The 120,799-nt window shown below is 43.6% G+C and overlaps 10 protein-coding genes across 21 annotated transcripts; 5 read left to right on the forward strand and 5 right to left on the reverse strand.

Annotated features, from left to right (window-relative positions):
• The first annotated feature begins 11,151 nt into the window (after positions 1-11,151).
• On the forward strand, positions 11,152-25,463 carry ppl (periplakin). The gene is made up of 22 exons (XM_027014732.2): positions 11,152-11,341; positions 15,125-15,221; positions 15,630-15,784; positions 16,022-16,142; positions 16,276-16,401; positions 16,721-16,762; positions 17,195-17,356; positions 17,870-17,977; positions 18,128-18,223; positions 18,390-18,512; positions 18,690-18,836; positions 19,005-19,156; positions 19,272-19,375; positions 19,564-19,721; positions 20,009-20,187; positions 20,313-20,451; positions 20,851-21,044; positions 21,410-21,560; positions 21,669-21,752; positions 21,861-21,977; positions 22,111-22,203; positions 22,312-25,463. Exons 1-22 carry the CDS (start codon positions 11,292-11,294, stop codon positions 24,979-24,981), a joined length of 5,268 nt encoding a protein of 1,755 aa, XP_026870533.2. The 5' UTR covers positions 11,152-11,291; the 3' UTR covers positions 24,982-25,463.
• A 1,677-nt stretch (positions 25,464-27,140) lies between these two features.
• glyr1 (glyoxylate reductase 1 homolog (Arabidopsis)) lies at positions 27,141-34,864 on the forward strand. Of its 2 annotated transcripts, XM_027014734.2 has the most exons (16): positions 27,141-27,239; positions 27,792-27,828; positions 28,011-28,090; positions 28,192-28,330; positions 28,473-28,589; positions 28,946-29,029; positions 30,469-30,522; positions 31,481-31,531; positions 31,670-31,743; positions 32,249-32,348; positions 32,435-32,545; positions 32,677-32,778; positions 33,399-33,561; positions 34,070-34,249; positions 34,422-34,546; positions 34,706-34,864. In XM_027014734.2, the coding sequence occupies exons 1-16, from the start codon at positions 27,202-27,204 to the stop codon at positions 34,778-34,780; spliced, it is 1,530 nt and encodes a 509-aa protein (XP_026870535.1). In that variant the 5' UTR covers positions 27,141-27,201; the 3' UTR covers positions 34,781-34,864. The 2 variants fall into 2 exon arrangements, with proteins under 2 accessions (XP_026870535.1, XP_026870536.1); XM_027014735.2 differs by lacking the exon at positions 30,469-30,522.
• Positions 34,865-37,209: 2,345 nt separating this feature from the next.
• On the forward strand, positions 37,210-41,794 carry rogdi (rogdi atypical leucine zipper). The gene is made up of 11 exons (XM_027014675.2): positions 37,210-37,404; positions 37,572-37,643; positions 37,758-37,840; positions 38,037-38,091; positions 38,387-38,467; positions 38,700-38,795; positions 39,741-39,839; positions 39,945-40,058; positions 40,164-40,213; positions 40,390-40,516; positions 40,742-41,794. Exons 1-11 carry the CDS (start codon positions 37,327-37,329, stop codon positions 40,781-40,783), a joined length of 897 nt encoding a protein of 298 aa, XP_026870476.1. The 5' UTR covers positions 37,210-37,326; the 3' UTR covers positions 40,784-41,794.
• Positions 41,795-42,491: 697 nt separating this feature from the next.
• smim22 (small integral membrane protein 22) lies at positions 42,492-44,592 on the reverse strand. Of its 3 annotated transcripts, XM_035529390.1 has the most exons (5): positions 44,509-44,592; positions 44,093-44,242; positions 43,393-43,574; positions 42,873-42,940; positions 42,492-42,771 (listed from the first exon to the last, which is right to left on the reverse strand). In XM_035529390.1, the coding sequence occupies exons 3-5, from the start codon at positions 43,520-43,522 to the stop codon at positions 42,724-42,726; spliced, it is 246 nt and encodes an 81-aa protein (XP_035385283.1). In that variant the 5' UTR covers positions 43,523-43,574; positions 44,093-44,242; positions 44,509-44,592; the 3' UTR covers positions 42,492-42,723. The 3 variants fall into 3 exon arrangements, with proteins under 3 accessions (XP_035385283.1, XP_035385278.1, XP_026870477.1); XM_035529385.1 differs by lacking the exon at positions 44,509-44,592 and having other exon boundaries at positions 44,093-44,472; XM_027014676.2 differs by lacking the exon at positions 44,509-44,592 and having other exon boundaries at positions 43,393-43,653; positions 44,093-44,472.
• A 183-nt stretch (positions 44,593-44,775) lies between these two features.
• On the forward strand, positions 44,776-52,263 carry cog1 (component of oligomeric golgi complex 1). 2 transcript variants are annotated; one of them, XM_027014674.2, is made up of 15 exons: positions 44,776-45,184; positions 45,475-45,719; positions 46,047-46,228; positions 46,701-46,889; positions 47,219-47,375; positions 47,743-47,953; positions 48,164-48,919; positions 49,137-49,283; positions 49,425-49,586; positions 49,890-50,014; positions 50,347-50,455; positions 50,963-51,072; positions 51,301-51,382; positions 51,575-51,626; positions 51,968-52,060. In XM_027014674.2, exons 1-14 carry the CDS (start codon positions 44,876-44,878, stop codon positions 51,578-51,580), a joined length of 2,790 nt encoding a protein of 929 aa, XP_026870475.2. In that variant the 5' UTR covers positions 44,776-44,875; the 3' UTR covers positions 51,581-51,626; positions 51,968-52,060. The 2 variants fall into 2 exon arrangements, with proteins under 2 accessions (XP_026870475.2, XP_026870474.2); XM_027014673.2 differs by lacking the exon at positions 51,575-51,626 and having other exon boundaries at positions 51,968-52,263.
• A 579-nt stretch (positions 52,264-52,842) lies between these two features.
• rgs9a (regulator of G protein signaling 9a) lies at positions 52,843-69,818 on the reverse strand. 5 transcript variants are annotated; one of them, XM_035520117.1, is made up of 20 exons: positions 69,130-69,217; positions 68,689-68,793; positions 67,883-67,906; positions 67,703-67,791; positions 66,991-67,087; positions 66,348-66,398; positions 66,139-66,245; positions 65,993-66,044; positions 65,763-65,821; positions 65,604-65,680; positions 65,233-65,314; positions 64,681-64,743; positions 56,711-56,740; positions 56,553-56,614; positions 56,134-56,247; positions 55,434-55,549; positions 55,218-55,305; positions 54,503-54,641; positions 54,315-54,397; positions 52,843-53,530 (listed from the first exon to the last, which is right to left on the reverse strand). In XM_035520117.1, exons 4-20 carry the CDS (start codon positions 67,766-67,768, stop codon positions 53,383-53,385), a joined length of 1,434 nt encoding a protein of 477 aa, XP_035376010.1. In that variant the 5' UTR covers positions 67,769-67,791; positions 67,883-67,906; positions 68,689-68,793; positions 69,130-69,217; the 3' UTR covers positions 52,843-53,382. The 5 variants fall into 5 exon arrangements, with proteins under 5 accessions (XP_035376010.1, XP_035375969.1, XP_035376013.1 ...); XM_035520076.1 differs by lacking the exon at positions 68,689-68,793 and having other exon boundaries at positions 69,130-69,818; XM_035520120.1 differs by lacking the exon at positions 67,883-67,906.
• gna13b (guanine nucleotide binding protein (G protein), alpha 13b) lies at positions 68,694-89,119 on the forward strand. The gene is made up of 4 exons (XM_027014689.2): positions 68,694-68,995; positions 74,807-75,033; positions 80,550-80,600; positions 85,243-89,119. The coding sequence occupies exons 1-4, from the start codon at positions 68,713-68,715 to the stop codon at positions 85,813-85,815; spliced, it is 1,134 nt and encodes a 377-aa protein (XP_026870490.2). The 5' UTR covers positions 68,694-68,712; the 3' UTR covers positions 85,816-89,119.
• A 526-nt stretch (positions 89,120-89,645) lies between these two features.
• Positions 89,646-95,933, reverse strand: slc16a6b (solute carrier family 16 member 6b). Of its 2 annotated transcripts, XM_027014738.2 has the most exons (6): positions 95,523-95,933; positions 93,967-94,218; positions 93,208-93,351; positions 92,174-92,302; positions 91,011-91,895; positions 89,646-90,871 (listed from the first exon to the last, which is right to left on the reverse strand). In XM_027014738.2, the coding sequence occupies exons 2-6, from the start codon at positions 94,202-94,204 to the stop codon at positions 90,630-90,632; spliced, it is 1,638 nt and encodes a 545-aa protein (XP_026870539.2). In that variant the 5' UTR covers positions 94,205-94,218; positions 95,523-95,933; the 3' UTR covers positions 89,646-90,629. The 2 variants fall into 2 exon arrangements, with proteins under 2 accessions (XP_026870539.2, XP_026870540.2); XM_027014739.2 differs by lacking the exons at positions 93,967-94,218; positions 95,523-95,933 and having other exon boundaries at positions 92,174-92,432; positions 93,208-93,314.
• Positions 95,934-100,700: 4,767 nt separating this feature from the next.
• wipi1 (WD repeat domain, phosphoinositide interacting 1) lies at positions 100,701-110,514 on the reverse strand. 2 transcript variants are annotated; one of them, XM_027014707.2, is made up of 13 exons: positions 109,880-110,514; positions 108,914-108,996; positions 107,751-107,920; positions 107,341-107,437; positions 106,960-107,057; positions 106,591-106,683; positions 105,082-105,152; positions 104,800-104,907; positions 104,424-104,588; positions 103,856-103,963; positions 103,571-103,701; positions 103,089-103,189; positions 100,701-101,710 (listed from the first exon to the last, which is right to left on the reverse strand). In XM_027014707.2, the coding sequence occupies exons 1-13, from the start codon at positions 109,951-109,953 to the stop codon at positions 101,612-101,614; spliced, it is 1,398 nt and encodes a 465-aa protein (XP_026870508.2). In that variant the 5' UTR covers positions 109,954-110,514; the 3' UTR covers positions 100,701-101,611. The 2 variants fall into 2 exon arrangements, with proteins under 2 accessions (XP_026870508.2, XP_026870509.2); XM_027014708.2 differs by lacking the exon at positions 109,880-110,514 and having other exon boundaries at positions 107,751-107,945; positions 108,914-108,994.
• A 77-nt stretch (positions 110,515-110,591) lies between these two features.
• zgc:86896 (uncharacterized protein LOC415190 homolog) lies at positions 110,592-116,212 on the reverse strand. 2 transcript variants are annotated; one of them, XM_027014709.2, is made up of 10 exons: positions 116,080-116,212; positions 115,425-115,505; positions 114,933-115,037; positions 114,191-114,413; positions 112,481-112,588; positions 112,183-112,389; positions 111,885-111,960; positions 111,422-111,615; positions 111,207-111,297; positions 110,592-111,054 (listed from the first exon to the last, which is right to left on the reverse strand). In XM_027014709.2, exons 2-10 carry the CDS (start codon positions 115,486-115,488, stop codon positions 111,049-111,051), a joined length of 1,074 nt encoding a protein of 357 aa, XP_026870510.2. In that variant the 5' UTR covers positions 115,489-115,505; positions 116,080-116,212; the 3' UTR covers positions 110,592-111,048. The 2 variants fall into 2 exon arrangements, with proteins under 2 accessions (XP_026870510.2, XP_035383283.1); XM_035527390.1 differs by having other exon boundaries at positions 115,425-115,542.
• Positions 116,213-120,799: the final 4,587 nt, after the last annotated feature.

A 120,799-nucleotide genomic window follows, 5' to 3' on the forward strand; every position in this document is an offset into this window, starting at 1 on the left:
GGAGAGAGAGTCAGAGTCCCTACCCCGCCACCAGTGGAGAGAGAGTCAGAGTCCCTACCCCGCCACCAGTGGAGAGAGAGTCAGAGTCCCTACCCCGCCACCAGTGGCGAGAGAGTCAGAGTCCCTACCCCGCCACCAGTGGCGAGAGAGTCAGAGTCCCTACCCCGCCACCAGTGGCGAGAGAGTCAGAGTCCCTACCCCGCCACCAGTGGCGAGAGAGTCAGAGTCCCTACCCCGCCGCCAGTGGAGAGAGAGTCAGAGTCCCTACCCCACTGCCAGTGGCTTTGTGTGCACATATGCACATTTGGGCCTTCCCTTTAATGTAAAACACCTTTTTTAATCTCTCTAGCTGTGTGGTCCTCAGAACTTGCTATGATGATGGCGAGAGTGACCCTCAGTGCATTCCTCAGAGCTCTCCACCAAGCGCTCTCTGTAAACCTACCTCCTGATTTCCCTCAGAGATATAGCTAGAAGCCATGCTGTGTAGAGCTTTAAAAACCAACAGTAAAGCCTTCAGTTTCACTCTCTAGCTGACTGTTGGCCAGTGTAAGGATGCCAGTTCAGGGTTATTGCTCTCTCGTTTCTTGGTACCTCTCAGGAACTTTACTTCAGGAAACCTTTTTCAAATTTAAAAGAAGAATTGAAAATACAGAAAAATACAGATTACTTTTATAGCTGTGTGCATTAGATGATAATAGTGCAAGAATACTTATTATATCTCTGACAAAACCAGGAATCAGAATCTGAAATCAGGATTTTAAGTTTTTGCTTTTGTTTTTGGGCCAAAATTAGATGGTTGCAGAGTAGAGACTTTCTTACAGTGTCTCCTCACGTACAATGTTCAGGGTGGGCTGATAACATGGAGTTTGTGGCCTGAGTGGATGAGACAGTGAGTTGCTCATTTCAGTATTGGGAAAGCCCTGGAGCTGTCTTATGAAAAGTAGGGAGGTGTTTGGTTATGTCCTGTTTTGCTGTGAAACAATATATAAAATGACTTTTGAATTGTTTAATATTATTTTGCATCTGGAATGCAGGGACACCAAAGAACCATGAGCGTAAACTGCTGTGTCCGCTTCACTTCAGACAGGATGGGGAATGAGCATGACTGCCAGCGTCCAGCTGTAAGAACTCGGCCAGTCTCCAAGCACAACAAGCTGATCACAGAGAGAGTTGAGAGAGAGTGTAAACAAGGATCCTACCAAGTCAGGTTCCTCCCACAAATTCACAAGAGCATTGCATAGTCTCAGAATTCTATCTATTTCAGAAGTCATAGTAAGTAAAACAATTTGTGGCAGCATTTTTTAAGCTTTCATGTGTCTAATTGCTCTAAGAACTCAGGTTCTCTGACATCTTGAAACAACAGACCCCTCCTCAGAAGTGTCAACATCTGCCACAAAAGTCAGAGCAGGGTCTAGACACTTCAGGACAAGAGCTATGGTTAATTCTTTTTCTTATTCTCAAAAGCTTGCAGTGCAGATTCATAGTCTCTATCTCGCACCCATAGCAGAGTTTAACAAATGAATGTGGAAAAGATGCATAGGTTTTCGTCTGTCCGGGGACGTAAACAAATCATTTTCATACTGTTATTGACCACTAAGGACCACTAAATTTGACTTCAAAGGGAAAATTTACCACTGGCCAAATTATCCTTGGTACCCTTGGTAAAATAATGTGGTCACCCAGACTAAAAGAGCAAGGATAAATTGTTAAATTTTTCTCATGCGAGCACTGCTGTTTCTTTTTTGTCAAATGACTGAACCCATTAACATATTACAAGAAAGAGAGCAGACTGTAATCCAGTGATATTGCAATGCTGATGAAGGACCACCCATTGTGTGACCAAATATATTTTGGGATAAACCTAGTGATTGGTTGATCTACCTACCTGATAGGCAATGGTATCCATGGTAACCCTTCCTCCCAGTCCTAGCCCAATGCGACACAAATTCAAACATGTCCTAAGTCAAGTTGTTTCCCAAGATTACAGGTACAGCATACACTGGGAGAGCTGGTAAATTCTTCATCTGATCCAGGTCTGTAAAAAAATTAACAGATTAACAGAGACACAGAGAAAGTTTATCTCATGCTGTGGATCAAAGGCTGATCTGATTTTGAGGAAAACAGTTACACAGACCTTTACAGTCTGTTCTGTCATATTTTTACTGGTACCTTTGTCCCATAACAAAGCAAGAAAACATATCCCTCTGAGATGAATGGAGAAAAATCTACTCCTGTGATTAAGGTCAGAGAAGTGTTTTATCTTTCACTCACTCACTCACTCTCTCTCCTTGTAGGCATACTATCTTTTTTTTGTGGGCTTTTATGATGCAGAGGTCATTTGAACTCTAAATAATTGGGATTACCATGTGTGTTTAGTTATCATGGTTTGTAAAGTTGATTTTAACTAGATTTGTGTGAGGAGCAGGAATCTTCACTTGTTACCTTCCCTGTCTCCATGGGAACTTGCTAAAAGGTACTTCATAACACATTACATTGGTTTAGGCTATTACTAGTGAATTAGTGAATTAGTGAATTAGTTAGTGTCTACTGATGAGGATGTATGCTACAGAGCACATGTCTTGTCCCACAGACAATGCAAAGCAGCTGGAGGAACAAATAAAATACGTTTATCAATATTTATTTTTATTTGTACTATGATTAAAAAAAAAAAGTAATTTAAATACAGTTTACAATCAGTACAGATTTCCAGGGCTTTTCTTTGCAGGCACTGGTGTTTCCTAGCTAGGGTTTACACCCTAGTTCGGTACCAATTCTGCGGCGGTCAGATAATCTCTGCAACAGTGGCACCAGCCAATGAAACGAGAGCTTGTTGCCATGACATCCGCATACGCGCGCCAGATGTACAATGATTAGTTCAACCACTAACTAACCTCAAGTAAGCGCTTTACTCTGACACCTTCCAGAGTTACTCTCTTCTTCTTTTAAAATAGGACCAGTGTGAATATTTTCCACTATTTGCTAAGGAAACCACAGGAACAAGATTTGTTTTATTTTTATGGATATAGACATTTTAGTTTAACATTACAGTGGTGAGGAAAACTCTGGCCTATATATCTACATAGAACATGCATTTAATAAAGTGACCACTGCTAATAAAGTAGCCACTTACGCTAACACTGCTAATAAAGTAGCCACTTACGCTAACACTGATAATAAAGTAGCCACTTACGCTAACACTGATAATAAAGTAGCCACTTACGCTAACACTGATAATAAAGTAGCCACTTACGCTAACACTGATAATAAAGTAGCCGCTTACGCTAACACTGATAATAAAGTAGCCACTTACGCTAACACTGATAATAAAGTAGCCACTTACGCTAACACTGATAATAAAGTAGCCGCTTACGCTAACACTGATCATAAAGTAGCCGCTTACGCTAACACTGATCATAAAGTAGCCGCTTACGCTAACACTGATCATAAAGTAGCCGCTTACGCTAACACTGATAATAAAGTAGCCGCTTACGCTAACACTGATCATAAAGTAGCCGCTTACGCTAACACTGATAATAAAGTAGCCGCTTACGCTAACACTGATAATAAAGTAGCCACTTACGCTAACACTGATAATAAAGTAGCCTCTTACGCTAACACTGATAATAAAGTAGCCGCTTACGCTAACACTGATCATAAAGTAGCCGCTTACGCTAACACTGATCATAAAGTAGCCGCTTACGCTAACACTGATCATAAAGTAGCCGCTTACGCTAACACTGATCATAAAGTAGCCGCTTACGCTAACACTGATCATAAAGTAGCCGCTTACGCTAACACTGATAATAAAGTAGCCGCTTACGCTAACACTGATCATAAAGTAGCCGCTTACGCTAACACTGATAATAAAGTAGCCGCTTACGCTAACACTGATAATAAAGTAGCCGCTTACGCTAACACTGATAATAAAGTAGCCACTTACGCTAACACTGATAATAAAGTAGCCGCTTACGCTAACACTGATAATAAAGTAGCCACTTACGCTAACACTGATAATAAAGTAGCCACTTACGCTAACACTGATAATAAAGTAGCCGCTTACGCTAACACTGATAATAAAGTAGCCGCTTACGCTAACACTGATAATAAAGTAGCCGCTTACGCTAACACTGATAATAAAGTAGCCACTTACGCTAACACTATTAATAAAGTAGCCACTTACACTAACACTGATAACAAAGTAGCCACTTACACTAACACTGATAACAAAGTAGCCACTTACACTAACACTGATAACAAAGTAGCCACTTACACTAACACTGATAAAGTAGCCGCTTACACTGTTACTCAGTAACAGCACGATGTTCTCAGCACAGGGGAATACACACATCTGAACACTTCATAACTTAATGTCCACTGCTATGGTTAACCTACGCCAGTGAATAAAGACCCTGCAGATCCAAGCCAAACGAATCCTACAGGGGTGAATTAGCATTAGGCAGAGCTGCCGGTTGTTTTTCAAACATTCCGTTAACCATGGAAAATAAAAACATTTATGACACCCGTTTAGCTGTTTTGATTGGTCTATCAGTCAACTTAGTGCCTGGTGCGATTTACAGCATACAGGACATAACGTGACAGACAGCAGTGTGGTACACAAGTACTACTGGAATATATATGTAGTAATAATTCTAGAGTAGAGTAATGCGGCTGCCTTCGGTAATCCAGGAAAGTCTGGTTTAGAGGAGCAACCACCACATACACAGAGTAAACCCTTAAACCCTTACATTCTAAGAATGGGTTTTGGGCAAGTACCTCCAGCACACTAACCCAGCACCCTACCCCTCTCTAACACACACTCACACACACACTGCACACTAACCCAGCACCCTACCCCTCTCTAACACACACACACTGCACACTAACCCAGCACCCTACCCCTCTCTAACACACACTCACACACACACACACACACACACACACACACACACACACACACACACACACACACACACACTGCACACTAACCCAGCACCCTACCCCTCTCTAACACACACTCACACACACTGCACTCTAACCCAGCCCCCTATTTTTCTAATATCCACACACATTCAGTTTGGATAAGAGTGTCTGCCAAATGCTCAAAATGTAAACTTGATCAGCAAAGTGTACCAAGCACACATTCAACACTCCACACCCTACTACACCACTGCCCCCAGTTACAACTCCATGGAGTGCTAACTGTCTTCTGCTGTTGTAGCCCACACACCTGAAGGGTGCAATTACCTGTCAGCTTGGCCTGTATCCTTTATACAAGCCTGACCCCAACTGGCAAATATTTGAATTTTCTCCTGTCTCCTGCTGATGTAGAGCCCACCTGTGGTGAATGTATTCTGTGTTGTTACTCATGCACAAAAGAAGGGTGTGTGTGTGTGTGTGTGCGTGCGTGGTTGAGTGTGTGGGTGTGCATGTGGGTGTGTGTGTGTGTGTGTGTTTGTGTCTGTGTGTTTGGGTGTGTGTGTGGGTGTGCATGCATGCTGTGGGTGTGCACGTGTGTGTGTGTGTGTGTGGTTGGGTGTGCATGTGTTTGTGTGTGTGTGCGTGTGGGTGTGGGTGTGCATGCATGTGTGTGTGTGCGTGTGGGTGTGTCTGTGGTTGGGTGTGTGGGTGTGCATGCGTGTGTTGATGTGTGTGTGTGTTTGTGTCTATGTGTGTGTGTGTCTGTGGTTGGGTGTGTTTGTGTGGGTGTGCATTCTAAGGTCCTAATATGATTATTATTCACACTAAGCTCTAATCTAACCATCATGGTAGCACGACTGGTCTGTACCTACAACTGGAATCTGCCTTATTAAAGAAGGAGTGGCTTCAGTAAAAAATCATACAACTAAACCCAGAAGCAGACAGACCCGTAATGTTCAAAACCCAGTTTCAACAGTCTGAAAAGTACTGACAGTGAAGAACATCGGTATGTATATAGATACTTATCACTGAAAAAGGTTTTTGTAAAAAGTGTTTTAAAAAGTTTTAGATAACCTATATATAGTTTTGACATGGAAAGAACTGTAAGAGTAAGAGGCTGAAGAAAGAAAGTTAGTTCTCTTAAGTGATAGTAAAGTGCACAGGGCCAGTTTTAAAAAACACCTTTTTTTTCCTGAGGAAATAAACTCATGATCTAAGAAACTCAAAGAAGATTTTTAAAGAAACTTCAGAATCTGCACTGAAGTCAGTACTTCAGAATATTAATACTTCAGTAATACTTCTATCAGCGAGCAGTCCAGCTGAATGGCTCTGGTGCAGGCTTGAAGTGTCCTGCCCTGCCCTGATTCTGAGCGCATGACAGTACGGCCCTGTCTGTTTAGGTCAGTCCAGCCGAGCAGGTTCTGCCTGGGTGTCATTCCTGATCTGGGTGGTGCTGTCCTCAGAGCCATAAGTAGCTCTGGGACACCCTTCTGCAGCCCAGCAACAGATGCATGAAGCACAACGGCAGGTTCATGCTTCGCAGCACTGAATATAACACTGAATAGTGTTTGTGCTTAGCTAGATGAAGACTGGTATTATTGTTTTGTCGATTTTGTTTTTGTTTTATCTCTTAATGGGCACGTGAAACCGATCTGAGCTGGCACATTGTTGAAGGGCATGGTGGGATGAAGGGCACAGCTGGTTTGCCGCAATACTGCAGCTAGATGTGGCAAAGGTTCCTAGGAGGGTTTTCTGGCTCTTGTCACTGATCTGTGGGTGGATCCGGAGCCAACCGGCCATCCTGTGACCTCTCCCCTCACTTCTGTATGCCTGGAAATGCTGGAATGTTGTGGAGATCCACGGCTGTAAATAAACTCCTCTTTATTCAACTTGGCAAGCCAATCAATTTTTTCAATTGAAGACACAGCGAAGACCTCCTCAGTCCATTTACACGTATTTCAGCTGTATTTACATAGAACAAAAAGTCTTAGCTGCTTTGTGCAGCACATGGGTAGTATTAGTTTTGTATTTTCCCCTAGTAAGTGTGAAGTTTATCCCAATAATTGTTTCTTAGTGTTTTCATGTCATCAAATATATTCTGCCTGGGGCATTAGATGTACTAATGAGGTTTAAGTATGTATAATTGTTAAGTTGCTTTAATCATAATGTCCTTGTTACTATGAAACCTTTGTTGACCCAACTCAGTTCTGATACAGTTTCACTAGTTGTGATTCTGAGGTAAAGTAAAAATAATGTGATGAATGATGGCAATGTTTTCTCAAATTACTTTTTTTAAAGACTCTCTGACCCAAAAGGACCGTTGTGTTGCAACAGTACCTCGCCACAGCATGCCGAAAACACCTTTAGTCTCAGATCCACACGTCACTTGAAAATGTGTTAACATGATGTAGGTTTATGGATCGTTTGCATATTTGAGAGCTGAAAGTGGCATTTTTGACATACGTGAAATGAAAAACTTGTGGCACACCTTGGAAAAAAATGTCACTGTGTGTTTAATGCTGAGACTCCTGACACTCCTGCCGTTTCGCTGATAAATGGACACACCCTGCAAAAGACACTCCCCCTGCCATTTTCCAACAGTTGATTCAACAAGGCCATTTGTTTCCATAAGAAATACACAATTCCCAATGTTATATTGTTGGAATACCTTTGTGACTGCATACAACAGAGATAATTTGATGAGTCAGTCAGTGATTCCCTTAGAACTAGTTTATTTTTGCTGATACAATGCCACGATGCACCTTGCTCCTTACTCAGCCTTATACTGGGTATCGTGCACTCTAATGTCAGATCTATAGACGCTGACAGATCTACACACTCTAATGTCAGATCTACAGACACTAATGTCAGATCTATATACTGTAGTCTCAATTACATAGATTCTAAAGTCAGTTTCGCTGACTCTGTAGTCAGTTCCACAGATTCTAATGTCAGGTCCACAGACTCTAATGTCAGTCTCAGAGACTCTAGTGTGAATTTCATATAGTCTATAGTTTCACAGACTGTACTGTCAGTTCTATAGATTATATTGTCAGTTCCACAAGCTATAATATCAGTTCCACAGACACTAGTGCCTGGTCCACAGACTCTAGTTTCTGGTCCACAGACTCTAGTGTCAGTTCCACAGACTCCAGTGTCTGGTCCAGTTATGTGCTCTAGGTTGTCACTCTTCCAGTGTGTGAGTTCCTTTAGTGATAGCTGACAATTGTTTTACAAAAAAAAATCTGTGAAACCTTCACACACCTTAAACAAATCAGGACCCTCATGTAAAAAGAATGCAAAGAAAAACCCCGACACACACACACACACACACACACACACACACACACACACACACAATCCCAATGCCGTAGTTATTTTTGTGTACACTCATGGGTGGATGGAGACTTCTTACTTTATTGGCCTCCACTACAGTAAATGTTAATAACATTCCTGTCTTTCCTTCACTTTGTATATGTCTACCAGTTTGTCCAGACACACAAACTATTAGATATCATTTCCTTTTTAGGGTCGTTTCCTAAAAAAAGATTAATAGGTCATATTAATGATTAATATTAAACATATTATTTCTTCGTGTAATTATGCATCAGTTGTCAGCACAGGAGGTGAACACCAGCTCACTGGCATTCCGCTTGGGTGTCCTGAATTCTCCACGTCTACGAAGTGTTACAGAATGTGGCATTACCAGTTTACAGGAGATATCATCCCTCTCTTCTGAACCTCACTCCCCTGTTCCGCCTGAGCTGCTCCTATCAGTGACAATGCGTGAAGTCGGCAGAAAGTTCAAATCTGTTAATCACACATGATTTGGAGGTCACAAACGGATTAATTCACAGAGTTAATGTTTAACCGCAGAAGTGAACTGTGCACATTGGAATGTCCAAGTTTGTCTGAAAATATACAGATATTTGAGATCTTTGTGTCTTTCATATGAGACATAGAAAAGCATGAGTACCATAAAGAAGTTTATTATTGGCTCTGCAAATAAATGGTTTACACACACACACACATACACACACTTTATCTGTTGTGGCTGTGAAAAAGAACATGAATTGTGACATGAAGTGATGCAGTGATGCAGTAGGTTTTTATTACTGACTGGGTGCATCGAGGAGGGTGTTGGTTTGATGGGTTTTCATCTGAAGTGCATACATTTACAATCTGTAATAACTTCTTTTATGTTGAAAAAACATAAAACCCTCAACTGAAGGGGAAACAACATACTTTTACTTTTTCACTAGTTATTTTGTATGAGTGGTTTTTTTTTTAGCAGTAATATTTTACTGTACTGTACACACACACACACACTGTGTATTTATAACAGTGTGGAAAGGTGCGCAAGTATGACAGGTGTGTCTGCTGACACACACAAGTGCTGTCAGTAGCTTTATACACCCACGGACTGCATGCATCGTCACACACCAGAGGGCCACTGGGCATGTGCAGAGAAGGGGAAGGCCAGACAGGAGGCAATGCATGCATGAGGTGTTAACATAACCCCCCTCTATATGCATATATGATAACATTAACATAACCCCCCTCTATACGCATATATGATAACATTAACATAACCCCCCTCTATACGCATATATGATAACATTAACATAACCCCCCTCTATATGCATATATGATAACATTAACATAACGCCCCTCTATACGCATATATGATAACATTAACATAACCCCCCTCTATACGGATATATAACATTAACATAACCCCCCTCTATATGCATATATGATAACATTAACATAACCCCCCTCTATACGCATATATGACAACATTAACATAACCCCCCCTCTCTATATGCATATATGACAACATTAACAACCCCCCTCTATACGCATACATGATAACATTAACATAACGCCCCTCTATAAGCATATATGACAACATTAACATAACCCCCATCTATATGCATATATGATAACCTTAACATAAGCCCCCCTCTATACACATATATGATAACATTAACATAACCCCCCTCTATAAAGTAAAATGACTATTGTTGCTGTTCTTCATTGGAATTGTTATACATTAGACTGCCTGAAGTACAGATGTGCAGAAAAAGAACGTGGCCCTCCTAATCAATGCTTCGGATGCTAATGTTTATAGCAGTGCCGATCAGAGCTAAATCAGAACCTGACCCAGGAATTATGATTTCTAGTTTATTCTTGTGGTTGGATCTGTCTGGTGACACGCAGACCTCACTGATCCCATACAGTGCAGGGTTACAGGGCTGTGTAAGGCTGTGTAGCCACAAGGCTGTGTAGCATGATATTGCTTTCTCTCTGTCTCTCAGTCTACCCTAAACATAACTGTAAACATTCACACACACACACACACACACACACACACACGCACACACGCACACGCACACACACACACACACACACACACACACACATGCACACACACCTTCCTATGACTCATTCTGTTTAGGAATACAACAGTCCCAGCGTCCTTTGTCTATGTGGAGGTGCTGGCCAGTCTCAAAATCCATGTGTTACAGTTCACAAAGACCTCCACTACTTTGAATCCAGCTGTGCAGTTCCTTCTTTTTATGGTTTCAATGGTTTTTTATTGTAAATATACTTGCAACAGCAGTGTCTAACAGAAGAGTACTGGGCTTATCTACAAGAAGACGAGTTTACCTGTATTGTAACATTTTCAGTGAATCCCAAATATTAATCCACTTGCCCCATGATCTCAGAGTCGGACTTCCCAGTTAAATCAGGCCGGGCGGACTGGTGCACACATACTTCACAGAGGCTGGACAGGCGATGTCCCCCAGGGGAGCTGCCAGAGATAGGGAAGACAAGAATCTAAGCAGCACTTCAACACTCTGCCATCCATTGTTGAAAGCACTACTCCTGCGTCTGCAGATACCTTTATGTCAGGAGTCCTAACAAATTCCCAACCTAAAGAACACTGCAGTTTAAGAGAAAACGAATATTTATGCAGGTTAAACTATTTGCAAGTTATAGATTTCGTAGTTAAGGAATACATAACGCCCTTAGTTTCTAAGGAAGCTGAGATTTCTTGTTTATATCAGGAGCAATTTGCGTGCTTGACAGCAAATAAAAATGTCATTGACCGAGCATGTACGCACGTTGATAGGCTGTTAGTTTGCCACACCTACGAAGAAGGACACCCTCCGTAGTTAAAGTGGGCTTGTACGAGAGGCTCAGTGGCAGACAGTTGGAGGTGCTAAAGTGGGAGGGTGCGACCAGGGCTTCTAACGTAAACTCTCTACCTGTCTAAGCAGCGTTCAGAGTGACAGCAAGTGAAAGCACCGAAACTTCGCTTTGCCACGCGGATTCCGCCCAGACAGGCGTTTGCAAAATCAGTCAAAATGTTCAAGAAGAAGAGTTCGAAGACCAGCGTGAACATCACGCCTAAAAGGTCGGTCGTTTGTGTCTAAACCTGTTAAACGTTGTCACCCTTCTAAACTTTGTTGTTGTTGTTTTGCATTTTTTTTAAAACCCGACAAAGGTCCTGTGCGAAACCATATCTAAACGCTTTAGATTACCGCACAAGCGTTTTGGTGCGTTTACGGATGTATTTATTGACTTATTTCTCCTTATGTGCATCCTATATTCTGGAGGCGGTGGTCAGTAAGTAGGCCTGCGCATTATGTGTGTGCGTTGCGCATTTTGCGAGCACTGTTTCCGTGCTGTCGCGGGTGTGCGCAGCCTCTCCTGCGCGTAACTCGCTCAGCCCGATGGGTGTGGCGGCCGGGGAGCGAGTGTGGGCGCCGGGTTGTATAACGTCCTGCTCGTCCTTTTTCTTCATACCTCTCCTTGATTTTTGACTCATTCATTCTTAAGAGGTGAGGTGAGCCCTCTAGTGAAGGTATCCGTTGTTATAGGACGTTCTTTTGCAGGTAACAGTAGATGAGAGTTTCTGTCCGTTCCCTCGTGCGTAACCGAGTGGGAATGTGCGTGCTATGCCAGAGGAGTTTCCTTATCGCCTCCTAGTTGCTACTTTCAATAAATGTGCAGGTGAAATGGCCATGGAGAGGCGGCCTGAACTCTGCATGCATTGCACGCAAACGAGCTCTCACTTCTCAAGCAGGACCTCCTTCACATGTTAATCAAGATATTTATCTTTTGTATATGAATAATCAATAGTAAATAGCTTATTGTTCTGCAAGAAAGTGTTTTTTTTTTTAACGCTGTGTTGATTACAGTAGGAGGTTAAAATTTGTCTCTGTAACATCACACCTTTTGGCTGTCGCATCGTTGCCCAGCTGTAACGCCATTACCCGGTTATATTTCTTTCATACCAGTACAGCGAGGCCGAAGTGATGAGGCCACACTGCACTACTCGGGTGATCTGGGACTGTGCTGCATGAGTTGTTCTGGAATAAACATTAATTGCATTTCTACATGTGTGGATGTTTGACAGGGTGGGAGATGGAATCTAAACAATGTCAGTGTTCCCTGCCCTTCCCATTGTAGCTTCTTCCATGCTGCTTGTCTTGTTTCAGCCTCTTTGTTGTTGTTTGGTTTTTTTCCTGCGGAGCTTGATTTTCTGGTCTCAGGTGAGTGGCCTGCCAGACCGAGTTTCGGGCTCAGACATGTAGGCTGGGCGTTCTGGATTGAGATGGAGATCTGCTGGTCGCAGCCACATGGACAAGTGTCAGGTGTTGGCATACTCTGATAAACCTTAACAGTGTAACAACAACCGAAAGGTTTGAAAGAGTGTATTTAAAACTGCTTCAGTGATGCTCACCTTGGTCTTTTGAAGAGTTTCTCACATGCTGTATAAGGCTTGTATGGGGTAGTTCAGGTTTTCATATTGTTTATAGATCAATGGCAGAATTTGATCAGAAAGTCATACTGTGCTATATAATATATAATGTGTGTGTGTGTGTGTGTGTATATATATATATATATATATATATATATATATATATATATATATATATATATATATATATATATATAAAATTTCTTTTCCCCTTTGATAATATATAACATAATATATAACATTTCTTTAGTAATTGCTTAAGAATAGCAGTAACATGTTAGTAGTGTCCTACCCTAAGCCTAACCCTAAAGAGCACCTTCATTTGTGCTGAATAACCAAAAAACCCTTTTCTTTCTGCTCATGAACACACTGGCTCATCCTTGCACACGTATCTCTGCAGGTGTGTCAAATGTTTCGGTGCCTCGTGTTGGTAGTAGGTATGTTCCAGTCTGCTGGGGTGTGTTCTCGGTCAGGGCAGTAACGTCTGTGAGTAGTGCAGCGTTGACTTCCCACACATGAATGAAATTAGCTGAACCTTGGACTCGAGCATGCTTATGTAACACACACAAAAGGCTTCATGAGTCACTTTCTCTGCAGTTACCATGGAGCGTTTGTAGAGATGGTCTCTGCTTGTATAGGGTTTCGGTTTTGGTGAAACTTATTTAAAACAGATGTCAAAGAAATCAGGTTTGGCCTAAATGTGTAGTTTTCTTGTTAGCACATCAATGAAACTGGATGTTATACAGGCATTTGGAGGAGAAACAGCCAATCCGAGGTAAAATTCCCCAGAAACAGCCTTTACAGGGGTAGAATTCCCCAGAAACAGCCTTTACAGGGGTAGAATTCCCCAGAAACAGCCTTTACAGGGGTAGAATTCCCCAGAAACAGCCTTTACAGGGGTAAAATTCCCCAGAAACAGCCTTTACAGGGCTAAAATACCCTTTACCTTCCCCAGCGCTACTGCACCAAACCCCACAGACATGCTGATACCACACTGAGCTCATACCCATAAATACAACAAAATCCTGGAGTGTGAAAAAAATGGATGATTAAATAAAACATGTTTATTTTACACTAAATTTGATGAAATAATTTTTGACAAATGACAGGAATGTGCGAGATCTCTCTCATGCAAGCTTCCTGTCTCTCAGTGATCTTGCTGGCTTATCAATGTAAGGCACAGAAAACAGAAACTGCAAGGAGACAGTGATCCTTAAAGCTGCAAGGTGTGCTTGGATTGGAAACATCCACATTACAGCGCCACCATGCTGCGTGTTTCTCTGCGATCTGTAGCGGCTGGAGCCATGAGCCAAACATACTCCACTTTATATATTCGCCTCCGAGGCCTGTGTTGTCTCTATTGTTCTACGAGGGAAAGAATGATCGTTCACACCGTAAAAGTTTTTTCAGACATGGGTAGCCTGTCAGTCACTCGTACAGGTGAATTCCAGAATTTTCCCTACGGGCAAAGCCTGGCAACACTGGGAGATGTATTTTCGTCATGTTTGGTCACGTCAGGTGTGCAAAAGTTGCAGTTTTCCAGCAGTTCTCCAAATTTGCTCAGAAGGAACTGGTGTTGTGCTTTAAACACGTGGGTGTGGCATGCTGTATTACTGAGAAGTTCCATTCCTCATATGCTTTTATTCTAGTGTTTATAAACTCTTGAGTGTTTGCGCAGCCTGACTCCCTTAGGACATCAAAGGCCAGAGCCTGGTAGGGAGGCGGATCACAGAGCTGGGATGCTATGGGCAGGCCGGTTGGGACCTTCTAGCCTCTTATGTAAGCTGGTAGTGTCCAGACTTTTATGTGCATTAAAGCAGGACAAATAAATCTAGGACTGGACCAATTTAAAACAAATTTATAATTAATTTGCCTTCCCTTATCTTCAACCTACTTAGGAATATGTAAAATGTTAAAGTGGTAATCGGATGCATAGCTAAATACAAAACTACTGAAAATACCATGCACACTGCTGTTTATTTCCTCAAAAATTGTTTATTTCCTGTTGCTGTATTGATGTTGGTTTTGTTGCTTGCTTGTTTTTTTGTATATTGTTTCCCTCAAATATAAAAAACCTTTTGTTTTTCCTTTCTGTTTCTCTCAGATCCACGACTGATCTGTCTGGTCTGATTTCTTCGGTCTCTCCCTCAGATCAACGACTGATCTGTCTGGTCTGATTTCCTCTGTCTCTCCCTCAGATCAACGACTGATCTGTCTGGTCTGATTTCCTCTGTCTCTCCCTCAGATCAACGACTGATCTGTCTGGTCTGATTTCCTCTGTCTCTCCCTCAGATCAACGACTGATCTGTCTGGTTTGATTTCCTCTGTCTCTCCCTCAGATCAACGACTGATCTGTCTGGTCTGATTTCCTCTGTCTCTCCCTCAGATCAATGACTGATCTGTCTGGTCTGATTTCCTCTGTCTCTCCCTCAGAACACCGATTGATCTGACTGCCCTGATTGAGAAGCTGCAGAAAAATGCTGACAAGGTGGAGAAGAACATCATGGAGACGGAGCTGAACCTCAACAAGGTGTTTACAGGAAACACAAGCTAGCTGCCACTGGGATTACTGCCCCTAGCTTTACACTTTATGTAAAGGTTACACAGACCTATACAACCTCTTTCATTATTAAGGTCACTATTATCAGAATTTTATAGTTAATATATTAGCATTTTGGAATGTTTTTATTACTAATTATTAATGCATTGTAATAGGAGGATGTTATAATTATGAAAATAAGAGGATTCGTGCATTGTTAGTAACTTAGTAACTGTTTTGGAGTGAGCTGGTCCTTCACCAAATGTCCTGCAGTCATGTCCTGACATGTTCTGTTTCTCTGGAAGGAGAGAGCAGTTGGTTGTCATTGCACCATAACACTCCTTGGTCTAATTTCACTGTGACCTTGTTTGTTTTGGGTTTCTTGTTATGATTTCATAGGACATCACCAAGATCAACGAAGGCAAAAAGCCACTGTACCAGGACGCCACCAACAAGTCCATCCTGAACGCACTGGACCTCCTGACTGGGCTGGACGAGGACGCAGCAGAGGCCCGGCGCCTGCACCACCCCCAGGCTGAGATGATCCAGCAGGAGTGAGTGTCCCTGACCTCCACACACACGGCCGGGTGGCGCCTTCCTCCTGGAGGTGCCACCACGGCCAGGCACGTAAAACCTCCCCCACCAGAGTCAAGGGACCGGTCACAGCCACCGCCGTTTTTCGGTTTCAAAGTGGGCGGGGCCGTGGATGGAGAGCCAGTGATTACGTTGTAACGGAGGCTGACGGGGGCGGGACTGTAGGCAGGGTGGCTCACGGTCATGTTCTCTGTCAGCATGCGGCAGCTCCGTGAGCGGGTCATGAAGCTGCGTGACGAGCACAACCACATCTACCACATCACCCGCTCCGAAGGGGTTCCTAGCGTCAACTGGGGCAAGGTCATCGATGAGAAAGTTGTGAGTTACGACGTGCTTTTCCCTCCCGTGCTCAGACAAGTTCTCACTCTCCTGCACGCTTGCCTTGGGAATTAGGTTGTTCATCTGGGAATACAAAAGACTGATATGCTGGTGTGCGTGTGCGTGTGTGCAGGCAAATCTGAACAACAAAGGTTTTGGACAAGACCTGCCTACTGTTGAAAATGAAGTTGAAGAGCACAACATCTTTCACAGTGAGGTGGAGGCCCTGGCTCCCTACATAACTGAGGGAAATGACCAGGTGATCGGCCTTCTGTTAAACACCTCAGCCTTCAGTTAAATACTTTAGTCTTCAGCTGCTGGTTCAAACTGTAATTGTATGCCTTAACTATTTGCAGTATTTGCACTCATGTATCTTAGAGCTGTGGTCTACTTCTCTTTCAAAAACCACAGGTTTACATGGCCATAAGTGTCTTTTGGGTATTATCTGGTATATTGTGGCCTGAGCTATGTAGAACCTATGTTTTAAACTCTTATGAAACAGATAGCAGTATATTGGGTGTAAGTCTCATTCTGCAGTGGAGGATTTTTGACTGATCTTTTGTTCTTTCGTGTTGCAGGAGTACATCGGGACCCAGCAGATGAAATACAACAAACTCCTGGTAAATTCAGACCACTCACTATTCCCTTTCATTAGCTTTAAACAGCTATGCGGGAGTCTGTCCCAAAATAAAAAAGATGAGCTCCACGTGCATTTGAATGGGGAGATCGGAGCATTACAGGAGCCGCTCGAAGTGTAAACATTTCCTTCTCATATTTATCCATTCAAAGCGCGCTCGCAGTGCTAGCTATACTTAGCCTTCACGCAGTCTTGTCGCAGCTCCCCATAACTGAGAACAATGCCACGCCAGCCTCTGTTTGTTACACCCTTGACTCATCAAAACCAAGAACATTCAGTTTAAGATGAGGTGGCAGCATTGTCACGGCACCTGTTTTTACACCCTGTTGACACTGCGTGTGTGCGTGCGCGTGCGTGTGTGTGTGTGTGTGTGTGTGTGTGTGTGTGTGCGTGCGCGTGCGTGTTCCTCCCCAAGGCTGCATCCACTGCCCGGAAGAAGCACCTGCTCAGTCTCAGAGACTACATGCAGCGCTGCACCAACGAGCTCTACTGGCTGGATCAGCAGACGGAGGAGCGCATCACCTACGACTGGAGTGATGCCAACCTGGACTACCCCGCCCGCAAGAGGCAATACGAGGCAAGTCCACACATGCGGGTTATGTACGATTAACACCTGTGCAGACCAGGTTAATTAACATTAGCACCTGTGCACGTGATAATTACCATTAAAACCTGTGCACATGTGTGTTAATTACCGTTAGCACCTGTACACGCATGGGTTAATTAATTAAATACGATGAATTATTTAGTAAATACACTGAAACTTTAATATGAAAGTCACAGCAGTGAGCAATGAAGGTGTGGACCCTACTCATGGTTGCTTGGGGAAAGGTTAATGACTTTATTCAAGTATTTATTAGAGTAAGACCTTGTATATTAGAGTATTTAATAAATGAAGATGTTCTATAAGACGTTAGATATTAATTTACAAAGTTATATATTAGAGTATTTATTGAGTTCTTAATGAGTGAAGCCCTCATTCACCCTTTCACAAATTTGCAAATGGTAAGCATCTTGCAACGCGCCTTCGTTCACCTGTTCCTGAGTGCCGCCTTCAACTGTTGATGCTCCTGTCACGCTGTCCCCACAGAACTTCATCAGTAAGTGTCTGGAGTCAAAGGAGATGACGATCACCAAGCTGAATGATGACGGAGAGAAACTCATCGCCGAGGACCACCCGGGCAAGAACGTCATCGAGGTATCATCACAACGACTCTCTAAACCAAAATAAGAGGTTGTAAACCAAATAGGCTGACAGACTTTAAAATGAGGTGCGGCATGTTGTGCTGTTCAGGGCGGTGGATTTTTACGTGGCAGCGTCGGGATGTAAAGGTTGTTTTCTGCTTAGGCACATACGGAGGCTGTCCATGCAGACTGGAAGGAATATCTCAACCTGCTCATCTGTGAGGAGAACCATCTCAAGCACATGGACGAGTACCACAAGGTGAGCAAGCCACAGTGGAAAGAGGAACGGAGGAACACGGGAAGTGTTCTTTCCTTATGATCCGTCCAGGTGGGGAGGCGTTCCACAGCAGGTCTGTTTGTATTGCTAGTGTTGGCGGCCTACAAACAGGCCCCAGTCTAAAACTGATGGATCTTATCCACTGCAGTTTCATAAGGAGGCCAGAGACACGCAGGACCTGCTGAAACGTCTGGAAACTGAAGTCCAGCAGAAGTACAACCCGGACTTCAAGGACATGTACCAGCTGGATGGTTTGCTCACAGACCTCAACGTAAATATAGTTTACTTACAACAAACATATTCCCATAGTCTTGTTTCTCTGTCTCCTCTAATACGTGTCCTTTGTTGACATTGTATGCATAAGTGTGCTTGTATGTGAGTATAGGTGTGTCTCATGGGTAAATGAGCGGAATATATTCAGAATCTGACCGTGTGTGTGTTTGGGCAGGACCAGGCTAAGGCCATGGATCACCTGGAGGAGCGGGTGAAGTCTCTGCAGACCCGCAGCATGCAGGTGCTGCCCCTGAAGCTCCGCAACAACCCTCCGCAGAAGATGCTGCCCATCGAGGCGCTGTGCGAATTCAACTCAGATGAGGTACAGGACACCGCTGCCCTCTTCTTCTGCCTTGCCAAGACACACAGGCTGCCGCAGAGAGCAAGCATGGAGCTTTCACTCTTCCGCTGCAGCGTTGGGGCTGATCCAGGTACAGTACGTGGGCTGATTCTTGCTGTTCCCCCCCCACCCCCACCCCTTTGCCTGCAGGGGCAGATTATGCGAGGAGAGCGCTACACGCTCCTCAGGAACAACGGCTACAAGTGGGACGTGAAGGACCCGGCGGGACGCAGCACGACCGCTCCGGGGGTGTGTTTCATCATCCCTCCCACCGACCCCGAGTCCATTTCAGTGGCTGAAAAGTGGGTATTCCTCTCTGTGCGCACTTATCCAGGGAAGTTCTCAACCACACCGAGAATGCACCTGTCTGGAATGGTTCCTGCAGGCCTAACACTGCACTGTCTTGTCATCCTGCAGTCTGGTAAGCCAGCAGAAGACCATCAAACAGAAGGTGGCCAGCAGTAAAACGGCCCTGCAGACCAGACTGGCTGAACTGAGGAAGGAGAGCCCGGTTGGTCAGGGTGCGTGCACGGGGTCAGGTTACCTGATGCATATATTCCTAGTTCAACGTAACGACTTTCAGATGTTATAGTTCCAAAATAAGCTTTAAAACGGTAGTATAGGAGCGTCCTCCCCGACCATAGTGGGAGCCCAGAGTACTTGAAGTAGAATCTTTGCACCTACTTGTCCTCTCATACCTGAACCCCAGACAAGCAGGAACAGCAGTGCCGGCAGTTGATGGCAGGACTGGATAAAGTGGTCAGCGACCTGAATAAGCAGGAGAAGGCAATTAATACTCAAGTGCGCCCCCCTCTGGAACAGACCCGTCCTCTACAGGACAGCGAAGACAGACTTCGTGAAATGAAGGTGAAGAATGACACGTCTGAGGGTTTCTGCATCATGATTCATCACACAACTATTTTTAAAAAATCATATTTAAAGGTCTAGCCCCATAACGTAAAAAAGGTCCACGGTTGCCATGGTTACGGCCATGGTTGCTCCACCCTGCTTTACCTCTTTAATGAAAATCAGCATCCGGAAATAATTTTATGCATGTATGACGTATGCTGATTTTCAGTATGAAGTTAATGTTGACGGCTTAGCCCAGCTATCTGCTTTCCTGTTGTTATGCCGGTCTGTCTGTCTGCTCGTAGGACATTGCCTCCGCCTTCCGAAGGATAGAACCAGAAAAGACCGCGAAGGTGCAAGAGGCTGAGGTCTTCCTCAGAGCCAATCCCAAGTGTGCCAGCACCCCACAGCTCTACTCCAAGGTGGCAGAGACCAACGACAAATACGACAAAGTGGACCGGCTGTTGAAGTGTGCCAACGACAAGTATGTAACACCTTTCTGCAACCACATGTGAGAAACACAGTGCCAATGTCGGGTCTTGGTTATAAAAACTAAGAGTAACATTAAATATAAAATTAGAAATGACTTTGACTGATTTCTTCTTGTAGACTTCAGAATTCCAACCGCCTGGAAAATTCCCTGCAGGGCTCAAAGAACCTGCTATCCACCTACGAGAACAGGCTGGCCCGAGAAGAGGTCGCACCCTCTGACCTGAGCTCTCTGGAGAAGACTCAGCGTGAGCTCGCTGTAAGACCTGCTGCCTGCGCAGCACAGCTCTGTAAAACTCTACATTCTGATTGGTTCTCACATGTTATTCAAACATCTGGTATTTCTGAAAAACAAACTGCAGTACTGTAATGTAGACTACTGATATAGAGCACCACTAATAGCTGTAAAGGACTATTTTTTCTTACCAGAAGCTTGTGGATGGCTAATAAAATACATCCTTATTTATTATCTCATTATTATTTAGAGTCAAATGATTGATTTTTCTGTTTTTTTTTTTCTTTTTTTTGGACAGTTTTATACCAGGGTTCTTATCAGGGTTTTGCCAGGGTTTCTTTTGCCACGGTGAAAGCCTAATCTGTAAAGTGGAATTACTGAGTTTTCTAATCCGTGGCACTTATTCTTGCCCTGTTGACACAGGACATGGCATCTGAACTGAGGGCAAAGAAATCCATCGTGCCAGAGATGGAGCAGAACCTGAGGTCTGCTAAGCTCAGCTGTGACAACATGGTGATCACGACGCAGGAGCACTGTCCTGATATCGAGAGGCAGGAGGCGGACGTGGAGAAGCTCACCAAACGCTACGACAACCTCAACAGGCAGATTGATGCTAGGTGTGCTTGTATTTATCACTGGTAACAACTGGTTACTGAAAAAAATGTCTATGGGTATGAATTACAAATGTCGTCATAGGTAGCAATATTTCTTCATAGAACATACAGAGTTTAATGTATTATGATGATTGATCAACAATAATTGTTTATCTATTGTAACCATTATAATTATGGACTATTAATTAACTACTTAAATTAAACATTGTCACAATATATGTTACTTGCATGCCTATAGTTTTGTTTTGTTTTATTTGTTTATTTAATATTTATAGGCAATTATTCACATGCTTATTACAGAATAATTTACTGATCAAAAATACTTGTATTTAAAATTTTTGTAACTTCAACATGTTTTAATCTTGTAGGTCCCAGTATATGCAGAGAGCCAAAGCGTCCTACAACAATTACCGCAATGACTATGACAACCTGAACAGCTGGCTTTCACGGGTCCCGAACTACGAGCCCCGCGAGACTGATGATGTTAGACAGGTGGAGGCCAAACTGAAAAACCAAAGAGTGAGTCCATCTTGCCTACTGCGCATAATCGATGCGTTATTAGTTTGTCAGTTTCTAAGGAAACAAAATCATTTTTTGTAATTGATCGATGGTCTCTTCCATTTACAGAATCTGCTTTCTGACATCGCAAGAAAAGAGTCCGACTTGAACAATGTCGCAAGGAATGCACAGCTCTACCAACAGGCTGTTAAGGTTTGAAAGAACTCTGCTATGATTGTCCATTTTGACTTACCCTTTGCAGATATTCAGCAATGTCTCAACAGGTGAAGCCTATGTGTTTGCGCTTGTGATTCTCTCTAGGACTACGAAAACGAAGCGGAGAGGTTCAGATCCGTTCTTGATCTTGAAGATGGCTTGGTACCACAGACCTACAAAAGGAGCAGAATGGATTCTCCTGCATTGAGAGTCAAGGCAGAGGTACAAAAAAATATTAGAAATAAAATTAAGCAATCTCCCATTATCTTGCATTACAAATTCTGAGAATCTGATCATTTTAAATAGAAGTGTAATTTTTTTTTTTATTCCAGTGTATTTTATTCTTTTCCAATAGGAATCAGCCATTGAGGCAAAATTCACTGAAGTCAACGCGGTGAATAAACAGCGGCTGCAGAACCTGGAGTTTGTTCAAGGACTTCTCAATCAGGTACCATCCACTGACAAGTGCAGGGCCAACCCCAGACAAAGTTAACATGGCATCAGCTTCTTATCTTCAGCCTGTTAATTCAATATGTGGAACTTCACTGTTTAACAGCAACCAGAGGTCCCAATAATTGACCGCAAAGTTCAGTCAGTGAATGCGAGCGCCCCTGGAGATGAACCCTGGAGAATCAAGAACCAGCTGGAGGAAGAGATTCATAGAAGACAGCAGCTGGAGAAGGAACTCAAAACCATTCAGAGTGACATCTATGTGCTGGAAGGCCAAAAACCCCAGGACACAATTGTCAAGAAAGAGCTGATTAAGAAGGTACCTGATCCTCAGCTGGACGAGGAAATGAGCAAAGTCCAGCAGAAGCTCCTGGACGAGCGCCGGACCACCCGCATCCTAGAAAGCGAACTGGACAGCCTGCAGGTGAAGCTGCGTGGGATAGAGACGGAGATAAAAGAGGGAGCTCAGCAGTACACGGTCAAAGAGGTGCTCCGCATCGAACGGGACAAGGAGCAGGAGGAGGAAGTGAGGAGACTCCGGGACGAGCTGGAGGAACTCAAGAGACAGAAGATGGTCAGAGACAATGAAGCCGTTCATATGCAGAAGCAGATAACCATACTGTCTGCGGAGAAAAACAAGGAGCAGGAAGTCATTAAGGAGGAAGAAGTGATCAAGGTGCAAAACGATCCACAGCTGGAAACCGAGTACAGGCTGCTCCTGGACAGAAAACAGAAAGAAACGGACAACCGGCAACATCTTGAGGATGAGCTACGATTCCTGCAAGAAAAACTGAAGCGTCTGGAGAAGGAAAAGGCTATGGCCGAGGAGAAGATCTCCATCCGCGAGGTGCTTAAGGTCGAGAAAGACATTGTCCTGGAGAGGGAGGTTGAAAACCTGAGAAGACAGCTGGAAGATGAAAAGGCGAAACGCATGTCTTCTCAGAGAGAAAGAACAGACATTCAGAGGAAGATCACAAGCCTGGAGGAGGAAAAGTCAAAGGTGATTGTTCAGGAGAAGGTGCGTGAAATTGTTAGGCCTGACCCCAAGGCAGAGACAGAGGTTGCCAACCTCAGGCTGGAGCTTGTAGAACAGCAGAGAAGATGCAGAGATGCTGAACTCCAGCTGAAGTCTGTTCAGGACGAGTTGGTACTACTGAAAAACAGAGGCCCACAAATTGAATACAAAGAAATCATCAAGGAGATGATAAAGTACAAGATCGACCCTGAAACGGAAAGAGAGCTGGAGAAACTCCGAAATGAAATTGTCGACAAAACTCACCATATAGAGAAGTATGAAATAGAGATTCTCCAACTGAGAGATGAGATTCAGAAGTGGAAAGACACGAAGCCCCAAGTACAGACCAAAGAGGTAGTTAACGAAGTTATTCAATACAGAGAAGATCCAAAAACCAAAGAGGAAATTGAGACCCTTAAAAGGAAACTGGCTGAGGAACAGAGGAAACGTTTGGACTTGGAGGGAGACCGGTCCTCCTTTGAAGATAAAATCAGAGCTAAGAAGATTGACTTGTCACAGGTTAGAGAAAAGGTTGTACAACAAGAAGTTGTAAAGATGCAAGAAGACCCTCTCTTGAGATCTGAGTGTGACAGCTTAACCCAGAAGATCAATGATGAGGTGAGACAGAGGGATCTTTTGAAAGAGGAACTGTTGAGGCTGCAGCGTCAGAAGGCTGATCTGGAACTCCAGCTAGAGGAGATTGAACGTGAACGCAGAATGCGACGCGACGCCGAGCTCGAAATTCAGCGTCTGAGGGTTCGCCTCAACGAGCTGGAGATTAAAGACAAGGAAACTAGAGAGAAGGTCACAGTGAAACAAAAGGTTGTTCTGCAGCAGGACCCTCAACAGGAGAAGGAACACTCCATCCTGCGGCTTCAGGTTGAGGAGGAGCGGCACAAACGTGTCCTGCTGGAGAAGGAGTACAATGTGCTGCTGCAGCAGATAGAAACGCTGGAAAAGGTGGAGGTGCGTGAAAAAGTTGTCCGCACAGAGAAGATCCAAGTCGAGAAGGATCCCGAAGCCGAGCTTGAGATTGAGAGGCTGAAGAGGAGCCTTGAAGAAGAGACAAGGCGCCGGCAAGAGCTGGACCTAGAGCTCACTAACATCACCTCAAGACTGACAGAAATGGAGTTCACCAATACGAAGTCGTCTAAAGAGCTCGACTACATCCGAGATGAGAGCAACAGACTACAGCAGGAGAACCAACGCCTTCAGAACGAAATCAGGAAACTCCAGGCTGAGATCCACATCACAACAAAAGAAACCAAGCAAATCACAGAGTCCATCCCGCTGGACACCAGCAGGAACTTAGAACTCCGCCTGTCATCGCTGCAGAAGGAACTCTCTGACCTGAAACGCATCACGACTGAGAAAGACGAAGAGATTGAAAAGATGCAGAAGAATCTGTCTGCCGTGAGGGTGAAGAGAGAACAAAGAGAAAGTCACCTCCGTCGCTCCATCGTCGTCATCGACCCGGAGTCGGGCAAAGAGATGCGGCCCGAGGAGGCCTACAAGTTGGGCCTGATCGACTGGAAGATGTTTGTTAACCTTCAGAGTCAGGAATGCGACTGGGAAGAAATCAGCGTCAAGGGTCCGAATGGGGAATCATCTGTTCTTCACGATAGAAAATCAGGGAAAAAGTTCTCCATCGAAGAAGCTCTTCGGGCTGGGAATATCACAAACCGCCAGCTACAGCAGTACCAGAATAAAGAAATTAGCATCCAAGAGTTTGGTGTAATGGTCTCAGGAAAAAGCAAATAATTTCACAATACATTTTTTGTTTGTTTTATATTCTATCTCTACTTGTTTAAGGAGCTGCAGCTAAGGTTTTGGTTTAAGCACATTTCTTGGGCTTACAGATCGGATATAATTGGAATCTTTTTTTCTCAGTTCTTTGTCTATTTATTTTCAATGCATTCCTATATTGATGCATCCAGCTCTTCTTTCCCTACCTTTCTCATTTTGGGTTAAAAGAGAGAATTTTATCTTAATGTTAGTTTGTTATTTTGAAGGATAAGCAGAGGCATTTTGATTTTGCAGGGTGAACATTATCTGTATCTGTTCCTATGGTTCTTGTGTAAAAGGCACTTGGTAACAACACTATATACATATTACAAAGTATTTTTGCTTCATTATTGGAGGTGAAACGATCACAGTTAACACATGTCATGTGGAATGTTTCTTGACATAACCTGTGTCAGATAAACATTGTTTATAATGTTTCTCAAAGTAAAATACTTTTGGGCAAACCTGAGCTTCTTTGTTCCTTATCTGCTTTTTAGTGTCCTCTTGGAGCATACTAACATATCAGATCTCTCATCAACTAATAAATCGATTATATTATTATATTTTCATGTACTAAACATTTTTTAAATATTTCCCCCAATTTTCCATTCGGTATTTGTAGCCTTTTCCCTAGTATAGTAAGTACATTTCCGACATTGTCTTCAACTGGGTTAGGATTTCGTGACCATCCCCGTAATGACCAAGGTATTTTGGCAGTGCTTTACAGGACATCTGTAACATGGTGTGAACAGACAGACGCTTGCGGAATATGATTAGAGGCTTTAATACAAAAGTTTCGGTATCCATAAAAGTACAAAGTGTGATCATAACGAGAGAGAAGCAAATAACAGGCCAAAGCGGTGTGAGGGTCGTAGTCAAAAACACAATCCAAGACACAACCAAAAGGCCAATAATAAATGCAGGTCAACAAATCCAGAGGGTCATCCAAACAGCAACCAGAACAGACAAAGCAGAAAACCATGCACAGAGATCGGGAGCAAAGATCATCACTCTGTACAGACTACAATAAACAGTGGCCATACTTCGCAATGACTGAGTGGAAATTGAGTCTTTTATAGCATGGAATACTGAGCAACAGGTGAGTCCAGTGAAACTCTGAGGAGGATGACCTGCAAACAGGAGTTTTCTCCCGGGAATTCTGAGATCTGTAGCTGTGCATTGAGAGGAGAACTGCGTGAAACGTAAGGTTATGTACTGGTGTTAATTATGGTAATTATGATCACTGTGAAAATCCAGTATTTAGCTGACAAGTTAACTCTTGGTTACCCCGATACAATTTAAAGCACAGCTGATAAAAATGTGAGAGTTAAATAATGTAAATCTAAAGTCAGATCAAAAGTCAGACTTTCATTGGATGTGCCAAGCTAACTTACACTTTTCTGGAATAGACTCCCATCGTTCACTTAAATAAGATGACTCGAAGAGTTGACTCATTCGGAAACTGTCCATCACTACTTAAAGGACCAATATGTCATTTTCCTTGTAAAAGTAGCAAACAAAATTTATGAAAGCAAGGAAATTAAGTGAAGAACATTAAAATGAAGAATCAGATCGATTTATTGTCCTCAAACGAATCAGGTTATGGTTCATAGAGCGGGTTCCCAACATGGAGGTGAGCAAGTTTAAAAGTGTAGACTCTCTGATATATTCAAGTCACTGGGTGTCAGTACAATGGCTGTTTCATTATTTCAAGAATTATTGGGAAAATGACTTATTGCTCCTTTAATTCCAAAACCAAGTACGTATAAGACAAAATAATCATACTATTTATTACATATGTGACAGTTGCAGTTTGAGACTTGTGGTTTTTGTCAGTGTCTTATTAACTGTTTTTATGTCCAGTAACAATCTACTGAAAATGTGACATCTGGAGACAAAAATAAAGTCAAACGACCTGGGTTCAGTCATGGGTCACGTGACCCGTAAGTGGGTGTGTTCTTTCCCTGGGGTCAGTCATGGGTCACGTGATCTGTAAGTGGGTGTGTTCTTTCTCTGGGTTCAGTCATGGGTCACGTGTTTCGTAAGTGGGTGTGTTCTTTCCCTGGGTTCAGTCATGGGTCACGTGTTTCGTAAGTGGGTGTGTTCTTTCCCTGGGTTCAGTCATGGGTCACGTGATCTGTAAGTGGGTGTGTTCTTTCTCTGGGTTCACGCCAACGATTCAGTAACATTTTTAAGATGGCGACTGTGCATCTGAGAATCGGGGATTTGGTTTGGTGAGATATTCTATTTTTAAAACCTTTCCTTGTTCGACTTATTACTAAACCATAACATATTTAAAAGTTAATGTTTTGGGTGTGTTTGCATAATTTTGCAAGTGGCGATCAGCCTATCCGACGATTCAAAACCCAAACAAATTCAGTAAGCTGCTTCTCCGTAGCGCAGGCTAGTATGCTAGCTAGCTGTTCGAACAAGTTAGCCAGCCAGCAATAAGATAGCTACTATTCTGAAGAAGGAAGACTTGTTTCGTCTTAACAAAACTTAAAGTCAGCGCATGTCATTTTTACTCAGCTAGCTAACTAGCTAGTTCCCGTTGACTTGTTCTGGTTGTGCGCAACTTCATGTAGCCCTATCAAGCTCGCTGGAAACGCAGAAGTGTTACTTCGCTAGCCAGGTTAGCTAACTAGTGCTAGCTAGCTAGCACCGCTGCGTCGTCGAAATGCCAGCTGTGTCGTCTTTCTGGACTTTACTTCTCATTTAAGCCTCAAGCGAACCGAACCGAACCGAACACAAAGATGGGTTAACTTTTCCCTTATGATGTTTCTTAGGGGTAAACTTGGACGTTATCCACCTTGGCCAGGAAAGGTACGTTCTGAGCTAAACTACAGCTAAACGTTCCCTTAAACTTGTAATGTTTACAGTTTCATCGATTTCGTTATTCTGACGTTAAGTTCAAATGCTTATCGATAAAGGATCGCAACCCACCATTTACAGGTCATATTTGTTTGAGCCGTTTTCTGACCTTGAACCCATTCTTCTGTTTTCAGATCGTCAGTCCCCCAAAAGACCTGAAAAAACCAAGAGGCAAAAAATGCTTTTTTGTAAAATTTTTTGGGACTGAAGATCAGTGAGTACATGGAATGTTTTACTGTGGTTGTTTGCGGTAGTTTAAGGGTTTTGTGTGTAGATGAATCCCATGTTGACTGATGAAATGCTTTGTCCAATTAGTGCCTGGATAAAAGTTGAACAGCTGAAACCCTACCATCCACACAAGGAAGACATGGTCAAGATAAACAAAGGCAAACGCTTCCAACAGGCAGTTGATGCTGTTGAAGAGTACCTGAAGAAGGCCAAGGGGAAAGAGTCCGTAAGTCTGTTATCCACCAGTCATTACGTGGCCCAGAGTATTCCCCCCCACTGTGTTTTAACAGGCTGAAAGGATGGCAGTCAGCTTTATATGCCTGAGGAATCATGATCTAAGACCCCCTGTGAAACGGCTGTGTTTACAGGCACACGCCTCAGACGACAAAAATAAAACAGACAAGGGGCGCAAAGCTCCTGCAAAACCGATGAAGATAATAGAAGAAGACGATGAAGACGCATTCAAGGGTGGCTCTTCTGACAAGGTCTGTGGTTCTTGCTGTAGTTTCAAATAGTAACAAGAGGCTTAAGGGTGTGACACGTTTATGTGCTTCCTTTTTAAAACAAGCTCATCTGAGCTTTTTTCACAGGCTATATGCCTTCTAGTCTGTGCGGTGGAGTCATGCGATCGACCCACGCTGTTATGATCATACTGTTATGTCTCGGAGCAGTCTAGACTGTCCCATTCAGACCCTTATCGCTCGACTACTACTGTTTTTGCACTGTGGCCTGCATTCACACCAAAGCCTTTAGAATAAGCACTGCATCTAGCTTTAGGCTTTATTTAGCAGGATAAAATCAAGTCTAAGTATATGGTAAATCTGTCTCTCTTTCCCTTAAGGAACAAACTGACTCTGACCCAGAACCGTCCTCTGTGCAACGGCTGGTGGCTGGAACAGTTTCAGGATTCAAATGGGAGAGCAGTGTAGGTGATAAACTCACCATTTGCTCTGCTTGATCTGCGCTTTGCTGTGTCTCAAATGAAGCAGATAATTGTTCAGACAGAATGGATGTGATGAGGTCCAGTCACAAATAGTAAAAGCACCTTGATTTAGTGTTGGACAGGAACACAGTTCAGGTTATAGTTGGGGACTTGAATGAAATGCTCATTTAAGATGTATTTTATCTAAAAAAATAAAACATCCCCCCCTCCTTCCCACAAAAAAATAATAAATTAGATGTAGTAGTCACACTTCATGATGTCATCTTCACCTTGTTGCTTTATGGGTGGAGGCAAAGGGGTCCTGTTGTGCTGCGCATCCGTCACACAGCTTGAAAGCTGTGAAGGTCATTGCCTGCTAATAGGCTTAATGACCGTTTATGGTATGTGTTAATATAAAGATAAGAATGGTATATGATGATATAAAGGCATGTTTTGACGAGTCCAGTGACAAATGTAAAGTCAAAGTGGGGTTGGCATGATGCAACTTCTAGTTAACACACCATGATTCAAAAATACCAAAACTTTGGAAAGTGCCTCAACATAGCAAATCTTACAACTTCAGGGTGACTCTGCTATGGGGATTTATGTTACTCATTGCTCTCATACACTCACAAGCAAAGTAATATAGGCCAGTCTTTAACCATATCACATTAGGGGGTTTCTAGTGTGTTGTAATTGCAATGTGTGTCTGCATTGTGTAGCCCTAGTAAGGGTAATCCAGGTATAGCCACACTTCTAACAGCAAGGCATGAAATTATCCACAAACTAATCTGGTTCTTGCACCAAGTACCATCAGAAATGTAACAATTTTGCCTGGCCAAAGAAATAAAGCCGCTGAGATGAGGTAGTGGGATCCGACATTGACCGTTTGAGTTCAACAGTGGTGTGTGGAATAGCAGGTCAGGGTTGCTCTGCAGTGATTTGACACTGAACAGTGGCTACAGGAAGTACTTGGTTGCAGTCATACCTAATAATGACCAAGCCTATTATACAAAGGGGGCAATTACTTTAACCAGTAATTACCAGTGAATGTTGTAAAACATTCCTATAAGAAATATGTAGAGGCTCCATATATTCAGACTTCAAGTTATCTATAATGTTTGAGTTTTGGTTAAGGGATTGAGAACATTCAGTGTGAGTTATGCAAAATGACGACAGGCATTTTTCATGGTGCCATGTGCCAGAGGCTTAATAAAATAAATAATAATCAAATGAGGACGTTGGCGTGCTGCAGTCTGAGATGAGGGCTTTACCTCTGGCAGCTTGCTGCTCTGTAACACACTCAGACACACACACACACACACACACACACACACACACACCCTCCCCCGTGCAGCTGTATATAGTCACAAATTATCCATGTATCAGGTCACAAAGTCTCTTCAGAGAATAGTATCCAATTTAACTTTTTTCCATTATAGCCAGTAAAGGACGACTCCCATTTCCATCACTTTCTGCTCAGCCAGTCTGAGAAGGTAAGAGGAGACCCAGAATGCTTCTAGTTGGCGCTTCCTGCACTCTGACGCCTGCACATAGCTCAGTAGCGATGCTTGTTTCACTCCTAGAATGGTTTCCCCTCCCCTTCATCACTGCTGTTTGGCTAGAACGGTGACAAAAGCCATACTCCCGAGTACCGTGGCTACATTTCCTGACGTCATGTACAGGATAGGCTACAGTTTAAATGCGTTCCTTTGCTGGGTAGCATCAGATATAAACAAAACAAAACATCCGGAACATTTTGCCATGGTTTATAGTTGTACTAACTGATCAGTCTGTGTTCCCTGTTAGCAGCCTGCTCCTCTTGAAAAATGAATGAGAAATGCATTGGAAAAGGCTGTTTTCAGCCGAGCAGAGGATCCAGGCCAATTTGCTTATGTGCATGAGTGTCCAAAAGACACTTGGCCATGTCTGGGTTAGTGAAATCTCCCTCCCCTCTGCACTCTTCTCTCGCCCTGTGTTTTTCCTCCTGCTTTGAACACCATATTCTTTCAAATGTTATGGACAGAAGTGAAATGATCCTGAACAGCCGAGAAGAGAAGGAAAGGAGCCAGGCCTGTCCGTTGCTTCAAGCTTTTCTGACCACTTGCTGTTCGTGTCTGCCCTGCCCGTCAGAGTTTTGCTATGTTGCAGCATTTCAGTTAAACTGAAGCGTTTGTGGCAGAGAGAGAGAATTTTCCAGTGTCTAACGCTGCTTTTGTTGGGGGAGGGGGGGTGCAGGTGTTTTTCTGCTAGAGTAACATGGATAAGCTACAGGGGCCGATTTCTGATCAGCTAACTATGCAAATAAAGATCGCTCATGACCATGTTAAATTATTTGAATCCTCTTGTTTTCAGTGCTATTCCCCGATTCCTCTACTAGCTCTAGCAAAAAGCTATTTTTTGCAGAAAACCTTTCATGTTTTGTTATACATAATGATCATTTTAATTTTACAGCCAGCCTCTTCGATGGAGCCCATCAGCAAACGGTTAAAAATTATTGAAGAGGTGAGTGTTAATGCTCATTCATTTAAGGGGTTGAAGCACTCTGTAGGTCAGCAGCAGCCCTGAGCACTTATGCTTGTGGTTCTCTCTCTCTCTCTCTCTCTCTCTCTCTCTCTCTCTCTCTCTCTCTCTCTCTCTCAGGATACCGGCTCAACTTCTATTCAGGCTGCAGACAGCACAGCTGTCAATGGCAGTATCACACCCACAGACAAAAGGTATTACCCCAAGGCTGAGGCATCTCTTCATAAGGCAAAAAAACAACTGCCTCAGTGTCAATGACATAGGTACACACACATTTGTGGGCAGTGATAGCTCAGTGGTGAAGGTACTTCACAAGTAATCAGAAGGTTGCTGGTTTAAGTTGCCAAGTTATGACTGTTAAGGACCCATAACCCTCAATTGCTCAACTTGTACTCGGTCATAATTGTAAGTTTCTTTGGATAAAAGCATCAGCTAAATGCCAAAAATGTAAATATTGTTTTCGTGCTGCTGGCACTGAATAAATTCTAGACCAGGGTTCTTGATTTGAGTCCTGGAGGTCTCTTGGGGGTTCTTTTAAAGCAGGGAGAACACTAATCAAAGCTCCCTCCAGAACATGACCCTCCTAGCTTAGCACAAGTCTAGAACGGTCATACACCAGGCAAGTGAATATAAATATTATATACACTAGTACATAATGCCAGTGGGTGGGGTCTGTGTGCCTTTGTTTGGTTTAAACAGGATAGGGTTCCTTGGACTTGGACTGATGGGTAGTGGCATAGTCTCTAATCTGCTGAAGATGGGTCATGTTGTCACTGTGTGGAATCGCACGGCAGAAAAGGTAAACTGCTGTAGGTTAGGCTCTTGTTTCCTGTTAGGAGTTAGGAAAGCATGACCCTTCCCTGACAGCCCAATGCTTCTGTGCAGTGCGACTTGTTCATCCAAGAGGGTGCCAGGTTAGGACGAACACCAGCAGAGGTTGTGTCCATGTGTGACATCACTTTCTCCTGCGTGTCTGACCCCAAAGCTGCCAGAGATGTGGGTAGAACACTACACTAGAGCTCTCGAGTGCCACCTTGCTTTGTGTTGGAATAGTCACCGTCTTAGCCACTAATGACTTCGTAGGTTGAATTCAGTAGCATTGATGTCCACCTTTCTTGGTTTTCCAGCTTGTTCTGGGGCCCAGTGGTGTTTTACAGGGAATCAGACCAGGGAAGTGTTACGTGGAGATGTCCACTGTTGATCCGGAAACTATTACAGAGCTCTCGCAGGTAAGGACTGTAAATAAAGGGGAGTTCTAACGTGGATATGATGGTATGAGGCCATTTCCATCTTTAATTTGAATAGAATCAATGTTAGATTTAAACTGACTTTTATCCAAATATTAGATGTTTTTAAATAACCTTTTTAAAATAAGTAATTAAAATTTCTATGACAAATTGTACACACTTGTAGTACTGTGTTTACCTTTGATGGTTCTTCTAAACAGGGACAGCAGCATTGTGTGCTTGTGCCATGACACTATTGTCTTATAGAATATCCAGCAACATCCATTTGACTCACATGAGGTTTTATTCTAGTTTATGCAATGAGGTTTTGGTAAAATGGTTTAAAGTGTGTGTGTGTGTGTGTATATATATATATATATATATATATATATATATATATATATATATATATATATACATATATATATATATATATATATATATATATATATATATATATATATATATATATATATATATATATATATATATATATATTAAAAAAAATATATTGATTCTGTTGTGTAATGTTGAGTACTCTGCCATCTCTGTGCCTTTAGTGGAAGCCCATTTCTGTACCCCTGCTGGGAGGCTTGTGTAGCTGAGGTGTTTGTCTTTTTTAGGTGATCACATCCAGAGGAGGTCGGTTCCTGGAGGCCCCAGTGTCAGGCAGCCAGCAACTGTCTAACGACGGCATGTTGGTCATTGTGGCAGCAGGAGATCGCTCTGTTTATGAAGACTGCAGCAGCTGCTTCCAGGCTATGGGCAAAACCTCATTCTTTTTAGGTTCATTACACTCCATTATGTCTGTATAACTATATTTTGGCATTGTTAAGGTGGTTGTGTTTGGCACTGATAAAGTGTTTGTGTTTGGGCATGGTAGGTAAGTTTTATTTGTATTTAGACTGTGCCTGTGTTTGGGCATGGTTGGTAGGGTGTTGGTATTTAAGCTGTACCGGTGTTTGTGTAGGTTGATGAGGTTTTCTTTTTTGTTTAGATTGTATCTGGGTATGGTTTGTAAGGTGTTTGTATTTAGACTGTATCTGAATTTGGGTGTGGTTATTAAGATGTTTGTGTTGAGGCTGGACCTATATTTGAGCATGGATGGAAGAGTGCTGATGCTGTTCCTATATTTGGGTGTGGTTGGTAAGGTGGTTGTGTTGAGGCTGTACCTGTGATTGGTTGGTAAGGTGTGAGTCTGTACCTGTGGTTGGTTGGTAGGTAAGGTGGTTATGTTGAGGCTGTACCTGTGGTTGATTGCTAGGTAAGATGTGTTTGTGTGTTTGCTGATCAGGTGAAGCTGGCAACGCAGCGAGGATGATGCTGGTGCTCAACATGGTGCAAGGCAGTTTCATGGCCACCATTGCTGAAGGACTCACTCTGGCCCAGGCTACGGGCCAATCACAACAGACCTTCTTGGATATTCTTTGTCAGGGACAGATGGCAAGCACATTTGTGGACCAGAAATGCCAAAGTAGGTGAATGCTGCTACGCTTGCATTGCAAATAAATGCTCGGGAACATTAGACATTACCTGTACTGTAATTAATGAGTTATGCCAAATTACTAGCCACTGCGTATAGATGTAACACTCAAAAGTGGTTTGAATCCTATCACTGAATGTTGTTTTTATTTGTTTTCCTCTAGATATCTTGCAGGGCAACTTCAAACCAGATTACTACCTAAAACACATTCAGAAAGATTTAAGATTAGCCATTTCCATGGGCGATTCTGTCAATCACCCAACACCTATGGCAGCCGCAGCAAATGAGGTGAGAGAGCCTTATGATTTATGTGCTTGAACATTATACACAAGAAAAGCTTAGTTGAAAATTAAGAAGCTCTATGGAACCAAAGACTAACAGCAGACAGGGGTTTGGCAGATTGATTCTTATCCTGTTTGTCTAATTGAATTGCTCACTCTTTGGCAGGTGTACAAGAGGGCGAAGGCATTGGACCAGTCAGACAATGATATGTCTGCGGTGTACCGAGCCTACATCCACTAATCCCTGAAAATGTCCTCAAACGTTCTGGACCACGGACCTTGTCTTTCTGTTCATTACAGTGATCTCTCTCTCTCTCTCTCTCTCTCTCTCTCTCTCTCTCTCTCTCTCTCTCATTCGTTCGTTCGTACGTTCGTTCCTCTTCCATGTGTGATATGACATCGTCGGTGGCGGCGGCCTCCTCTGTGCACTGCACTGACGCCGTGTCCCCAGCTCGAGGTGGTTTCCTGGTAAAGGGCAGGGTCTCTCTGCTTCTGCATCTCTTACGGCCCACTGCATACACTTCACTCTGGTCTGAAGCCGGGGGGGGGGGGGGGGGTGTTTATTTATCGCCTAAATCTTTGCATTGTACTTGATTTAATTCCCTCTACCAAACTGTTGTTGTCCAGAATTCCATAAACTGCCTCTCGCAAAAAGGCTAAAGGAGCATGATAAATGTCACTGCATTGCCTTAATATCGTAACCCACACCTGTGTATTTATTTATCTCAGAAGAGCACCACATTCTGTTTTGGCCAAGCACATTTGTCTTTGTTTCAGGTCAGATGACCATTTATAGAGTTGACAGTGTCCTTATGCATTATAAAGAATGCAAAACATGGTGGGGGTTTTTTTGCTTTGTTTTATGAAGGTCTATTTGAAACAAAATAATTTCCTGCTTTCTGCAAGGCATTTGAGTGTCTGACGTCTCTGCCGGTTTCCATTTTGAGTTGCAGGTTTTGGTCACTCATTTAGGTTCAGATATACTGTGACTAGATGAGGAGAAAATGTTATTTAGAGTTCAGTGATGTAAGCCTTTTGTGTTTTGGGGGGAGTTTGAAAAGAGAAGGCCATTTCATGTTTTTAGTGGCAGTCAGTCCTTTGGTTTGTGTTTTTTGTTTTTTGGGTCTGAGTCACTGGCCAAGGTTCAAGGTTCCAAAGAATTTGGCAATCTATTATTTTATAAAACCTTTCCATGATCTTGGAGAGTAAACTGTCAGTCTCTTCAGTTCAAGGCAGATTTAGAAAGTATTTTCATATTTTATTCATAAATTATAATTGTGCTTCTTTTGTTGCTGGTTTTAAAGTTCACATTCTCATTCAACTGTGCTGCCTTTGAGTGAGGAGACAGTATTTTTGTTTTAAAACTCAAATCAGATACAGGGTCATTCATTTTCTAAACATTGAATGCCAAAATGAGTAATGAGAGAATTTAGTGATGACTATGGACTCTGAGACTCCATGGTAAGCTGTGTGACCTGATTTAGTGTGGCTGGATTACTCGGTGAGTACAAGATTTAACACGCTTTCATTTTGACCCTACTGAATTTATTAATCTGGTGTCTTAATATTGTAGGCTTTTGTGTTGGCTAATGGATTCTTACTGTAAATGGTTTATTGATTTTGTGTGGGTTATACAGTCCTAATGACCGTGTAAAATGACGAGCTGTTTCCAGTGGTGGAAGGAGAGTGATGGCTAATTGGACATATTTATAATTTCTTGTAAATGTGAAAGTCAAGCTTTTTGTGCAGTCAACTGAATCCTTCTCCGAATAAACAAACCCAGTGTCCAGTTTTGCTGTTGTTTTGAGCCATTGCACTCAGCTCAGACATTATCACCTCAGACTCATTATTTAAGAAGATTTAGAATTTAGTTCCCATGTGCCTGGCTTTGATTTTCAGATGCTAATGAATTCCTCGATATAGCTGGATCAGATGTGCTCAGGGTTGTAACTAAACTCTGAAGGGCAGTAAGTCTCTAGGCTGTTCTTGCACCTTTTTTCCCCTTCTTTTATGTTCCAGTATATGAAACATTACTAAACATTTAGGCCAAAAACGAAAATAAGTTGAATGATCGCAGGGCAAGAAAAGCCCTAACTAGCTTTTGAAAAAGCAAAAACAAAAACCAAATTTAAGCCTGAGCCTAAGACTGATACCACTGAATCTTTTATTCGCGTTCCTCTACAGCAAAGGTCAAATCACAGCCCTCAAGCGCCAAGTTCTGCGGGTTTGCCCCTCCCTTTATCCAGGACTCCGGAAGGATGACTGGCCAGCCAGGTGCAAGAATTACAAACGGATGTGGGGTCCAGGTGCAGACGTGAATACCACTGTTCTACGCTGTTTCGGAGTTATAGCCTATAAGAAAATCTTCCACCTATCGAGTTATATTTAATTTAATGACGGATTACATTTTATTTAATGCACTGGACGGAGTGATCAGGATGTGATTCGGTAACAAATACATTCATGGTTTACACGTTGGAAACGCAATTTTGGAGTTACTGTTTGCTATTTAAATAAACCATTATTTATCCATTATTTATGCATTATTTTATCTTAAGAAACGCTATCGCTTTGAATTTTTCTGTATGGACGCATAAACACAAACTCGAGCGTATCCGCAGCCCGTGGGAACGGGGTGGAACCTTTAGTTCCCGTGACGGAGCCGGACGGCTTTGTTGTGACACCCGCCGGAAGTGAAGGGGGCGGGCTGGCCAGTGGTCTCACAGCTATACTGGCAGCTTTCAGTTTTGTGTTTTCGTTGCGGGTTTCGGGTCTCACTGACTGGTAATGCACGGTGTCGATCGACAGTCTGTGTTTGAAGCATCAAGCATGTCTGCGGCGAGCCAAGCAGAGCGGGCTGTGCTGGTAAGGCTCTGTTTGGGCCTGTTTGGCTGCCGTCTAGTCCATCATTGATGGATGCCTGCAGACGGGCGCTTCTCTTGACTTGTCAGCGTGTAGTGTTGTGTAGTAATGCGACATCCACCCTTTTATAAGCGATATAACACTCATACATCATGTGCTTTCGTGTTAAGGAGGAAGAATTTAACTGGCTCCTAAAGGAGGAGGTGCATGCTGTACTGAAACAGCTGCAGGATATTTTGAAGGTAGTTATTTGTTTATGTATTTATTTGTTTTTGTCACGATCAGTTTTGACGCGGAATGAATCTCTGTCAAAGCTGTGTTCATCCCTCGGTAATGTGTTGTGTCGTCCGTCTTAGGAAGCGGCGAGGCGCTTTTCGGTGGCCACGCCGGGTTTCGAGGGACAGCTTAAACAAGAGAACTTCATACTGGGCAGCTCCACGTAAGATGGGGTTGCTTAAGAGTAGATGCTAACCCAAGCGCAGCACACGGACAAGATAACAATATACGCTTCGACTGTGTTCATCTTTAGTGTAATAATATAAATGCAGTCACCATAAATGCTGTGTTCCGTGGCTGGTTTTGAACGCTGTAAGGTTTATACGTGCTAAGACGTGGATGGGTTTTTTCTTTTGCAGGATGGACCAGGTCAAAGGGGTTCTGACCATGCAGGGGGAGGCACTGACTCAGGCTGTGAGTTTTGCCCCAACGTCTGGTTTGTTTTTCAAAGATGCTGATTCTGACCTTTGGTAATATCAGTCCTTAACTTCGTCATGAACATGAGTTGTTGTTAGTAGTCACTTCAAGCGCAGTGTTGGTGTATTGCTTTGCAATGAGTTCAACAGGCATTTAAGGAGTGAGACACCGATTTCACGTGAAAGCTGAGCTACGAAATGTTTAGTGTTTCTGCCTCTTTTTAGACAATGTTGCCATCTGCGGCTGTTTGATTTCAAAGAAATGATGGTGTCGTCACGTTGTTGTCTTACAGGACATCAACATTAAAGTTGCTAAAAGCAATCAACCCCTGCATTTTGCTTTTCGGGATGATAAACAGTGGAAACTGCAGCAGGTAGGCTGTCCATTAAATCCAAATATCATGTTTATGTCCGGAGGGGGGCTACAGAACATGAGCATACCTTATCATATTTTATGGAGTTATGCCAGATTACTTGATGCCATTTACTGCAGTTATGCTATATTACTTAATGTGTTTACTAGTTTAGCTGGTCCTTTAACCTTCTCTCAGTGTGGTGCATTTAGCATTAACACAGCCCAGTGCACTGATTCAACTTTGTCCTCAGGTGCAGGATGCCAGGAACCATGTGACCCAGGCGCTTCAACTGCTCAGCAGCCGTGACGAGAGCTACCACTTTAAAACCGGGGCCGAGGTCAATAAGGTTCGTCAGGGCCGACTGCAACCTCCGCTGCTGCTTCAGAATGCCGCTCGCGCAGTTTTACGTCTTATGAGTGTCTCGGGTGTACGCGTTCGTACTCGTCATTCAGAAATTCCCGCGTTGCCTCTTCTGGTTCGACCTACCAGGTAAACCAGGCCCCACCTGTGCTCGAAGCTGTAAGTGTTTTCCTAAGCTGGTTGTGTGTTGGGCTACATCTGCCCTCTTCATCAGGGTCAAGCGGATCTGGGCCCTGTTCTTCGCACGCCGCCGAGTACAAGAGAAGACTCGTGCCAGATTTGCAAACCGTGATCAATCCAAGAAGAATAATTTGGTTCTTTAACCATAGACCAGTTAAATAGAATGTTTGAGATGATTGCACATTGCTATGTTAGGAGCATGTACATTGAGACTCAAAGCCATGATCAGCAAGACAACAACTGGCTACCGAGAATGGTGATACCAAAAGTTCCACGTTCTTCACTGACTGCACGAGAGCACCTGTAAGAAGCTCATAAAGTCTGTAGTGATGTGCTGGTGTTGGCACCAGTAGTGGGGCTAAGAGGATGTGGGAACAGGTAAATATATGAACATTTTAAATGCAAGGATTTAAGAACATTTAGGTAATGGTAATTAACATACACATAGTGAGATCAAGCTTGTGGGTTAAATTCCCATGGTGCACACGTGCAGCCTGTAGAAGTCCCCCGCTGCCTCAGTGGACTGGAGGCAGAATGGGGCTCTGACCTGCTTAGACGCTGTTGCTTCAGTTCCAGCAGTATGACCACATATTCATAAATGTTTAAAACCAAGGTAGAAGCACATTTCTCTTGCTCAGCAGGAAAGAGTGTTTTAATGCGGGGTGGGTTCTGTTAAGCGTTTGTGCGTGCGTGTGAAATGCAGTTCTGTGTGTGTGCGTCTCAACGCAGCTGTGTGTCTCTCTCACTGTAGCTCATGGATGCAGTGATGCTCCAGCTGATCAGAGCGCGTAACCGCCTGACCACGCCAGCCACCATGACCCTGCCTGAGCTCGCCTCCAGTGGCCTGATGGTAAATCTCAGTCATCCTGCCGTAGCCTGCAGTGGACATAGGCAGTTACAGGGTTGTCTACCCACCTCCCCACTTCCTCTATAGCTTTCACTTTTCACTCCACAGAAAATGTTCAACCCTGCGCTGCCTGGTGACCTGATGCTTAACCTGTACATCAACCTCAGTAAACTGTGTCTGACTGTTTATCAGCTGCATGTACTACAACCCAACACCACCAAGGTACAGCCACGCAGGAGACACCACACCATCTCATCTACTGGAATCCCACAACTTTATTAATTAATTTTTTTTAAATGGATCCCTTCTTTTCTTCCTCCTCTGTAGAACTTCAAACCAGCAGGAGGTTCAGTGCTCCATAACCCTGGGGCAATGTTGTAAGTCTTCATATTTGCTTTGTTTTATTTTCCTTCTTTAAGTAGCAAGGTGATGGGAACCTTACCATGTTCTTGGAATCCATAAAACACATACGCTTGTGGTTTTTGAATGCTATCTTGTTGTTGTTGTTGTTGTTTCCATTTAAAGCAGGATATGGTTATCCTTGTTTTAATAGTGAATTGGGCAGCAGTAAGTTTGAGGTCAGCCACGTGCACACAGTGGAGTGTGTGGTGCCTTGGCTCAATGACACTCTGGTGTTCTTCACCATCTCCCTGCAGCTCTGCCAGCAACTCAAAGATAAGGTGGGTGTGGTTGACCCCTCCCACTGGGCCTAGGGCCTGCCCATTATGGTTTGCATGCACCCTGCAGCTCTAAAGAGGTGAAGATTACTTACTGACGATTTGACTGTTAAATGGCGAGTGTTTTAGTTCCTTGCCTGTAACTGGTTACTTTGAGGCAGTCAAATGTTTGTGGACGATGAAACGATAACAGTGTTTGTAGTGGTTTCTGTCTCCTTTCTTTTGCAGATTTCTGTGTTCTCCAGCTTCTGGAACTACAGGCCTTTTTAAACCGAGCATGTATCTTATTCACTTCTAAATGTGTCCAATTACACACATATATCACTAAACACTAGAAAGCATATTTCAACTAATATGTAACTAGTCCCTATACCTTAAGGGCCAGGTCCATTGCTTTATATTTTTTGTGCAAAACATTTATAAAAAATGTTTTTATCGACCACATCAGGGGTAGACAAAGAACATCGGTAAGTAGGCAGCACACATCCTGAGTCTTGTCATTTCAACTTACTGGATCAAATGAAGAAAAAGACGTTTGATTTGTCAGCCCTTCAGTAATCATGAAGTACTTTAACATGAGGTGCATTTTGCCATACATGTGTCTCTTACTGAGGGTTTCTACAGACTCTGACGTTCTATCCAGTAATTTATTCTGAACAGAAACTGTGAAGTGTCCTAATTGTTTGAGAGAAAGGATCAAAATCTGATTACCAGTCTTTGTCGTGAGCCTTTTAGTGTCTTTTACGCTTTGCTACACATTCCTGTAGTGAGTACAACCTGCACAAGCAAGCGAAGCCCTCGGGCTGTTAACATGTGGAGTGTTGGTGAGTTAGTTCATGGACGGGTCCCTGCTGTGGGACGCAACACTAAAATGCTTGAGGGTGTTTGCTTGTCATCACATTGCTGTTAGCACAGGGACTGCAGCTTTCAATATGGACACTTCTGTAAAGTAGCATTCCAGGACTATAAAATGAAACTATAGAGGGAAACACTATGTAGCTTGATTTTTAGGTCTGCCAGGCCCTCAGCAGTGTTGGATATCGCACGTCACTTTGTCCTCGTATCGGAAAGGTTGCTGTCAGCCATGTTTAATTTATTCAATTTAATTTATTTTTGATGCTGAATGCACTTGGTTTTGTTTTCCGTGAGAAATATTGATTAACCTTGATTTCATTGTAGAACAAAAGCTCTTTTTCCAGTGTATCCAGGGCATATTTAATGTTGATAACATTATAACTGTGCAATAAACATATATATGCATATATATGCAAAACGGAATTATTTAATTTGATTGTCGCGTTCTGAATTTGATCTAATTATTAGACCATGATGTGGGTTCTTTGATTAAGGTGAAGGGTTTATGAGCTCTTCCTGGGTACAGTGTTCTAGAAAACATGCTTTTTCCCGAGGTCTGTGTTCCATGAGTTTGTATTAAGTTTGAATTTAAATTACATTTTTAAAAAGGTTAACACTCCACACACATTTCAGATTCACCTCTTATAATTTACGATTCATGTTGGATAAAACACTGCAGAAGGATGTGTAATTGGTGTATCTTCAGGGGTTTGTGTGAGAAATGGACTGGATTATAACAATGGATAAACAGTCTACAACTGCAGAAGACTACCTCCCTGTCTGCATGAAGCATGGCATTTGTTCAGAGATGTGGGGACTGGATTTTGCTGCTATTTCTTGATTGCTGACTGGCTGAAATGAAAGTGATTGGATTGGTGCATCGCTGCTTTCCCTAAGGTCACCAGATGTAGTGTCAGAGGTTTTAGGCCGTTGATGGAAACTTCCTATTGAGACCCCTCAAAATATAGAGCCTACTGTGCAATTTGAGATGCAGTAATACATATCTGAGTATCATCACTTACAACACTTATAATGCATAATAATTAAATATTTATTGAATCTTAATTCTATGGTGATGAGACGCATTTCGCACAGCCATTAGACAAAAATATTATTGCAAATGTCCAAAAGTAGACATTTAATATAGCCTAGAAATTTGTTCACCATATTTACACTGGCGATGTTGATACAAGCACATGACTGGATGTGAATATTTGCTTTCTAAAACACTACCCATTATTTACACATTCTCTCTGCTACTCCTTGCACGTAATTTAAACAAAAAAGCATTCAGAAATACACAGTTAAAAAAGGTGGCTTTCGATATTTCAGAGGTGCTTGGGTTCGTCTTTAAACTATGGTTCCAGCGCCATGTTGTCAATGCCCACCTTGCGTGTTTTTGGCTGAAAAGCGCGAAGAGAATTCATGTCAGCAGAGACAACACTGAGTGATGTATTTATGTTATGTTGCTATAACTAAGGTCGTTAGGAACATTCTCAAATACCTTATCATCACAACAGCAGCAGCAACAGCACCTGATGAGAACTAGAATCACCAAGAGCAAGACCATGCCTGAGGAAGCAGGACACCACGATACGGGTTAACGGAACTGTGATGTTGAAAGTGCTTGGCTTTTATTTATAGAAATTTATAAATATATATATATATATATATATATATATATATATATATATATATATATATATATATATATATATATATATATATTTATATATATTTATATAATTTATATATATTTATATAATTTATATATATAATTTATATAAATTATATATATATATATATAAATATAAATTATATATATATATATATATAAATATATATTTCCTTCAAGCTCGGGTCCTGTTTGAGGTTCCTGTGTAGTATCTTAGTTGTTCCCAAAACCGAGATCTCGGATGTTGTTTCTAAGATCTGCTGGAGCCTTTCTCCCACCGTGTGTGTGTGTGCTCCTTCTCTGATTGTTTGTTTGTGTATTACGTACAACGTCTTTTAATATAACTTGCCAATGAAAATGAAGAAAATGGCGAAGGAGGCGATGTCCCAGTCCGACTGGAACAGCTGCTTGGAGGAGAGTCTGGTGACCACGTCACTGAACTGGTTCTGGAAGTCCTGCTGTAGGTCCCTCTTCTCCATCGTCTCGTCTGGACTAAACGTTCAGCTCAACAAACCGTCGTCAATGGACCTGCTATTCCGAGAAAAGCCACTCGCGGAAGTTTGCAGGGAAGAAGGAAAGGACGGGGCTTTTACGTATTTTTTCCCGGAATCTGTTAATCATAACGTTGCTGTGTGTGACATTATTTCAGAATATAATAGAACAAAAATACACAGTATAGGTGTTTTTCGTTTGTTTTTGATACTCCATAAGTCCCTTAGCCCTAAATTAGACTACCTAAGGAATTTAGTCTAAATATTGTCCTTCATACATTTTCAGTTAAAGACTAGAGCCCTCTCAATAGATGACAAGTGTTCGCATCATTCATACAACTGATAAAATTATATTTTATTTCTTAGTTTGACATGTATGCCCATTATTCAGCTGTAATCACAATAAAACATTGACTATTTAAACATTAAACCCGAGGTTTCGCATCACCTCGTACGATAAACACGACCAGATTTGTCTTTTCCTTTCTTTCACGATTGTCTTTTATAAATTGTTAATTGGTTGTACTTTTGTAACGCCAGAATCTGTAGCTCGCTTACCTGGAGTTTCCTTTGGTGTCGTTTCCGGGCTGCCGTGCCGCACCTGTTCCGTAGTTGGAGGTGCGCCATCTGAAGCGCCTTCGCAGATTTTTACAAGAGCTTTAAACCACACGTATACGCTCGGAATCCCACCGCAGCTTTCTCACCACCCTGTCAAATACGCGAGGGTATCTGAGTGGATTACGTGACACTGAGTAAATAATAATCCAAATTTAAAAATAATAAATAAATAATCACATAATGTTTGCTCCGACTGGACTTCTAGCCCAGCTCATTTTATAAACTTTGGAGCAAATCAAAGAGGAGCCTCCCCTGTATTTCACACCGTTTTTTAAATGAGTACTGTTTAGGGAGCTATCTTACAGGCTTATACAACTGTTTCTCAGAGAGACAGAGAGATAGGTTTGAGAGCATACCATAAAAACACAATTAGATGTTAAATATTTTTATTCTTCCTATTTAAGCTATTTAAGCACGCGTAGTTACATTAGGCAAGCTGGCTAGAATAAAAGAACAAAAAGATTTACTCTGAAGTAAGTCGCATATACGCGTTTTTACCCCAACTTAACCCGATAAACTGTGTAATAAATCAGCTTGTCCCTGAGATGAGTTAGGGTGCGGCTGTTGATTACAGTCAGGCCATGGATACTACCACATCCCCGCCGGTAGGAGGCGCTGTCTCTATGACGCTTCCCTTTTCCCTGTGACCTCTGGCGCTGTTGTTTACGTGGAGTTTTGGAGAGCCTTTCTTGCGCCTGGCCCAGTTGGCAGCTCCGGGAAGCGATGGCAGCTTTACCCGCCCAGTCTGTCCGGGTGTCCGAAATTAAGGACCCGACCGTGTTATTCGAGCGCTACAGTACCGACGAAATCCGGGCGGTCGAGCGCCAAGTCCGCGGAGAAATCGAGCAGAAGAAAGAAGAGCTGCGCCAGATGGTGGGGGAACGCTACCGAGACCTGATCGACGCCGCCGACACGATCGGGGAGATGAGGCAGCGCTCGCAGAGTGTCGTGCAGTCTCTCCGGGACATGTACCGATACTGTAGCCAGCTGAAACACACGAAGAGGACTCCTCAAAGTCGCAGTAAGGAGGAGGTAGGGTGACGTGACCTGCATGTTTGGGACTGTCGGCTGAGGTCACCTAGGTAGGGTCAGGTGGGGAAGCTGGTTAACGCCAACATCACTGCCAAGCGCGCAGTTATTCCACTGCACCGTCTCATCACGGGAAACTATAACAGAAAACTGCACTCAGAAACGATCCATTGCAATGTTTTGTGACTCTTGGCTCGGTTATTTTTTTTTTTTTTACAGTCCTGTCTCAGGATTGTAAGTTCCACAGCACTGCAGTCCTGAACGAGCGTTTTCCCCTTTTGTGTGTTTGCCAGGATCAGAAAGAGTCGAAGGAGAGGTTCTACACAATGGCGTCGCAAATAAAGCTGCTGTTGGAGATTCCTGAGCGGATATGGAGCGCTCTTGAGTCCTCGCAGTACCTGGAGGCCACACAGCTCTATCTGCTGTGCTGCCACCTGCACAACCAGCTGCACCTGGAGGCCAGAGGTCCGCACTATAGCCCCGTGCTCTCACGCTTCCCCATCCTCGTGAGGCAGGTGGCAGCCACCGGACACTTCAGGTACACTTACCACTGAGCCAGATGTCTGCGGTTTTTGCCTGCGATTGGCATGGTTTTCAGTTCTAGAACAGTTTGCTTGCTGACTGCACACACTCTGTTTATTTTGTGAGCTTTTTATCTACTATTTACAAATCAACTTTTTTTTTTTTTTAATTCTGAACAGAAGTCTTTAAATCTGAGAAGTTAAAATCAACTACAGCTTATTCTTGTAGTCCTTGAATTATGTCAGCTGAAGGCTTTATTTTTTCTGTTCTTCACCCTGGACACAAAACACTAAAATACCGTGTTTTGTTTTGTTTTCGTGCCCTGCGTCCCTCTGTTGCCCAGGTCCACGATCTTGCTGGACAGCAGGGCGGTGTTGCGTGGCAGGGCTGTTTCTGACCAGGCAATATCAGAAGCCCTGGTGTCTACCATGCTCCTGGAAGACAGCTCCCCTCGGCAGGCTCTAGCAGATTTCCTGCTGGCCAGGAAAGCCTCCATCCAGCAGCTTCTCAACCAACCCCAACATGGTACAATCTCATCGACGTTAGATGTTTTCAGTTTCCCACGGTTTCTTTTTAAGCAGAAGGAAGTTATTCTTGCAAGTAGCATCCTTAGTGACAGCAGTTGTGTGTATGACTGCAACTGCTGTAATGCTTCCTTAATACCCCATTTCTTCATGGGCTGAAGGACACATGGCCCTTAACCCTAAGGGGAACTCATTAGTATCCAGCTGCAGAGATTCTGTAATGTGCTGCTGTTTAGTGGTCTTGAAATATTCCAAATAATAAATATAGGCTTATCACAAACGCCAGCATTGAGTAACATTTTTTCATTGACAAGAGTTTGATTGTAACATGGGTAATTAAATGTTAAACATTTGTATGTTTGAATGTTTTTTCATCATCATTACCATAAAATCAGATATGTGAGTCAAGTTTGTCACCCAAAAATAAATGTTTTTTACATACTTGTATAGAGTTATATACATCTGGTCCCCAGGATCTGGGATAAAGGGTCAGGTGTGCGCTCTGGTGGAGCTACTGGTTACCACCCTGTACCAGGCCTATGCTGTGTTCTACATGCCTCCGGAGGGCCGGGGGGCGGAGCCTGGCTGGGGGGCGGAGCCTGGGCTGGGATGCGGTTTGCTCTTCAGCACGTTGGAGAATGTCACTTCCTCCTCAGCTACAGGCGAGGCCATGAGTTGATTACTCCTAGTCATAATCAAGAGAAGGTTTAAAGAGACATGGTTTACTTCTCCACATATTTGTTGACTTATTTAGTAAATAAGTATGTTAAAGGCCTTTTAAAGTCTCATTTATTTACGTGAACACTTGTAATTTGAAAATTCCTTAGAAGACTTTTATTACAACAGCCAAGCTAAACTGAGTTTGTTTGAAAAGGCACTCTGCGTGCTTAGAATGTAAAGCTGGAATGCAGGGTAGATATGAGCAGAGCGTGATGAAGGCTGACGATGAAGACGAACTGTGGCACTTTTCTTCCTGTGCTCGGCGCTGCAGGCGGGGGGCGGAAGGTGCTCCGTGCCGAGGGGAGTGCAGGGAGCTGGTTTAAGTACCTGCCGCCCTCAGTCCTGGATTTCCAGCCCACGCTGCGTACCCTGGCCCAGCCCATCCAAGGAGACCTGCTCCGAGACACGCTGCACCAGTGGATAGACACGTGAGTGTCCACACCCGTCCTCCCACACCGCGCAGGAGACTCTCTGTGATTGGATGACTATGCACCCCAGCGATGCTGCTGTTTGTTAACTTCAACATGCACTTTCTGACATCGCCTATTATTTGGCAGCCACATTCTCGCAGGGCGGTAACAACGTTAGTACCTGTAACAAATTAAAAGGTCTCCCTGATGAGTATTCCTTCTCTATGTAACGCTCTTTGTTTTTTAAAAGGACTTTTACCAAAAAGTGAAATCCACATAAGTGGAACAAATGAAACAATACCGAATAGACTTTACAGACTCTGCTGAGCTGACCTGTGCTGTGCTGTGCTGTGCTGACCTCTGCTTTGCTCTGATGTGTGTTCAGGTGCAAAGAGGACATGCGTGCTGGCGTGAGCGCCCTCTTACTGTGTGTCCGGAGCGTGAAGGGGCTGGCTGCCATCAGGGACGGTGTGTGGGACCTGCTGGGCAGCGAGGCGGTCAGCCTGCACTGGAGCACCGTGTGCCAGCGCCTCCTGGAGCAGCCACTCCGGCTGTGGGAGGACCTCCTGCAGGAGCTCTTCCTGCAGCGCCTGCAGGTACGCCAGGCTGCGGGATGCTGGGTGTAGCGGTCGTCTCCTGCCACCTTCCCAGGCTGGCGGGTGTCCCACTGCGGTATTCCCGCACTCCCACTGCTAACGGCCGCCAGTCAGCTAGCCCGGTCTGTTTAAGTGGCCTATTCCTAACGTTCAGGTCAGGAATTCTGTCAAGATTAAGGCAGCGTCAAATGTTCGTGCGTCTTTCCCCAGGCTGTCGTGCAGGAGGCGATGGAGGTGATCTCGACCGGCTCCAGGCAGCTTTTGGGCTCCGCGTTGCGAGAGCTGGAGGGTCAACCCACCCCGGCGGGCTTTGGCCGGGGCGTTCGGTACGAGGCAGACGTCGCGGCGTTCCTGTGGGCCGAGACCCCCGGCGACCTGCCGGGCGACGCGGCCTGGGTGAGCGTGTCCCAGCGAGACCCGCAGGCAAAGAGCGGCCTGGCCATGAAGACTCGGGCCCTAACGCCCCGTGTGCAGACCCTCTGTGCCGTGCTGGACTCCAGGCTCAAGGCCAGCCTGGATGACGTACAGCACTACCTCCCTGCGGAGACGCCCCGCCCGGACGCGGCGGAGGATGCCGCTGCCTCCTTTGGCTGCGACGCGGACGCGGTGGAGCAGGCGCTGAGGGAGCACTGCCTGGCGTGCGTGAGGGACATCTTGGGCAGCGTGCAGGCTGAGCTGGGCGCCACCGCGCCGGGTTCGATGAGCGCCATCCTGTTTATGGCCAGGCTGTGCCAGTCTCTAGGGGAGCTCTGCCCCAGCCTGAGGCAGTGTGTGCTCGGCCAGCGGGGGGCTGGCCCAGGGGACGTGGGTAGGGGCACGCCACGCCAAGGCAGGAAGCTAGGGAAGGGGGGAGTGGCCAAAAGTGTAGAGCCAAGCCCAGCACAAGCCAAGTGGGCGGGCCTGAAGGAGGAGCTACTCGACTGCAGCATGGAGGCTTACGGCATCTGGAGCGCTGCTATCTCCAAGGTCAGAATGAACACACACGCACCCTCACACATGCATGCAGTCTCATACGCACACACGCGCACACACACACAGAGCGTATGACAGCCTCTTGGGAATAAAGACAAACAACCAATGAAAGCAAACTGAGTCAAAAATGTTTCTGGAAATAATATAAAATAAGTTGTTTGACTCATGATGACTCTTTGCGCTTTGTGTGCTGCATGGATGTGTGCGTCAGGATCTGTTAAGCGGCTTTGCGGGTTCCCTGCACGCTGGCACTGCTGGCCACGTCCTAAGCACCGCCACAAACTGGGAGGAGTTTGAGATTCAAGAGGAGGCGGAGTCAGGCAAAACAGTCACGTCCAAAATCCATCTTCCTGTTCAGGTAAAAGTACAGCACTGGGAGCAGAACGTGGGTTACAGAACGTGAACCTCGTAGGCACCTGCGGTTTACAACTGGAACTGAAGGCAGTGTTTGGTAAACATCGCAGTCACTTTGTAACTTTTGTGTCTGTTTTCTCCACAGCCATCATCGTATGTTCAGTCTCTGCTCTTTCACCTGTGCCTTGAGGTCAATAGGGTCGGAGGTCATGCCCTGCCTAGCATCACTCTGCTGGAGCTGGTGAAAGGCTGTCTGGACCAGGTTTTGCAGGAGTACGAGAAACTCAGCCAGCCCACGGAGAGCTCGGTGAGGGCATGACGCAACTGCCACTCCTCCTCCTCCTCCTCTCTCTCTCTCTCTCCCCCCCCACTCCTCCTCTCTCTCTCTCTGATTTATTTTTATTTAAAGTATATATTCTGTCAAATACAAAGACATCCTTATTAACACATGCCCAGAGTGGTTTTCAGTTTTGATGGTTTCATGTGAACTATGGATGGATGTGATCAAACATGTGATCATAAAATATAACTATAATGTGAAATTAAAATATAATATAAAATACCTGTAATATCTCCAGAGAATAAAAGTGTCTGGGTGTCTGTGCCATAGGAGGCAGTGTTCCTCATCACCCAGAGCAGAGCCCTGCAGCTGCTGTTTGACCTGCGTTACCTCACGGTCACTCTGACCTCCCCACTGGAGGAGGGGAGGACCTCCCGCTCACAGCAGGATCCCAGGTATGCTCCACCCTCAAGCTCTGCCCATCAGCCCCACCCCTTCGCTCTCTGCCCTTCACCTCCACCCTTCACTTGTATCTTATAGCTTTCTTCACTGCATTCCTTTACATCCACCCTTCACCTCCACTCTTCTGCACTGCTCTACACACACATTCCTGGACAGGACAAAAAGCAGCTATAACCTTTCCTGGATGGCAGGGGGTTTTTTTAAATACTGTTTGTTAATTTTGTATTATTGGTTCTTATTGGTGGAGGTGAACATTTCTGACGCAGCAGAATTCTCCACTAGATGTCATGCTGGACTTGTGCTCCTCCCCTTTGTGTTTGTCCAGGATCCAGCAGATCTGTGACTTCCTGGAGAGCCATATCGACCCATTTGACTTGGACGTGTTCACCCCTCATCTCAACAGCAACCTGAACCGTGTCTCACAGAGGACCTCAGTAAGTGTACACACACACACACACACACACACACACACGGAGCTGTGTGACTTGAAAACAAATAATTGAATCAATATTTTCAACCCTTCTGGGATCTGAACACTTGTCCCCTGCAACCTGGAAATTCTGTGTGTTAAAATGAACTTTTTTTCTACTTATAAATTATATCCTTCTAAATCTGTGTATTTGCAGCAGATAATTTCCTGAAACTTGTCTTGTATCAGTGGAGTTGTGCTATATCTTAAGACACAGACACATGGCATCAGTGGCCCATCACGAGACTGGGGCTACATTTGCTCTGTTAAATCCTGCTCCTCCAGCCCTGGGCCAAATCCACACCCCCCCTGCGTGCAGTTTTGTCATTAAACCGCATCTTTACATGGACTCATAGTGTCTGCCCTTTCCTGCCGAGCCGGAAATGTTCCACAGCCGTGTCGTACGATGGAGCTGTCGTCGCCCTCTGAGCTGGGTTTTCCCTCGTCTAATGAGGCCTGACGTCATTTCCAGGTGCTCCTGGGCCTTCTGCCAGGCTGGGAGAGGCAGGGTACTCGCCGCACAGGCAGCCTCAGCTCACAGGAACCTTCCAACATCCTTCCTTTGGCCAGCAGCCAGATCCGGTGAGCACATGACCCGCTCCACGCCCTCAGGGCTGACGTGCAAGGGGATGTGTGTGTGCGCCTACACTGGGGAATGGTTCTTCCTCTGAAATCACACTCTTTTAACAACCCCTACAGCTTGAAAATGGATAATTTGATATATAACACTACAGAGCAGAGTTTTTTTTAATGCACAAAGATGTAACTTGCTACAGTCAACTGTTGTCCTCTCTGAACTGATTTCTGTAGGTTTGGCCTTCTACCACTGAGCATGACCAGTTCCCGGAAAGCCAAACCATCAACCATAGCAACAGACATCGCTACACCCCTTGTGAGTGCTCTGTGTGTGTTTGTGTGTGTGTGTATCACTTGAGAACTTCCATTTGCTTACTTAAGATAGCAGGAGCCCTGCTTGATAAAGTGGGAACTGTTATTCTGAGGTCAGAAGCCAGCTTTTGTTCGAGTTTTGCTTTGTCTTCTAATGAAACCACAAATGAGCAATTTTCTTACTTTGCACTTTCAGTTTTGAATTACGAACTCCTAGGGAGGTGAAGCAGCAGATCTCCAGGCACTTGGTGATATGGTGTTGCTGTTTGGGGTGTTGTGTTGCTGTGGGTGGGTGGTTGCTGTGTATTTGTTAGCAGTCGGGTTTGCTTTGCATTCGTAAACGCCGGCTGTAAAGGCCAGTGACTTGGCTTGGCTGTGGCTAACTGCTTCAAGTTTTGAATAAACTTGAAGCTTCTTTGAAATGGTCAGTCATTTCTAGGCCGCCTCTTTGAGAAGGTAACATGAATACCGGTATATGTATGACAGACAAACATTGCCCTTGTTTGGTGTGTTAGCTGCAGTTTGCCTTGCATATCTTAATGTTGTATACCTACATGAATGAGTGGAGATTTTCACACATTTGTTTCAGGCGGTTCCCTCATCCATTCCTGCTTCAGAGGACAACTTCCGCCCCGGAAACCTTTTTAGGCAGTTAGCCAGTCAGGAAGAGGAACCTGCTAGCTCCTCCCTCTTTAAATTAGGCTGGCTCTCCAGCATGGCAAAATAATTTTAAAAAATTCTTAGGGGAGGGGTGAAACTGAAGATTTTTATCATATACAGAGTATGTATACAATAATAAAATATGTACATATGTATAAATGTTTTGAGATGAAAATTGTGTTTTCTTTTTTACACTGGCGATAATAAAGCGCTCTTCTCCCAACAGTCACCTTCCTCTTTTCCCAACACTCTGTATTCTTTAGTGTCCTTTTTGTGACACTCCATAATCGGGTCCTCGTGAGAACCACGTGGGCAGATGTACAGACACAATAGGAAATTCCTAAGCAAGGGTTACTCATGTTTAGTTCTGAACAGGGATCAGTGCTCTCTGCAGTAAAGTTTGGTGTGCAGGGCATTACCTGCCCCCCAGGCAGACACACACACACACACACACACACACACACACACACACACACACACACACACACACACACACACACACACACACACACACACACACACATATATATATATATATATATTCAGAGACAGCATAGAGGATCAGGTGCACATCAAACCAAGCAGGTCGTAAATCTGCCAGTCATAATTAGAAGAGTTTGAAATGAACATGAAGGAACATGTTTTTCAATCACTATATAACAAAACGTTTATAGAGCAATGCTTTATTATATAGTAATACTACAATAATGCTTTATAATAATTATATAGTAATACTACAGTAATGCTAATAATTATATAGTAATACTACAGTTAATGCTAATAATTATATAGTAATGCTTTATAATAATTATATAGTAATACTACAGTAATGCTTTATAATAATATAGTAATACTACAGTAACACTAAATTATATAGCAATACTACAGTAATGCTTTATAATAATTATAGTAATACTGCAGTAATGCTTTATAATAATTATAGTAATTATAGTAAAAGTAAAAAATGCTATTACCATCTGCAACCTACCCAGGACACACTAAATACATTGTACATTTAGTGGTTGAATGTACCCATAAACACAAACTAATGTATGCATCACATGAATTAAATAAACAACATCCATTTTAAAATGCACAGTGTACTTGACATATAATCAATATAATTCTCCCTTATGACTGTGTATATATAGTATGCCATTCTAAGACATGACAAACACTGCAGAACTGGGACTAAATCAGCTCAGTTATGTTTATACTGTTTACACATGGTTTACATGACAATCTCAAACAGTTTTCGCTACATAAACATTCGGATAAACACGCGGTAGATATCTGAGCGTCTCCAACAAGACCCCCGCGTGGACCTCTGCACTTCCACCCCTGTCACTGGCGGTCCAATTTGTTGGCCATCAGCTTCTTGATGTCGATGAGGGTGGTGGTCCTAACCTTCTCCTTCTGCTGCCGTTGCCAGGTAACGGAGGGGTAGAGCCCAGGCTTGCGGTTGCGAGCGTTCTGTTCCAGCTGAGCGTCACTGTGGTGGCAGATACAGGGCTACAGAGTAGTTTGATTTGTTTTGCAAGTGTTCCTACAACTTCTGTACAGGGGAGAAACTGGGAGAGGCCCAGGCTTGTGTGGTTACTCCACCTGTCTCTGAGCTGTGTGGTTACTCCACCTGTCCCTGTGCTGTGTGGTTACTCCACCTGTCCCTGTGCTGTGTGGTTACTCCACCTGTCTCTGTGCTGTGTGGTTACTCCACCTGTCTCTGTGCTGTGTGGTTACTCCACCTGTCTCTGTGCTGTGTGGTTACTCCACCTGTCCCTGTGCTGTGTGGTTACTCCACCTGTCTGTGCTGTGTGCTTACTCCACCTGTCCCTGTGCTGTGTGGTTACTCCACCTGTCCCTGTGCTGTGTGGTTACTCCACTAGTCTATACAGTCTGTCCTCGCCACTGCATATGGGAGGTCAGGATTTCGATAGGCTGAGTGGCTGATTAAAGCTGCTTTCCTTAATTCATCAGAGACACTAGAGACTTAACAGACACGTGCTAGTAAGAAGAGCACACGTGCCTCCACAAACGGAGAGATACCGATCACACTCAGCTCTTCCATGGGATTTCAGAAACTCATATATATTTTAGTTAAACTCAGATATATTTTATATAATGTGATGAAGCTGATTCTTTCAATAAAACAAACTATTTCTTTAGCTGAAAGCATAGTTCCTATGTGGTTTATGCATTTGCATTAATAGAAATTTAACATACATACATAAATGCACACACACACAGACATATATACATATATTCAAAACACTTACGTGAAGTTGTGTGGTGCAGGTGAGATTGCCTTTTTCTGTATATCCTTATAAACGGGTGACTTGAGATACCGATAAAAAGTATCCTGTAATCGTCATGCAGAAATGACTGAACATTAAGCGATCGTACATGTACTGTGTGAAAGCAGGGTGTCAGAGCTGCGCACGTGTCTGTTCTGACACATCCAAACCTTCTTCATCAGCATGAAGATGTGGTTCTGAGCAGCATCCAGTACGTGGCGGTGCGGATGCTGTAGTCCCTTCACCGTCAGCCCCATCGTCCTGCCGTCAATGTTGATCCAGCACGGTGCTCCGGGGGCTAAGAATGTCCTGCGCACACACAGCGACCCACACTTCAGGGGCTGCTCGCCGGCACTTGTTAGTCCTGCACCAGTAATATCCAGCCATCCTTTTTATGTTTGCACTCTCTCACTGTATAGCTATCCCATAGTTAAAAACTACGATGTAGAACATTTTCATCAAAGGCATTAAGTTGTATCATATTTTAAAATGATGCAGACTGTTGTACAATGTAACTGATGTCCACTAGTTCAGCATAATCAGAGGGTCATATATATCACATATCTATCTATACAATATAGAGACTAAGGGTCAAATACAAGGCTAAGGGTCAAATATCTGTAAAAACTACTTAATCATCAGATCCGTGCAGCACTGTGCTGTAAAGGTCAGCATCTTTGCTCATTTAATTCTAGATTTTTAATAGATTATGGAAATGGAAATATATAACAAACTTTATTGTTACCATTTAAAGAACAACAAAAACAGACAGTAGCAACATTAACTAGATCAAAGTGAATGGGGCTGTTTCTCATTGCTGGACAGAGACCCGGTGACGGAGTGCTACATGTATGTTTAGCCATTTAACTCAAACACAAGCCTCACTTAAAAATAGTCTCTGCCTTTTCAGATATGGCTGATGCTGCTCCCCATTTCAGCTCCTCTGCTGCCTCCCAGAAAGCCAGGTTTTCACCTGCAAACACACACACACACACACACACACACACACACACACACAGGAGCGCATCCGTGGCCCACCTCTCCTCTAAAAGCTGCTCCTCACCTCCCCTGCATTAACACTCAGCAGAAAGAATCACAAACCGCTGAATTCCTTCTTCAGGAAGAGTCTGAAGTCGGCGCGGCCGCGCGGGTCTCTAAGTAGCTCGTAAAAGCCGTAGGACCAGCGCTCCACTGTCATCTTAGTGGGAAGGTCAACACTGTAGAAAACACAGGCACAAAACCATCAGTGCCTACAGTCCAGCGGTGCAGCCTACACCGTCGGGAACTCCACAGCGCAGCATTTCCCAGCACAGTCCCCGGCGCCTGCCAGCCAATCCGGGTTTTTTTCCCAGCTCCTAACGCGCATGACCCAAACCATTCAGAACACTGAGTACCTGGGACAGGCAAACTGGGATCTGTGTTAAAGAAAAAACATGGACCGTCCGGTGGGCCCTGAGGACTGGGTTTGGAAACACTGGACTACAGAACACCATGTCACATGTCCTGAGATTTCAGCCTGCTCCACTTCATTGGTTCAGGCTGGCATTCCCCAAACAGCCTCGATGCCAATCTCAACGTTAATGTTTCGCATCTGATTCCTGTGCCCTGCTGTTCTGTGTTGTTCAGTTGTCATGATGAAACTGAACCACTCCACTACAAAAACTGCTCATCAACTGACTTGTCTGGCTAAATTGTTGGAGAACTGAGAAACCCCCAATCTTCAAGCTATTTTTGAAAATATCAGGACATGAAAAATGAGCTGTCAGGCAGAGGCATGACCCCTGTGTCAGGAACATCTCACTCTGGCATGTTCAGGGCCCAGTATGTATCATCGTCCGTCTGCCAGGGGTTACTAGGGAGACAGGGGGTGAGAAAGGGGTCATGGCTCTGATAGGTCATCGTGTGCTTCACAAGGCTGGAAGAGCAAGAAAGAAGAACAATAAGCAATACACTTGGAACACGACACCAAATAAGCGTGTACGCTCTGACAACAGTCCACAGGACCTACAGTAACCTCAGGCTGATTTAGATTGGGATTGGATGGGAACGTGTTGTGTTAAAATCAGAAGGTGAGACACATCATTACTACGTTACACGTGCACATTTACCACGCTCAGAATTTACTCGGGGTAACCGTGGCACCGTGCTGTCTGTCTGCTCATTACTGGGGCCAGACTACGCATGGTGAAACATTTCTGTTGCGTTTTGTGTTGGACTTACGCTCCAAGGGACACGGTGGATTTGACCTTTGACCTCATGATTGCTTGCTGCCTGAAGATGATCTAAGGGAGGAAAGACCAGTCAGTGTAGTTCTCCAGGTTAGTGTGAGCAAAACCATCCAAGACTTTATTCAACACATGCTTAGAGATTCCACTTACAATTCTTCTGTAGTAATAAGAGTTCTTTTCCTAAAAAAGAGCATTAACATTTGTTAAGGGCACACATGTTTCGGAGAAGAAAAAAAAAAAGAGCAGTTTTTCTAAACAAGTCCAAGCAAACAATTTACCAGTCCACACATCACAAACCTAAACAAGCAGGAGGCCATACAGCCAATAGGAGGGTGGAACATGTGGGAAGCTTAAAACCACAGTCCATAATGTGAACAACTAGCACCTTGCCAAATAGTAAATGTATGTTATCTAGAAACATTCTTTCCACAGTGGGACACTTGTTAATGTTAATATTTAATAAAGTAATAAGATATTCAGTATACCTGAAGCTATCAGCAGGTACATTTCACAAAGCTAATGAATCCAAAATAAATAAATAAATAAATAAGAAAACAGCTACTTTGGTTTCACGTTCTATCTGCATGAGTAGCTAGTGAGGGTCTACTGGTAGCTAGTGAGGGTCTACTGCTAGCCAATGAGGGTCTACTGGTAGCTAGTGAGGGTCAACTGGTAGCTAGTGAGGGTCTACTGGTAGCTAGTGAGGGTCTACTGGTTAGGGCGCCTCTAGTGTTCCCGGGTATATAAGCAAGTCTTCATCTTGAAAACCCACGTAGACTAAAAACATCTGCCTGAAGACAAAAGAAAAGGGAAAAAATGAATTTATGGAAACCAGTTTACACACGCTAACATGGTGATAATCAGTCTGTCTAATCCACACACACACACATGCTAACATGGTGATAATCAGTCTGTCTAATCCACACACACACATGCTAACATGGTGATAATCAGTCTGTCTAATCCACACACACACATGCTAACATTGTGATAATCAGTCTGTCTAATCCACACACACACATGCTAACATTGTGATAATCAGTCTGTCTAATCCACACACACACACACACATGCTAACATGGTGATAATCAGTCTGTCTAATCCACACACACACATGCTAACATTGTGATAATCAGTCTGTCTAATCCACACACACACATGCTAACATTGTGATAATCAGTCTGTCTAATCCACACACACACACACACATGCTAACATGGTGATAATCAGTCTGTCTAATCCACACACACACATGCTAACATTGTGATAATCAGTCTGTCTAATCCACACACACACATGCTAACATTGTGATAATCAGTCTGTCTAATCCACACACACACACACACATGCTAAAATGGTGATAATCAGTCTGTCTAATCCACACACACACATGCTAACATGGTGATAATCAGTCTGTCTAATCCACACACACACACACATGCTAACATGGTGATAATCAGTCTGTCTAATCCACACACACACATGCTAACATGGTGATAATCAGTCTGTCTAATCCACACACACACACATGCTAACATGGTGATAATCAGTCTGTCTAATCCACACACACACACACACATGCTAACATGGTGATAATCAGTCTGTCTAATCCACACACACACATGCTAACATTGTGATAATCAGTCTGTCTAATCCACACACACACACATGCTAAAATGGTGATAATCAGTCTATCTAATCCACACACACACATGCTAACATGGTGATAATCAGTCTGTCTAATCCACACACACACACACATGCTAACATGGTGATAATCAGTCTGTCTAATCCACACACACACACACATGCTAACATGGTGATAATCAGTCTGTCTAATCCACACACACACACACACACATGCTAACATGGTGATAATCAGTCTGTCTAATCCACACACACACACACACACACATGCTAACATGGTGATAATCAGTCTGTCTAATCCACACACACACACACATGCTAACATGGTGATAATCAGTCTGTCTAATCCACACACACACACACATGCTAACATGGTGATAATCAGTCTGTCTAATCCACACACACACACACATGCTAACATGGTGATAATCAGTCTGTCTAATCCACACACACACACACACACACACACATGCTAACATGGTGATAATCAGTCTGTCTAATCCACACACACACATGCTAACATGGTGATAATCAGTCTGTCTAATCCACACACACACACACACATGCTAACATGGTGATAATCAGTCTGTCTAATCCACACACACACACACATGCTAACATGGTGATAATCAGTCTGTCTAATCCACACACACACACACATGCTAACATGGTGATAATCAGTCTGTCTAATCCACACACACATGCTAACATGGTGATAATCAGTCTGTCTAATCCACACACACACACACACATGCTAACATGGTGATAATCAGTCTGTCTAATCCACACACACACACGCACGCTAACATGGTGATAATCAGTCTGTCTAATCCACACACACACACACACATGCTAACATGGTGATAATCAGTCTGTCTAATCCACACACACACACATGCTAACATGGTGATAATCAGTCTGTCTAATCCACACACACACACACATGCTAACATGGTGATAATCAGTCTGTCTAATCCACACACACACACACACATGCTAACATGGTGATAATCAGTCTGTCTAATCCACACACACACACACACATGCTAACATGGTGATAATCAGTCTGTCTAATCCACACACACACACACATGCTAACATGGTGATAATCAGTCTGTCTAATCCACACACACACACACATGCTAACATGGTGATAATCAGTCTGTCTAATCCACACACACACACACACACGCTAACATGGTGATAATCAGTCTGTCTAATCCACACACACACACACACATGCTAACATGGTGATAATCAGTCTGTCTAATCCACACACACACACACATGCTAACATGGTGATAATCAGTCTGTCTAATCCACACACACACACACATGCTAACATGGTGATAATCAGTCTGTCTAATCCACACACACACACACATGCTAACATGGTGATAATCAGTCTGTCTAATCCACACACACACACACACATGCTAACATGGTGATAATCAGTCTGTCTAATCCACACACACACGCACGCTAACATGGTGATAATCAGTCTGTCTAATCCACACACACACACACACATGCTAACATGGTGATAATCAGTCTGTCTAATCCACACACACACACACATGCTAACATGGTGATAATCAGTCTGTCTAATCCACACACACACGCACGCTAACATGGTGATAATCAGTCTGTCTAATACACACACACACACACACACATGCTAACATGGTGATAATCAGTCTGTCTAATCCACACACACACACACATGCTAACATGGTGATAATCAGTCTGTCTAATCCACACACACACACACATGCTAACATGGTGATAATCAGTCTGTCTAATCCACACACACACACGCATGCTAACATGGTGATAATCAGTCTGTCTAATCCACACACACATGCTGACATGGTGATAATCAGTCTGTCTAATCCACACACACACACACATGCTAACATGGTGATAATCAGTCTGTCTAATCCACACACACACACACATGCTAACATGATGATAATCAGTCTGTCTAATCCACACACACACACACATGCTAACATGGTGATAATCAGTCTGTCTAATCCACACACACACACACATGCTAACATGGTGATAATCAGTCTGTCTAATCCACACACACACACGCATGCTAACATGGTGATAATCAGTCTGTCTAATCCACACACACATGCTGACATGGTGATAATCAGTCTGTCTAATCCACACACACACACACATGCTAACATGGTGATAATCAGTCTGTCTAATCCACACACACACACACATGCTAACATGATGATAATCAGTCTGTCTAATCCACACACACACACACATGCTAACATGGTGATAATCAGTCTGTCTAATCCACACACACACACACATGCTAACATGGTGATAATCAGTCTGTCTAATCCACACACACACACACATGCTAACATGGTGATAATCAGTCTGTCTAATACACACACACACATGCTAACATGGTGATAATCAGTCTGTCTAATCCACACACACACACACATGCTAACATGGTGATAATCAGTCTGTCTAATCCACACACACACACACATGCTAACATGGTGATAATCAGTCTGTCTAATCCACACACACACACACATGCTAACATGGTGATAATCAGTCTGTCTAATCCACACACACACACACATGCTAACATGGTGATAATCAGTCTGTCTAATCCACACACACACACACATGCTAACATGGTGATAATCAGTCTGTCTAATCCACACACATACACACACGCTAACATGGTGATAATCAGTCTGTCTAATCCACACACACACACACACACACACGCTAACATGGTGATAATCAGTCTGTCTAATCCACACACACACACACACATGCTAACATGGTGATAATCAGTCTGTCTATTCCACACACACACACACACACACACACACATGCTAACATGGTGATAATCAGTCTGTCTAATCCACACACACACACACATGCTAACATGGTGATAATCAGTCTGTCTAATCCACACACACACACACATGCTAACATGGTGATAATCAGTCTGTCTAATACACACACACACATGCTAACATGGTGATAATCAGTCTGTCTAATCCACACACACACACACATGCTAACATGGTGATAATCAGTCTGTCTAATCCACACACACACACACATGCTAACATGGTGATAATCAGTCTGTCTAATCCACACACACACACACATGCTAACATGGTGATAATCAGTCTGTCTAATCCACACACACACACACATGCTAACATGGTGATAATCAGTCTGTCTAATCCACACACACACACACATGCTAACATGGTGATAATCAGTCTGTCTAATCCACACACATACACACACGCTAACATGGTGATAATCAGTCTGTCTAATCCACACACACACACACACACGCTAACATGGTGATAATCAGTCTGTCTAATCCACACACACACACACACATGCTAACATGGTGATAATCAGTCCTGTCTATTCCACACACACACTCACACACACACACACATGCTAACATGGTGATAATCAGTCTGTCTAATCCACACACACACACACATGCTAACATGGTGATAATCAGTCTGTCTAATCCACACACACACACACATGCTAACATGGTGATAATCAGTCTGTCTAATCCACACACACACACATGCTAACATGGTGATAATCAGTCTGTCTAATCCACACACACACACACATGCTAACATGGTGATAATCAGTCTGTCTAATCCACACACACACGCACGCTAACATGGTGATAATCAGTCTGTCTAATCCACACACACACACACACATGCTAACATGGTGATAATCAGTCTGTCTAATCCACACACATACACACACATGCTAACATGGTGATAATCAGTCTGTCTAATCCACACACACACACATGCTAACATGGTGATAATCAGTCTGTCTAATCCACACACACACACATGCTAACATGGTGATAATCAGTCTGTCTAATCCACACACACACGCACGCTAACATGGTGATAATCAGTCTGTCTAATCCACACACACACACACACACACATGCTAACATGGTGATAATCAGTCTGTCTAATCCACACACACACACGCACGCTAACATGGTGATAATCAGTCTGTCTAATCCACACACACACACGCACGCTAACATGGTGATAATCAGTCTGTCTAATCCACACACACACACGCATGCTAACATGGTGATAATCAGTCTGTCTAATCCACACACACACACGCATGCTAACATGGTGATAATCAGTCTGTCTAATCCACACACACACACACATGCTAACATGGTGATAATCAGTCTGTCTAATCCACACACACACACACATGCTAACATGGTGATAATCAGTCTGTCTAATCCACACACACACACACACATGCTAACATGGTGATAATCAGTCTGTCTAATCCCACACCCACACACATGCTAACATGGTGATAATCAGTCTGTCTAATCCACACACACACACACACATGCTAACATGGTGATAATCAGTCTGTCTAATCCACACACACACACACATGCTAACATGGTGATAATCAGTCTGTCTAATCCACACACACACACACATGCTAACATGGTGATAATCAGTCTGTCTAATCCACACACACACACACACACGCATGCTAACATGGTGATAATCAGTCTGTCTAATCCACACACACACACACATGCTAACATTGTGATAATCAGTCTGTCTAATCCACACACACACACACACGCACGCTAACATGGTGATAATCAGTCTGTCTAATCCACACACACACACACATGCTAACATGGTGATAATCAGTCTGTCTAATCCACACACACACACACATGCTAACATGGTGATAATCAGTCTGTCTAATCCACACACACACACACATGCTAACATTGTGATAATCAGTCTGTCTAATCCACACACACACACACATGCTAACATGGTGATAATCAGTCTGTCTAATCCACACACACACACACATGCTAACATGGTGATAATCAGTCTGTCTAATCCACACACACACACACATGCTAACATTGTGATAATCAGTCTGTCTAATCCACACACACACACACACATGCTAACATGGTGATAATCAGTCTGTCTAATCCACACACACACACACACATGCTAACATTGTGATAATCAGTCTGTCTAATCCACACACACACACACATGCTAACATGGTGATAATCAGTCTGTCTAATCCACACACACACACACACATGCTAACATTGTGATAATCAATCTGTCTATTCCACACACACACACACACACGCACACACATGCTAACATGGTGATAATCAGTCTGTCTAATCCACACACACACACACATGCTAACATTGTGATAATCAGTCTGTCTATTCCACACACACACACACACACGCACGCTAACATGGTGATAATCAGTCTGTCTAATCCACACACACACACACATGCTAACATGGTGATAATCAGTCTGTCTATTCCACACACACACACACATGCTAACATTGTGATAATCAGTCTGTCTATTCCACACACACACACACACATGCACGCTAACATGGTGATAATCAGTCTGTCTAATCCACACACACACACACACACGCACAAACAAACAAGGTGAAAATCTGTCTGACCAATCCACACACACATACACACACACACACACACACACACACACACACACACACACACACTGACACTAACCTGGAAAAAATTAATGTCACTAGTCATACACACCAAATCAGTGAAAATCTGTGTTTCCTGACTAAAATATGCACCCTTTCACCCAATCAGAGTAATCATTGTTCTCTATATCAGGAGGTAAATGAGTCAAGCCCTTGTCTGGATCTGGAGTTTGGCCTGTCAGCCCCCAGAAAATCCTTCTATACACTTCTTAAACTTCTATACACATGAATCACTCAGCTTGTGCTAATACACTTTTGCATGTACTGACGGCTCCAAGAAAACCAGAGGTTGTCTGGAAAAAAAGAAATCAAAGTCTTTTACAGTCTATTAGTCTTTTGTTGCTAACACGAGAAGAAGTTAGCAACAGGAAGTTTGGTACGGAAGCAGAACAGGACCGGTGGCTCCGTTGCTATCAAACTCCCACTCCACCCCTGAAAGCACCAAGCCACATGCCACGTGTGACTGAGGGGTAACTGGGGCAGGAATCCTCTTACACGGGAGTAAGGAGATTGAGAAGGGCTGCCTGCAGTCACCCCTGCACTAAGACCAAGACCCATGGCTAAGGGGACACAGCATGCAGGCAGGCCGTATAAATAAGATAGAGGTGATCTTGCCCACATTGCCTTACTGCTGCCAAACACCCCCACCCCCACCCCCCTTAGACGTGGTTCAGGCAAAGACAGGCTGCATATCAATGTTGAAGGCATAAACACACACTATAAGGGTTTGGTTGGTACCATTGGATCTCACGGAGATGGGGGGGAAACAGAACAGTCTGACACTGGTGGCTTCTGTTGCTAATACACTGGTGTTTGCTGTTCAGGCTTCAAACAAACTGCATGCACCCTCACCTTTCACCTCTTCTGCGTTAGGATCAATGAGACGATCCACTCCATAGTCCATGGCACTGTGAGTTTGAGGCTGTGACATCGTTAAAGACAGTAATTACAACGGTTCTGTTCTTTTTAGTCATATAAAAGTCTAACATAAAACCATAACATAAAACTTTATTTCCATGACTTAACAGAGCTTTGTGAAAGTAGACTTTGCTTTTAAACTGTAATACTACACATGATGAAAAATGTATTTTACGTTGTGATAATACTAATAGTGCTATCGCATCATGTTACATTACACGGTTATGACAAGTTCACTGAGGGTAAATGTCTTTTCTTCCTGTAGTGGCTGCATCAATGAGTACCAAAGCTGTGATCACCATGTGTGACCAGCAACCAGTACGTAAAATGTACTGGGCCATCAATCATCAACGTATAAACACGCTTCATATAGTTTTGTTGCAGCTGTGCAAGAGCCACCCATCACCCTGACATTCGATGTATCCAACCAACTTCACCTTTTTTGTTATTTACACTATAAAAGTCATGTTCAGTAGTATCAGCTCCTGCTCACAGGAGGTCGGTGCACAATCCAGTAGGCCCTCTCCTGATAACTGAACACCACACGGTCTGACTTCATCCTTGCCTTCCCTGCCCTGCAAACAGAGAGCACAGCAAAAACAGATCCCAACTAGTCTGATTCTTAATCCTGCAGGACACAGATTATGGATGACCTGAGTCCGAAGAATTAGCACTCTGTTGATAATCCTACAACTGGAGTCTACAACTAGGCTGGATCTGCTTCCTAAAAGCAGGATTATGAAGTGCCTTTATTATCTGTGCCTTGATCAGGACATGAAGTTTCATATCCTGGAGACATGAGGTGGAGAGAAGAATAATGATGAGCACTTTAGAACAATTCCAGCAATTCCAGCGATGGCTGACCTGGTCTGTTCTTTGGCTTGGTTCACAATGAAGTCCCATTTGTGGTTGAGCCATTTGTGAAGCTTTCTGTAGCGTTCCTGTTCATGGTGTCGGTATAACACAGCTGTTATCACAGAATGTGACATTGAAAATGCTGCCGGAACTGAGGTGAAGCGGCACCTGCTCATACTGATCCAGAATCCCCTTCTTCCGAATGTTCCTCTTTGCCAGGTAAATTGCTTTAGTGAGAAAAAAGACATAAAATTCACTTTCTAAATAGCAAAGGTCAGAGAGAATTACAATGTGTTTGTTTTCCAAAAAGGTATGAGTTTGTTTCTTATGCTTCTTTCTCATGCTTATCATCTAATATGCTTATCATCTAATATAATCTAATAATGATGAGTGAATACCATAATCGGTGTCCTGTGCCTTCCACTTCTGAGCCGGCCAGAAGTAAGGAGTCTATCAGGAGTGAAAAGCTACAGAGTTACTACAGAGTGCAACCATGTGTGTGACAACATGACAGTTTCCCCCCATAGGTGCCGTAAACGGTCACCTGACAGCGATAGAGACTGCCGTCTGGCCTGAGGATGAGCGTTTTGGGGTCTTGCAGTGGGTAGATAAACCCATATGCCACCAGCATGGTGCCAAGAGCCTGAGCCTCTAGAAAGACCAGTGTAGAGAAAGACCAGTGAAGAGAAAGACCAGTGAAGGGAATGGCAAGAAATAAAAGCAGCATTCGAGCACCGTAGTGAAAAAGGCTACCTTGAGCGTCCACCGTCATATGACTGGTAATCCATGCAGTGATGTCCTGACCTGTAACAGGGCCATTCACAGCACTTTCAATGTCAGCCATCACACAACAGAAATAAATAACTGCATCAATTCTTGAGGGGAAAAAAGCATATGGATGCCTTGTGACTGTTCTATTTGCGTAAGAACAACACATCTTTTTATTTTGTAACTTTAAACATCTCGCCGCACTCAATGGAAACATCTAGCAGCCTGGATTAGTGGATTACTCTACAGCAATACAAAACGAAGGATTCCCCCGAGCAAGGATCCACCACATTTTTAGGAAGGATTAACCAGCAGTACAGATCAGCACACAGGTCATGTTAAGTTCAGCGCTGCAGCATGTCGCTAACACAGGCGGGTTTGCATCACAACCATTGAGTCAAACAACTACACTCTGAGAACACAGTAGTTAAATACATATAAAAATGCACATACAGCATGCAGGCATTTTCCTGGAGTAGTTATAACAGGTTCAAATGTGTTCCATGTGTTGGCAAATATTCAAAAATAAATGTAAAAAAGCAGAGTGGAGGAAATGTCACTGGAACCTCTGGTGTGTGTTCAAGTTCAGCCTTTCTGATGATGACATTATATCAGGGTGTTAACTTACCAGCAATCACATGTGGAATTGAGGTGGCATTCCGTTTCTGTTCAAACGACTTCACGCCAGACTTTGGGTCCTGCATCTCTATGACCAAGGCCTCTACCTAAAGAGAATAACTATAATGCATTTTCAGCTCAGTAACTAAAACAGCATACAATAAACATCATACTGTTTCTGTATGCTTGTCTCATCACAGTCCAGTATCCCTAAAGCAATGGGTGGTTAAAGATAACAGTATATTCAAAAAATCTAAGATCTGGCCTCTCCAATCCTACTATTTTTGGTACACATTCACAAAATCATCTCACTCCTTAAATACAAAACTCATTCACACCTATATCACTTTTACCCATAAACAAGTATAAACCAGAGGGAGCACTAAACCTATAGTTCAGTGCCTATAGTATAGTTCAGAACCTACATTCCTCTTAGTTTCTTTATGCAGGCGAATCGGGATATATGGCATTTAATAAGCTCAAAGGAAAAATAATTCCAATAAACAAATAAATGGGGGAAATGTTTTTAAAGAAAATAAAACCCGCAATTATTCATTTGTCACGAGTCATTGTTGCAAACAATAATAAATAACCTACAAATAAATGTTAATAGAAAAAAAGGGTAAGTAGCATGTGCATGAGGTCAAAAAGACGTATTTTGATTTGAGAAAAATCAATATTACATTTAGACAACGGAAAAGGTAATAGACAATAAGACGCACCTTCTTCAGACAGGCCATTCGAGGTCGATAATGCTGTCCATGGTCCCTGATTAGTTTTATCGTCATCTTTACAGTCTTTTCAAAATGAACTGCCAAAAGCAATCAATAGCCTTTGAAGAAACTTTTCATAAATGTCCAAGAATGAACAAATGTATTCCACACATGCTACAAGCCCTTTACCATGCGCACCGACTGGAGGAGACCCTGAAGGAAAAAACAGAGCTAATTTGTCCACCAATCTCAGCGAAGCTTTGTCTCAGCAACCTGTCATTCCACGCGAGGAAGACTAACCGCCACGCCCTACAGGCGGCGACCGCGCGCGCTTACCATAGTTTATCTCGTCTGATTAATGTGTTTTAGTATTAACGTAGCCGTGGAAGTACTGAAATACTGGCACGCGCAACTAAACTCATAAACTGCTTTGTTTATAATTTCATAAATTTGAGCTACAGTACGATAGGGTTATGTAGCGTATTGTAGGTTGAATAGACTTTTTGTAGTCAAACATAATATTAGAATAAAGTCATGACTGAAAAACAAGACATGCAATGCGTATAATAATTCTAACAGATATTTTAGCATATAGATGTGTTAATTTAAGAGAATAGCATACACTGCACATTTTATTTCAGTTTATTATCTACCTGTCCTGCCTTACTCATTGTATGTTTGTGTGTGTCTCGATCAATGATAAATGCTGAAATATGATGATATATTAATGTAAGCACCATGCGTCTAATGTCTAAAAAAAATGACTCGCCATATGCACAGTACACAGGAATTTAACTCTGCAGAACAGTGCAAAAGGACAATAGTCTACAAACTCAGACGAGACGTATGACACACTCCTGGACTCCTGGATATATATGTCAGTATTCACTAGCTAGGACCCTCCTAACATGCACAGAACCGCACGAGGACTCGTGCACGCGCTCGCGCCCCGCCCGCCGGGAGGTCGCGTGTCGCGCGCGCTTACCCTCCCTCACCGTATCGATGAAGTTGTTTCAAAGATGGCGGACTTCCTGCCGTCCCGGTCCTTTCTGTCCGTTTGTTTTCCGAAATGTTTACTCAACAGCGGCGAAGCGGAGCAGCTAAGGAAATCCAAGGAGATAGATAAATGTATTTCCAAGGATAAGAATTATGTAAAACGGTTAGTAAAAATACTCTTGCTCGGCGCTGGAGAGAGCGGCAAGTCCACTTTCCTCAAACAGATGCGCATCATACACGGCCAGGACTTCGATCAGCGGGCGAAAGAAGAGTTCAGAGCAACTATTTACAGTAATGTTATCAAAGGTCGGAGTCCCTGTTTTACTCGGTTGATACGCAGATTTCCGGCGTCTCGCACGAGTTTGTTTGTTGTCTGTCCGAAAGTTGAGTGTGTGTAATGTTGGCTAAGCTAAGCTAGGCTAGCTGGTGTGCTAACTCACCACTTTGGTGTCTCGAGCTTGAAGTTGTGCTACGTCGCGCGGAGGCATTCACTTCTGCTTGATGCAGAAGTGGCAGAAACGCCCATGTTATTGTGGACCTCCGCGGTGGTCTTGAACAAAGAGCCGTCTGAAATTTGCTGTGTTTTGACATGAACACGCGTCTTTGCTACACGGAGAACGTAACAAACAAGACGTTTGTCTTACAACTAGCAGTAAAGCGAAGTCTGCGCGCGGTTGTAAACTGGTGCCATTCAGCCGGCCATCGTGAGCGGCAGTGTAACGACCACAGCGATCAATTAGCCAGCAATCGATACAATGTGCAACACACATGTATGTAGATCGAAAGTGTGTTAGCTGGGCGAACAGTGCGAACTGAACTGAAAATGTAAAGACTGTCTGCTTTTCTTGGTTTGTCGGGTTTTGCATCAATAATGACAAAGGAGCGTGCCACAGACCCCCGCGCGCTGAGCGCCTGAACTCGAGTAATCGGACGCATCCACTTGTGTGTGACTTGGGTTTCTTTAGCCACGTTAAAAGAAACTAACTACTGCTAGCTTGTGGCGTAAATGATCGCACACCTTGCTTTATTCTGTTGTTTATTACTGTTTTAATTTTACAAAGCGTTTATGCATTCGGCAGCCCGCTAACTTCACCTTCACATTGGTATAGGAATCATTTAGGACTCGGTAAATTGGGTGGCGTCGCAGAAGATCCCCGGGCGGAGCCGCTTTAGGTGGATACTGGGGTGAGACTCTCGCGCTAAACGGGATGGCGTGCCCACATTTCCTATCGTTTCACTGATTTCACTTGACACGCGCTCCTCCGATAAGCATCTCGACAGTCGTTTTCGCGAGTTGCTGCCTCTGTGAATAAAATAAATGTAAACGTTCTAGGTAATATAAAGTTTTTTAGTGTTCATATACCTTCCTTTATTGTGAAACTGCACATATTAAGGCGACTGCTTGCTTGTTGATGATCTATTCTTGTAAAGTGGATGTGAGAAATTAGTAAAAAGCGTATTATATAACGGGGCTCCCCAGTAAATGCTTGATGTTTAGCAGGGGATTTCCACCCCTTATTGTCGGTGCTGGAGCCTGGAGGTTAAATCACTGAAATGGAAATCAATTGTCAGTCATATGCAGCATGAGTGACAGAGGAGCTGCCTTGTCAATGTTTTGTGACTCATGGTCTCTGACGCAGGGTCACCTTCATATCCAAATTCATCAATTGGATCAGAAAGCATTTGATGCAAGGAACACCTTGACATTGAGCCCAAGGTGTTAACGAAGGATGGAGAAATTGTAGTCTTCCTACAAAGGAAGAGAAAATCAACAACTGCCTTCAGGTTTTGATCCCATGTGGGATTGCATCTTGTATGTGTTTTTTTTTGTAAGTTTGTTTTTGTTTTGTTTTTTGTCCACAGATAGTAATATCAGCGCTGACAGCTGCCTAGGCAGTGACCGCCTTCTGAAAGGTCTTGTAGCACAAAGATAGAAGAATATAGAGAAAGTGGGACATCTCATTTTGAACTCTCGCTAAGGCCGTGCTATTTGGTGCAGTAATGGTTGATCATCATGTCAATTTGTGGCCTCTTAGCATCATACATAAGCAGTAAGTGTTGAGGAGCCATGGTAATGTGAGACTGCATTGCTCTGTTGAAGCTGGTTTTGACCCATCAGTTAGTGGCCATTTAACATGGAAGCAAACTAAACAAAAAAGAGGAGGTGCAATTAAGTAAATTGTCAAATTATTTTCTTTTTCAGAAAATTGGAATGCATGGGGTTGGTTCTTTCAACTAGGAAGTCATTTTGAACAGCTCTTTGAAGCTGGGTCAGCAATGTTTTAACTGCCTATAAACAAAAAATTGGGTTCAGGAAAGGTGTACTGCAAATCTTACTTCAAATTTGTTTTATTAAACCATTGAGGGAACCATGCAGTGTTATGTAGGTAAATGAACAACTAATGATGTGTTGATTGATGTCTGCTATCTGTTGTTTTGTAACTTCTCGATGATGAGATCCCTCCCCCCCCCCCGCCCAGTCTTCCTCTTTAGAAAGCAATATTGGGCAACTAAATGTTCAGTTCCAGCAAATATGAGAAGGCGGAAAATGTTTAATCAGGACTTTGCAGATGTTACTTTTCAAAACAGAGTCTTTTATAGGACTGTATAAATACCTTTCTTTTAAGTTGTGTATTATAACTGACTAGACTCGAGTGATTTGATCACATTAATTTGGATTACTGACACCAAATTGCATGTGTAACTTTCTGAAGAACTGTGCTAGAGGAATGTTGTCTCATTATTGAGAGGGATGTTTGAACTATAGGTTTAATATGTTTATGGAACTTTTCATTAATCCACATCTTTGAATTTTTCCACCAAATTAATGTGGCTGGACTTGGGTATAATATTGAAATTCCTTTACATCCAAAATTTTTATTTACATAATAAATAATTGTTTCTACGAGCAGAATTTAAACGGCAGCTTAAGTTTGGTCTCTTATAGTTTTTTTGTTTGTTTGTTTTTAAATATCAAAAGCAGAGACTGAGGTGAACTGTTGGGTTAGTATGCTTTAATCTCTGTGGTGCATAGCAATAGTCTGGTTAGGTTTTCCAACTCAGGCATGGTCCTGTTTATAGCAGCCCTGATCTCTGCATGCTGTATCCTGCTATTGTTTAAATAAGAGTTTCTTTGAGTGATGTAATACAGAAGTTGCACAGTTTGGTCTCACAGAATTATGAACCCTTGGCTCATTTGTATCTGATAAATTCATTCTTTGCTCTTGCATGTAATTAATGTTCCATTTTGCTTTGAAGAATCACTGATATGAAGTGACTGTCAGTCTGCCTAACAAATTGTCAGCACTCTGGCAGCGGTGTGGGCTAGTGCATGATGCATAATGGGTTTCTGTACTGCAAACCTAGTCTTTTAGGTTTCAATACAAGCCCCCTTTGGCTGTGATTGCCCTAAGTTTTGTTTGTATTTATGCATTAACTAGTATGCTTTGCATTGTGAACTTTCACCACCCACATATTAAGAGTGGTCCAAGGGTGGCATAACGCCCAGGCTCTGAGAGATTCTATATTATTAAACAGTGAAATGAAACCATTACTTCAGGCCTCAGTGCTGGCCTCCCAGAGGCTCCAGAACAAACACTGAGCTGAGTTTAATCCATGAATATTTCATGCACTGAAAGCTATTTTGCTTTCAGTGATGTTCAGTTACAATGAACTAGTTATTGATTTGTGGCAGACGGTGTTGATGCAGTAAGTTCTCATCAAATGTGGTGACTCTTGTATATTTATGGGTTTTTACATGACTACCCTAACCTTAGGCCTAAATTTCCCATCTGGAATTTGTGTAGTCTAATCTTTCTCTCATCTTAAATGGGGAACTCCACTGGTTTTACAAAATGTATTCATCAAGTGTAATTAGTTTTGGTGTGAAATGCACCTTTCTAGAGAACTTTAGCTACCAAGTCAGAATTGATGACAATGATAGTACTAGGAACCAGACATGAAAAGCATTTAATGACTCTCAAAGATGTATTCCATTATTGCACAAAATGGTTACGAATATGTTGCTTGGTGCCTAAGACACTGTTTTGCGACTTTTTTTAAATTAATGTTTTGGCCATGCCTACCCAAACTACACAAAACACGAGCAGGACGGAGAGGTTCATGAAGGGTATTTCACACCAAAATACTTGTAATGTCTTTGTTTACATTTAAACCATTGACTTATGAAGAAATTTAGCAAAATTGCTGGAGTTCCCCTTTAAAGCCTAATCCAAAGGAATTTACTAATTAACTCTGCTAGTAAAGGTGTTATGAAAAATTGTTAGAAATTGAGAATGCAATTTCCAAATTTGAATAACAAACGTGGCAAATGATGGTGACACAGAGGATGGAGGAAATTTCTTAGAAATGAAGTGCATGCCATTGCTGATGATCCTTTTGGCTTCTCAGAATTGCTTTCAGAATACACTGCTACTGTATAAACTGTAGATGTGTTGCTAACCCACCCAAGCTAATTTATAATAAACAGACTTATGGCATGTTTGATAGATTTATCTACATTTCCCCGTAACCTTAACACCCATTAAATGCTGATTTTGCGATCCAGCCGTGTTATGATGTCTGTGAGGTGCTTTATCTATTTAACAAATCACACTGTCTATTCTGTTTCTGTTTAACCTTCAAACACCTCTTTGCCTGATCTCATTTCCCTCCAGAGCGTGTAGTGAAGATGAGCACAAATTCCTTCTCAAACTACACTCTTGAAAGAGCCATCTCTTTGCGCTTGGACCACATCTATATTGGAGGTTGCTAGGATTTCTGTGTGCTCAGAAAGGATAGTGAATCACTTGTACAGGCACACAGGCTGTCAGTGACTTGCTGCAGCAGTGACTACTGTTTGCCGTGGCTCCATTTACTTTTTTTTGTTTCGATCGGCACATCCATGGTACAGTGAACCAGTGCAAGGAAAGTGAATGCTGGTAGTATGGAGAGATGTGGCGGCAGAAATCTCACCACAGAAAACAGAAAATGCCACCTAACAGTAAAGGAGTGATTCACAGACTGGCTGGAGCTGGGAACTCGGGGACAAAAACTGAGGTTTAGAGATGCAGACTGAAAGCAGCCATGCTGGCGTAAACTGAATTCGACAGGCATCGTACATCTTCACAAAGAACAAACAAGTGGGATTTGGTGGCTTACAGTAATAGAAACAGTGAGCACAGTGGGGACCTCCTTTGATGATGGCGTTTAACCCCTTGCACTCCAGGAACCCACAAGTTGTCCTGGAATCTCATTCCTCACTCTGTCTAACTATGTAACTTTCCATTTTAGTTTCAATTAAGAATAATTCACAATTGTTACTGAATAATATGATGTGATTGGGATGAAATTACTTTGCTTTATTAAACGTCTTTCACAGTGTATATATGAAATGTAAAAAGCTGTTCATGGGCTTATACCTATGGTTTTTGCATGTGTGTGTGTGCGCACGCATTTGCATGTTTGCATGCACACACATCTCAGTGTAAACCAGTTTGACTGGTCTCGAGTTTGATGGTGACACCCACAGTCTGTGGAGCTGGTAGCTTAAAGTGAAGCTTTCCTGCTGTGCTGGGACTGAACACACAGACAGGGCAGAGCACAGCGGCACCAGACGTCCTGAGCACATGCGCTCAGTTACAACAGCGCTAATGGCCATCGGGAAGTCATCCAACCTCTTCACAAATCACAACCTTTTCTGGTTTTAGTTATGTCACCAGAGATCCTGCAGCCATGCCAGCTGTCACTGTGTTCAGACACAACACTCAACTACTCTGCCATCATTTCTTGTATAGGTGAGATGAAGCGACAGGTTTTGATGACAGGTGGTTTGTGTGGCTGGCTGTTTTTCTTGTCAGGAGCTGCTTTAGATTTTGTTGCTTCTGCCAATAGCTCTGCACTCTACTCTGCTGGTGTGCCTCTTTGGGAACATGAAACAGAAACTATAGTTTAACCAAACTAATTTATTTTTGTAGTCTAGAGTAGAATATGTTATGATTGGTGGGCAGGGGTGGGATGGGAGCCCTGCTGCTGCTGCTACTGCTGCTGCAACTGTGACAACTCCAGGTTTTCTCCATTAGCAGTGATGAGCACTGAGGTTTCCACCTTTCTTCCCAGGTATCCGGGTGCTGGTGGACGCACGAGAGAAACTACACATCCCATGGGGTGAGCTGTCTAACCAGGTCCACGGTGAGACCATGATGGCCTTCGACACGCGCTCGGCCAAGGTGGCGCAAGGCTTGATTGAGACAAAGGTGTTCCTGCATTACCTGCCTACTATCTGTGCACTGTGGGCCGACAGCGGGATCCAGAACGCTTACGACCGCCGCAGAGAGTTTCAGCTGGTGAGTCTCTCACAGGGCAGGTCCTCATGGGCAGGTCCTCATGGGCTGTCTGGTCCAAAGTTAAAATCAGAAGTTTGTTTTTAGCCTTGTTGAAGTTGTTGGGTGTATATTGGGTGTAATTTTGGGTCATTGTATTCTCTTTTAGAGCTAGCATTATTCCTTGTATTATTGTTTTTAAATGGTTGTCAGGTTAGGCATACTGCAGTGATGCAGCTCTGGGTGTTCGGTGCAGGCTGAAGCCTTGGTTGTTTGGGCAACACCCTCTTTTTGTTTCCTCCTTGGAGCCATGGCCAAAAGAGAGTAGAAAAGCCCAAAGTGCACTCTTCGCGCTGAGCTGATGTTTATATCTGAGCGGATATGTAAACCACATCGCTACTACGTTCAGGCCTCTGCAATGAGCTGAATGTTTTTCATCTGAAGTCACCTTCTGTTCTCAGGAAAAACATGGCAACAGAAGTTTACCCTTCTTTATTAAAACCAATGAACACTGATGCTGTTTCCTTTTTAACTTGGCTGGAGGAATTTTAATGTCCTTTAGTTTTTTGTTTTTTTTTTCCTCAGTCTCTTTTTTTATTATCCCTCCCCTCCCCCCAGTAACTGAGATCTGATTGCTCATCGTAGGCTGACATCAGTTTAGGCTTAGCACGAGATTTATGCACTTCTCCAAATACTCTCAGTTCCTAATGCTTTAATTCCCCATTTTGAAAGCAGGGCATGGCATGAAAACTGCACTCACAGCAAACCTGTAAGATTTGCATTCAAGAAGCAGTGGCCACACTGTTGGGGACGCAGGGTTAGTCTTCCATGCCCTCTTAGTTAATCAGTGGTATGGTGTGATGAATATTTATTTGTTTTGCTTTCTCTTAGGTGCATATTATAAGTAATATTGTATAGGGACAGTTTTGCCCATCTGTTGTCATACACCACTCCATTCATTATTGGTCAGACTAGATTTTGTTTGATTGGCGGATCATCATAACACGTCTTACGTGGTAGTGGGCTGGTAGTAGCTGTGAGTGGGTGCTGATGCTATGTGGATGTTTACCTGGTGAAGGTTTTCTGGGACAGGCACTGATGGGGTTTTTAGATATGCTGGTGTCACAGCAGGGTTCAGAGTTGTGTTGGCATACTTAACTCTTGACACTTGTGGGATAGAATTAAATTTGGATAGCCTGTCTGCTTTGTTTCATGAGAGATGTATGAAATATAGGTTTTGATAGAGTGCTTGCAGGCATTTACATTTTTATGTTCCCCTTACATTTGCTATAAAAGGCAATATTTAAAGTCAGAGTTGAACTTGCTAAATTCAACAAAAATCAAGATTCTTTTTTGCCTGAAAGTGGAAAACCAAATGAAGGAGCTGGAGTGAGTATACGCAGACATGATTGTGTGTCTGAGTGCGTGCAGTGCTTGCCTGTGTCTTTGCTGCTGCTCCTCTGTGCAGGTTGTGGTTGGTTTGATGTAGAAAAAGCCCACTGGTCAGGATGTAACACTGACCAGCACCTCACACATGCACAGGACTCGCACAGAAACAGCATGCATGCTGCATGGTTCCCAGCTAATGCTTTGCTTTGCCTCTCTGAGCTTCAGTGTTCAGCTAAACGCAAAGTGAACTGTTTTCTGTTAAGGGTTTGTGTCTGGAAAGGCTAATAAACAGAATGGCTTTTCTTTATGCACACATGCATGCGCACACACACACACACACACACACACACACACACACACACACACACACACACACAAGTTACTTGTATTTCTATTTGCGAAGGCTGCTTCAGGAAAAGCAAGGAAACAAAAACAACAGAATCCTTTTGTATGGAGTAAATCCAGAGACCACGTGTGTCGAGTGCCAAGCATAGCCGCTTTCTGCTTCCACCATGCTGAGCCCTCCCTCAGGGGTTCATGGTGTGGACGGGAAAAAAAAACCTACCTTGCTCCTGAGTTTGAGCAAATCTCTCTCTCTCTCTCTGTATCTCTCTCTCTCGCCCATCTTCCTTTTTCTCATTCTCTCTCTTCTTCCACACACACTCACTCTCTCTCTCTCTTGCTCTCTCTCTCTCTAAGCCTGTCTGTTCTGCTCCTCCCCTTCCCAGCCATTGCATAATCCTACTTCTCTGGGTTCAGTTCCCTACTCAGTGCTGATCTTGGTCACTGGTCTCCACTTCTCCTCCTCTTCCTTTTCCAGTCTGGTGTTCAGGGTGGGACCGATAACTCTCATTCACTGCGGGTTTTTTTTTTTTTCCCAGCAGTAAAAGGGATGCTTGGAACAGTTTTTGGCTACTTCAGACAATGGTTTTATGGGACTGTAGGTTCAAAAGTCTGATCAGTTAACTCAAGTTGTATTTACTCCTGGCTCTGAAACCACTCCAGTCTAGGCTCGTAGTTGTTATATCAGATATTCTCAGGAAAACGGCCATGGAACTTCTCATGGAACAGGTGCCCAATGCTCAGACTAGGCAGGGATAGTTACTCTTGTATCTTTTTGTTCAGTCATTCAGCTGAGATGTAGAAATTGTTAAAATGACTAAACTTAATCTTGTACAAGTCTGTTTGTTTGAAATGAGTGACGTAATAAGGCAGTATGTCCTATTGGCTGCGGTCCCTAGACACCACACTATGCTGTCTGCTGATTACAGTGGGAGGAAGAGATGCTCTGATAGGGGTGGATGTGTTCTTGGGCTCCTTCCTCTCTGCAGAGATGAGCTGTTTGCTCATGGAGCCTTTTCCTAACTCGGAGCGTCGACAAGTAGAGAAACAATCGTCATTCTTTTTTTCTGTGTGGGTGTGGTATGTTTAATGTGGATGGTGTTGGGTGGGGATGGGGGTTTTTTTTGTTTGTTTTTTGTTTTTTGTTTTTTTTAATTATATATACTGTACCTGAGTTTTCATACCTTGTTGCTGCAGAGGAGTCATTCACGTCCTGTCTGGTTGCAGCTGTCTGGTGATTAAGGCCCCACGTTTCTCACTCCTCCACACAGAGGTCCAGATTACAGGGATCTGGTAAGAGGAATGACCCATGGTGGAATGTCAAGCTACAGTTAGAATGATGGCCCTGTGACTGCAGGCGGCAGGAAATCTTTTTTTTATCTTTCAAATGTGTGCACGTCTTTCTTGCCTGTCTTCCCTCCCTCACCCCTCTCTCTCGTGCGCTCTCTCCCTCTCTGACGAAAGCCCGTTGGTGGGTGTGGGTGTTTGTGGGTGTGTCAGTAGTGCATGACGATCACAAGAAGTCAAGAACCAAACTCCAGCCTGAATGCATCCAGTGTCATGTTGCATACCAAGTTACAGCTGTGGTGTATCATGCAACCAGCCTGTTCAGTGTACAGTAGACACATATTTATAAGGTCCAGGCGGCTGGTTTAAATAAACAAAAGCAAGTGAAACCCTGCAGCTTCTACATTTAATTGTCTCGACAATATGATACAAGGCCAGGTTATACATGTTATACAATTTTCTTCAAGGTAAATGTTAACAAAAATGCTCTTATTTATTAACAACAATGTATTAATACATAATAACAAATAAAGACCAATGATGCAATCAGTGGAGATGGGGAAATTTTAAAGTACCAACATGGAGAAAACAAAAAAGAACACATCCAGTAGCTTCTACCCTCCCACCAACAGATAAGGATTTAACTCTGAATGTTAAGATTCACAAATGCTGAAACACTTGTAATTTTAAATAAACCTTTTTTCCACCCACATTTATCCACATTAGCTTTAAATTTAGAATTGGCTGAATGCAGATGCATTTCCATGCTTTTCCTTAGACTAATGCATAAATGTTTCCTAAATCCTAAAGTTTTTCTTTTTCTTTTCATTTTGACATGCCACCTGGTGGACATGTTAAATTCACTTGAACACATCAGTTTCCTTCTGGTTAAACAATATTAATATTCATAAATATCAAAACAGCCATGACTGTGTTGTTTCATGTATCAGTAAGTGTTCTCACGATATATTGCCGTAGCGATATATTGTACACAGTAAATGTAATTTTTAAATATAACATTTAAAAACCCATGAACCAGAGCTCATTTTATAAGTAAGATTTCTTTTAAGACAATTAAACGATTTCCATATAAAATATGAAAAACCTAAACATTGTTCGATTTATAAGTCTAACTATACTTTGATTCAGCCCCAATATATAGAAGCTGTAATACAACACCACCGTGTAAAGAGCCTGGCTGTCTGTTACATATCCAACCGTCATCGCACATTTCTACACCAGGTCACATTTTGTTCCTCATTTAATTTCAGTGGCTGTCTGAGCAGCATTGCTATTCCTGTTGATATTGCTCAGTGGTTTCGTTCCAGAAATCTGGCCTCTTGTTCCCGAGGCTCTGTTTCCCTTGCTGTTCTTATGTGCTATTTTCTTGCAGCTTCCCTCGAGCTCGATTTGTCAGGCATTGCAGGCAGACTGGTTTGTGATGGTAATCCTATTTTAGTGAGTTACTGTTTACCTCTACAGTATTCATATCTTTTTATTATCATTCCTGCAAAGGGCAAACTGCAAATGACACACACAATGTATCCAAAGCACAAATTGTGTCCCTGTTTTGTCCTTGTTTGTGTTTCATATGTTTGTGTTGCAAAGAAGTAAAGATGTCAGTAAAAGCTGTGCGATATTAGGTTTGGAACGTTTGCGCTGTGTCCAGGATCTAACACTTGTATGTCCCCGCTCCCCGTGCTTGCAGGTGATTGGTTTTCCCCCCATTTCTCTTTTTCCTGCAGCAGTGGTTGTTTTGTTAGTGCGTGCGTGCGCCGGCTGATTATTTGCGTGCACCTGTAAGGTCTTACTGTTGGCTTAGGTGCACTTGACGAGACAGTGGCTGCACAGGCACGCAAGGCCAGGGGTGTCTCGACAGATGGCAGTGCACGTCGAGACTGCGGTCCTGTGGTCAGACCATGCAGCCTTTCAGCTGTTCAGTCGCCATGATTTACCCATTGAATCATTTGTTTGTTCCTGCTGCCCTGAGGCTGTTTTTTTTTGTTTGTTTGTTTTTAAATAATCAGAATTAAATATACAGAACAAATGACAATTTGTCTTGGTGGTATAAGCAATCAGTTTATGTGAAGATTATCTATTACGGACAGATGCATTTGAAAAATATCTCCAGTGTGACTGTGTTAAACTGCTATTAGAATGTGAAACTTGGAATCAGTAGCTGTACTGCTGTCACTGCTTTACAGGACTTTACAGGACTCTTTCTGCCTCTTCTTTTTCTTTGCTTGTTTAACAAGGATTGTGTTCTAAATATTTAGCTGTGAAGAAAACCTCCCATGTTTTTGCATCCTTGTGTTTGTGTTAGAAAGCTTGGACTGCTTTGGGAATGTTTTAATCAAAAATATGATCTGACGTGCTCTTTGAAACCAAATAAGGAACACAGTCTTAAATGTGTTGCATTCACATTATAATTCAAATTTCAGTACAGTGCTTTCACATTGTAATTCAGATGTCAGTACAGTGTTTTCACATTGTAACTCATTGCTTGTGCTTTTCTTCCACAGGGTGAATCCGTAAAATATTTCTTGGATAACTTGGAAAAACTTGGAATGCCGGTAAGCAATGTGTTTTATAAAAATATTTACCAGGATCAGCTTATATCTTCTATGCTCCCTCCCCTACAGAGTTGGAAGGTTTTTTTTGTTTGTTCACCTGCCACTGTGATCAGTATTTTTTACATGATGAGTGCACACACACACGCACGAACCATGAACCAGTGCTTATGTTTGTTAAATTTGGCCAAAAAAACCCCCCCAAAACATATCTCCTCCATCCTTATCCCCAATCCCAGTTCAGTGCCCCTGCCACCAGTCACAGTCAGATTGTGGAGTTTCACAGGTGTGTTCCTGAGCATCCCTCTTCCCATTCATGAATTCTGGGCTTCTTGGCCAGGTGCTAGCCTGATGCCTGAGGAGAGGACAGGGGTTGGGTCACAGCCCACACAGGCTTGCTGATTGTAAGATGGGCGCTTCCCTCTCTCTTCACTGACCTCATTTGATTGACGTTTCCTACACAGTTTGTTGTTGAGGCCGGTAGGCTGAGAATGAGGTCGACAAGGCGCTACATGTCAGTGGAAACCATCGTTACTATGTAACTAGATAGCAAATGACATTATTTTGAACTATATTTTTTATGATGCCTTACTTGCGTTACCATTCATAATCTTAAAACGATCTTTCTGTTTTGAGATGGTATGGGTATTCCTACAAAAGTATGCTCATCTTCTCCAACTGGGCTGTTTCCATGATGGTAAGTGACTCCATGGCAGCTGTGTCCTCTGAGCCTGATTTTCCATGTACTATCCTCTACCTGATTAAGATCAGCTAACTCCAGTTTTATTAACTCCTCTGGTCTTTTATGGCTTGCAGTTTTAGGTTTTTGTCTCAACAATGAGACTCTTAGTTGTCTTATTGGTATCTGAAGCATGTTGTATTAAACAGAACATTTGCCGGGCTTGTTCTGTAAAATAAGTGATCGTGGGTCTCTCCAGCGTCAGTGCTTGTTCATTTGTCATTAGATGAGTGTTTTTGACCATTGTCTCTTCCTGGGAGGTTAACTCTGAAGAGGACTCCTGTGATATAGCACCACATTGTTTGATTGCTACAAAGTTACTTGACCTGAGGTGATTCTTTTTATCCATTGGTTGCTGGTTACTGCTATGTGCTCTCTGTAAACCCCTGTGTCTCTTTGATGGTGTCTAAGTGAAATCAGTGCATCCTTTCGTTCCCTCTGTACTGTGCAGTGTCACAAATTGCTCAGTTTCAATTGCATTATACGTTTGTGTTGTTTTTATTTGCGTTAAACAAATTCACCTGCAACTACACAGTATTAACCTGCATTTGCCACCTTAGTCCCTGCCACCCACACGTTCGAGTTCCACATTGTCTCAGATTGGTTTGGTTAAGAATCAGGCCCGTGATGCAGTGGTGTTTTCTGAGTAGTGTGCAGTGATGCGCTGTGTGTGGGCAGCAGAAGTGTGTTTGACAGCGAGTGGTTGGCCGGATATGTGTGTGTGTGTGTGTGTGTGTGTGTGTGTGTGTGTGTGTGTCTGGTTCTCAACGCTGTTGTCACGCAGCTCCAAGGGTGTGGTGCTGCCACAGAGCTGCAAAACTCCCAGAAGGAAGTGAGAGTGACTGTGCGCTACAGGAGGCCCAGCAGAAGTGTGCCTGCTTGCCTGGCAGTGCTCAGCACGTCTGTATAACTGCTCTGCTCCTGCCAAACGATCATGTTTGTTCTGTTACCACACTCACCAAAGACACGTGCTGCTCTCTGCGACTTCATTAGCCACCCCCGTCCATCCACTTATTCATTCCTCTCTTCCGTTTGCTTTGCCAGCCATGGCCTTTGTTGGCGCTGACCTATTAATTGGAAGTGTACCGAGGTGTTTGTGTGTTCTGGGGCGGTGCAGTGAGAGGTGCGCTGCTAGCCCCGTTCGGCTCGGTGGCCTTTACGTCATGTAAGCGCCGTTTGGCGTCAGATGTATGGGTCTATCTTGTGCTCTTGGTGCAGGGAGGAAGTTTGTGGTTTTGTGATCTGCTCTCATAAAGATCAGGCTCACAGGATTTGATGTGCACCCACTAAAGCACTAGATGACGTTGGACTGGTTTGTGATGATGGTACTGTAAGCATGTTGCTCTTGTAGCTCAACCAGTGCTAGTAGCCCCACGGTCAGGGGTTCCCTTCAAAGGGAGCCCAACAACTGTCATACTGATGAATGTAATGTATGCAATGTATATGAATGGTGTTTGATACAATTTCATTTAAAGCATTTTGAAGACCAACATTTGCTCTGCCCTGGAAGGAAATTGCAAGTTTATTTTCCAGATTACTATTGTTTCTTTGATTTCTGTTTTTGTGCCCTCTGTGCTTTGCCCTTTGTTCATTCCACTGTCTCTCTGTTTGAGATTCTGACACTAGACACGCCTCCCTGAGGGTGGAACCTTGAGTTATGGACAGCTCGGTGTCCTGAGCCAGATGGTTGGCATGTGTTCACCCTCCAAGCCTGATGACCGGCTTGTTTCTGCAGTCGCCCTAGCAACGGAAACCCACAGGAAATGCTGGGGGTCTCCAAGTGGGCTTCGGGGGCAGGGGGGAGGTGGACACTTGATGTTGGAAAGTGTGTGTGCGTGCTTGCACGCTTGCATGTTGTTAGCTGTATATCAGTTTTCATTGACAACATTGTAGGGTTTTGTTTGTGTGTGTGTGTGTGTGTGTGTGTGTGTGTGTGTGTTTTTAAAGGGCTGTAGGGACTTCTTCAGTATGGTAACTTCACATGGTTGGAATTTTGTCGCAGTATGTGTGCCTTACGAGTGCTCTTCAGCGGTAGTGTGTGTGTGTGTGTGTGTGTGTGTGTGTGTGTGTGTGTGTGTGAGAGAGAGCACTCTTTGACGGAAGTGTTTGTGAGTGCTTCTCTGTTTAGACACAGAATGCCTGGTGTATGTGCCAGTGAGTGCGTGCATGTGTGACTGCGCACGTGTGTGTGCTCTTGCATGCTACTTACTGAGCATGCTCAGACAGGCGGCATGGATTGAGCATGGCAGGATGAAGACCTGTCCCGCTGGGTCTAGCCTGATTTGTGTTCTTACCCTCTTTCCTGGTTGTACTAGCATTAAGGTTCTGTGAAGATACTAAAATGCTGTGGGGACACACCCCACACACCTCTCCTCACACAGCAGGCACATCCCTAAAGACCAAGTAGCCCAGCTCCACATCATGACGTGCATGTCAGCACAGAGAGATGTACCCCCACCACCTTGTGTTAACAGATAATCTTGCCCTGTAAAGGTTCGGTTTCTCGTATCAGTTCAGAGTAAGTTTTCTTCATCAGATGTTCAGTATGCGAGTATTTAGTACACATGGCCTTGACAAACTCTGTCTTTATCATGAGCGTTTCCATATTGCTCATTCAGAAACCGAAACAGTTTTAAGGATTTCTTCTTAGACCAGAGTCAGTGTGTGTTCCTGGCAACGGCCTTGTTTAGCACACAGAGGTCACAACAAGGTGTGGTTGTTTCCCCCAATGCTAAAGGGCAACATACGTCTCTATGCAAGTGTGTATGTGTACAGTGGAAATAGAGTGTGTGTGTGTGTGTGTGTGTGTGTATATATGTGTGTGTGTGTGTGTGTGTACGTACGCCCGTGTGTGTGTGCGTGCGCAAGTAGCTTCTTTTGCTTATCCGAATGAGAAGATCCTTGGCTTCATAAGGCCTGTTCATTGGTCATAAAGCCTGTGACAGAAGGCATGTTTAGAAACATACATAGTTCTGCTTGTATATCCCTGAAGTCAGCAACAGCATGTGTGAGTCTCCATAGAGTCACAGGAGGTAATGGTCAGGCATATCTCCAACAGTGCTAAAATGCATAAATCAAGACCCTTCCCTTCCAGATGTCTGCGCATCCACATCTAGCCCTTCTGTACCTCATCCTTCTAAACCGTGCTGGTCCTTTGTGAGTGTTCTCGAATGCACATCTTGTTCCTGTTTCTGCCGACGCTCAGATGTAAATGTTAACAAATACCCTTCAGTTTATTTTGCAAATGTGTGCATGTTCCCTGTTGTAATGCTCTTGGTTGTGTTCGTTGTGGAATTTTAAGCCCTAGTAAGCAACAGAAATGTGCTTGTCCTGGGTTTAGAGACCTCAAGATTTAGTACATGTTTTTTGGGAGCTCCAAGTAAGACGCACGCAATCATGTCTGTTTTGGGACAGGATGTTCGGGGTGACTATTTTGTCATAAGCATCGACAGAGCAACATGGTGGCTATGGCACGGTGGTGGTTTGTGACGGTATGCTTCATTTATGCACCGTCGCTCTTGTCATTACACCTAGAACGTTGACAAATGTTTCATTTAAAAAGAAAAAATGTAAAAAAAAAAAACCCTAATAAATCAACTTTAGACTGTACAGAAGTCTCCATATTAACAAGGGCGTCTTCCTTAAGTTTTTTTTTTATTTATTTTTTTTTATTGCATTGAATAAAACTTGATTTTCAATTATTTTTTTCATTGGGTGTGGTTTGTTTGTTTTTGTGTGTGTTGTTGGCAAAAGAAAGTGAACACATTGCATATCAAGTGTTTTCTTATATAATATTTAATTACTCACACCTGCTTTCTGCCTTTAAGGCCATCTGGAAGTGTCCTTATGCTCTGTTTGTCTGTCTTCAGCACCATCTCATCTGTGCTGTAATGTCTCTGTCTTCAGGACTATCTTCCCAGTCAGCAGGACATCCTCCTGGCCCGAAAGCCCACCAAAGGCATCCACGAGTACGATTTTGAGATCAAGAACGTGCCCTTCAAGATGGTGGACGTGGGCGGCCAGCGGTCAGAGCGGCGGCGATGGTTCGAGTGCTTCGACAGTGTGACCTCCATCCTCTTCCTCGTGTCCTCTAGTGAGTTCGACCAGGTGCTGATGGAGGACCGCCAGACCAACCGCCTCACGGAGTCTCTGAGCATCTTCGAGACCATCGTCAACAACCGGGTCTTCAGCAACGTCTCTATCATCCTCTTCCTCAACAAGACGGACTTGCTGGAGGAGAAGGTTAACACGGTGGCCATCACGGACTACTTCTCCGAGTACACAGGCGACCCACACAGCCTGGAGGATGTGCAGAAGTTCCTGGTGGCGTGCTTCCGTAACAAGCGGCGGGATCAACAGCAGAAGCCACTCTACCACCACTTCACCACGGCCATCAACACGGAGAACATTCGCCTTGTCTTCCGCGATGTCAAGGACACCATCTTGCACGACAACCTCAAGCAGCTCATGCTGCAGTGATGCTGGTCTCTCTGTGTCACTGACGCCTGTCCCACGCCCTCTTCTGCAAGTCTGTGCTCCATTCAGTAACATTTCTGACTAGTCCTGACTCGGGCCTTTGTGGGGGAAATGGGCTTAGCTGTCTGCGGAGTGCGTGTGGGCCCCCGACTCCTCTTGCCCCTCCACCACACTGTAGACGGCAAGCTTAGGGTCGGGTGTGGGTGTGTGTAGGTGTGTGTGTGTGTGTGTGTGTGGGTGTGTGTGTGTGTGTGTGAGAGAGAGAGAGAGAGAGAGAGAGAGAGAGAGAGAGAGAGAGAGAGAGATAGAGATCCTATGCTCCTGTTTGCCTTTGTTCAGTTTGCCATGAGAAGGTGTGCATGATTACTGGAGGTGCCATAGCCGATGTGTTTTCTTCCCCCGAGGTACTGACCAGTACATGGTTGGTGGAGAGGAAGTGGGCAGATATCCCAACACTGTCCTTCAGCGGTCACCTTCTTGCCCTTGTATTACTGACCACATAGCAAAGGGTTTAGCAGATTAAACAAAGCCTTTTACGTTTTATCATTGTAATAGGAACAATGTTCTGAGCCTCCTTCTGGTGTTTTGTCAGTACCTACTTGGCTGTAATTGCATCTTTTCTTTTTTTACCTGTAGGTTTCTGATCAGCTGTGGTTTTGTTTTTTTGTTTTTTGTTTTTTATTTTCTTTATATAAGCATATGCATATGTATCTATTAGATTTCTTAAATTATATTTCACAGGTTTACACTTTTATCAGATTTGGCCCCGCTGATAAATTCTGTTAGGGTTATGTTGAAATTTATTGCGTAGTGTGAGCATGTTTCAGTGGCAGACCAGTTACGGTGAACGTGTGCTGGAGCACTCTGCCGTGGACAGACACAGGAGTCACAGCGTAGACTCAGGGCTGGACGGCGACCACTTCGGAGCTTGAAGAAGAATTTGAGCGTTTGTGTGTCATTAGCCTTCAGTAAACACCCAGAAAACTCCCATCAGTACTTGGGAAATAGAAGCCTGCTGAACTCTTGTGTCCCCCATCCACTACGTCAGCAGGGTTCCTGTTTTAGATTTCCTTTGACGCATGCCCATCAGAAAAGGGGAAGTGCTGTCTTTTTGCTTTAGTTTTAATTTAAATTGTTTTACTTTTTTTTACCACAATCAACAGATTTATCAACAGATTTATCCACTTTTTGTTTTTAAAAAAACTTCTTTATTCACAATTGCCCTGATTTAAAAGGTACCAGTTTCTTAAATAGCTGTTTCCTCCACCGGCATCAGTGACATAAAGGGATGGTGTTCTGCTCCTAACCAATCTCTGTTGATTATAGCTACCTGTATAGTGCCATGTCCAACCAGTATACTGTTTTATATCAGGTGTTTAAATGTATAGTATGCAGCTCACTTTTTTTCTAACAGATATGTAACCCACACTGATGATGTAACATTTTTGTTGGCGTTTTGTTGTTGTTAATGTTGTTTTCTATGCTCACTGCCATTTAATATCTTCCCAGTATGCTCTTGTTTCTCACTGATTCAGAATTGCTGCTTTTTGGCTGGTGCGTCCGGGCCGTGTGGCAGCCTCATCTGTGACTGGTGCCAGCATACACACCTATGCATTCAGGCTCTGAAGGCCACAGCTGGGCCAGAGCGCTTTGTCTGGATAAAGAGTTCTGCTCCATGGCCCAGGCCCGAGGGGCTGTGGGCTTCTCAAACCCGACCGTTGCGCCTGACTGTGTGCCTTTTTCCACTTCCACTGTACTCCTGTGCCAGTCTCTGTGCCCACAAAGTGCCAAGTGCTGAAACAGAAAAGACTTTTATGTGATTGCTGTCAGCAGCTGCGATTCAAGTCTGGGACTTACAATGCTCACTGGCATTGCAATGAAACTTCTAGACTACACTTCGGGTTAATAGAGTTCAACGTTGTGTTTGGAACTGGAAAGATGCTTGTGTGTCTGAAGCTCGTCCCATTACAGTCCATAGACTGAGCTGTTTCTAGTGTGACATTTTGTTGGAGGGGGGGTTCTGCATCTGGTGTTTGTCACCTTGCACAGATGTTGCCAACCGTTCCTAGGAGAGGAATGCAGAGGTCAAACGTTCCTTGCAAAACAAGGAGCTCTCAGATTTCAGACAGCAGCTGACTAAATGGTTTGAAAGTTGACATGAAATACGATTGCAGCTATATGTTGCTGGAATCAAACCCACAAACTAGGTATACTAAATAAGTTGATAAAATTGATGTTCTTCTAAACAGTGTGCAGTTAAACAGTTTTTATCCTAGTTTGTTGACATGGTTCAGATTTTTGCTGGTAAACGGAGGCTGTTTGCTGCTATAACGTGCTTGCTATTCACTGAGACTCAATGCACTCCTTGGTCTATGTGTCTTAAGTGTATCTGTGTTGCCTTTGAGGGAAATCAACCTCACTAAAAACCCAGCTGCGGTGTGCCTACCGGAACAGACACAGCGCCCTGTGGCTGCAGGTTTCTGACTCCCGCTGCATGGCAGCTTCGTGTGCTTGCGTGCACACTACTGCTCTGCAACTCTGGCTTATCTGAGGACAGATGGTCAAGATAATGTCATTAGACCTGTGCTGATTGGTGGAAGACCAGACCTGCAATTGGCTTTATTGCAGTCATGCTTTCTGCTGAAATGGATACCTCCCTGTGTATGTTTATTTTATAGTAGTGACAAGTCATTACCACAGGGGTTGAGATTTGTTCCCAGTTAACCTGTGTGAAAGGCAGGGCAATGCTGTAATTAAGACACAGATACACTACTTAATTAACTTTTATTTCCATGCCTGACTGCACTGTTCACGTGTGACGGAATGAGTGTTTTATAGTGTTAAAATTTAAACAACAACAGAAAGTTTCCACTGACATCCAGAAGATTGATGTCCCAGTTCTAATGCAGGTTTTCTGTAGTCTCCTTGGGAATGATAATGGCGCGTAAGCAGTTTGCTTCTGAGTTACCATATTTTTGTGAAAATAGAAGAGAAAAAAATTAAATTATCATGATCAGAAGTGACTAAATTCGGTTTTCCTCTTCCCTGAAAAGCAAGATTTTTTTAGAATAATGCAAGGCTAAACTAAAGCTTTTATCATTGCCTCGTTTTGATGCCTCCGAACTTTTGAAGTCTTTTTTTAATTCTGTACTTAAATGTTTCAGATATGCGTTCTGTGGATTTTTCCTTACATAATTGTAATCTTACTAAAAGCTTACAGTACAGAATTGCAGAAACTGCTCTGTGTACAGTCTAACCTGCTTTCTCACTCTCTTCCGTGCTCTCAATAAAACTAAAGAAAACGATCCCTCAGCCGTGCAGTGGTCATTGACTTTAGTCTGGTGAGCTGAAAACTGCTGCACAAGCAGTGATCACAAATATCAAACTAAAAACAGTGTACTAGGAGTAAGCTGTTATAATGTTGGAAACTGAGCTGTGTGGAGAGGGAAGGTAAGAGCTCAGTGTTTTGCTTTTTCTCCTAAATGTTCGGAATTGTGTATATACTTGAGCTGTTAAACTGCTAAACTACTACTAGGTGGCAGTCTTGGACCACTTTTTTTTCATGGTAATTCATTTTGGACTGTTCAAATGGGCTACTTCTCTGAAATATCTGCTACCCACTGGGCTAATAGACACTTTATATAGTACAAATTTGCTGCATTTTCATATACACGAAGACGTAGTTTAGGGGTCTTTAAAATATATCCCTGCAGAACTCTGCCAAAGCGCACTGAGATTCAGATAAACACATTCGTCATGGTGAATCCCCAGAAGCAACAAAAAAATAAATACCTGAATTTATTTTAATGTAAATAATAGTTGCACTACAGCAGTTGGCGTTTCAGTGCATAATTTTCCACTTAAATGAATTCATTTATTTTGTTAAAATGATAGAATATTAAAACATAAGTGCAATAATGTGGCTGCTGAACCATCAAAGCTGTTCAAGTCATTAGGTGAGTGAATTCAAGTCAAAAGTTCATGTACATGCCTCAAACACTGCAGTCCAAATTAACTGCCGTGTTCACTTACATTGTTGTTCATTGTTCATAAATATCACCTAGATTCAAGTTTACTAGTGAATTACATAAAAATTATAAAGTTAAAAAAAATTTAAAAAAAAAACTCAGTGACACTGAAGTATTTCTAACTCATTCACTCTGAATGACAAATCTTTGTGTGGCTGATCTGTTGAGGTCTTCAGAAGCTTCTCCATGCAAGAGTTAAGACATGCATTCATCAGCGGGGGTATGACAATAAAAAAACAACCCACACTCTTTCTTCTTATTCATCCAACGAGATTTGTACAAAGGTATGCAACATGGAAGACGTGCAGCTGACGATCCATCCGTGGGTCTTCGTCATCTCCTCCGATTCAGATGGAGCATGTTTTGCAGATAGTGTACCAAAGCCAGGGGAGAGGTTAAATTGTCATAGCATCACTGAAATCAGAGTTCTTTAAAGTTCTTACCATCTATGCTGTGATGTAAAAAACAAGCTTGATTTCCATTAACCGGAAATGACTAATGCTTAAACAATCAACAGGCAAAAATACCACTGGTGTAAACAAGTAGAAAGAATATAATAAAAGTCTCTTTCAGTTTAAAGTAAGACTTGCAGCAATGTAATTTAAATAAAGGCGAGTAGAAATGGCTATTTTTATGTGACTGTCAACTGGCCTGAGGTTTCATTTGGTCCAAAAAAGAAAACCTGAAATTCAAAAGGGGTAAGAAAATGACGCTTCAAAAAAAGGATTGATAACGTCCATCTTTGGGAGGATTATTGAAGTCGTGTGTGTTTGTGTGTGCTGGAAGTTCTCAGACGGCTAAATCGGGCCGACTCTCGTCAACCATGTCCACTTCCAAGAAGTCAGCTGGCACGCTGTCGCTGTCGTCTGTGTCCTGCTCTCGTTCCTGCTCCGCCACACTTTTCTCCTGGTAGCGTCTGAGTCTGGCCTTGGCCGGGCGCACGAGTCCCAGGACCAGAGCCCCAAGCCCCGCCCCAGCCGCGCTGGAGTAGAACGCTGAGCCGTAGTTGTGCGTGATGTCAACCAGCACACCTGCAAAAACATGCAGATTAAAACAAAAACACCACATACTAATGTCCAGGGTCAACAAGTAAAACCTGTAACTCCAGTTAGGAAGCGATGACCGAAACTGACGCAGCGTGAGTGCAGATATCTGCGGTAGTGCTTTTACCTCCTAGGGGTGGACCGGCCAGCCCGGCAAAGCTCTGGATGAAGACGTAGACTCCTGCGGCCGTGGGCATCTTCTCGATGCCTACCACATCGTCCTCAGCCAGCATGGGGATGTGGGTGGAGGCTACGGTGCCCAGCAGAAAGCCGTAGGCAGCGCAGCAGGACGCCAAGCCCCAGAACTCGGTGACGAAGGGGAAGAAGACGAGCACGAGGCTGAGCAGGGCTGTGCACACGAGCAGGATGTATAGCTTACGGACTAGCCCACGATTCAGGACCCAGCCGATGGAAAGGCGGCCCAGGATCTCGGCCACGGCCATGGTGGACAGCATGTAGGTGGCACTCTCGCGCTCCATGCCGCAGCCGACGCTGAGCTCGATGATGTAGAGCTGTGGGGCAAAGAAGGCCAGTGTGGCGAAGAGTCCAAAAAGCGAATAGCAAATGAAGCCGCCGTCCTTGAGCACGGAGACGTCGAGCAGGCCCCGGCGAGGCGGAGACGGCTCCTCCGGCTCCTCCGCCCGCTGTGGAGGCTGTCTGAGAGGGGTGGAGGGCAGGGCGGAAACCTCTCCCCCATCCCCCCCCACACTCTCTCCTCCCTCCAGCTCCGGATGCGCGGTCTGGGCTGGGCCCTCTGCCAAGTCTGTCTGCACGCCCGAGTCCACGGAGTCGATGGAGGTGCACGTGAATTCGTTCTCCAGCTCATATTTGCTCTGGCCTTGTCTGAGGGCCAGCTGAGGACTCTGCATCTCCTGCTTCTCCTCTGTGGAGGACCTGGGCTGGATGATGATGGGTTTGAGCAGGGCTCCGCACACGATGACGGAGGCCTGCAGCAGGGCAATGACCATCAGGCACCTCCGCCAGCCCACCTGATCTTTCAGGCTGCTGAAGGCTGTGAAAGCAGGGGGGACACAGCGGGCTCGTGAGGCATGACGTAGGAGCTGCAACAGGTCACGTGATGCTTGGAGGAATAACAATTAATGGTGCACAAGTCGAATCTTGGGTCTTGATCTACTGAGGACCTCTGCGCAACCATTACTTCGACATGAAGGGAGTGTTCTTAGTACTACGATACTTTGGTGGGGGAAAGTGGGCCCAGGTGGCCAAGTACAAGAGTGACCTCTCTCCATAAAGCTCTTTGGCGTGGTGGGGCATGAGCGTGCGCCATACCTGGAGCCAGAACCAAGAGGGAGAAGCACTCTCCGGTTGAGGCCACCGCCGTAACAAGGGAGCGCCGTTTGCTGAAGTACTGTGAGAGGACGGTGACTGTGGGTAGAAAGGTGAGGCAGTAGCCCAGGCCTGTGAACAAACAGCACAAAGGGAGATCACAGCCACTGGCGCCCCCTACAGGCCAAGGGCCGGTAAAGCACACCATGCACAACAGGCCACTGGCGTCCATGGCACGGCAGACACTTCTCTGAAAGAAAAACTGTATGTAAGAGGAAAAAAAAAACAAAGACAGAGAGAGAGAGAGAAAAAAGAGACAAGGAGAAAAACAAACAAAAATTGGCGGATTAGGGTACATTTGGCCAAAAAAGTGTTTCTAAGTTGTAGGGAAAGCTAGCAGTGCAGTGGTGGAGAAAGAAAAGGAAAAAATCAATAAAGATCAAGTTAAAAAGTAATTGATATTAACAAATCAGAATGGCTAGTCATTTTCATCACTGGTGTCTGATCAGGCACATCAGCGCCTATGCAGGCAAATTAAACTACAAATGATCGTATTGTCAAAACAAATGACAGGTGGAATCATGACTTTGTAAGAACAAAAGGGCGCATCAGTGGAGCACTGCTTGGATTCCCTCTCAGAAGCTTCAAGAAAAACTGTGAATGAATGATGTCATCAGGAAAACTAGTGTTACAAGCATAGATTGCATTTGTACAGTGATCCAGTTGCATGGAGATGGCGGGAGGGTGGAATGAACGTTTAAACAAATAGTTAGACTGTAACTTTGGACTGCATAGTTTTAACTTTGGCCTGGTGGCATCCTGAATGTTGTTACATTGCAGTCATGTAGCAGAGGTGTTGCAGTTCATTACCCCTGCAGGGTAACTGTTCCACTCCTGCAGGGGTCACCCTCTGGCCGAAGTTTGTACAAGAAACTGAAGAATTTCATATATTTATTTATTTTACTTTCTGCAACATGGCGACAGCCAGCACACTCTTTTACTGTTTTACTCACACACACAACAGAGAGCACAAGTACCTGAGACGAGGCCCACGGTGACATACATCTGCGTGACAGAGTAGGTGAAGGCCGTGGCGAAGGTGCCGAGGGCGATGAGGAAGCCGCCCAGCATGACGACAGGTCTGTATCCAAATCGGTTACTCAGCACTGTGGACAGCGGGGCTGCGCGCGCGCACACACACACACACAGATCTCAGTAACACGGATCACTGCATCACACTCCATGCTAAAAATAAATAAATGCATAGATCACAGAGGGAAATCACAGCCTTTTAACTTTAGTGGAGGAGTGGAACATATGAAGCAGTGCGTGCGCTGGGTCTCCTCCTCCTGAGGTCCGTTCTTGTCTCTCGGTTGCAAATTGTGTCCTTCCTGCAAGCTAGTTCCACCTCGGCAGGCAGGGGAATAAGCTCGGCCCTGACTGTTCATCAGGAACACTCCTTTCTCATTAGGAACACTACGTAAGCATCGTGTGTCATTAGGAACACTAGGGAAGTGTCGTGTTTCACGTGATTCTCTGACTTATGAATTCTGCCTTCTAATTGCCATCAGTGTTTCTTACACTGTGACTGATCATTACTCAGTCAGGATTTTCTGTAATGCCCCATTTGCAAAACGCTCTCCTGCTTACAACGAGAGAGTTTGTCTGATGCAATGTGACTTAAAAGATCTGACATAGTTTTGGTAAAAGTAAGTCAGGAAACAATCCTGAAATGTTGCCTTTCTAGAATAAATTTTTATACCGAAATAGATTTCTATGAGTCTTAGCCATCTGACCTGTGAAGGTCATCACGAAAACGCAGATGGAAATGACCCATGACACTCGGCTGTTCGTCTCGGCGAAGTGACTCGTGAGGTCCTGCAGGAAGATCCCAAAGATCTTGATGATGCCGTAGGTGAAGACCTCCACGAAGAAGAAGGCCAGTGCGACGGTCCAGCCCCAACCCCCATCAGGGACCTGGGCGTACACGTTGGGCATCGCACAGGCCCTCAGAGTGGACACAAGTCCTCTCATATCCAGCTCACTGTCTGTGGACCAGGAAAGTGACACGGTGTTAGATCAGACATTGCAGGAGCCACAGAACCGGTCTGAGGGGCAGACCTAGCAGCACGGTACCGATTTTCACCGTTGCACCTCGGTGGATTTTATTTCCTTTAGCTCCTCGGGCTGGTAACGCGCCGTGTCTGAGAGGTATGTGGACAGCAGAGGGATCCAGTCTTCTCCCACAAAGGACCCACGTGCTTCCCACATGCCTCCAGGTTTTATTTGAACCCAAGCAGGTACCTCACCTGATTCCACTTGTTTGATTGGTTGGTTTCAGTCTTGACCAGATACTGGATACCAAAAAATACTCTGCTGCTCTGTGCAAGCGCTTTGTGGAGAAGACTGGATGTAGATGACTACTGCTAGCTTTGTGATGGTAAAGGACATCATGCCAACAGTATATGCAGCCTTTACACAGTTCTTCTGTGTGATTATCTTTACTATATGGATGAATAAAACCTCTACAAGCTGTCTACCAACACTGTTAGTACAACAGAGTACAACTAGATTCTGTTTGACGTGCTTTGAGTATGGACATGTTTCAGATCTCCATGCTCAAGCCAGTATATCAACCCTGCAACTCTAGCCACTGGCATTAATACCTTGTGTGCACTGTGAAAATGTAGCTTTTGCTGAAGTTTTGGAAATGGTGCTATTGCTATTTGGGACTAATAAGCACCTACTTCTTGGCATCTGCTGTGCTGCATGTACAGTTGCTCACTTCCTGTCTGCTTTCCACAACGTGTACCGGATAACGTGTCAGGACGGAGACCATGATATAATAGCTCAACATGGAACAGGGCGGAACTGACGCCACTTTTCAAGGACGTTTCAACAGTGATGTAATCTTCACCTCATTAACAACAAATATTTATTTCAAATTTCTCATGTTTTAAAAAAAGTCAGCTGATTTTTCCTCCCCCCCCCCCTATGTTATATTATGCGAAAACGTGATCACACGTCAGTTGTCATCAATGTGCGCTGTGACTGCCATAAATGGCAAATATTCAGGCGACACTGGTCGTGGCTGAAGCGGCTGCTACCTCCACCCGCGAGCTTCCGCACGAGCGAGACGTCCAGCCTCGAGCATCCTTATCGCGCGGCGGTGCGGGGCTGCTGGAGGAGGTGCAGACCTCGCCTAACTTGACGAGGCAAACTGCCGACATCGGTGCTGTTTTAGATCGGATGTACATTACAGAAACGGTCACACCAAGCCTGACATTTTAGCGACGTACGGTCCGACACTTCTGCAAGCGCGCAACTTATTTATAAGGGTTTGGCTACTTACCCAAACGCCGAGGAACTGTACAATAGTCGTGGGCGCTCCGTTTGAGGAACAAGATATTAGACTTTCAGGTTTCTTTAGGCAAGCTAAGCGGCATCTTATGTTTCGAAGGCGGAAAAAGTTGCCAACAGCTTGTTCCTGTATCTGAAAAAGCTCATAACGGCAAACGCTGTCTCGACACAGTCAGAGCGATGGTTTTTCCTGCGCGCTGGTTAATGCATGATTAAGTGTGCTGTCCTAGCCGTGGGTATACTCTTCGCTAGCGTAAGCATCATCTGTCCCGTACCTCATCTCCCTCGCGCTCGGAGCTTGGCACTGTTATACCGGCTGGAGCCGGTATTCGGGCACGAGCGCGTAACTAGTGCTACTCTGTGGGAGAACGCGCTTTCAAAACGCGAAGCAAGAAGCCCAAGTAGATGCACATAAAACACTGCCTACATGTGTGTGTGTGTCTATATATATAAATAAATAAATAATATATATATATATATATATATATATATATATATATATATATATATATATATATATATATATATATATGCATATGTATATAGTACTAAAGTAATTTTTGCACTACTTGTAGGCCTGAATTATTACACTGCTGTTGCTCCTTGAAATCTTCGAAACTGGAAACCTTGTGTAACACATTGCAATTTTTTTTACTAGATATATAATTGTATATTGTCATATATAAACGTTAGTTAAGTGTGTGTTGTTTCTGTGAATGAAGCTATTCCCACCCCCCACCCCCTCAAAAAAGATTTCTCGTTTGATCCGTTTGGTTTCTTATTTTTAGATTAACAGTAAAAAATGATAGAAGCTTGTAGATCAGGCTTTTATGTTGCATAAGATGGCAGGCGTACGGACATTCACCATTAATGTACGGGCTAGTGCACGTGGGGGTTATACCGGGTAAAACAGGTTTATACCAGTTCCGCGCTGCTGCCACATGTGCGCCAGCTTATTAGAGCTCGTCAGGCGTTGAACTCTGTTACAGACCAAATTAATTATATTTCATTTATCTCGTTTTTAATATATAGAAAAGTGTTACAAAAATAATTTTAATTTATACCGTGAAAAAAAGAACTCAACAATCGCATACTAGGCGACGTGTTGTTGACGTCATGCGCATGCCTCGCGCCTAATCTGCGAGCGAGGTTACACTCAGGAAAGAAAATGCCATCAACTCATTTTTACACACAAGCACAGGCATAAAGGCTTTGATCGGTGCTTTTATAATGCTTTTGTAGAGTTTTTTGGGGGATGGAATTTTTGTTTATTATTTTGGGGAATTTTTATTTATTTATTTATTTTCAATTGGGCAATTCAGGGTAGTGTGTGCTGTGTTTTTCACCTTGTATGATTGTATTTCTGATATCCAGTGACCAGGTTGTTATTCTATAAAATAATGTTCTTATGTAACTTATCTCATTACATTATTTTAATTCAATAAAGAAAGAAAAATATATGTTGGCTTTCAAATGGCAGGACATATGTTAAAGTTAAAGAAGGCTTGCAACTGGACTTATATAGTTTTTAGCTAACTCTCAAAATGAAAAGTCAAACCCACTACCTTTCTGACATAAGGTGTCTTGCATTATATCTACAGACTACTGTAAAGACTAGAAATGGTCTGGTTTTTACTCTGGTAAAATATACTCTGGTACTCCAGTAAAAGATATTTAGTGAGAAGAACAGTTTACACATACTGGTGAATTGTGATCAATTTTGTCTATGTCTCAGTACAATTTCACTCCAAACGTTTTTTCCCGTATTATATTTATCCTAAGATTCTAAGTATGGATTCCTAGACAAGGATTTAATTGTCTTTTTAAAATTGTAGTCACTAGTGGAAAATCGTTTTAGCCTTTAGGCTTAATCCAAGGCTGATGAACCAACCAATCAAGATTTTATAAATAAATCACCGTTCTTTAAATGTTCCCAGATCGTTTCTTGCTGACCTCACTCTTCTAGTTAAATCATATCACTGTACCAGTGCTGATGGGTAGGTTTCTTGTGACAAGGTTTCCTACAAGTCAGCTTACTCTGCAACACCTACTCACCATAACACACATAGCAAACTGCTGACAGCTATAACCAGTCCTTCAACACCGCAATGCCAAGCTAGAGATAAGGTCCGTTCACCTAGTTAAAGCATATCAACCCACCTGACCATGACAAAACAAGGTATCCATGCTCTACTGAAGGAAGATTTGTTAATGGATTACTTAGCAGGGCTTTTGTGCAGCTGCAAGCGTAGACAGGTCTGTGTATGTCTAAGTTATAATTAACAAAATAGTACAGAACTCTTGGTGTTTTTTGCAAGGTCGCAACAAACATACGTGACAACAAGTTAATTCAGGTCTGAAAGTTAAGCAACACAGCCCTGAAATTTAATTCAGTACCTTGGACAGCTCAGAACCGAATCAGATCTGCTGTGGTTCTACTGAAAAAGTAGTTTTTTCTCAGCCTAATCTCACTTCTGAAGAAACTCACTCATGCACACTTTGTGGAATCATTGTGTGCTAACTTCCCTTTCCACAGCAACATTCCTTCTTTGACGTCACGGATGTTATTTGGCCCTGCCGGATGAAATAAACACAGCAGTGTTTTTGTAAGAAGCCAGGAGACGTAAACAAGACCTTTTTTTATACTGTGGTGGGATCCTAGGTTAAGAGCAAGGTCTGGTGGACATATGCTCCGAGCCTGTGAGTGAATTGTTCAGAATAATTCATTTAATCTGCTCATTATAACCACACTGAATCTTCATAACATCTTATTTATCCAATTTCTCTATCAGACAGAGAGATGTAGAGAAACTGGTGATAATTTTGGAGACTTTCAAATATACTGAAAATAAAAATAATAGTGTTGGTCATGGATATATTTATTAATCTGCTACATTATAATCACGCGGCTCTGAGAATGGAAAAACTCCCAAATGTTCGCCTTTCTCTGTGCACACATAAGAACAGGGCATCAGCTCCCTGCCAAATGGCACACTTGTGTTTACAGAATCCGTGAGAGCCTAAAAATGTCACTCCGTGGTTGTGGGTAAACAGAGGTATGTGTAGAAAGGCACTGACCTTGTTTTTCAACATGCTAAACTCTGCACAGACCTAGATAAACGGTACAAATACTAAAAAACAAAACACTTTACATCGATATACAGATCAAACACAGACACAAAGAATACAGAAATACTGGCAACTTTACATAAATATAATATTTAAAAATCTGATCAGTAAATTCATGTTTTAAGTGTCGGTAGTTGACATTTAAAGCAATAAAGCAAAAATATTCAGAGAAGAATAGGATAAGTAGGAAAGCGTCTTTACAAGAACTTTATAAAGAAAATACAAACAGAACAAAAAATAGAAATTAAAAAATGCAACAGTGTTAGTAACACTACCAGTTTTTATTTGATTAAAACATGCTTGTTTTGCTATTGGGTCATTGTCATAAGTCATTACACCCTGTACATTGTAATTTGAAATATAAATTCCTTACATGCAAGTGGTAATACTACAACACTTTGCAGAACTTCTGATATGAAGACGTATGACATCTGTGATATCACAGCTCGCCATCAGCTGTGTAAGCTGTCCCAGTGGTCACAGCCGTAGTTACCATATCTGACTTATGGCAGTACATGAGAAAACCTATAATCATAAAGCTTACACTCTAATAAAGGGTAGACTTTGGTATTGCATCCAAAGACCTGCTATAAAGTATTCTCAGCTGTAAACTCAGATAATGATAATTGAGCATGTATAACCGAGATAGAGAGAGGAACCGTTGGAAGGAGGCTGGTATCAGAGAGTTCCAAAGAACGTGGTATTTAAGAGCACGATAAGCTTTCAAAAGGCATTCAGGCATTTGCTTCAGCTGTGGGTTACGGTTAGCATTAGGAGAGGGAGAACCAATGCTGTACTGGAGAGGCAGGTGTGATCTGAAATAGTGTGAGAACACTGATTTTACTGGCCAATAACAATTATGCCTACAACAGATTAAAGGGATGTATGACCTAATAAAAACATACAAACAAACTAGCAGAAACATGTGCGATGTGCGTCATTCACACTCACGCCCTGCTGTCTTGATAAGAAGTCTGCTCTGTAGTGTGCCAAAGAATATTAGTCTGTTAGAGTGGCCTAGTCAGTTGGTGGAATACCTTTCCTTTTATGTCTACTTTTGGTTTGCTTTCTTTGATTTTTTTCAAGGTAGACGAGACATTAAAGAAAAGATAGTTCTTGTTTATGGTCAGTTTGGGCCTACTCTGAGACTCTGACTGACTGACGGGTTCTCAAGTGGCCGTGTTATCTGTTAAGGCCTTTGTTAAGCAGCATGGCTTTGAGTTCTTTTCCATTTAATGAGCTTCTTCCCTGGTTGTAACACAGAGCACAGCTAGCACTCCCCGTCACTTTGTCTGCCCGAGCTAACGTGGGTTTCAGTTGGACTACTACGATTCCACTGAAGCGTCGTCTCATGCTGTTTCATACCCAGGGGATCTGGCCTCAGTGATCATCTGCAGACCCCATGCTGTAAGGAACTGAAACCAAATGGCCTGTAACCCTCACTGCAGAGGCCTTTAGGGGATACTGCCTAAACCCACAACCATGTGCTCTGTTTTGTTTTGTCTAAACAGCTGGAGTTCAAGAGAAACTGTATCAGGTTTGCTGATTATGCCACAGGAATCGGTCATATCAGGAACAATAATAAAAGTGGCTACAGGATCTGGGCAGGAGTCCTGATGAGGTGCTGCCAGGGTAAGGATCTCACACTCAGCATCAACAAAACAATAGTGGTTACCCTGGAGATGCTGAGGAAGTGTCATGGGCTTCAGGTTCCTCAGCATCCAGATTGGCTGACAGGCTCAGTGCGGAGACCCTCCTCCCACAGCGACATGTTTACTCCCTAAGGAAGGTAAGGATGTTGCACCGTAGACCTCCTGGAAGGACGCATCTGCAGTGCTTGTACATGTGCTAGGGATTGCCTCTTTCCCCTGAAAGCTTATTGGCGGGTTTTCTTGTCATTGAAACCCACCCCATCCCCTATTGGTGGGTTTCTCATCACTGAAACCTGCCCCACTCTCCTATTGGTGTGTTTCTCATCACTGAAACCCGCCCCATCCCATGCGGTTGTCTTTGCTCTTTCCTTTGGGCCATTGGCCATTAATGAACATACAAATCCTTTATTATTTCACACCGAGGTACACATCAAACCAGCAAATATTTTATGTTTTAGTTACTTGAACCAAACCTGAATTGGTGAATTATTTAACTAACTTGGCATACTTGAGATCTGTTAGTCTGTGCCCATAAACACACCTCATATAACACACTAACAAATATGCTTTCTTGTTCACAATGCAGTGAATATGTTATATGGGGAAGGTTATAACCTCTGAACAGTTCATCATGGCCGATTAAAATCATCATAGCACTTAAGTTTCACTGTGTATTACAGGCGCTTTCTTATAAACACATTCAGGGGGATCAGTTTTTTTCACTGTATCCTGAAGCGTAACTATTACTACCATACAACATCAACTGAAACAAATCATTACCTTCTGCTGAATTACATATTGCTAAGTACATAAAGAGAATACCAGCAAAGAAAAAAGACCCCGTCAAGACAAGGGAGAGGAATATCATTCCAATTTACCACCATTTCTTTTTATCCCTTTTGGTCCTCCAGCCATCCAGCAGAATTCTTTGCACTTTTACTAATAAAATAATAGGCACATACATAGAAAACATCCCGTTATATTAATATTTAGGATGACAACATGTAAACGTATATTAGTTATTAATGCAGAAAATGCACATATTTTAAAAAGTAATTCCATTTTCAATACGATGATGTTAATCATAAAAAATAATAAAATAACAAGATGCTACAGTAATATCTTAATAAAGTATTTGTCATATACGTAGCTACTACAGTTTGTGGCAGGTTCTTCCATGCACCTGTAGTCTTTGTATAACACACCCGTCAGGAGACCGCGTGACAACGACGCGATCCCTGACGCGTTCAGCGCGCGTTCGACGCTATTCTGACACGGTAATTAGTCCTGGAGCACGCGCTTAGGGTTCTTCCAAGTCGGCTGCAGATTCCACCTGTCCTCTAGCGCCTCGCGGACGGCCGATTTTGCCTCGCCGAGATCCATCGCGACACCGATTTATCTAACGGAAACCAAAAGAGAGCTTTATTGTTCTCTCGTCAACGGGTGTGTTATAGACAGGCACAGAATCTAGTAGTGAACCATTAGCTCACGGCATTGTTATTGCACACGCAGGTCCAGCTCCAACACCTTCAGCACACAGTCTAATAATGAACACAATGGCATATCAAACAGTGGCAGTCAAACAGATAGAAGGTATTTCCACGAGTCACTAACTGCAGTGGTGTTACAGAACATAAGAGAGTAGTCTAAGCCGAAACAATTGTCCTTTTTTTTTTTGCATCTGTTTTAAAAATGTCTCAAATTGTCGCGATTGAAGGAGCGCCTGTTAAACTAAGTACTGTAAGCGAGAGCGACACCTTGTGGAAATAATATTAATACTTGAATTTAGCCCATGACAAAAATATAATGTGTCATTAAAGCATATATTAAGGGGGGCAAAAAGTAAGGAAAAAAATAAAACAGAGCCTGTTTAGTATGACAAACAGAAACGAGTAAGAATTCCCACCAGTAACCACATCATATAGCAATACACCAGGAAAAAAGTAAAAACAGACTAAAGAATAAGAATAATGCTTTGTCATAGTACATGCAGACAGCATCAATGGTTCGCATGAGTTAAATTCCAAGACTTCTATTTTGCCTGGTCTATTTACATATAAATTAGTCATCTCACTGAGTGTCTGGCAGTGGGATTTAACTTGACATGCTGTGGTTGCGTTGCCTGTTGTTTTCGTTGCCATGGTTTGCTGCTTTGACTAGTTTCAACATGTTTTTCAAATTGAAAGCTCTACTGAATATGACCATCATCAAATATTCAAATAGTGTCATTGACTGAACCTCTAACACAATCATATCAATGACGTTTGGAGTTTTAAAAAGCGTATTTAGTTCTTTCTGGTTGATATATAGTAGCATGCTATTTAAATCTACATGTTAAAAGATCATGTTGCAATGCACTGCTCCTGCTGGTTGGATGTGTGGTTATGTGGTTGAATTAAAACCATGACATATTAAGTCATGAGGAAGACAGAAGTAAAACTGGCCTCTGGCGAACATCCTGACGTTCCTGCAGGGTTTGGAGGCCGATTAAGTGTAGCAGGATTGAGCCACAGTCAAGGTTATCACAGAACAAAGATCAAAGATCATCTCACGGGGTGAACGCGAGTCCGAGTGAAAGTTCTCTCGAACAGTTACGACGATCTTAATGTTGCAGACATTTTGGGGAGCTGAAGCGTGGTCTGGTCTGGAGTGGTCTGCGTAACCATGGCAGCCAGAGTGTGTTGGCCCGGGAACGACCCGGCGGGAGGGACGATGGGCTCTGTAATCTGTGTGGGCTGCTACTCGGACAGTGAAGGTTAGCGATTCTGAATGCTCACTGGAGGAAACTCGGCCTCGTCATCCAGACGCACGGGCCCTGCCGCAAGCTCGTGCTCCGGGATCACCTCGCCTTTCCTGGCCCCACCGTCCTCCGAGAAGCCTGACAGGACAAAAAGACACGGCAGGACATCTAAAGCACAGCTGCTCTCGCTGATATATGGGCACAGTCATACAACGTTCATAAAAATCCTGAAAGGCATCTTCGCAGAATGCTCCTTTGATTATTACGGGTATCTTAGTTTAAGGTTCAGTTTCTCAGAGCCAGATTTAGCCTCTCCTGAAAAAGATTCCCAACAGTGATTCACCACTGTTGCTACAGCTTTGTCAAAGACTCTAACCATATCTGGGAAACAGGCCCAGTCTTCCTGATTATTCTTCGTCCAGCTCTCGTCAAATGTGGCTGAGTTAAACGCGTTCCGGCTGTTGCAGCCGTTCCGAGGTTTTCCAGTGCTGGTGTGTGTGGGCTACTGTGGTTCAGTACCTGTGAGAGTGGCAGCGAGGGGTCTGCACGTGGGTATGGCTGCAGTGGCCGCGTACGACAGACCCGAGGGGGGCGGCCCCGACCCCGCGGCTTCCTCCGTGCCCTCTCGCTCTTCGTTCGAGCCCGACAGCCTGGGGAAGGGGGTCAAAGGTCAAACGCATCCATACACGGTCAGCTCATCGTCTAAAGATAAGACCTTGCATGCGGGGGCACTGGGGTGGTAAAAGACTCTGCACGGGGCGGGGTGGGGGGACGTGATGTGAAGTGTGGGTGTGTAAGGCGCACCTGTGGGTCTGCACGAGTGCACACTCACCCCCGTCCTGGGGGTCAATGTTGTAGATGAAGAGCTGACCATTAGACGAGGCCACGAGCAGACGTGGAAGCTTCTGGATCCTGCATGGTTGGGGGTGAGAAAGGACAACAATAGCACACTGGCATCCATGATAGACGGAGTACGAAATGTGGAGCCATCCTGCTTCACAGCACTGTGTCAAACTAGCAACGTAAAACAGGATGCCGCATCCCAGTCTAGATTGAACTCTGAATGACAGAAAAGTTATGATAATCTTAGTAGAACTATTTTGGGATTTAACACAATCCAATCCCAGCAAAATCCCCAGAAGTGAAGTGAGTGTTCCACTGTTTAGCTGCGTCAAGATGGATGTCTTTTGTGTGTGTGTGTGTGTGTGTGTGTGTGTGTGACTCACATGGTTAAGGTGCAGACGTTTCTGTATGTGTGTGTGTGTGTGTCACTCACATGGTTAAGGTGCAGACGTTTCTGTGTGTGTGTGTGTGTGTCACTCACATGGTTAAGGTGCAGACGTTTCTGTGTGTGTGTGTGTGTGTCACTCACATGGTTAAAGTGCAGACGTTTCTTTGTCCAGTTGTCTGCAGGCGGACGGTGGCGAAGGCGCGGTCCTGACTCATCATGCCCGACACCTGCGCGGGGAGGTAGCTGCTCGCTGCTGTAAACATCTTCCCTACATAGGATGACCAGGTAGAAGCCTCCTCCTCTCCACTGGAGTGCACACACACACATACACACACACACCAAACACATATCATACACACACGCACAAAGTGAAGAAACATTGAATAGGCCATACAGCATACTTTTGTGTTATTTTTGTCAACAACTATCTCTCAGAAGCGTAGATCTGTGTGTGTGTGTGTGTGTGTGTGTGTGTTTGTGTGTGCGTGCGTTTGTGTGTCCAGTAAATTCCTCACACCTTGGCCCATGTTGCTCTAGCTTGAAAATGTGCACAGTCTCTGTGTTGCTTGAGGCACAGAGGAATTGGGTATCAGAGCTGAAGGACAGAGAGCTGATGTTCACATACCTGTAGATACACACACACGCACAAACACACACACACACACACACACACACACACACAGTCAAATGCCATGCACATACACTCATACACACTATCACTTTACCAGAATATTATGGACACATTTTATATGCAATTAATGTGTAAATTGCAAGTGTGTGTGGTACTGGCTATTCAAACCTCTTCATTCCTCGGCGGAATTCAAACAAGCGCTGTCCCTCTGGAATGGAGAACACGCGGATCACAGTTCCCTGTAAGAGACCAGAGGACACACACAGTCCTAGAGCGAGGGGCAGTTTAGGTGTGTATGTGACGGACTATGTGAGGAGAGTTGGCACCAAATCTACATTACTTTTCAGTTAGGTCAGAGAGGTTTGAATATGTAATGACATATGTAGTGACACACAGTTCCCACATCAAATCTTCTGCATATTCTATCACTCTCTATTGTAGTGTGTGTGTGTATAGACATGTCTGCTCTATCTGTGTGTGTGTGTGTGTGTGCGTGCGTGCGCGCGCGCGTGTGCGTGCGTGTCTGTGTGCGCGTGCGTGTATGTGTGTGCGTGTGTGTGTGTGTATGTGTGTGTGCGTGTGCGTGTGTGTATAGACATGTCTGCTCTATCTGTGTGCGTGTGTGTGTGTGTGTGTGTGTGTGTCTGTGTGTGTGTATAGACATGTCTGCTCTATCTGTGTGTGTGTGTGTGTGTGTGTGTGCGTGCGTGTGTCTGTGTGTGTGTATAGACATGTCTGCTCTATCTGTGTGTGTGTGTGTGTGTGTGTGTGTGTGTGTATAGACATGTCTGCTCTATCTGTGTGCGTGCGTGCGTGTGTGTGTGCGTGCGTGTGTGTGTGCGTGTGTCTGTGTGTGTGTGTGTGTGTGCGTGTGCGTATGTGTGCGTGCGTGTGTGTGCGTGTCTGTGTGTGTGTGTGTGTGTGCGTGCGTGCGTGTGTGTGTGCGTGCGTGTGTCTGTGTGTGTGTGTGTGCGTGTCTGTGTGCGTGCGTGTGCGTATGTGTGCGTGCGTGCGTGCGTGTGTGTGTGTCTGTGTGTGTGTATAGACATGTCTGCGCTATCTGTGTGTGTGTGTGTGTGCGTGTGCGTATGTGTGCGTGCGTGTGTCTGTGTGTGTGTGTGTGCGTGCGTGCGTGTGTGTGTGCGTGCGTGTGTCTGTGTGTGTGTGTGTGTGTGTGCGTGTCTGTGTGTGTGTGTGTGTGTGTATAGACATGTCTGCTCTATCTGTGTGCGTGCGTGCGTGTGTGTGTGCGTGCGTGTGTGTGTGCGTGCGTGTGTCTGTGTGTGTGTGTGTGTGTGTGTGTGCGTGCGTGCGTGTGTGTGTGCGTGCGTGTGTCTGTGTGTGTGTGTGTGTGTGTGCGTGTCTGTGTGCGTGCGTGTGCGTATGTGTGCGTGCGTGCGTGCGTGTGTGTGTGTCTGTGTGTGTGTATAGACATGTCTGCTCTATCTGTGTGTGTGTGTGTGTGCGTGTGTGCGTGTGCGTATGTGTGCGTGCGTGTGTCTGTGTGTGTGTCTGTGTGTGTGTGTGTGTGTGCGTGTGTGCGTGTGCGTATGTGTGCGTGCGTGTGTGTGCGTGTGTCTGTGTGTGCGTGTGCGTATGTGTGCGTGCGTGCGCGTATGTGTGCGTGCGTGCGTGTGTGTGCGTGTGTGCGTGCGTGTGTGCTGTATCTGTGGTTACCCTCTCAGAGGCGCTGGCCAGCTTAGAACCTGAGGAGTTAAAGGTGATGGCTGCCAGGGGACTGTCGTGTGCAGGTACCATGGTAACAGTGCTCTGTGAGGGAGGACAGCAATAGCACGGTTACATGACCTGCTATGTGGGAGGAGCGCAATGGCATGGTCACATGACCTGCTCATCATCTCACGTACACCTAAAGCAGGTGAGTATTTAACACCAGTTATGTCACTACAAGACAGAGTAAATCAAGAAACATTAAACACAAGTCAACATTAAGCATAATCCTCCCTACTGTGTATGAAGAACAAATGTGTGTCATGAAATGACACCTCTGCCCACAGCTTGTGAAGGTGTGAGGGTTTGCCCCATTACCAGATTGTTAGCATCATAGATGATGGTCTCTCCGATGGAGGCATTGCCCGGGTATGCCAAGTAGGAGTTGGAATGGTTGACAGACAGGGCGCAGAGACCTGAAGGAACAACCAGAGATTTCACATTTACGGCATTTAGCTGACACTTTTATCCAAAGCTACTTACAGTTATTACTAAACACAACTTGAGCAATTGAGGGTTAAGGGTCTTGCTCAGGGGCCCAACAGTGTCAACTTGGTGGTGGTGGGGCTTGAACTGGTAACCTTATGATTACTAGTCAAGAACTTTATGCACTGAGCTACCACTGGCCCATGCGCCTCAGAGTCCAAGTGACAAGTCCAGAACAAACCCAGCAGCAGCACAGGTGACCTCCCATCTAACCTGAGGGGTTGGCTGGTGTGTTTAGCAGGGTCTTCAGGAGCTTCATGTCCTTTATGCTGTGGATATAGATGGACTCCTCCAGGCAAACAACCAGCCTCTACAGAGTGACCAACACACACACACACAGGGTAAAACCGACTGCGTAAATATAAACTGACTATTTATCGATGGAAAAATTCTCAGGTGCCATTCACATTAATTCATAGTTCTGTCCCTCTCAGTTTCATTCATATAACAAGTTTATCATCTGCAGTGCCACTACCCCGTACAGTTCAGCGTCGCTGTCGGAGCAAATCTGCTCATCCCCATTCCGATACAGTAACCAACATAACTCTGATAATGGGCTTCCGCGATACGTGGTGATCACTCGGGTGTAAGCGGTGCAGGTGCGCAGGGGGGGCGTGCACCACCTGTCGGTTGAGCCGCACGGCGAGGATGCTGTCTGAGTAGCTGTAGTTGCAGATCTCCGTGCCCTTCTTGAAGTGGTAGACGTTCATGCGGCGAGGCGCGGCCTGGCTCACCACCACCACCAGGCTACTGGAGAATAAACGCTCCACGATGTAGGCGTCCGGGCTCTCCGCTGCAGGCCAGAGGCACGACACACACTTCAGAAAAACACACACATGCAACACACACATGGGCCGAGCTGCTGGACCAGAGCCTTTTCAGTGTTCTCCAGACCACAGCAGAAATCATGACAAATGTGTACAGGTAATCTGGACACTAGGGGACTATAGTGCACCATGCATTGCACCAGTTTCCTGTGCGCGGATTAAACCTAGACTGGAACCAAAGTTTGGTGAATCATCACTGGAAATTCAGTTTAGTCTTTAGGCTTCACTTGAGCCAAGAGGTCTGTAATTGTTTACAGAGAAAGACTGTAAACTGAATCTAGTATAAGCAACATTAGCTTTATACATGGATGTATGTAGGATTAAAAGCATGGGGGTAAAAGCACAACAAAATCACCCAAAAGGTTCAATTACCCAGGTGCTCACACACCCTCCTATATTCCAACAGGACACATTACCAACGTGTGCTTATCTCCCTCTGATGTTTACCTGCCAACACACTCTGAGATCATTGTGTTCTCCTATCCCTGGCTAATCTTGGCTGTGAACTCTGGTCCTGATTGGCCCGGGTACCTGTCACACTGCAAATTAGCATGGCTGTTCTAGGGAGGGTCTAACAACTCATATACAAGACAAACTGTGCAAACTTGCAATAAAATTTCCTCTGTGGAAAAAAAACCAACTGTACAACCAACATGTTCCATTAGGGGAAATACCATTGTTGCTGTTTTTCTAAGGGCTGAGTTTAAATTCAAGGAGGTATCCATTACCACAGCACGTCTATGATGCCTTGCAAATAAAGCATCAGTCTGAACTCCACACTGACTGGACCAGAAAACTGTGTTCTCGGTGAGCAGTAACACAGCTTGTGGAAAATCACATGATGCCACGTCCCATGTTGTGCACAGTCATTGGTATCTGCCAGGTCTGCACGCTCTCCGTGTAGCTTGTGTTTGTCTATCTATCCCGGAGTCAGTAAGGCGAGACAAGGCTCTTCTCACCACTCTCATGAATGCACTCCAGTCTGTCCACTGCTGTCACAGAGAAGAGCCGGTATCCAGTTTTAGTGCCCACAGCCAATGACCTGGGAAGAAAAAAAAATTCATCATTCTAAAGGATTTTTGTATATAAAGTATTTTGAGACTGCTTTGAATTTTTTTCCCCCACACAGATGTGTTCTACTACACAGTTCTGATTCCATCTTGTGGTTTTGTGTTTCAACATTCATTTGTAGAAGCTGTCTGGTAGCTTGATGTAGAACTGCAAGGACTGCACCTCTTTCACTTTCGGGACGCCATCCTTATCCACCGGGGGACGAAACGTTTATCTACTACTGGATACACGTTTACCAAAAATATTCCCCACCCCACGTATTTATTTATATATAGTAAACGATCCAACCATAAAAGCAATTATAATGTCTAGACAACGCATAAAGCGTTATTGTATTAAACATGTGAACTTAGTCTCGACCAACATCTGGTTTGCAGTCCTCCAGATGTAGTTGGTCGTGTCAGATCGCGTGTAGCGTGTAACTCACTCGGTTTCAGAGGAAAGGGTATAGTCTGTTCCAACCATCAATAATGCTAATGCTACATCCCTCTTTTCTGACACCCAAAAAATACTGTCACTTCTGTAGCCACCCGAAGCGTTTGTTAATTAAGGACGTGTTGGGGGATTGACTCCCTGAACAGCATGCGTTGGTTTTTTTTTTTGCCACCTCGTGACCAGAAAATATGGTTTTACGCTTTCTACAACAGCGTCCGCTCTATGTGGCGAGCTGGACACATCAGACATATCGTTGCAACCGAATAGCCATCTGTGCATGCGAAATAATCAGAATATACCACGAAAATGCATTCACGCATATGCCGTTAGACACGGGTATTGCAGGGTTATGACTGTGGTCATTCGAGACTTATGAAGCATGATGCAAGCGGTGTTTGTGCGGCCCGGCGCGCGCCTACGTGGAGTCTTGGTTGAAGGAGGCGCAGCCCAGCCCTGGCCCGCGAGGACCGTGGGCCCCGTCTTCTCTCTCCATCCCGATTCCCAACGACCTCCTTGCCTCCCTCCGCCCTGGATCGGAGGCCCGGGATCGGATGAGCCTCTTTTATAAATAGTGGCGAACCGAAAATCCACTAAACGAAAAAAGAAAAAAGAAACCTCAGCGAATTCTGCTATATCCAAATACTCCGAAAGCTTTTCTTCTTGCATTAACAAGTTAGTTTGGTCTTATCGGCTAGTTGCTGGACACCTACAAACCATGGAGCGCCGATCCAAACGGAGCAAAACAAAACCAGCTGATCGCTGTTGCGTCATGGCGGTGTCATATCCTAGTGGGCGGGGCTAAGGTACAGCGTTCTCGTCCGACCCATTCCGGATTGGTCGGATAAACACTGGGACGCGCTAATAGGCTCTTTGTGCGGAAGCGTGTGTAAATAGGGCGTGTCCCCGAGGAAAACCAACGGAATTTTGGACAGGAAATGCAGCAGACTATATTTGGACGCAGATTGGGGCGCATGCAGTATGCAAAAATTATGCGGTAAATTGTACTACATGCAGCATGCAAAAATTATGTCGTAAATTGTACTAAATGCAGTATGCAAAAATTATGTAGTAAATTGTACTACATGCAGTATGCAAAAATTGTTTATGTATTGAACCCACAGAAAACAGATGTAATAAAGCACAACCACACTCGTCCTTTATTTGCTATGATAAGAAGACGGTCATTTTTAATATGTCTGAAAATGTATTACAAAGTCTTAACTAAAAGCCAAGCAAGGAAGTATGTGTAAACCAGTGTATAACCAGTAAATCCTAGACTGTATATGATAGTACATCCTGTTGTTCTGCAGACCTCACCATAATAATTAAGAAAGAACAATGCCTTTTATCTGGGTTATTACAGAAGTGACAATTACAGCAGTATCTTTCTCTAAAGACAAAAAACGTTTATGAGTAGTTATTTGATTTTTCTACGTGGCAGAATAGCAGTCAAAGCTTTGTTGTGGCTGCCTTGTTCTGCGATCCTGTTGGCCAGTGGTCCTCTTGTGTTGTGGTCTTGTTTTGTTGTGGTTCTGTGCAGACATCAGGGCACTGTGCACCTTCCCTGCTATTTCAGTGCTGCAAAGTTTCAGCGCTGCGCAAACATGAACATGAAAAGAAAGAATTAGAAATTACACCGTTGTTTTACAAGATGATTATGCATAAAGATTTCAGATGATCAAACTGAATTGTTGCAGCGTGAGTGGTATTACAGACACGCAAGCATCGGTCCTGAACTTTCAGTACCTTGAGATCCCAGAGAACCATGGCACCATCCAGACCCACACTACTGAACTTCTCCACCTTGGACTTTTGTCCCTCCACAGTGCACAGCTGACTGCATGGCAAACAAGACACGACAGTTTACACTCTGTAAACAACCATGGAATGTATGAACCGTCCTGCCACGTTCATAAAATGAAGGCCTCATAGGCAGACAGGCTCCAGGGTGCTGTACTCACGTGATGCTGTTCTGGTGCAGAGTGTTCAGCTCATTGTCCTCCTCCTCTGTGGTGGCTTTTTTGTCCAGATTGCGGAAGTGCTGCATGGCCGACATGCTGTTTTTGGAAGTCTGTTTGCTGATTCCCAACTTTTTTACATAGTGCAGCTGGCCAGGACCCTTGTATGAGAACTGATAGGGGCAGCAGTCATGGCCCTGGGATGTCCAACAAGACTGACCATTAATCACAGTAGTCCTGTTTTAATCGCTCTACATATAGTTATCTTGCAGTTCAAGAAGATGTTTGCGTAACAGTGAAACAGAGTGGAATATCATTGGTTTGCTCTCTACATAGTGTGAATTGTTACATGTGGTTTTGCACAAATGGACTGATAAGTCAGGTGTACCAGGAGCCTTTGGGCTGGGGTGTGAGGGGGCGGGGCTTGATGATCACATGTGATGGGAGATTGATTACACTTCCTTACCGCAGCCACAGTCTCAGTCTCGTTGATGTGCAGTATGCTCAGTAAGGGAAGCTTGTCTGTGGTCAGCTGTGTAACCCTACGAATCACAGCATCCCCTGATCAGACTGTGGCGGCGCTGTGGTCTGGCTTATACAAGTTCATCATTTCCGTCCCCTCACCCAGGAATTAGATATTATACGATTCAAACATGTTTGAGATCTGTCGGCTATCAGCCGTCTGTCTGTGTCTATAAAACTCATATAACTAGCACTGCACTTTCTTTTTTCTCACCGGTTTAAAAAAAAAGGCTGATATTTACTCTTTCCCCTGGGGTGCGTCGGCCACGCTGATGGCACTGTTGTGGCTGACCCAAGCCAGGCTGTCTCCAGAAGGGGAGAAGCTGACACTGTGAACCCAGCCGCCACAGTCTTTGTGCTCTAGAAGCACCTCCCCAAAGGGCATCTTGGCCCCCCATGGCGTGGGGCCTGGCTTGTCCTCAATTTCCTTAATGTAGGTAGAGAAAACTCTGCAAAAAAACGACCCAGGTCATAAATGTAGCCATAGACTCGTAATGCTGTGCAGTATAGGGAAGCGTTATAATGGGAATGGGCTAGAACCTGCAGTGTAGATCTGCTGAACCAGCAGCTAACAGGATGTTGTTGGGGTGCCAGTCAAGGCAGAGCACGGTAGAGCAGATGCCTTTCTTGATATGCTTACTGAGCCACCTGCAGAGGTGAAAAACAGGTCGAGTCACAGAGTGACCCAAGCAGGCTCTGAAAAGGGAGCCTGGAACACGGCGCACCATTCCATGTGGTCTCACCCACCCAGAATGAATAATGAGCTGAGTCAGGCGTGGAGAAGCAGGGGATGCACAGCAACATGCAGAGTGGAAAATGCACTGGGAGGACTGCTAATCACTGCTGGAAAAACTGCCGTGACTCCTGCAGTAAGACCTCAGCTCCTCTACTGATGGATGTTCGTAATGAATGCAGCAAAAGGGGGTGAATGTACTGAATGAATCGAATGAAAGCTAAAAGGACATCAGGACTGGGATTTCTAAGAACTCCCAAGTGCTTATAACAAGTGATATAACGAGTACTATAAGGAGTGCTATAACCAGTGTTATAATCAATACTATAACAATTCTGTATTGATGTTTGGCACAAAGGCAGTGAGTGTACTATGTTAAATGAAAACTAATCATAGCCCCCTGGAGTCACTGATCACACTGGCGTGATCAAAGCACATGATCAGCTCAAGACGTCACAGCACAATAACAGACAAGCTTAACATTGTTGTCAACATGTGTTGATAGTGCTGGCTTGAGCCGCCATTCTACTTGTATATAGTTTGATTTTATCTCAATTATACATTTACATTTTCATATTTGCAACCTGTGTTTTCATTTTCTGTCCTTAAAATGTTTCATTGAGTATGTTTGTCTTATTTATAGTAAAAAAAAAGCATTATTTTTCAAATCCGATTTTATGTGTTTTGTGTGTTGTTTGGGTTTGACATGTTGATAAAGTAGGTCAAAGTGAAAAAACTCGTCTACGTGAAGTTATATAGGTGATGTGGTGCTGAAAAAAGATACCAAACAATGGCATAGTAAATATTATGTAAGGTGGTATTGTCACGGAATGCTCCCCCCATGAATCACATGGTATGGCCTGCCACATTTCGTTAGTTGCCACGCCCTCCATGACGGCACACACCTGTACGGGGTCAACGTTGATTGTATGTCTGTTTATTTAAACCCCTGTCAGTGTGAGCGTCATTGTTAGTGTTAGTGTAATGTTAGTGTCAAGGAGTGTGTAGCCACTGTTAATATAACCTCACGTTTGTATCATTTTATGTTGTCATTGTCACTGTTTATATTGTTTGTGTTCCTGTCTATTAGTGTTATTATGTGTGAGTGCCACGAATGTCCTTTATGTTTAGTTATTAAATGTTTCCCTTCGTCAAGGGAGTCTGTGCGTTCTGCTCATCGCCCTGCGACACTCGGGCCGATGACAGGTATATAAACATTATTTAAGGTGGTATATTAGCATTATTTAAGGTGGTACATAAACATTATTTAAGGAGGCATATAAAGGAAAAATCTGAAGTATTCAAAAAAGGCCAAAATAGCCGAAGGCTCCTAAGGGTTAGACTCCTAAGGGTTAGACTCCTAAGGGTTAGACTCCTAGGGGTTAGACTCCTAAGGGTTAGACTCCTAAGGGTTAGATTCCTAGGGGTTAGACTCCTAAGGGTTAGACTCCTAAGGGTTAGACTCCTAAGGGTTAAACTCATGCCCAGTGTAAGTTTGGGTGAATCCAGACTCTCACCAGTCATTCTCTTTCTCAAAGTAACACACGGAGATGAGTTTTGCACCACTTCCAAGCGCAAATTTGTTTTCCATGGGTGACCACTTGACGCACGTGGCAGCTCTGTTGATGCGGACCAGGACCAGCGTGGGCTTCCACACACCATCCTTGAGCGTCCACACGTAGGCGTTTCTGTCTGAGGCACACGTCACAATGCGGTTGGACTCCGGGGCCCAGTCAATTCCTGAAAATAGTAAACAAATTAATAAACTACATTCTAACTAAGATGATAAATGTTGCAGGTGATAAATATGTGTGTGTGTGTGTGTGTGTGTGTGTGTGTGTGTGTGTGTGTGTATGTATATATATATATATATATATATATATATATATCTATATATATATATATATATATATATATATATCTTCTATTTAAAATATTTAAATCTATTGTCTTTCACGTTTCTTTTGTAAACCACCTTGCAAAATCAGTTAATCTGCATTGCCTTGCCTTATTATATAATCCTTAAAACAACTTTATTATATAATTGCACAATTATAACATAATGTGAGGTGTGAGTAGATTAGTACACCATACAGTGCAAAACAAGCAGCAATCATATTCCTGTGACTACTGTGCTATTGTTAAGATTTTGATTTCAGTCCAGCGCCCTTTGCAGGAATGTGTGGCGTGTTTGTTTCAGCAGGCAGGTATGTGATGTAATTGAGTTAATGGCTAATGTGCTGCTCCGTGTAACTATACCTGTGATTCGTCCACTGTGCTCCTTCAGTTCGTGGATCTTACTCCATTCCTTTGCTTTCTTGTGATAAATGTTCACTGTGCTGCTGTTAGGACTGATGGCAATTTCTGAAAAAGCAGAGACATCTGGATGATGCTCTCCAGTTACACACACTCACATTACCAGCGCGGGCAGGGGCACTTACAGCAGAGTGCTAATATGTGAACCAGAGAAGTGGACGTCAGGCTACATGGCTCAACGCAGATCGATTAGGAGATCACAGGATACTGAAATGCTGACTTGGCATGAGTTAAATCTGAATGTGGAATGGTAAATCTGCTTTTGTTACTTTGTAACTTTGCATCTGAGCATACTTTGATTCCACTTGGGGCAGATTTAGTGGATGACAATTACCAAGGAAGAAAAAAAAATGATGTAGCCACAAGCAACAACACGAGGACCTCGAAGGAAAGCAGTCCATGTCGGATATTTCAGGTGTGCTAGTTAGCACTTACGTGTTCGATCTTTGTTCCAGGCATGACAGGACAGAGGCTCCAATCCAAAGCTGTACAGGGACATGTTTCAACAAAGAGGCTCTGGAATGTATAAGACATACCACAGGCAGTGTGAACTCTATGGAAAAGCACAGAAACAAACAGTTGACAAAAACTACGAGATAAATTATCCACACATCTCCAGTTAACATATCCAGTGTTTGCGTAAGTCCAGTTAGACACAAACCAGCACTGTAAGTATATGCAGTTGAAAACATTGTTCCACCATGTTTGTTTAAGGTTATGCATGGGTGTGTTACATGCCTCAAATTGTTATCAAAATGGTACAATCTCTGGGAATTCCAAAGGAAACTGCCCTGCGTCCTTCAGTCTCATACAGCGGCTCTCACAATATAAGAGCGACACAAATTCCTACATCAGTACATGAAGCAAAACCATCTGCTTCCTCTTTATCATCTGACACAACCATGAAGACCACAAATAAATATACTGTGCACTTATCGAGTGATCAGCTATAAAATACATTCACAGTATGCAATACAGTCTCAACCATGTTACCTCCCATCACAGTATCTAAATAGAAATAAATATAAACTGTTTCATAAATGAACTTCTGTGAGAGGCAGCGATATTGTTATGTTTCTGTGGGGCTCACCTGTCCGTAGAGCGTGGCAGACGGTGACTGGTCCTGCGCCCTCAGGCAGGAGTGCTGCTCGAGGCTGGCGGCCCGTGGACTCTGGGCAGTCAACACGAATGAAGCTGAACAGGGAATGCCTGGTGAAGAAGAAGGTTACAGAGACGCCACTGGAGGAGGGTGGGAACAGGGGCAGGATAGGGTGTGGCTACATAGCCAACAGCACCACCTGATCCAGTCTAGGCTCCTTGGTGACTCTGGCTTACTCACACACCATCTGGAAAAGAAAAAAAAAACCTTTTAATTGTTTTAATGATAGGAAATATATATTCAATAGTGAAGCAAGCACAATATCAAGCTTTTTTTTTTAATCAAGTCCTTTAAGGATATTAACAGATCAAAGACAAAGAGGTCTTAAATGTTTTTCATAACCCATGCTTGGGTTCCTTGCACTCACATACATTCTCTGAAAAATACTGGGATAAATACACCTTTAAGGTTGCAAGCGTGTTTTCATGCTTGAGATTTGAAATAACAATTAGGATGGGACCCTTTAATTATGCTTTTTTTTTGCTGAAGCCCAAATAAGTGTTTTGAGAAAACTGCAGAAATTAGGTACACAGTCCTAGATCCTAAAGCTCCTTCAGTGATGGATCCCCCAAGGACTAACCTTCAGCACAAACATCCAGCTCTACTGAATTATATTCAAAACAACCAAATAATAACATCACAAATATTATGTCTACAAATAAATAACTTAATCCTTGCAATATTAAATGAGACTAATATTACTCACCCACTACCCTCACTATGTGTATAACTGATGCTGGAAAATAAGCTATATTCATTCATTCCTTTAGTACTGTCCATCTGCCCACTCATATGAATTTAACAATTATAGGAAACTTTATTTTGAATAATGTACATGCTGATGACCATTTTCATATGGCAATATTTCATTTTCACCCTTGGGGTGATTTGTTTCAGCAGGAGTGAACGCAGTAATCGCATTTGCATGTGAACCAAAACAACTGCACCGAGACCCTTGAGAAAAGGTGTTCTCAGTCCAGTCCCAAACAAACTCTGGGGCGGTTAGTTTGTGGGGAGAACGTGATCTGACCTCGATTAGGTATACACCACAAGTTTGAGCCAGGTGTACTTTGCATTATGGGATGCAGCAGAAAACAGTAAACAGACAACTGGCTAACATTTGGCAGCTAACCAGAGAAGGACTGTGAACAAAATAACCTACTACATATTACTTGCATATTGACTGGGCCCCAAATCATGGCCAAATGAAGTATGTGACCAAAATAAATTTTTATAGTATGCAAAAGATATCCGGATGACATACTACTCTGATTAAATATTCTATAATATAGAGTAGAGCTATCTTTTTGGCGTACTGCATCCCATCATGCAACAGTGGCCTAAAAGCTTTCACAGGTGAGCGGAACATTCATACATTCACGTATATAGTAAATAGGAGGTTATTTCCAACATAGCCAAGGAGAGTAGAAATATACAGTAGTCCAGGACACAGGACCTTCTTCCTGTATTAATTTTCATGCCCAGACAGGTGTGCCAAAAAGTGGAGAGAATGTTCTCATGTGGTGTTTTGTGATGCATTTTGGTGTGTTTGGATATTTCCTGGTATAAAACAATCCAAATCAAGGGGAAAACACCCCATGTTTACAAACTCATTAACTGATTCGAACTAGAGCAAGCAAGCTATGGTCACCAATTCTGCCCAGATGGTCACCAATTCTACCCAGATTCTACCATGCCAGGGAGACTCCCTGTCTAACCAGATTACAATCACTTGAGTACTGATGTTCTACACTGGTTCCCTTCTAATCTCTCTCCTCATATATAGATTGCCTATCCCTGACTAATGTTGCCATTATAACATGCATACCGCATGTGTTTTTCTTCTGTTGGCCTTCCTGGTTATCGATCTCTGTTTCTCCCTCAGACTACGCCTCACTCCTAGTCCCTTGGCACCTTCAGGATTCTACCTACTGGTTGTGACCCCGGATTGGATAGACTACTCTCTGCCTGTTGATTTCCCTGTTACGAACGCTGAATCTGCATAGTTTATCTGCCGAAAAAGAAATAAAAACCTCTGCTTTTGGATCCGAACATACCTGTGTTCATTACAACTGTAGGTGTGTTGGGCTGCATCCCTGTCATAACCAGCTCTATATGTTTCATACATCAGGTTCCCTGCATCTCATTGGTCAGTAGGTCTGAGATTTGTGTTGTATAGAGTTTGTCAGCACAGTTTTAGTATGTGTTATTAAAAGCTAACAAAATGGAATCACTGCTGTGTAATGAGTCTTCCATCTATGTTTTTTTTTTCTTCAAAAATGGCAGTAAAGCTATCCAGCTCCACTGGTGTCAGAAGTGAGGGCTCCTGCTACAGCTCCTGAAAGAGGCCAAAAAGAAGAAAAGCAAGAGAGAGAACCAGCAGAGCAACTGTATCCAGCAAGCACAGTTCAACAGCACCGTTCAGCAGAGTATTGTCGACAACCAATGACAGCAGTTTGACACCAGAGCTAGCACTGCAAGAACCACAGTGGCAGGGATTCCACTGTCAAAGGGCAAAGGTCAAAGCCTGCTGGGAGCTACAAAATGTAGTTCAGGTAGTGGTAGGTTTTCACAAGAAATGCACTGCCAAACAACAGCCCCCAGCCAGGCAGGATTAGAACATAACCAACTACTCCACAGAAGTAGGACTGCCCAGGAAGAAACCACAAGCCAACCTTACTCATGTCTCGGACGCCAAACTGTAAGTTTGAAGCCGCCTGTGACATGTTTTTGGTTGGACTTTCGTTTTGTGCACACTTGGAAGAACTTTCCTTGGCCCCTGAGCTGCTTGGTCAATCCATGCAAACGCATGACTCAAAGTAAGACTGTGCTTCTGGGTTGTGTTAAATCAACAATAGGATTTTCAATTGTGTGGTAGTTCTGATATCAAAAGCTGTATTTGGTTAGTGTAAACTTTGATATCAAGTTTGTGCTTAGATGATTACACGAACTGTTCAGACAAAACACAAAATCTCACTTGATCCTCCTTTTCCACTTCTCTTTTACTCCTTCTTCTGTGCAATCTCTTTCTCTTCTTATTACTAATCATAATCTTAATTTTTATCTGGAGTTTTGTAAATTTGCAGTTGACAGTATTTGACAAGGCAATAATCTACTCATCCTACACAAGGTCAATAACAAGGGTGCTATGAAAGATTTCTACCAGGTTAGAGCAGCCACTGGAACTCTGTATGTGGACCTGCAGATGATGGACACATTCTCCTTAAGGTTAGTGGGGTCCTGCTACACTAAAAGGCATTACATTTAGCAATGATGGTGATATTGAAGCTTACATTAACTGTAGAATTGGCAACGCAGTGGCGGTTTTCCAAAGAATGCTCTCCATTTGATCTGCTACCACCATCACCACTGACTAGATGTTCTGGCCATACAACAGCATTGTCTTACCCACAGGCATTTATGCCAGTGAAATACAGAAGAACACAGTAAGATTCCACCAAAGATGATTTAGACAGATCTTGAAGATAAGTTGGCATTATCATATTACCAAACAAGAAGTCTGGAGAAGGTCCACTGCTTGAAAATGTTGAATGAAGTTGTCGTATGAAGTTGGTTGGCCACATCCAATGTCTCCCTGAACATCATCACTCTAAGACAGCCATGACATGGACCCCACTGAAAGGTAGGCAGAAATGAGGATAGCCAAAGCTCATGTGTCTCAGAACTTTCCTCAGTAACCTGAAGCAAATCAACGTAGTCCAGCAAAACGCTGAGGGAGTGGCAATTGATATGAAAAGATAGCATCAGCTTGCTGCTTGAAGGCAGAGGAGGACCTAAGACTAAGCCTTAGCTACACTATAAGGGCAAGGCAGTCCTGCATGTTGGGTCAGAGGACACTATCCTTATCCCTGCTGCCACTCACAAACTGGCAATACAAGCACACCTTTGAGAACAACTCACGAGATGCACAAACTGTCAATGGTGTATCTGTCCCCTTCTAAATTTCTCCAGTAATCCTACAACAAAATACCATTAAGATTACTGTATCTTAAACATTATAAATGCAATGTCCTTGCAAACCATTCATATCCTGCAGATATCTTGAAGAGATATAAGCACACATGGGACCTACCTTTGCAGGTCTTTGAGCGAGTGTGCCTACTGTTGCTGGTCGGTGCAGATCACCCAAATCAGAAAATGGCTTTGGCTCATGTCTGTCTGGGCCCACATGGAGGCCAAACTGCCATGATACTCTGCTTGGAATGACACTGCAAGGACCAGCTAGACTTCTTGAAACAACTGCAGCCACAACAATGTCTTTCCCTGAACCTGAGGCCGGCAGAGGTGGAACTGAAAAAATGACTATGGCACCTTGATATCCATCCATACTGCAGTGAGATGCAGGTGCCCTGGTCCAGAGAGGAGCAGGAGGCCATTGAGGTTTTGGAGGCTGAAATCACCCATCTGGAAGTATATGGAGTGCTTTGCTGTGCCACACCAGTGCTGTACAGGAAATATTCACCCTTCTGCCCCCAATGAGGCAGTAATAGCAACTCTTAGAAGGATGGAGCAACACCTGGCCAAGGCCCCAGATAAAGCACCAGGGTATGAGATTGAAACAGAGAAGCTGAAACTTGCAAGTGTCATTGTGAAACTGCCTCCTGGAGAGACCTTTACAATATTGGAAACC

The sequence above is a fragment of the Electrophorus electricus genome, chromosome 1 (genome assembly GCF_013358815.1).
Source record: "Electrophorus electricus isolate fEleEle1 chromosome 1, fEleEle1.pri, whole genome shotgun sequence".
In the NCBI taxonomy this organism is placed as follows: Eukaryota; Metazoa; Chordata; class Actinopteri; order Gymnotiformes; family Gymnotidae; genus Electrophorus; species Electrophorus electricus.

Coding starts and splice junctions, on each gene's coding strand:
- ppl (XM_027014732.2), top strand. CDS start 11,292: ATGTTCAAGAAGAAGAGTTCGAAGACCAGCGTGAACATCACGCCTAAA. Junction 15,222..15,629: donor CGGAGCTGAACCTCAACAAG/GTGTTTACAGGA, acceptor ATGATTTCATAG/GACATCACCAAGATCAACGA. Junction 18,224..18,389: donor ACATGGACGAGTACCACAAG/GTGAGCAAGCCA, acceptor TATCCACTGCAG/TTTCATAAGGAGGCCAGAGA.
- glyr1 (XM_027014734.2), top strand. CDS start 27,202: ATGGCGACTGTGCATCTGAGAATCGGGGATTTGGTTTG. Junction 28,590..28,945: donor AGGGTGGCTCTTCTGACAAG/GTCTGTGGTTCT, acceptor CTTTCCCTTAAG/GAACAAACTGACTCTGACCC. Junction 31,532..31,669: donor GGTTAAAAATTATTGAAGAG/GTGAGTGTTAAT, acceptor TCTCTCTCTCAG/GATACCGGCTCAACTTCTAT.
- rogdi (XM_027014675.2), top strand. CDS start 37,327: ATGCACGGTGTCGATCGACAGTCTGTGTTTGAAGCATCAAGCATGTCT. Junction 37,405..37,571: donor AAGCAGAGCGGGCTGTGCTG/GTAAGGCTCTGT, acceptor TTTCGTGTTAAG/GAGGAAGAATTTAACTGGCT. Junction 40,214..40,389: donor CATAACCCTGGGGCAATGTT/GTAAGTCTTCAT, acceptor TTGTTTTAATAG/TGAATTGGGCAGCAGTAAGT.
- smim22 (XM_035529390.1), bottom strand. CDS start 43,522: ATGGAGAAGAGGGACCTACAGCAGGACTTCCAGAACCAGTTCAGTGAC. Junction 42,941..43,392: donor CATTTTCTTCATTTTCATTG/GCAAGTTATATT, acceptor CTGCTTCCTCAG/GCATGGTCTTGCTCTTGGTG. Junction 42,772..42,872: donor GCTGCTGTTGTGATGATAAG/GTATTTGAGAAT, acceptor CGCGCTTTTCAG/CCAAAAACACGCAAGGTGGG.
- cog1 (XM_027014673.2), top strand. CDS start 44,876: ATGGCAGCTTTACCCGCCCAGTCTGTCCGGGTGTCCGAAATTAAGGAC. Junction 48,920..49,136: donor GGAGCGCTGCTATCTCCAAG/GTCAGAATGAAC, acceptor TGTGTGCGTCAG/GATCTGTTAAGCGGCTTTGC. Junction 49,284..49,424: donor AAATCCATCTTCCTGTTCAG/GTAAAAGTACAG, acceptor TTTTCTCCACAG/CCATCATCGTATGTTCAGTC.
- gna13b (XM_027014689.2), top strand. CDS start 68,713: ATGGCGGACTTCCTGCCGTCCCGGTCCTTTCTGTCCGTTTGTTTTCCG. Junction 68,996..74,806: donor TTACAGTAATGTTATCAAAG/GTCGGAGTCCCT, acceptor CTTTCTTCCCAG/GTATCCGGGTGCTGGTGGAC. Junction 75,034..80,549: donor GCCGCAGAGAGTTTCAGCTG/GTGAGTCTCTCA, acceptor TTTCTTCCACAG/GGTGAATCCGTAAAATATTT.
- rgs9a (XM_035520076.1), bottom strand. CDS start 69,280: ATGTCAAAACACAGCAAATTTCAGACGGCTCTTTGTTCAAGACCACCG. Junction 66,045..66,138: donor GCAGTCTCTATCGCTGTCAG/GTGACCGTTTAC, acceptor CACTCCTGATAG/ACTCCTTACTTCTGGCCGGC. Junction 65,822..65,992: donor GGCACAGGACACCGATTATG/GTATTCACTCAT, acceptor TTCTCACTAAAG/CAATTTACCTGGCAAAGAGG.
- slc16a6b (XM_027014738.2), bottom strand. CDS start 94,204: ATGAGAGGACTTGTGTCCACTCTGAGGGCCTGTGCGATGCCCAACGTG. Junction 93,352..93,966: donor TTTCGTGATGACCTTCACAG/GTCAGATGGCTA, acceptor GCGCGCGCGCAG/CCCCGCTGTCCACAGTGCTG. Junction 92,303..93,207: donor CACCGTGGGCCTCGTCTCAG/GTACTTGTGCTC, acceptor GTTTGTTCACAG/GCCTGGGCTACTGCCTCACC.
- wipi1 (XM_027014707.2), bottom strand. CDS start 109,953: ATGGAGAGAGAAGACGGGGCCCACGGTCCTCGCGGGCCAGGGCTGGGC. Junction 104,908..105,081: donor TTCCGCCGAGGAATGAAGAG/GTTTGAATAGCC, acceptor GTGTATCTACAG/GTATGTGAACATCAGCTCTC. Junction 104,589..104,799: donor CTAGAGCAACATGGGCCAAG/GTGTGAGGAATT, acceptor TGTGCACTCCAG/TGGAGAGGAGGAGGCTTCTA.
- zgc:86896 (XM_027014709.2), bottom strand. CDS start 115,488: ATGTCCCTGTACAGCTTTGGATTGGAGCCTCTGTCCTGTCATGCCTGG. Junction 115,038..115,424: donor CTGGAACAAAGATCGAACAC/GTAAGTGCTAAC, acceptor CTGCTTTTTCAG/AAATTGCCATCAGTCCTAAC. Junction 111,616..111,884: donor AGACTGAGACTGTGGCTGCG/GTAAGGAAGTGT, acceptor TGGACATCCCAG/GGCCATGACTGCTGCCCCTA.